This window comes from Oculina patagonica, chromosome 12 (genome assembly GCF_052425735.1).
Source record: "Oculina patagonica isolate OP01 chromosome 12, crgOcupat, whole genome shotgun sequence".
NCBI lineage: Eukaryota > Metazoa > Cnidaria > Anthozoa > Scleractinia > Oculinidae > Oculina > Oculina patagonica.
Window position 1 is genome coordinate 17,307,315 of NC_135769.1, and position 142,908 is coordinate 17,450,222.

Sequence of the window (142,908 nt, forward strand, 5' to 3'; positions counted from 1 at the left end):
TCTGATGTTAGCTTGTTGTATTCAAGTAAATTCCAGAGTGATTTAACAGACTGTGGAAGTTCCGTGCTACACCTCTTTTAGAGCCAGGGTAAAATGGGAGGAGGGTTGAGGCAGTGGTTGAGGAAATGGAAACTTGGTTCACGTTCACGGTGAATTTGATGTGTTTTCGGGCATGAGTGAGGGAACTGGAACGAGTACACCAAGTCGAGGCTTGCAGTTAGATCTTCACGGGAAAAGGACATCAGTAACAACTTTGTGGAAATATGATTATGTTGTTCTCTGTTCAAAAACAGTGTTAAAAACGACCAGACCTATCATTTCATACATTTTCAGAAGAATGTTAAAAGACGAAGAATTTGGAAGATAACTTGCCAACAAAAAATATAAGATTACACACCAAATAGTTTCATTATATACAATCAGCAATTTTAAGGTGCGGGTTTTAGAAAAACACTAACTTCAAGCCCAACCATTTTTAAACCACCTACTTCTTTACCAAAAACGACGGAGCGTAATGATCACACCGTTAAACGTTAACTGCACCAGAATAGTTGAATTAGGCCCAGTCCACACTGACCCGAGTAAATTTGAAAACGCATCTTTTTTCACCCGGATAGGCCAACCGTCCACATTGAAACGGCGTTTTTGGTCACCGAAAACGGTACTTTTTAAAAACGCTCTCCAAAGTGGGTATCGTTTTCAAATTTACCCGGGTTAATGTGACGGAAAACATTTTACGCGGCGTTTTTAAATTTCTCCGTTTGAAATTTACCCGGGTCTGTGTGGACGGGGCCTTACATAAGAAATTTCGAATTCTAACAGAGCAACAGTGATGCAAGGAAATGGTTTACAAGCCAAGTAAAACTTCAGACTTTCATTCTCCGCTTCCACTGTTATAGCATCTTGTAGCGTACCGGATGTGACGCTTTCGCCATGTGTCCATCAAACCACGTGCTTATGAAGAGTCCGCTATCTTGTAATACCCTGTAATACAGATATTGCTGTGTTCCCGAATTATTGGTGGGTTTCCTATGTTACGGGGCTACTACACATCAGACCAGTCTGGTTCTCACTAGTGGAATATACTTGTGGAGAGGGGATTAATCACAGCACACAGTACTACCGAAACAGGTAGAGCGCGAATTCAAAAATGAAAAAGGTAAACACACGTGGTTACATTCCTTTGCGTTCTGACTTCGTTGTTCGCGCCAAAAACAACCGTTACGATTTTTTTGATTTCGCGCTCTACCTTTTTCATTTTTTGTCCTCGGCCCCCCTCACCATTATTCGTTTCGTTTTACTCCCTCTTAGGCCGTCATCGATTGGTTTTTCCGATATAAATGTCCTGCCTTTGCTGTTTACAGAGAATGCCATCATCGAAAGCTTCATCAAATGTTGACTGAAACGTTCAGGAATGTGACTGCGTACGTTCACCTTTTCCATTTGACAAGCAAAGCCACGTGACGCAGATCGTTGCCGTTTGGCGCCAAAAACAACCGTTACGAATGTTTTTGAATTCGCGCTCTACCTGTTTCGGCAGTAAATGCCAGGGATTGCGTTTTTATTTTAATCAGACCACGGCATGTCAAGTTCAAAATTTATTTTACACTTCCTTTAGTAACAGTTGAATCTAGAAAGGAAACTTAAGTAATTGTTGCTCACCTTTTCGACACCTTATTATAAGCTAAATGTTCTACCACCGGACTTTTAATACTGTTTTAATCTTGAAGGAGCTCAACAGTGGCAGGACTGAAGTTAAAACTTAAAATTGCAGTACATATATTCTGTTTTATTATTCAACAAATTCGCGCGCTGCCCATATATGGTCAAAATGTTAACGTTATCTGCCATTCGTACATAAAAGATATCCTGCGATATACGTAGGTTGCCAAGATTTGTCCGAAGTGTTGTAGAGCCCTGAATAATTACAGTTTTCCTTTCTATAAAATGTGCTTCGTTGGACTTTTGTTAAGTAATAAAACAATTATCCTGCTCAATCTTGCGGAATATCGCCTACGGCCTCGTCGGCTAAGTATTAGGCGATATTCCGCGCGATTTCGCAGGATAATTGTTAAATACATGTACTTCTTAAGCCATCTTAAGGTTACGCATCCCCGCTTAGTATTTGATATTACATATGTTGCAACCCGCAGTGCCTTGCAGATTCAGGGACTTTATCTTTCTAACAACTTCTCTGCAAAACCGACGCCTTTTCCTCGGGATATCCCACAGATCAATCCCTCGGGTCGTCAACTCCGCCCTTCTGAACTCTGTCGGCAGCATACAACAGAAGCCAGCGACGGATGGTAGCAGCACGGCCAACCCAACCATAATGGATGTTTCCTGGTACATCATAGTTTACACAGTGGTCGCACAAGGTCACAGTACGTGGGCACTGAGTTGGGCATGGTCCTCGACGGAAGTTCTGAGTGCGCTTAAAATCCCACGACTTGCCGTTACCAATAAGGCCAGCAAATTTCAGAAGGCATCTGGGCCATGCGAAATATTTGTACCAGCTGCGGCAGCGTTTGATTTCACTGATGTGGTTTCTGTTCCGGTTCATCTGACGTATCAGCCAAAAAAAATCAAGAATATTACAGGTTGTACTAAGCTACTATATGAACTTATTCTGTACTCGAGTTATCCCTCAAAATCATTAAATGTTTCAAGCAAGTTTAGAGAGCACAACACCATGGTGGAGTCCAACTGCTTGGACTACAACATGGCGGCCGGAAATCAATGAAAACATCTGGCATTAAATTCTGCTACAAAAGGCGGTCAGATCACCCTCATGAACAAGTAAACATTCACATGAACACTTCTCGCAAAACCTCAACTGTTCAGATTGTTAAAAATTGCAAGATGAGGCTTTTTTAAGAGAACGTAACAGCTTTCTGGCGGCCTTAAAGATGGCGGATGCTATCGAGCTAAAAACTTTTAGCAAGATATATATTAAGGACGTCTAATAGCCAGTGAAGGATAAAAGGGGTCTTGGGATTCTGGATTTTAAAATTTTGATGACGTCACGTGAAAACCAAGATAACATGCCTCTCCCCCATATTTCAAAATCACCATTCAAAACTTAAAGCATTCAAATTTAAAATTTTGATATACAGTATTGTAAACAATATGTCAAAAACCAAGGAAGCAGCAGATTTGGGGGTTAGAATGTTAGCTGTGACATAACTGGTGTTGAAAAGTTAAAAGTATTTTCCTGTTTCATGTTACCACATGGCCGCTCTTTTTTCTCTTTCACTCTCAGTTTCGTCCTCGTACAGTCCTTCTTTTACCTCAGCCGTATCATCCGTGTCCTGGACATCTTTACTGATCAGCCATATCCAAACTCATGTCCAGCTGATAGCCTTTGTTCCACGTGTTAAGCTCCCTAACATCTAAAACATAAATGCATGCTTTGGATTAGATGGATTAAATCACATCCTGTTCCTTTAGCAGTATCGGTAGGGGGTGGAGCTGATGCCAGCTGCCCCCTCAATAAACTTATTATTGAAGAACAGTTATAGAAGCGGAAACATATGCCGTCTCTGTTTTGTGTTATGGTACTCTAGCTGTCACTTCAAAAGCTTTGAAATGCTCCTTAATGTAAACTAACAAGAAATTCAGAAATCTTACTCAAACCATGACCAATTTGGAGGCTACCGTTGTCTTTTCTTGTATCCTCAGTTGTATGGATATGTGTTTTCAATTTGCTACATTATCGCAAAATTTGTATATAATTTTGAAATGACTTAGTGAAAAAAACACAGTGGTTCATAGGTACATAGTACTAGTTAAGAATTGGATCATGCTTAGTGTACGTATATCGACTGAATATGGATGCAGGCAGTAAGTTTGGAGAGCACGAAAGATACGTTAGAGTTGCTCGAGGCGAAAGAGCTCTTCGAACTTCTCAAGTACATCCATAACTCGATATACGCACATCTAAATGAGTAAGCGTTGCTCGAGGCGAGAGCTCTTCAAACTTCCCGTGTGCTCCATAACTCGATATACGCTCAGCTAAAAGCATAAACCACTTCTTAACATAGCCGCTACAGAGTTGTGCGCGATAACAGGTTTTCGCATCTCAGATTTCTTCCTTTTTACCGAATGGTAATGAGGTTATGTTATGGGCCGCATTTTCTCACTCGAACACTCACTCACTCGATTCTGATATCAAACCGCAATTAATTTAGCATTTAAACGAGAAACGTGCTGACAGAAAGGTCCTTTAAACGCATTCAGCACATGTCAATCAAATCTCAACCTCGTTCCAGGGTCTCTCTCTTTCAGGGAACTAAATTGAATTTCACAAAACAAATCGAAAGAGGATCACTTCCACTTATCCTCTGGTGATAAAAGAGAAAAGAATTCGCTCAACGAAGCCTCAGAGCATAGGCTATCAATTACCCATTCACGTAAGAAAACATTCAAAGACGCGTTTTATAACACAACATTCATGCACGTTTTTTTCGCGTCACATCATCTTCGTGTCACGTCATCCGTTCTTCTTTTTTGAGTCGTGAGGAGCGCATCTTCTCTCATTTTAATGCTGCTAAAATACGTATACGTGCTGAGAGTAACATTTCACAACATTACTTTGCTAAAAAGGACCTTTTTTGTGATAAAATAGATTGCGCGAAGCCGAGAGCAACCACATGACGCAATCAGACAAGGAAATAAAATGAGATTGTTATTATTGAACGAGAAGAAAAAACTATCAGACCCATTCACGCAAGAAAACATTCGAAGGCAAATTAAGTGAGAGACAACTGATAGCACCAGAACTACATATAGTTACGCAAAAACTGTTAAAATATTACGCTCGCCTTGTGACGTGTTTTAGTCAACACAACTCCACGGCACGTTTTGTTTGCGTCACGTCACCTCGTGTCATGTCATCCGTTTTCTTGACCGGAGGGTCGGCGTATCTTTCCTCATTTTTCGCTGCTCAAAAATCGTAACGGGAAGAAAGTACACAAATTTGCAAAGGACGCTACTGGTAAATTTTTGTTGTTGGCGCACGACCGAGCACGAGCCACAGTCGCATCAGTGGAAAAAAAGCAGATGTTGATGGACATAAGGACACTTTTTCCGCAATCATCATTAGTTACCCAAAGTATTTGCTGTCCACCCTCAGGAAGTGGATAGTGTTTGTAAAAGACCCAGAAAAAATGATGTTGCCGTAAGTTTGGGATTGTTAACAGTTTTTTGTCAACGAAAATTCCCACGGAAAAGTACTAGATTGCTCTAGAGAGTTATATTGTATACCACTCGAATACCGTATTACTCACAGGTGCGATCCGTTTCGGAGAGAACCATTAGTAAATGTGTGAAATAAATTAAAATCATGCACAAAAATTTTCCATCTACCTGGGCACGCTACGCCACTCGCGGCCACATTTCTCAACGCCGCCACATCATCTCATGTTGTCGATTTTTTTTACGTTGTACTTTTTCTTCACGCGTGTTGTCCACTACCGAGGGAGTGTATATCACCAGAGTGCAGCTCTCAAAAAGTATTGCTCTCGTCAAATGGAATTGAAGGCAGAGTCACATGAATGGCAAGCGAGAAAGAATAGTGAAAAAAGGAAGAGAAGAAGATGTGTGATGTTCGCCTTTGCTGTGGAAAAAAAGGTGATATGTTATGTTTACCCGTGGAATTATGTGAAATGAAAAGAAAACAATAAACAAAAAGATACCGCCTCATTCAACTCCCAGTGGAAAAGAAGTGCAACAAGGAAGAAGAATGTTGGAGGAAAATAGTTTAAAAAGTTATCGCAAACTTTCATTTCGTTACGTTTGGATTACTCTGTGTAAGAATTAAAATTTTTTTTTTGTGGTTTGTTTTCCTGTTTTTATTGTTTCGAGGTTCTTTGTTGTCTTGTCGTTCTTTGTTTTACGTTTTGTGAGTTTCACAGGTCACAGGCTTTCGATGCGAAAAAAAGCCGCCTCCTCAGTACTTTTTTTCACATGGACTTCTTTTGTTAATACTGCTGTAATTATTTGGAATGAAATTTTTCATCAAGCAGTTAAAAAGAGTATAGTTTGCATCACCACGAGAATGTATTACTGCAAGGATGTATTATCTACTCGTAAACAATGAATAACAACTGAAATATGTAAAAATTGAAACAAACGGCACTTTGCATCTAATTAGCTATAACAGGCGGAAAAAGTCGTTCCATTTCCGTTTAATCGGAAAACTCTATTTAGAAAAAATGCGGAGGTCGGCACTTCATCCATCGAATTACCATGAGGTTGCTCGAAGAGCCTTTGATTATTGTAGTTAATTTGTTTTCACAGGTTGAACAGATGTAAAAAGGAAAAAATACAGATAACTGTTTTCCATTCAATGTTACAACAAAAGGATGTTTTGGCCTTTTGAGTTGCTGTTGAATGCTTTTCCACTAGAATTTGCTACAGCTGAATGTTCGGACAAATTTTTTGAAGCGCGCCTGTTCTGGTTCGTTTTCTTCACCATTTGCTTCCAGTTAGTTGTTGTAAAGACTATCGACTTAGCTAAATGCAACTTCACACGTCATCTTATATAGCACGGCCGTGCGTAAATGTTGAGTTATATACCAGGATGTCTCAATAGGAATTAGATAGGGCCAGCACGCTATGTTTTAAATATTGGAAATATAAGTTTTGAGTTTCAACTAATTTATTCTTAATCAAGGTGCCTCCATGGCATTGCAATGATTACTAAGAAATTTTGTTAATTTCAAAAATACCCTTCTCTGAAGAACCAAGACTGCTTGCCCCCAGAGCAAGAAGCATCAGAAGCAGCAAAGATGCTATCAAAATCTTGGATGCCATCACTCTGATCCTCAAGTTACAAAGTAGCTGATCAAACTCAGAGGTGACGAGCATCTGCTTTTATTGACATAAAAGGGATTTGGAACCATTCCAAAAAATTTACATCAATTCAAGAATTTTATATTGATTCAAGAGTGTTATATAGGCTCGATTACCGCCGCTCTCTAGAGTCTTATATTGATATAAGGATTTTAGATTGATTCCGGGGTATGGATTTAATTAACAGTAATTTATATTATCTGGCTAATAAAGCTACTCCAAATAAATACTTGCTTACTTGTTCTCTTAACCAATGGAAATTGGGTCTTTTTCGTAGCAGATTTAAAATAAAAAAGTAGCTCTAAGAAGACATGAATGGCTGACATTCTGAATTTACTGGTTAGCTATGTAGCTTAGTAAGCCACAAGCGTATGGAACATTCCTGTTGTCAATGTTTCTATCGCCAGATACAATATACATCATGTTATCACCACTAATTCACGTGCTGCTTTGGCACAAAAGAGTACTAATTAACAAGATAACTTGTTGCGGTTTTTCCATAATTATAGCAGAAAGAGCTTGCTAATTACTAACTTATCGATATCGATTCAAGAATTTTATAAAGATATATGGATTTTATATTGATTCGAAAATATAAAATTTTATATCATTCAGCTAGCTGAGGGTTAAAGCCACTACAAGCAAGCGGGAAATTCTTAAATACTACCTTACTTAATGTTATTGACCTGTTGGGAATAATGTACTTATGTTTAAATTACAATATGACGGTTGTCTTTATAACAGATTCAAAATAAACAAGGAGGAACACATCCAAGCTAACATCCTGTTTTTCTCAGTTTTATTGGTGAGGTGTAGATTAGTAAGGCACAAACTTATCAAACAGTTATAAGTCCTTATTGTCGATGTTTATCACCAGAAACAATATAAGTGTTATCACAACTAATTTACGTGCTGCCTTTCACAAAAGAACTGTAGCAGTTGGGCTCGGATGAAATAAGATGAAGCTTCAAGCCCAGGATTGAGACTAGTGGAGAACTGCAGCTCAACAGCCCTATGCTACATAGAGGAGCAAAGGGAACAAGTGTTGCAGAAAAGTAGGAACAGGACAACATGTTGTAGTGTTCACATAACTTTGGCGGAAAGAGCATGCTAACTAACTTGGTGATATTGATTCAAGAACTTTATATTTATATAAGGATTCCTTCATTTACATTCGCATTCCTACATGAACACAAAATGCACTGATGTTAAAAATAACCTGAACTCCTAAATGTTATGTTGGGCTACCAAAATAACCAAGATACGACTTGTCAAAATCATGCAAGCAGCATCCCCTTGCTTTCCAACAAATTCCACCTTATCCATTTGAATTGAGGTCACTACATTTCATGGTCAGGCATCAAACAATAACATAAATGATATCAACCAAGCAATAGTCAATCAGAACAATGCAGCTATCCAACACGGTTTTATATCACCAGATGTGACATAACCGCCGGCACTAGTACTGCCAATGGGTAACCCAATGGTTGAATAACAATTTCTACATGACATTTACTTTTGCTTTAGGAATCACAAAATATGCCAGCAATTATGATCCATTAGTCTTGGAACAATGGGTTTGGCCACTTGTTTAATTATGGGTAAGGAGTAAATTTAGTTCCGCTTGTTGATATTGAAGTTTGCCTTCCTGCTTGTGAAGATAAGACAGATAGATTAGATAAGATTATCTTTATTTTCACATGGGTAATTCATTGACTATTAATTACAATTTTTTTTTTTTCATTTTCAGAGTCCCTTAATTTTGTATGCTTTCAAATATACTATGAACATAGTCTGGAGCCAATCCGTGTAGAGACCTGTAAACCATCGTAGCTTTTTCATTTTGTTGCTGGCAAGCTTTTTCTAGATTTCAATAATGCATTAATTATAAATACAAACACATTTAAAAGTTATACGTAAGCTTTCAACCCTTGTTGTTTATCTTTGAGTTGATTTACATGCGGCATTACTTTCATTTTCACAATATTCTTTTGTGATCGTTCAATAAGAAGAAGAATATTTACTAAACTGTACATGTATGGAGCTACGAAACTGATAAAGATAACTCAAAACTCAAATTTAGATACAGCGCAAAACACATTCTTAAGCAAACGGCATTTTACAAGGCTGTTTTGAGGACTCTTCGAAGCGCTCGTGTACAATTAACAAAAGGTTGTTGCTAGTCCATATAGCTACTGACACGGCAGTTACAATTGCCGCTAAAATGTGTCTTTTCCATTTTCTTCGCCAAACAGCCATGACAGCCACATTCTGATAGCGCGTTTCGATTGTTATGGAAACGCTGATGAAAAACCACTCGATAACTAACGGAACAGAAGTGTGAATGGCAAAAGACTGTAGCAAATTTAACAGGGAATCGTTCTGTAAGTAAATAAATTGATATAAATACAAAACAGCGTTAACAGACACTATAGCAGTTGATTCAAACAACATGCTCATGATAGAGATATCAGCCATTAGTCTCTCACGGCGAGGAGTACGAAAACTTCCCCAAGGAGCTAATGTTCTTTTCCAAATTAGGTGACAAATCTGATCGATCACAACCATCGTGCTACGTTCTAAGACTTCTGCAGCGCCGTGAATTATTCCAAGAATAGCGATAGCCTTCAAACTGTCAAGATCCGCTTGTAAAACTCGAAACATAACCGCTGAGGCACAATACAGGGGCGCTAATAAGACACACGAATATCCCGGATGGGTAATGTTCCATAACCGCTGAACAGAAATTCGCGAGATAACTTTAAGTAAGAGTCCAATGAGAGGAGCGAAGAGTGCGATTAGAAGTTTGCCTTCATCGTTATGTTGTTTGTTGTACGCTGGGTAAATGAAAGAGGCTACGGGAATAGCAAGAAATAAACAAAAATAGCCTGGTACTATCAGTTGTAAGAACAAAGTCACTTGCCGTTTCCTTGTCGATATGCGGAAGTGTTTTGTTATGAGATAGGCTTGGATGCAGAAATTCGAAATAAACAACACGTTGAGAGGAATCTTTTGTACTGAAGATAGGTTCGAATATGATATTCGTAGAGCTTGTAGAACAACACGATAAATTGTGTCCAAAGAATACATTACGACACAAACCAGGATCAGTTTTCTTTTTATCCCTCTCAACTGATGTGGGCGAAAAAGGAATAACACCAATTCAAAGAACCAGACGTAAAGAAAAGCACAAGAGATCACATCTGAAATTGATCTAATCCATTGAACTTTTAGTGGAATGGACTTTTTTGGGTGAAATTCGCAGTGGTTTACAGTTTTGAAACTGAGATAGGAGATCAGCATGTATACTGTGCCTAAAATGGTAGCAGTTAGTAATGATATCAGAGCTCCAATGTACATCGATTTACATACTGAAAGGAAAGCAGATGGTCTGAGTCGCTTCCAAGCCATTGCTTTATCTTTATCCTGTTGATCTTCTTGTGTTTCTTCGTTTTCCTCTGGCGAACACGCGTCTATGACCCTTATATCGAGACTGCTAGACGCTAGGTAGTCCAAGCTTGTGGTTTCTCTGTCGCTGTATTCTTGATAAATAAGCTCATCAACAGGAAGATAATACCATTCTCGTCCTGTACTTTGTAAGGGATCGTAGCCAAACGATTCAGCCGTGAATTCAGGTTCTTCTGGGTTGTAGTGCTCTGTCACGCCTCGTGTAAAACTGAACACGATATGACCGAACACCTCTATCAGTGTATTGCTACTCATCGTTAATCGAAAACCGTTAATCGAAAACCAGTAGTTTATCAGTTAGTGCCGGTCGTAGGGATTGCTCAAGGTAACAAATGAAATGAAACTTGCAAGACAAGCTTCAGACTATAAACTGAATCTCCCTGTATCCGTTTCAGTAAATGAGGGGTTTCACCGTTTTTAGTTTCGACCTGAGGTGTCATTATCTTATCAGCTGGGAACGGATGTGAATTAATGACGTGAGCGAATGTTGGTTTCAGTTTCTGCTAATGCAAGCGAAAAAGAACTTACGCATTGTTTCGATGGCCAAGAATGCGTTCTTTGTTATTGTCAAAAAGTTTAGATCGTCATAGGGTTTCAAGGTTGATGTTTCCTCGTTAAATAAAAATGTTTTTATACTTAGCAATTTGTAAGAGGGCCACAAGGAGACCACAAGTTCATCAGTTTTTTTGAAGTTTTTGATTGATTGATCGATCGATCGATTGTTGTTGTGAGTTAAATTAATCAATCGATATCGATCGATTGATTGATTGTATTAATTGATTGATTAATGTTGTAAGTGAATTCATAGTGTGAGTTCATGGCAAGTTGGATAATTTGCCAGCAAAAACGGTCGCCTGATCTCGATTATTTTTTGTGCCACGCAACAGCGTCATTTTGAAGAGATTTGAATGTATTTTGCGTTGAGGCGTTTGCGAACTGTTGCGGAAAGAACAAAACAAAGTCACAAGCTTCTACCGCTATATAACATATGATGAAATCCGGATGCTGATCTTCCTGAGTTTCCCCGTTTTCCTCAGTTGAGCACTCGTTTAGAAGCCCTGCATCGATACATGACGTCTGTGCTCAAATTCGGGACAATACCCGGTTTAATACTTGAATATTGCACTGGCAATGGAGTAATCTGATTGGATGATTTTAGTTATTGGCCCTATATATAACTACCTCAGTCGTGTACTACATTATGATACTGCTTATCAACAAGATGATAGCACCATTCTCCAGATTCTCGACCAGTGCTTTCCAGAACATTATAGCCAAAATTTAAATAGATACCTTTGGTATCAGGAAAATTTATTTACGCAGACCACAACGCAAAATTAATGTTGCCTTTACTCACTAACTTACAAAAATATAGGACGATAATAATTAGTAAAATTAACAATATATTTAGAATAATAAAAACAAAAAGTTAGCATGGTATGACAAAGCACAGTCGCTTAGCAATAATGTTGATTACAGTTCGACTACTTCAACCAAGTGACTTGCGAACACAGACTTCAGAGAGAAGAATATTTCCTCCAGAAAGCAATACTTTTGGAGCACGCCTAGCAATGATCCGACAAGGGGCGAACACAGCCTGCAGAGGAACTGATCCGCCAGAGGCCACATGTACCATACCCCCGAGTGGAACGGGCCCAACGGCACCAAGCATGCAGGAAGAGTAGGGTGCCATTCCTAGGGACCCTGAACTCCGGACTCCCAGTGCCCGTCACACCCCCTACCATGCCGGGTGACAGAGCCAGATGGAGACGAGAGGGAGGCCGACGCGCGTGCCCGACGGCCCGGTCGAGAGCGCGGACGCCCCCGGCGACGAGGGGGGCGGCGGGGTGCGGGGACCCAGCGACGCGGAGGAGCCCGACTCCCGGTGCCGCCACCCGTCCCCGGGGCACGGGAGGCCGCGGAGCGGCCCCCGGGGCCGCGACCCCAAGGCGGGGCCAAGGAGAAGAAAAGAAGACAGGAGAGGGGAGGCGGAGAGGCCAACCCAGAGGCCGCCCGACCCCACCAAGGGCGGCAGGACGGGCCCATCACGACTACACAAGACGAACTGAGCCTAAAAAAAATATTCACTTTATAACACAAGGGCATATGACAAAATTCAGTACAAATGTAATAAATAAAAACCTTGAAAGTTAACAACGCTTTCCAGACAAATTATCGATCAAGCAAGCTCAGGGGCACCCAACGGATCATTTCGGTGAATATCAGTTCGGAAGGCCTATTATTCCCTCAGATTTTTTTTGAGTGAGACGTCACCTAGAACCTTCGCAACACCTGTTGTTTTCGTTGAGGTAAAAATGTTGTTTTGGGTACAGCAAAACACCAGTTACCGTTTTCGGAAAGGTAACAACTTGCAAATTCGTGTAATGCAATTTTGTTTGCTTAAAGTTTCTCAATGCCACTTTGATCCGTCTCTAGAGTGATCTCTGTTTGCTAAAAAAGTTCTAAAAAGACTGCTTAGTCCGCAATCTGACCATTTTTTACATGTAAATATCGCGTCATACAAAAGAGAAGCCCTAAAAACACAGACAAGGTAACGAATGATCGATTTAAGGAAGGAAGAATTCATTGCGAATGATGAACAGTTTTAAAGATTAAGGCTTAATTATTTACACAACTTTCGTGTTTAAACCAAACTCGAGCAGCCGCTTCTCTGACATAGCTCCTTTAACTAAAGGGCATTTTACAAGGCTGGTTCAAGGATTCGCTAAAACGTTCATGAACAATTACTAAAAACAGTGTGCTAGTCCATAAAGCAATCGTACCTGCAGTTACAACTGCCACTGAAATGTGTCTTTTCCATCTTCTTCGCCAAACAGCCATGACAGCCATATTCTGATAGTGAGTCTCAATCGCTAGAGATACGCTGGTGAAAAACCACTCAATCACCAGCTGAACTAAAGTGTGAATGGCAAAAGTCTGTGACAGCTTTAAAAGGGAATCGTTTTGTAAGTAAATGAATTGATACAAGTATAATAAATAGCCGGTAACACCGACGATAGCAGTTGATTCATACAACATGCTCATGATAGCGATATCAGCCATTAGTCTCTCACGGCGAGGAGTACGCAAACTTCCCCAAGGAGCTGAAGTTCTTTTGTAAATCACGTGACAAATGTGATCTATCAAAACCATGGTGCTTCTTTCTATAACCTCTACAAAGCCATGAATTATGCCAAGAATAGCGATGGATTGCAAACTGTCAAGATCTGCTTACAAGTAAAACTCGAAACATTACCGCTGTGGAACAATACAACGGCGCTAATAGGACATAGGAATATCCCGGATGGGTAAGGTTCCGGCATACCAGCTCAACACAAATTCGGGAGATTACTTTGAGGACGACTCCAGTGAGAGGAGAGAAAAGTGCGATTAGAAGTTTGCCTTCTTTGCTTTGTTTGTTATACACTGGGTATATTATTTCGGCCACAGGTATGGCAAGAATTACAACGGAAAAGGCGGGAACTGTTATTTGTAAGAAAAACGTCAGCCGCCGTCTCTTTGACCATAGCGTGCAGAAGTGATTCGTTAGAAGATAATCTTGCCAACCTACACTAACAACGCTGAAGACATTGAGTGGAATCTTCTGCAGAGTAGAAAGCTTGGATTGGGATATTCCTAGGGCCTGTAGAATCACTCGATAAAGTGCATCTAAACAGTATCCAAGGCAGCAAACCAGGATCAGTTTTCTTTTCAACCCCATTAACTGATAAGGACGGAAAAGAAATAGGGTAACCACAAGGGTCGAAGTGTACAAAAAAGCACAGCAGATTACGTCAGAAATTGATCTTAACCATTGCACGTTGACTGGAATGGACTCCTTTGGGTGAAATTGGCAGTTGTTTATAGTCTTATAACATAGATAGGAGATCAGCATGTATACTGAACCTATGATGGTAGCAGTTAGAAGTGAAATAAAAGCTCCAATGTACATTGATTTACAAACTGTGCGGAGAGCGGATGGTCTGAGCCGCTTCCAAGCCATGGCTCTATCTTCATGTTGCTGGTCTTCCTGTGTTTCTTCGTTCTCGTCTGGCGAACACGCGTCTATAACTCTTACATTTAGACTGTTGGCCACTGGATAGTTTAAACTTGTGTTTTCTCTATCGCTGTATTCTTGATAAATAAGCTCATCAACAGGATGGTAATTCCATTCTCGACCTGTGCTTTGTAAGGGATCACAACCAAAAGACTCTAGCGTAAATTCAGGTTCTTCTGGGTTGAAATGCTCTGTCACGCCTCGTGTAAAACTGAACACGACATGAGCAAACACCTCCATCAATGTGTTGCTCATCTTTGCTGCGTAGAGATTTAACCACGCTTCAAGTTACGTTTTCTTGATGTAAGAATCCGAAGTGTAATCTTCAGGATGAGGCTCTGCAGTTCAGTAGAAGCTTATTAGTTTGTGTTCGCAGGCTCCTGGTGTTCGTTGGGATTGTCTGCTCAATGAGCAAGCATCTTTTTATAGGTTTCCAACGCGGAAGTCCAAATCTTTTTTTCGAGACTTTAGAAACCCTTTTGTCGGGAACATTTAGAAAGATAAAAACGAATTTCTCGCTTGACTGGTTAAGGGCAAGTCCCGATTGTTTAAAAATAAATTTCTGCCCTTTTATTTTCAACTGAACAACTTTTGCTCATCGTTTAGGGAGGTAAGCAGATGATATATATCATGTTTTGTGAAACCATGCCACCTCGTTTTAGAAGCAAATGCCTGTTTTGGTCAATTCACTATTTAACTTCCTTCACTTTAAATGTCGACAAGATCCGGAGCGAGACTTTTGGCGGTCATTCATATACGAAGGCTTGTACGGAGCGAAAAACATACTCGCTGAGCGATAAAAAATTGCTTTCGAAAGCTATAACACCTAGATTTTGAGTAAACAGCTTTTTATCACTTCTCATGACTTCTGTTCAGTTCGGCTTTACATGGGCTTACGTCGATAAAGTCCATACCAAGCGACTCTAAGTGAAATCAATGATAACATGTGATTACTAGAGTATATAAGAGGAAAGGGCCCGAATTTCCATTGAAAAAGACGTTTTCATAACATTTTAAAGAAAATTATTGTAATTCTCTGCTGTTTCAGGCGCTGAACCAGCTTACTTCCTTCCTACAATAACTGTTGTTGTTTTTTTCGGAATTTTCATTGATTTGTTTTGAAATAGCGATGAGAATGCTTGTTCTGTAGACAGAATCCTTAAGATTTATAAATGCTTCGTTGGTGATAAATTGAATCAGGTGATAATGTATGACTTCCTCAATACTAATTATCTGATTGCTTTCGAAACTTTGTTGTCGCAGTTAGAAGAGAACTTTGTCGTCAAAGTAAGAAGTAGGGATTTAACGGAATTAAGTCACGCTATTAGCGATTAGCTACATCAGGTGATTGCGTATGACTTCCTGAATACTATTTATCTGACTGCTTTCGAAACTTTGTTGTCGCAGTTAGAAGAGAACTTTGTCGTCAAAGTTAGACTCGTGGTTCGACGGAATTTAGTCACGCCAGCGATTAGCTACATCGGGTGATTATGTATGACTTCCTGAATGCTAATTGTCTGGTCAATTTAACCTGATTGCTTTCGAAACTTTGTCGTCAAAGTAAGTAATAAAGATTCAGCGGAAGTTAGCTGAATCAGCAATCAGGTGATGAGGTGATCAGTATGACTTCCTGAATACTTCTTCCTGAATTCTCCTGGGGAAAAGAACGAGAAGAAGCATTCAATGAGTTGAAGAAGAGATTGGCCAAAACAGAAACCTCGGGTTACTTTGATATCACCGCAAAAACTTGTATCATAACTGATGCCAGTCCAGTAGGCCTTGGTGTCATCCTAGTACAAGAACAGATTGGTAAAGAGGGAGTGATTTGCTATGCCAGGCGGAGCTTAACAGACGTGGTGAAACGTTACTAACAGACAGAGAAAGAGGCTCTGGGGTTAGTATGGGCATGTGAGAGGCTGCACTTGTATTTGTTTGGAACTGACTTTAACATTTTAACAGACCACAAGTCCCTGGATTTTTTACTCAAAGAAGTCGCAACCAAGTGCAAGGGTTCGTCTTTGGGTGTAAAGACTTCAACCCTACCGTTGTACTGTTAGACAAATACCGGGGAAAGAAAACATTGCAGACTCCCTACCCCGCCTCACAAGGGACAAAGGAAGTGCAAATCTTACTTCCGAAGCAGAAGAGTATGTCAGATTCGTCGCAGAAAAGGCAACCCACAAGCATTGTCAACTTGAGAGATCGAGCGTGCCTCAGATGTCGACGAAGAAATTTCGAATGTTAGAAAGTGTATGCAAACGGGCCAGTGGCACAAACTTGAGAACAAGCGACACTTGCTAGTTAGAAATGAACTTTACGTTATAGGAAAATTAGTACTTCGGGGAACACAGAACATCGTCCCTTCTAGTTTGCGAGAACGAGTCCTGCAGCTTGTTCACGAGAGGCATCCAGGGATAGCGTCCACGAAGCGCAGACTTCGTACAAAAGTGTGGTTGCCAGGATGTGACAAGGACGCAGAAATGTTTTGTAAGACCTGCAATCCCTGCCAGATGGTCAGTATGCCTAAGCCGACAGAACCCCTTAAGAAGACCCAACTTTCCTCAGGTCCGTGGCAAAACATCTCAGCAGATGGCATCTCTGCTATCAGGAGACCATCTTCTTGTAGTTGTTACCAATTACAGTCGCTACATGAAAGAAGAAGTCTTGAGGACTACGACTCCTGACAAGGTCATTGCAAGTCTCAAGAAGATATTTCTTACGCATAGACCGCCGGTTAATATCACTAATGACAATGGACCGTAGTTCATAAGTGAAAATTTGTACCGAGTGACTCCACTTTGGCCTCCGGCGATTGGAGAGGCAGAGAGACAGAACCGTTCCCTACTAAAGAGGTTCAAGATTGCACAAATCGAGAAGAGAAATTGGAAAGAAGAAATTGCATCATTTCTGTCAATGTACAGAACAACCCCACACAGTACCACTGGAGCAAGCCCTGCAAAACTCCTGATTTGTAGAAAGCTGCGAACCCGCATACCAAGAATCGAAGAATTTCCAGTAGACTACCAAAAAGTACACGATAGAGACAGTGAAACCAAGGAGAAAGGAAAGTTGTATGCTGATGAGAAAGGCCGTGCTCGCGAAAGTGATGAAAAACAAGGTGACATGGTATTGTTAAAACAGGAACGGAAAACCAAATTGAACGACATCGGAAAAGAACCGTACCTTGTACTGGACAAGACTGGCAACAGTGTAGCAGTGGAATCAGCCGATGGTGTCCGGTAAAAGAGGAATTCCACACACGTAAAGAAATTCATTGAGCGGCGTTATATGCCTGAAAGTCAAATATCAGCATCTCCTTCTACCTCAGATATTTGCACTGAACATAAACCGCAACCAAGTGTAAATGGAAGAGAGGAGCATTCAGGAGAAACTCTTACGTAGAGAGCAGCTAGGAATACAGCAGAACCTGGCTCGAGCGCTAGCGAGGACATTTATCCAAATCTCTTGAGGTCTAGAAAACTTCTGACTACCTCAGTTGTGTAATAAATTATAATGCTGCTTATCAATAAGTTGATGGCACCATTCGTCTATATGTATCCAATTTACTTGGGTGGCCTTGCCTGGAGTAGTCACACTGTTAGTTACTTTGGCCAGACTGAAGAATGCTTAGTAAATTAACACATTGAGGCAGCTAGTTTATTGGAAGATAATGCCCGAGCTTAAAGGTTGTCCGAAAAATGAACATGTCTTAGAAATTAACTGTAATGGAAATGTCTTTTTTACTATTTATTTCGTTTTAATACATGATACCAGTACAGTTCAAGAGTTTATTAAATATTATGCATATTAAAAGACAAAGTAGACATGCAGTGTTTTTCATTTGGTCGAAAACAAAACGATAATTTTTCGACCGCAGTTGTTATAGTTGTTTATTATTTATTTTATTTATGAGTTGTACAAATATGTAAACGAGAAAAATTGTCGATTTTGTTTATTTTTGGTGAATCCACAATCCCCTTCTTAAACACCATTCCACTAATTACTTAGGGACCACTCCAGTTAGCGTGAAATTTGTTGGGGATTATGTCGGTATATTTGGAGACCACTTTTGGATTGGGGATCATTTTGGGGAAGGGTTCATTCCAAGGAAAGAACAGCAAACACAAGGGGCCGAAATATCCCGAGGGCAAGTCGTTTGTCCACCTTGGGACTTATCCCAGCGGAGATACATCTCTGGTAGCACATTCACCCAAATAAATTATCCCAACAAAGAAGCTCTTGAATTGTGAACTGGTTACATCAAGGTACCGGTTGCAGAACCACTTCAATTTGCTCAATGATTAGGTTATGTTCTTATTTTGTGACAAGGTTTTTTCCTTTGATCCTAGAGCGGGCGTACACAATTTACGTAGGTCAAAAATCCTAAGAATCTTTCCTAAGAAATTTTGTCCCCAAAACAATCTTCATTGCAACCGGGGAGAAAACATGTACCCAGACACCAATTCGTTTTAGTGTCTTAGGGCCGATCCACAGCGGACAAGAACAACGGAGACAATAATGAGTCACTGTGCAGAACACAGTGCGAACGCGAGACCACACTGCCAACGGAAAACAAGAAGCAGCATGATTGGTCCGCGTGACGCGGAACTGTCACATGCAAAACAGTGCGACGACGGGAAGGGCGGACAATCCGGGGAGCCGCCCGAGGGACCGTCGCATCCCAGCCCCGCCAGAACAACGGGAGGGCCACGGACCCCCCCGGGCACCGGAGTGGCCCCGCGCCGGAGGAGGAGAAGGAGGCCGGAGAGAGAAAGACGAGACGACTCAATCCACTGATGAGAACACGCGTGCCATGCGACGCGTGGACTGCAGGCCCAAACGGGGAGAAGCAGGGAGCCAGACCGTGCGGCTCACCGCCCAGAGCCTGACTGTCGCGACGGTCATGTCGACAACTGTCCGCAGTGCGATTCGGCCCTTACTAATCTTGGTTGTTGCAATCGGCGTAAGGAACAATGCCAAACTCCTGGGCTGGCCGAAACAACTTTGTAGATCTCCACCAGTCCTCTAAATTATACCTCTCAAGCAGTTCATATAAATTCTTCCAGAAAATATATATCATATCATCAGCAACTAGAATTGGTCTGTCAAAATCTCTGGCTTCTTTTCTGCTTGGTCTACATTTTGCAGACCATGGCTTAGGTGGATGGTAGTGTGGAGCTACAGCAAAATGGAAAGAGTTTAGGGGTCTGTAGATAATGAGTCTGACATTGAATGAAAAGGGTAGTGCCTTCCAGTTACCAGCATCAGCGTAATAATGCCACAGCAAAACCTGATCATCAGGACAAGTATCTATTCTTGTTGTTTCCAGCCACAGGTCCATAATTTCCTTATAATACTTGGCATCTGGTCTGAAAACTAGAAAGCCTGCATTGAAGGCTGGATTTACCACACCCGGTCTAGAGGAAGGGGCGGCAGCAAAGTCATCTGGAATGTCGAACAGTCGATCAATGTTTGTCATCAACATGTAATCGGCATCAACATAAATGATTTTGGAAAATTCTGTGTAGTTCCAGGCGTGTAACCGAGTGTGTGTTCCCTTTATTCTGTATCCTCGTGGTCTTGCAAACAACCCACTGTTGCGGTCTCCTCCTAGTTTTGTATCAAGCCAGTCACAGTCCATTTCTTCAACCAAACGAGTGTTCCAACCAACGCTTTGAAGTGCTTTCCGTGTACCCTCACTCACTATTTCCGAAATTAATGCAATCATGTTCTTCTGACAAGAAAATGTGCGAATGGAGTGACCAAGAACCAACGCAGCGGAAGCAAAATTCTCGTCAACAACGATAGTCAGCCAGGTTACATCGCTTCTTGATTCAACATACTTCTCTTTGCACCAATCTTGGCCAAAACGACTTTCAATTTGATACATTCTCCATTCCTTGTGAGCCAGCTCCAGTTTGTTCTCCTTAAGCCTCTGCTCATAATTCATAGCTTCTGAAATAATCAACCTTGTGTATCTAAAGAAATATGGAAGAAAGAGCGGTCTCCACACAACGAGAAGAATTACCATAGTTAAGGTCGGAATGAGTGTTAAGGCGCAGATTATTCGACGGGATCCTTTCTCTTGCTTTTGTATACTATTCATTTCGGTGGTTTTGGATATTTACCCAGTACGAAAACTAGAAAAGATCTTAAAAATCAAAATATTAACTCGGCTGCGACGTTCAGAAAATAACATAAAATTAATAATTTATTCCTGACGCAAACCTGCTCGAATATTTGATTTCTTTGTTTAATTGAGCCGCACTGAAGATATTTTTAGTCTCCTCTCTATAGTAATCCAGAGGTTTATGAGAAAAGAAAGAGAGAAGGTGGAAGGCCTTGTACAAAAGTAGTATAGGAGTTGGGGGCACGAGATCAAAAAATTTTTATGATCTCTCGCATCCCCAACTCCATATACTACTCACAATACTGGATCCAAAATAGAATCAAAAATAGAATCAAAAAATAGAATCAAACATGGAATCAAAAATGAAATCAAAAATAGAATCAAAAATGGATTCAAATATTAGAATCAAAACTGAAATTCAAGCCCTGGAAAATCAAAATGGATTCAAACCCTAGAAAAACCAAGCCTGTAAAACCAAGCCTGAAAAACCATCCCTAACTCAACCCTAGGTTCAAAATAAAAAAAACTTCTTATACTCTTTTTTAAAAATCTTGCATCTTAGTGCGTTTAAAACAAACCTCGTTGAAATAATGAAAATTATTGCTACATATGGAAATTCAGGTGTACCATGCTGTGTAGTCACATTATTAATTTTTAAAATGCTTTCTTCTATGTTTTATCGGTATAATTGAGTCAAGGTCATCAGGTAGTTTTTCAACCAATCATATTTTCACAAGTAAAAATTTTTTTAAATATAAATTATTTTGGTAAACTTTGTCAGTAAACTTTGTCATTTAGTTTGCCAAGCTTAAAGTTTAGTCTACTTGCGGAGTTTCAAGATGCCAAAATCTATTTCAACTCATTCAAAACCAGATCGAGGGTTGTGAGCGAAGTGTGAAGGAATCTCTTACTCTTTGCGCTGAAATAGTTGGAGGAGATAAGAATTTCAATTTTACTTTCAGTCTGAAAAGCTTTGTGGAGTCTGTCACAATGTTTAACCTCGATGAGACATTGGATGGCATGAAAAAAGTGCAAGATTTATTCATTAAGTGTGAAAAGATTTTGCAGTTGGAAAAGAAAAGGCGTAATTACACTAAAGAATTACGCAAATTATTAAAAGAACGTGAAAGGAAACAAACAGTTAAACGTCTAACCGCTGAGAATTCCTTCAAGAAGAAATCAGCAACCTTTAAAATACCGAGTCCACCTGAAAGTGAGCTGGAAGATTCTCAAATAACTGAACTGGATTGAGAAGAACTTGTGTGACATTTATTCAGATACTTTGTAATGTCCGTAGGCATAGCTTGTTATTCCGTTGTTATTGATATAACGCTTATCATCGAAGCAAGATAATGACACTTTGTTTAGTTCATAACTACCAAGTTGATGGTTTTGGCTTCTGATAGTTTTCATCTTATGATACATTTGTTCATTATTAAACAGTACATTCTTATAGTTTTCATGTGTGATATCCTTTTTAATAATATTTTTCACAATACCCTTTGCTGTCTTTCCTCCTTTTTGGTTGTCTTTAATATAACTATACATTTTAGATCTCAAACCAATGAATTCACAAATAGGTACACCACCAGCTTCGTCCTTAAATTTACCTATGACCTTTTTATTTGTCTTATCAAAATATGGTGAGCTTTCTGAATAGTCGCTATTATCAAATTTGTCTTTGTCATTCCAAAAGTCTTGGTAAACGTCGTTAGCCTCAATTTCATATGTCAAGCTGTCGGTATCCGTAAATGGAAGCTTAGCTTTATCTCCATATTTCTTTTTAATGTAATTGTAGTGAAAATCATACATGAGTGTTTTACTTATATCTAATATGCACATACCATATAAGCAGGTCTGTTGAGAGTTAATATTTCTTTTATCTTATGTACAGCAACGAGGTCTTCATTAAATATCTTACTACTAACATACGTTGGTTTGCTTGTTAGTTTTAATAGTTTCCTTGAATTGGTGACTAATCTAACATCTACTCGCTTTCTGATGTTTTCCATGGTTTTCCCAAAAACTGAGTTGTTCATCAGCTTGAAAAAGTCCTTTTCAAAAGCGTTTTTAGCATTTTTACGTTTTTCTGTATTGAAATCGATATATTGCTTCAACCATGGGGACTGATTGAACTCAAGGACTCGATGAACTTTTATTAGCTTTAATCCAAGATCTAAATAAAGCTGAAGATTTCGATAATGCGTGACATACTTTTCTTTATTATTTAGGGTAGGTATTAGTTTATGTACGATACCTGTTGATATGTTATATTTCTTAGCAATGTTTTTGCAATAATCCGATAGCATGTCCTTGGTTACTTTTACCTTTTCCGCTCCCAATGGGTAGCTATTATGAAGGTCATGTAATGCATTAGGATACTCTAAATCTACTTCCAAAATCAAGCCCTTCTTACTGTTTTCTTTATACTTAGATAAGTTTGCCTTAATAATCTGCTTTTCTGTCAACCATCTAAAACCACCTGTTGGTAAAAACTGACTCATTGCCCAGCCGTATAAATTGTTAGCATCAAGATACATAATATATTTCGACTTTTTACTGTCATCATAGTCCTTCATATATTTATTGTTTGCTGTACCATAGCGGTTAGCAATATACGATATACCTCCTCTCATGCCCTTTTCAATGAATTGATACATATCAATGTCTGTCATCAGTTCCAATTTAATATCAGTCATTTTCAACATAGCATCCCAGCTCAAACCAGGAGATGTAAAATAATTACACGGATCCAGTTTATAATATTTTAAACATGTTTTTCGGAAGTTTTCAAACACGTCGGCAAGCAAAAGCACATCACTTTGAAGATATAAATCATGGTACTCACCCATTGTCTTTAATTTAAATGTATTCCAAACATCTTTAACGTGTTCATAGTCTTCTTTTAATATATGCTCATTATTCAAGATACTATAAAAGTCTTCTTTCGATGGTAATTTTTCATTGAATTTATCAAAGCTGTCCATATAATCATACGAATAAATCCCCTTTTGGGTCATCAGATTAAGCTTCTTACCTTTAAACACTTCTGAAGTATAGTTGAATGCGTCGTCAGGTATTTCAGGTATTTCGCACTCGAAGCTGGAATGATAAAACAACATCAATTTGCCTTTATGAAACACTCGTCGACAACAATCGCCCTCATTAAAGCTGTAGATTCATGGAAAATGGCAATTGATAATACCGAGAAAGTTGTATGTGCTTTTCTCGACTTGAGGAAAGCATTTGACACCATAAATCACAGCATCCTACTACAGAAACTTTCAAAACATTTACATGGAAAGGAGTACGCGTGGTTCAGAAGCTACCTATCGGAGAGATCTCAATATGTCAGCTGCAACGGAATTGAGTCTGAACAGCAACAAATCACCCATGGAGTCCCCCAAGGCTCTGTGTTGGGTCCGACCTTGTTTAATATACATACAAACGACATATCAAGTGCCTGTGAAAACAGCGACGTAATTCTTTATGCCGATGACACTGAATTTCATGCAAGTTCCAATGATGTTGGTGCTGCTGAACAGTGTGTTAACGATGATCTTAATCAAGTAAGCGTTTGGTTGCGCCGCAACGGTCTCATCAGCAACCATAAAAAGTCCGAGGCTATGCTAGTTGGATCAAGGCATTCGGTAGCTAACACCCGTGACTTACAAGTGACACTTGACGGAAAGCTGTTGAAACAAAGTGAACATTGCAAATATTTAGGTGTATATATGGACAGTTGCCTAAACTGGAATAAGCACATTACGTATATTGCATCCAGAATTTATCCTAAGCTCAAAATGTTAAACAGGATCGCGCCCTTTCTTAGCCAACGAGTGCTTCTAAATATTTATAAACAAACTATATTACCCATCCTAGATTATGGGTGTATCGTATGGGGTGTTTGTGGAAAGAGTAATTCACGACGCTTAGAGAGATTACAGAATCAGGCCATGCGTATTATTCTTGCTGCGAATCGCAGAACGTGCTCACAGGATATGCGAAACAGGCTATATCTGCTATCCTTAGACAGTAGACGGAGGTTTTTGAAGCTTCTTTTGGTGTTTAAGATCATACACAATGTTAACTGTCCGCACCAGTTAGAGGGATATCTTGTTAAGAGATCAGATATTCACGGTAGAACACTCAAAGACTCAACACTTATAAACGTCACACCATCTAAAACGAAAATGGGTCAGTCTACTTTCAAGTGTGACGCTGCACGAGAATGGAACGGATTACCAAGGGAAATGAGAGAATTAAACACTCTATCTAAGTTTAAGACACACATTTTTAAGCATTTTATGGAACAGGACCGTATAAATCATATATGTACTGTAAATTAGGTTCAATTTTCTTTTTTTGTTTTCTTTTGGTTTTTTTTTGTTTGTTTGTTTGTTTTTTTTTTTTGTTTGCTTGCTGCTCTTTGCTCTTCTCTTCTTTTTAAATGCTTGAATTTGATACATAAACTCCAGAATATTTGTATTTTTTTTTTTAAATGTATTTTTAATGTAAATTTTTAATATGTATATATATAAATCTTCTACAATTTTAAGAATAGATGTATTACTTAATGCTGATCGCCAGTTTATACCAGTGATCTAATGATCACTGATTGGCCCTTCAGGATAAATAAAGTTTTTATTTTTTTATTATTTATTAGGTAGATTACAAACTACAGTCGAAGCTCTCTTAACGGACACTCTCGTAAGCGGACAGCTCTACTTACGGCCGCCTTGTCTGAAACCCCGTTTTAACTCCCATACAAACTCTGTATTTTTACATTCTCGTAAGCGGACATTCCCGTAAGCGGCCGCGGACACTTTCAGAGATTACGAATTAGACTTTTTCTTTGTTTTTAAGCTCCCATAAGCGGACAACCCAAACAAAATCCTATTAACAGCCTCTGTATCTTGTTTTTATCAATCAACTTCACATCGCCGTTCGTCACAATGATTTTACAGTAACTACAGTCCGTGTTTGTTTTGTCGTCATCCACGTCCGGTTACATTTCGAAAGACCACTTACATGCATATTAGCATTATGTTAGCTGGGCAAGCTCCCGTAAGCGGCCATCTATCCCGTACACCTGTAGTGGCCGCTTACGAGAACCATTCTCGTAAGCGGCCAGCTCCAGTTACGGACACTTTTTTCGCGTCCCGAGGGTGTCCGCTTACGAGAGCTTCGACTGTAATTTTTCAAGACTGGAGCTCATGAATTGGAAGCTATCGAGGAAGGTTAAATGAGTACCAAGCATAAAAGCCATGTATTTTTCCATATTGTTGGGTATAGCATTGATATTCATCTCTTTGATCTCTCCTTTTTTATTTTTGTATGTATGGTTCTTAACAATAGCTCCGATCTCTTGCATTATAAAGTGACTGTCATATCCTCTTAAGTTATGGAATATAACAGGTATTTTAATTTTATCAGGCTCAATTCTTAATTTTAGATTGCACTCTTGATGAGCAGATCCACGAAATTTACCTGTGATATGGCAATGATCTCTTACTCGTATATCTTTTTCGGTATATGCTTTATCACAGATATGACATGCTTTTGCTTGTTGAAATGCATATTCATCATCTTTTGTCATCTTTAACGGTTTGTTGAAATGTTTTTTCATCACTTTTTTGCAATACTTAACTTCTTCTAGCATCTTTTCCATGAATTTGTAAACAGCATTTTCACCTCTATATATTTGTACTGGCTTTGAATATTTATCATCATAACAACAAACAACCTTATAACCATATCCGCAATCTTTGTGTTTTTGATATGCTTCAGTATATGATTTATCATCATTAGGCTTACAACCAGATATCTTTAGGGTTATAGCTTCAAAATCGGCATATATGATGAATGGTATTTGTTGCTGTTTATGGAAGTTGTTGAATTTTAGTATGTTATCACCCTTTTTTGGCATTTGAATAGCTTGGCATCCATTTACTTGAATACAATTATCTTTGTGATTAGTTAATACTCTTTCAGAACTGAAACACTGAAGACAGTGCATACAAAAGTGCTTCTTTTCTTTGTGTTTTGTTTGATTATACATGAATTTATTGAAATCTTTTATGAGAACATAATGCTTGTTTTCATTTTCAGTTATTAATAATAAATTCATCTGATTGTCATACTTTTCTTTTGATATAAAAATGGGATATGGTTGCTTGTCTTCATAACCAAATACATTTATGTTTATTTTATTCTTTTTCTCAATTTTGTTGAACTGCTTAATAGTTACTGGAAATTCAATTTCAGAGTAATCCAATCTCTCGATGTATGCCTTATCAGATTTTTTAATTCGTTGGGGGTATTTTTCCTGAGGATTTAAATGTCTGATATGGCACCATCTGAAGCATTCATTATCCTCATTTTTCATGTTAATCAATCCTTTTGAACTGTTTCTGAGTTCTTGAGGTAGTCTTATATAGGAAGATCCTTTTATTGGTTTATATTTCACTACATTCAGATAATGGCTATCGACAGATTGAATAGTCCAACCTGAACCCTCTGATATCCATTGAGTTACAAAATTTAATATTTTTTGTTTAGATAATTGAAGTGATTCAACAATTTCAACATTATTGATAATTGTTTGAGGTTGGCTGTTAAAATATGCTGTTTTATATATTAAATCATCACCAGATATTTTCGAGAATGTTATTTTGAGCGTTTCAACAAACTTGATACCTTTTAGGGATGATAGTATTTTAATAATATGATACTCAACAGCTTTCCTTGTGTTTTGGAGCTGTAATAATGGGTCTTTATTGTTTCTTATAGTTATTTGATAAGACTTAGTATAACCTTTTAGAGCTTTGTCTGTTTCTTCTATCTTAGTCCTTGGAGCTGGAGTCGGCTTTACTTGTTTTATAGTCCTAGGCTTTGGTATAGGTGAAAGAATTAGGTTGTCTTCATAATCCTGCACCCTCTGTTTTACACTCTTACGAGGAGTTGGGATTGGGGGTCTCGGCTTGTATATCCTTGGTTGGTTTGCTTTTAATGATAATATGAGTTGTATAAGCTCGATTTTAGATAGTTTGTTGAGATCAGATTCGTCCATATTAATATAACCAGAGATTTTATTCATAATTTTTATACTATATATAAAATAACATTTCTTTAAGTCATTTATAGTAAAAATTATTTTTGAGATTTTTCGTGCGTTTTAAAAGATAAACAAAAATATATTATTTTTGGTCACCTAAGTAACGATAAACAGCAATTTAATATATACTGTGCTATACAATATATAATAATAATATAATATTGCTTTATATATTATTCATCAGGTATAATATTAAACCGATCATCTTCTTGAATGCCTTTAATGACAGCATTTTTTATATGCTTCTTGGTCTTCATATGACTCCATTTCCCTGCAAGGCAAGTGTGATATTCACAAATATCACAATACCAAGGCTTATTAAGCATGTATTTCGTTTTTGATCTAGTAATAGCTTCTAATCGGTCTTTTTCGGTTGTATAAATTTTGTTCCTTCCCATTTATTATATACTATATATATATGTCTGAATTTATCAAAACCGGGTCAAAGAAAAGTGACGTCAGTATTCTTGAACAAGTACGTTACTGCGCGAATTGGCTTCAAACGCCACAAGAAAGGGAAAAAAAAAGAAAGAAATACAGCGCTGAAAGGTAGAGAAGAGAGAGGAGAAGAGAAAAAAAGACTGACATTCCTTTTAGTTTTTATATCATGGAGTTTGGAGATAGTTTCTGGCGAGAAAAAAACGCGTTTACAGCGATTTGCGCTTAAAACGGTGAAAATTTCCTTGACCTGGTTTTGATAAATTCAGACATATGATTCAATAGTATGACCGGAAAGGCCAAGAATGAGCTTCTCGAGTTACAATCAATCATTTTCTATGCATCTAGAGAGAAATCCAGGCTTTCCCAGCTCATACTATTGAATCATATGTCTGAATTTATCAAAACCGGGTCAAAGAAAAGTGACGTCAGTATTCTTGAACAAGTACGTTACTGCGCGAATTGGCTTCAAACGCCACAAGAAAGGAAAAAAAAAAAAAAAGAAATACAGCGCTGAAAGGTAGAGAAGAGAGAGGAGAAGAGAAAAAAAGACTGACATTCCTTTTAGTTTTTATATCATGGAGTTTGGAGATAGTTTCTGGCGAGAAAAAAACGCGTTTACAGCGATTTGCGCTTAAAACGGTGAAAATTTCCTTGACCTGGTTTTGATAAATTCAGACATATATTTAAGTATCGATCACAACTCGGTTAACGGATTTAGTACTATGTTATTATTATAATCTAATGGCATTACACTGTAAAATGTTCTTGTAATGTTACAAACCTTAAAACTACTATGAACCGATGAACTATCTCTATGAAAATATATCTTAATTGACCACTTGACCACCTCCTCAATGGGGCTTTCAGGGTTAGCACACGAGGAACAAATTTCTTGTAGCTTTACACAAGGCACTGGTTGCGTATTAAGTTTAATAATACTTTGTCATGTTTATAAAAGTAAATACAGAAAAATACGAAAAGTGCATGACTCATGCACTGAAGAACAATTGGGGGAAACTAAATTCCCATACAAAGAATATTCTCCAATATTAAACATACAAAAAATTAAGAAGTAAAATTTAAACACGGCCCAAAGCTAAGCTAATTAAATTGCATACTTGTCACTCACAAAATTCGCCTGATTTAAAATTGACACAGATAATCTAATAAATAGGACTTAAAACTGCTTAACCCTTTCAGTGCCAAAGTCGACTTTTTTTGTCGACATTTGGAGGAGCAGTCAATGAACCACTTATGACGTCATCAATATCGATTTTGGTGATAAGCAACTGACAAAGCAAGGGTTGACCTTTTCAAAGAACTATCCATTTTGCGTATCAGTTGCATCCTGACAGAGCTAATCGAAAACACACAATCAAACGTTTGTGACCGACTTACGATTAAGTTCAATTTTAAGTTCAAACCGGGATGTCAAAAAGGATGATGAGAGAACACTAGAAAAGCTTGCACGAGACCTCAGTCCTCTTGCATCTCACTCATCTTTAATGTGGTCTTTACAATCAGCATAAGAAACAGAGCCAAACTCCTGGGCTGGCCGAAACAACTTTGTAGATCTCCACCAGTCCTCTAAATTATACTTCTCTAGCAGCTCATATAAATTCTTCCAGAAAATATATGTCATATCATCAGCAACTAGAATCGGTCTGTCATATTCACTGGCTTCTTTTCTGCTTGGTCTACATTTTGCGGACCATGGCTTAGGTGGATGGTAGCGTGGACCACCGGCAAAATGGAAAGAGTTCAGGGGTCTGTAGATAATGAGTCTGATGTTGAATGAAAAGGGTAGTGCCTTCCAGTTACCAGCATCAGCATAATAATGCCACAGCAAAACTTGATCATCAGGACAAGTATCTATTTTTGTTGTTTCTCGCCACAGGTCCATAATTTCCTGGTAGTACTTGGTGTCTGGTCTGAAAACCAGGAGTCCTGCATTGAAGCATGGATCCACTATTCCTGGTCGGGCACAAGGTGCAGCAGCAAAGTCGTCTGGAATGTCGAACAGTCGATCAATGTTTGTCATCAACATGTAATCAGCATCAACATAAATGATTTTGGAAAATTCTGTGTAGTTCCAAGCGTGGAATCGAGTGTGTGTTCCCTTTATCCTGTATCCTCGTGGCCTTGCAAACCATCCACTGTTTCGGTCTCCTCCTAGTTTTGTATCAAGCCAGTCACAGTCCATTTCTTCAACCAAACGAGTGTTCCAACCAACGCTCTGAAGCGCTTTCCGTGTACCCTCACTCACCATTTCCGAAATAAAAGCGTTCATGTTCTTCTGGCAAGAAATTGTGCGAATGGAGTGACCAAGAACCAACGCAGCGGAAGCAAAATTCTCGTCGACCACGATAGTCAGCCAGGTTACATCGCTTCTTGATTCGACATACTTCTCTTTGCACCAATCTTGGCCAAAACGACTTTCAATTTGATACATTCTCCATTCCTTGTGAGCCAGCTCCAGTTTATTGTCCTTAAGCCTCTGCTCATAATTCATAGCTTCTGAAATAATCAACCTCGTGTATCTGAAGAAATATGGAAGAAAGAGCGGTCTCCACACAACGAGAAAAATCACCACAGTTAAGGTCGGAATGAGTGTTAAGGCGCAGATTATTCGACGGTATCCTTTCTCTCGCTTTTGTATACCATTCATTTCGGTGGTTTTGGATATTTACACGGTACGAAAACTAGAAAAGATCTTAAAAATCAAAATTTTAACTTTTTCTGCGACGTTTAGAAAATAACATTAATATTTTATTCCTGCTCAGGGCTAGCCTGCTCGAATATGTGATTTCTCTTTGTTTCGATGAGCCGCACTGAAGATATTTTTTAGCCCCCTCTCTATAGTAATCCAGAGGGTTTTGAGAAAAGAAAGAGAGAAAGTGGAAGGCTTGTACAAGCATTAGCAACATTGTATATGCTGTGGTTTAAATTTATTTTAAGTTTAAAATTTTTTAAACCAATTTGATTTTTATTTTCCATTGTCTCATAGTCATTATCATAATCTGAAACAAAGGGAAATAAAAATCAAACTGGTTTCAAAAATTTTGAACCATGCAAAGATAAATTTAAACCACAACATATATCTGTTATGAATTTATATGAGCCAAAATATTTCACGTTAAGTCTGTCGCGACCGGATTTTGTGCCTCGTGGTCTTGTCTTTGTATCCAGTTTCCCTTTGTTTTGATTTTATGGCTTAAGAGTAGTTTTGTTTTGAGTTTACCTTATTGTACCAGCAAGAGAGCTGAATGCGTCCTTTCAATGATAAAGTCGTTCCATTAATTTGTAATTTGCCAAGTTTACTGATGACTGCTGAGAGAATATCTGCCCTCTTTTTTTTTTCTTTTCACTTGATGATGATCCTTACATTACTGCCCCAGTTATTGTTAATAACATAAATGTGTTTCATTTTCGTTTGATTCACGGCTTAATAGGCAATAAATTGTTTTGAGTTATTTTACGCTTTGATAGTCGCTTTGTTCTGTTCTGAGTTTACAGGTAGCTAAAACAATAGCCAGGCTTTGACACCTGAAAAAAGGAGTTATATCACTGAATAATCACCAGTGACACAAGAAACTACTAGAAAACAACTTTCAGTTAAGGTCTCCGCACACGTGGGGACAAGACGCAGGGACATGTCGCAGCAACATGTAGCAGCGACAAAATTATGTGTTGTTCACACTGAGGGGACGTGTAGCAGGGACGTGTAGCGGGGACATGTAGCAGCACCAAAATCACAATGTGTACACACGCAAGAAAATGTAGCGGAGACGAGTTCCAGGGACATGTAGCAGCGACACGTCCCCTCCTGTGTACTGATAATTTTTGGCTCAGGCAAGACGAACTTGTTTTTGAGTAGGGAAGAAAACCAGAGAAGCAAGAAAAAAACCTCGGAACAAGGACGAGAACCAACAACAAACTCAACCCACATGTGGTAATGGGCCGGAATTGAACCGGGGCCACATTGGTGGGAGGCGAGTGCTCTCGCCACTGCGCCACCCCCGCTCCCCTCCCTGTAATGCAGTAGTAAAGTCAGCAATTAAAAAAGAGCCTGATCCACGGTTGAGCTCTGGTGGCTCTGTACGTAACTGAAACAGAATACCCGAAATACAAGTGCTTATGTAACAGGGAGTGCTTATTACTGAGGATAGGTACGCTCATTGACACAAACCAAATTTAAATGTCTTTTTTAATAGCGGAGCTCCCGCGCGCGCCTTCGCGAGCGGAGAATCCATACTCATAAACCATTCACCTTACAATAACTGAGCGAATTCTCGCGCGCTGATTAGCTAATTTTTATTGTCAATAAGAGTACAGACGCATAAAACTCGCTGCTGACGTAATCAGCGAACGTTTTGTCAAAATTTTCAGCACTGATTCAGCGTTGCATTCTTGATGAGGCAAGAATTAATTGAGAGCGAATTCTCAATTAATTCTCAAAAATTGTTTTTTTACAATAACAAAAAGTCAAAACTGATTTTAAAACGAAGGAAAGAAATGCACGAGGAAGATACGATTGCCGTACGGCCGCAGAATCTAAATTTCGTTGCCGCAATTCGGAGAATCACATTTACAGGCCGTAAATTAAAAGTTTAGTAAGAATACCGACAGAAAAACAAGAGAAAATTCGATGGTTTAACAAACCTTTTATCCGGTGAAAAGTGTTCACAAAATAATCCGCTAAAACGCGGTTCATCTTCTTAATTTCATTGACAGCACACAGTCCCGCTCAACGCCGATTTTCAGGTCTGAATCCTCAATAAACATCCTCACCTTTTCGCTCTCAGGTTGCAATGGTTTCTTAAGTTTTACCTGATAAATTTTAGATGACTTCCTCATTGAAGACTTCTAGTTTCGTGGAATAATTCTCGCCTCATCAAGAATACAGCGCTAAATCAGTGCTGAAAAGTTTGACAAACTCTTCGCTGATTGCGTTAGCAACGAGTTTCATGCCTCTGTCCTCTTATTGGCAATGAAAATTAACCAATCAGCGCGCGAGAATTCGCTCAGTTATTGTAAAATTAGTCATAACATTGTAAAAGTTTGTTGTAGATCCACTCGCCTAGCGGCTCTTGGATCTATAACACTTTGACAATGTTATGACGCAATTTATCATCAATAACAGAACAGACGCATAAAAAACTGTTTTTAATTTGTTAACTTGAGTTTTCATGGTCATCTTAGCTAGCGGCATGGCTCGCAGGCGCGTGGGTCGTTCGTATGACGGACTCATGCAAGATGGCGGCAATAGTCATCCGGGATTTCTAGATGCTTTTCGCGCGCTTTTTGCGGCTTGCCGCGGCTACACAACCGGTATGTCATGTCAACTACAACAGTCTTCAGTGTTAGCTGAAGAAACGGTTTGGAAAATCTAAGTGTTTTTGGAGGAAAAATCTTTTTTCCTATATTTTTCGCTCGTTTTGGAGGGACATGAGCATGACGTTCTCGAAGCGAAGCTAAACTAACTAACAATCAAGGCAGCTGAAGTAAAAGGAAAGCCGAAAATGTAAGGTAACAAAATTTACTGAATTGCTATTAAGTCTTATTGCCTCATTTTATGACAAAAACGTTTTTGTTTTCTGGGCGAAGTTTTGAGAAGTTCTGTAGCGGCTGTCTTAAAATATTTTTAGAAATACTTTGCCCCTTCTGTAATACATGCAAGCTTTAATGGGGTCATATATTTTCCCCCGGAATTTATTTTATTTTGGCGCGGGTCGATATCTGTTGCCGTGAACTGATTTTCTTTGGCCGTTAGTTAGCCTGCGAAGAGGCTTCCCGGTGCACTCGGACGTCGGGGAATCCATTGCCGTAATGTTCTTTTGTGAGTTTATTTTATATTGCTATCAGTTTATTCCGCCTTGAATTATCTTACAGTAAATTGAATAGATTAAAATAGTGTCCTGAATGCTCACAGCGGCCCTGCATGCTGTACAGGGCCGTAACTAGCAAGAGGCAAGACAAGGCATCTGCCTCGTCTTGATTTTTGTCCAAAATTAAAAACAAAATATATTTTGTTAGGAAAATAATACCCAGCTGAATACCATTGAGCTTTCCCAAGAAATACGTCATCAAAACTGTCTCTGAAAGAGTTTCAGAGCTTCGACATTTTTTTTTAAGGGCATGACCCCCTAGCAAGATCTTGCCTCGTCTATGGTAAAAGTCTGGTTACGGCCCTGCCTGTATATTAAAAGAATTTAGAAATTTCATCTCACTCATCTTGGTCGTTGCAATCAGTGTTAGGTACATGCCAAGAGAAAGGAACAAAATATTAGAACAATTCTTGCCTTTACAAACAACTGATATCAGTGTGATATCAACGATATATATAGGAATACCATCTGTTCATTCTACTTGTTCTTGAAAACCTTATTTGCAAGGAACAGCGACCAAGATTCGACCGCGACAAACGCAGGAGTTCTGTTTCTTCATTAGATATCTTTGAAAGCGCAAGCATAAGTTCAAATGAATCTCAAAAAGGATGATGGGAGACCACTAGAAAAGCTTGCACGAGACCTCAATCTTCTTGCATTTTCTTAAATCTCACTCATCTTCAATGTGGTCTTTACAGTCAGCATAAGGAACAAAGCCAAACTCCTGGGCTGGCCGAAACAACTTTGTAGATCTCCACCAGCCCTCTAAATTATACTTCTCTAGCAGTTCATATAAATTCTTCCAGAAAATATATGTCATATCATCAGCAACTAGAATCGGTCTGTCATAATCTCTGGCTTCTTTTCTGCTTGGTCTACATTTTGCGGACCATGGCTTAGGTGGATGGTAGCGTGGACCACCGGCAAAATGGAAAGAGAGTTCAGGGGTCTGTAGATTATGAGTCTGATGTTGAATGAAAAGGGTAGTGCCTTCCAGTTACCAGCATCAGCATAATAATGCCACAGCAAAACTTGATCATCAGGACAAGTATCTATTTTTGTTGTTTCCAGCCACAAGTTCATAATTTCCTGGTAGTACTTGGTGTCTGGTCTGAAAACCAGGAGTCCTGCATTGAAGCATGGATCCACTATTCCTGGTCGGGCACAAGGTGCAGCAGCAAAGTCATCTGGAATGTCAAACAGTCGATCGATGTTTGTCATCAACATGTAATCAGCATCAACATAAATGATTTTGGAAAATTCTGTGTAGTTCCAGGCGTGGAATCGAGTGTGTGTGCCCTTTATTCTGTATCCTCGTGGTCTTGCAAACCACCCACTGTTTCGGTCACCACCTAATTTAGCATCCAGCCAGTCACAGTCCATTTCTTCGACCAAACGAGTGTTTCAACCAACGCTCTGAAGCGCTTTCCGTGTACCCTCACTCACCATTTCCGAAACAAACGCAATCATGTTCTTCTGGCAAGAAAATGTGCGAATTGAGTGACCAAGAACCAACGCAGCGAAGCAAAATTCTCGTCAACAACGTTAGTCAGTCAGGTTACATCGCTTCTTGATTCAACGTTCTTCTCTTTGCACCAATCTTTGCCAAACCGACTTTCAATTTGATACATTCTCCATTCCTTGTAAGCCAGCTCCATTTTGTTCTCCTTACGCCACTGTTTATCTTTCATACCTTCCGAAATAATCAACTTTGCGTATTTTAAAAAATACGGAAGTAAGAGCGGTCTCCACACAACGAGAACGATGAACACAGTTTAAGTCAGAAGAAGCGTCGAGGCGCAGATTCTGCGACGTGATCTTTTCCCTCTATTTTGTATATTCTCCATAGTTTGAGGGTATTTTGATTGCTTCCGTGATCAAGGAAATTAACTCATTTCAACGAAACTAGAATGACACGTATTTTTTTGAATCAATAATTATCGCTTTTTGTCTGTACGATGTCGATGGCCTCAAGGCCTCTCGAGCGTGGAAGATAAAAAACAACGCTTCTAAATTCCAATTAGATCTGCAAACAGTGGGCAAAGAGCCACATCGTGGGTGGATGTGCCGCTGTAAATTCCATTATTTATTTACAGTGGAACCCCTGTATAACGATATGCAGTAAAATTATATCGTTATATCGAGGCATCGTTATATCGAAACTCCCGATATAACGATATGGCCTTAAAATAACCGCAAATATCGTTATATCGGGGTAAACCTAACAAGTACTTATTACTGCATATTAAAGGAGGAAAAGGGGGTAAAGTTGATAAGAGTTTTAGAACACAGTATCATTTTTGTATATCATCGTACAAAGCTGCTTACAGAAACGTTAGAGATCACTCGTTTACTGTAATGTTATTGCATTAAACTCGACGTTTTGCTTAAATTGTGACTGTGAACTGATACTATCGTTATATCGGGAAAGATTTTAAGTTCGGTCCGCTAAATCCTCATCGTTATATCGGGAATATCGTTATATCGAAGATCGTTATATCGGGGTTTTGTCCTATACATTTTACTGTAACTTTTTCCGGGACATAGAATATTCATCGTTATATCGGGAATATCGTTATATCGAGGATCGTTATATCGGGGTTCCACTGTATTATTATTTATGATATATTTCTTTTCTTTCTAAGACAAGCAGACAGGTATCAACGCGGGAACATGACGTTTCGGCGTCATCCTTTCTCATTATCATTTGCAAATTATTAAAGTTTTAATTTAGAATACATAGCAGTTTAAGTGTGAAATTGGAGGAATAATATTAGCTTATTAAACAATGACAGCTAACTAAACAGTTTTACATGGATGGATCGCTCAAATCGCGATGAAGCATAATGGAACAACTTCAAGGCATAATACTTTGCCAGGTTTTCTGAAGGCATAATAATTTGCCACATTTCTGTTAATAGCGAAGCGCGCGAGGTCTTACTAGAATGCAAATGAATATAACCGCCACGAGGCTCAAAAAACATCAGCGTGTAGTGGTACTATGTTTCGCAAAAAGCCTTATTGTAAATTAGGTGTTCTGAGAGAAATAGAAGGAATCTAGGCGAAGTTCGCGTTTAATGAAAGTGTTTTATAGTCTAGCGGGTTAGCATAATTATCGTTACACGCCGGACAAAAGGACCAAATTTGGCACACGTAGTCTTTGAAGTATGGGCTTTAAGAAAATCCAATGCTTCAAGAACATGGATCGCGAGAAAAGACAATTATGTCATCACAGAAATCGACAACATATTTGTTATCTTCGATCCGCCATCTTGGATTTGAAAATTTTTCCAAAACGTAAGAAAACCGCCAAAAAATACTAAAAAGTACTGAAAAACAATAAAATGGTGCAAAAAAATGCCCAAAAGGTAAAAATAACTGCATTAAAGTTAATTTTCATCTATAAAAACAGAAAAATTACAAATTTGGTAAAACATGTCTCTCAAAATGCCGTTTCCATGGCAACATCAAGTCTCTGACACAACAACCTGTCATATCAAATTATTTCCAAATATATTTTAGATAAAGTTGCAACGTTTAGCAGTGTTTCGTTGAATGTTGAAAAAGTTATAAACGTTCAAAGTCGGCGCGGGCACTTCTCGCCCCCCTGGTCTGGATAGTGTTAAGATTCCTTTTTTGTGATACTTTGAGGAACAGTTTGATTTTAAGGGGCTGTTTGAACGCTATTCCCGCCTCCTCCGGAATTGCCACGCACTGACTTGCAAATTCTTTTCTTTTCACTTCCACCTTTAGGTTTTTAGTGAAGAAATTATTAGGCTGTGTCTCTGTACACACGGCCAAACCCCCAGCCTGGTATGCAGCTCTTTGAATATTGTTAGCAAAGCATCATGAGAAAAAAAAATTACTTCCTGTAAAAAAATATTTTTTTAAAAAATGTAATTGTAATCCGGTTTTCTACTTACATATGTACTGTCAATCTCTCTTTAGTTTCTGAGTGTGCTGAAGAACAGCTAACTGTAACGAACTTGCTTTGTTTTAAGTAAGGAAAGGCTCCACAAAAAAGGCAAATTTGTATCGCAGCCTAACAAAAGACGTGAAAAGCAGGAGTTGACTTTGATTGCTCTATGTGTAAAAATCCACAGAATTGTAATTGACTTCTCAGAAAATGTGTACCAATTCCAAACGCCACCGATATGCCAGTTTACTCGCGGAGACGTCCCTTGTATATTAAAGAATTGGCCAACCAGTGCAACAACACCAAAACCAATATCCGTGTCCACTGTCAATTTTGCTCTGCCCATTTTCAAAAGCGTCAAACAAATAAACTATTTCTCTGATATCCGCTTCTTTATACATGTTTATAAGTGAAGTCCATCGTCAATTTGTCGCTACCCTTTGCAACTACCGAAGTACTTTTTGTGCCATCCCCCTTTTTTGAGTGTTCTCATTCTACATGAGTCCGATCTTTTGAAAGAAAGTTTAACAACTCATCTTTGTTTTTGGTATCGCGAAGAAGGCATTCCAGTTCCTATAGGGGACTAACTTTTACTTGAGCACCAGGCCTATATTTCTCTTTTGTGCCATTCCTCGCTCTCTCTGACAGACAGCGATCCTACACTATCTCTACTCAATTGACAGTTTTCAGTTCCTGAGAAATGGCAGAAAGATTTGTTCTGAATACTCTGAAAAGAATTGTGTAACGTTTGGCTAGGGTTGTAAATCAGGACGTTACCGTCAAACACTTTACATTCAACCCTGCATTCACATGGTTTTCCCGGTATCTTGCGTTACTTTGAGTAGGCTCGACGTCCAAATTGTCATAAGCGTATAAAAGGTGGAAAAGCGTGGTTTTTATGGGCGAAAAATATGCTAAGGTCGCCTTTACGTTGCTGGATACTGATATACCGGCATACGTTATGCCCGCTTGCTTTGATTCGATTTGCTGACAAAAGACTTGTGGTAAATAATGGCAGTCAATGCCTCTTAATGGTCGGGTGATTGATTTCGTAGTTTTATACAGTACTTCTTTACGGAACGTTTAAATTGTACTGTCGTTTCCCAATCAGATTCTTTGATAGTGCACTATTAGACGGGATGGGTTCTCCGTTAGCTCCACAACCCCTCCAGTGTCCTTGACTTTGGCTTTTTTCTGTTCGTGGGCTTGATTGATTAGGAGCACATAAAGCCGCCTAGATGTTTCCTGGATGACTCATAACATGCTGAAAATGTTGGACACTAACCCAGCGACTGCAATTGACGTGGTTGTCTAAAGCAAAGAATAGGGACGTAAGTTGTTGAAGATGCTCTAGGTCTTGAAGATACTCTTGTCTCGTTCTCTGTGCAAATGTATCAATGCCAAGAGAACTATTTCTGTTTCTGCACATGCTTCTGTCAAGACTGTCGTTGCGTGCCGCCATTTTTTGTAATCTTGCCCCCAGCTTTTCGTAAAACCCTCCTGTTGATTAAGGTGCGCTTGCACTAGTTTTCTCGCCTTATAATGTATTAGTAATTTCCGAGTAATATGCGTTGCTTTAAAAAGCAATCCGCCGATTCTTCAAGTCATTTACACAACCAGTACCACGCAACAGAGCTCCAAGGGCATTCCGCAGCGTTTTCTCGATATGCAGTCCTCCAGGCACTAGCTGCACTATAAGGAACTTTTCCCCATACAATTGCGGCACGTTTCACTGAATTCTGTGTTTTGTAAAATTTTGTTTAAAGAGAGCTTAAATGTTTGGTGTTACGTACCATGCATGCTGCAGCATACCATGCCAGTCACACACAAGTTTCCAAGTCAGTTGTTCTTATCTAGTTTGTCTGTAAGTAAGATCCGCTGAAGTTTATTTATCGAAATAACCTTTTTCAAAACAGGCCCATGCTTTTTATTGACAGTTATTATTAAGGATTGTAAAAAGTTTTTGCTTATCCTGTCTTCATGAAAGTCAGGAAGCCCTTGCTAAATTTCATTCATTGTCATATTACACAAAACAACCAAAAATACCTGTCTGACGTAAAAAATGATGTCACTTTCGCCCTCCAAGTGAGACGATTTTTTTGGAGCTTTGGATTTTTGGAAATTTTATGTCCAAAGATCTTCGTATACCAAGTTTGGTGCTTTTGTCCAGTGTGTAACGATTTCCGCAAAATTTGGTACTAACCCACTAGACTATAGGAATACCGGCTGCTTTAGAAAGTGTTTTAGGAAAATCGTCCGCAATTTCGGTTTGTTTGTCTGAGTCTTGTCTGAGTCGTGACGTCACTCGCGCGCTCCGCTATTACTTTAGGAGCTATAAATTATTTAACGGTCTTTTAAGTCATTTTACTTTGAAATTAACCTGAAAATAATATTAATAACTTTCTTAGGTAGAACAAGAACACCAAGTAGATAGTAACAAACCGAAAAGTAACAAAAATAGTTACGACTGAAGAAGATAAGACGGAATACTTACGGGGATGACAAATAACAAACTTGAAAACCACGGTAAAAAAAAGGCTCCGCTGCAGCCAAAAACTTCACACAGCAAACTCCGGCAAAAAGTTTTTAATCTGTCGTAAGCAGAAAAGCTGACGAGCACAAAGGCTGACGCAAGCACAAAAACTATGAAAACCTGTTTGCACCGGTACAGTAAAACTTCCAGATTGTTCTAGATAGTTCTTGAATGCAAAATGGCAAAACTAAATAAAAGTCAGCATGTAAATAAGAACAAATAAAAAGTTTCGCTTCTCAATTGTGTTTAAAAGTAAATGTCTGCATTTCGCAAGAGTGTCTTTAATATTAAACGAATCACTGTTTTTCAACATTAAGTACCTCACCAAAGTGTTGTACCCATCTTGCGGCCTGCTCGCGTTCTGTTGTGAGGTTGTTATTGTCCTTGTCTTTGACAGGGGCAGACTGATCGATGTTCTTGCCTCATGATCAGAGTCGCTTTGTGGTCTTGTAAACAGCGCCCATCTCTCCCCTTGCAACAGCGCGCTCAGCTTCACCTGCTAACTCTTCAGCAAAGGCTCTTTTGTCATTCCGGGCGCTCTTCTTCACTTCCTTGTCCTTCATCTTGTAGGCTTTCAGGACCTGCTGCTGGACCCTGAGTGACTTTGTGCTCAATGCCTTGGCTTTCAGTTGTTACCGTTCTTCTATCTTTTACCACGTACCAGATGTTATTCATTCATTGTTCTTTTACTGTCTGTACGTAGCTTAAGACACTCTACTTGTTTTTAAAAACCTTCTCCCAATCGACAAAGTTCAACATGGCGGTCATTTATTCCAGCTGCTCAACAGTACAGTGCTCGTCTTGTCTTCTTGCGGCAGATAGCTTAACTGCGCCACAACTCACCATTCGGCCATCTGATGTAGTGACCTGAGAGGGAAACAGTAGCGTTCACGACTCTGCGAAAAACCCTGTTGATACTGCTGACTGTGATGTCAAATCGATCAGCCGCGGCCCGTGCGAGTTCTTGGTTGGCAATCCTCCACAAAAAACTAAAACCTCCTTTTGGGGTGCAATGACTTCTCAGCCACTCGAATTTCCCAGCGGTATGTTTCCGATCTGTACAATTTCTCGCACAAAAAGTTCACATGTTTCCCTTGTCACGCGAAAATGACTTTTGAACTCATGAGGCAGGTATCTCGGAATAGAAACTTCAGAATAGACCTGAATGCGGGTTAAATTTCTCCGCGTGAAACAGCTAACAGCTGAAAATAGCATCACATCATCGTCCTCCTCCACAAGATCATTTATAAATTCAAAGTCTTCAAAACACTCGGAAACACACAAAAACGACATCAAATCCGCCATTTTGAATCGTGGCGGGAAATTCGTCCCGAGCGGGAATGGAACTACAACTAGCCTGGCCGATTCAAGTGGAAAATACCGTACCATTTGACACATGAAAATTTCGGAAACTCAAACCGAAAATTTTGGTCCAATGGATCGCACCCTCTGTTTCTTCATTACGGTATTTGAAAGCGCAAGCATAAGTTCAAATGAATCTCAAAAGGATGATGGGAGACCACTAGAAAAGCTTGCACGAGACCTCAGCCTTCTTTCATTTTCTTGCATCTCAATCATCTTCAATGTTTTCTTTACAATCAGAATAAGGAACAATGCCAAACTCCTGGGCTGGCCGAAACAACTTTGTAGATCTCCACCAGTCCTCTAGGTTATACTTCTTTAGCAGTTCATATAAAATCTTCCAGAAAATATACATCATATCATCAGCAACTAGAATTGGTCTGTCATAATCTCTGGCTTCTTTTCTGCTTGGTCTACATTTTGCAGACCATGGCTTAGGTGGATGGTAGTATGTACTACCGGCAAAATGGAAAGAGTTCAGGGGTCTGTAGACAATGTGTCTGATGTTGAACGAAAAGGGTAGTGCCTTCCAGTTACCAGCATCAGCATAATAATGCCACAGCAAAACCTGATAATCAGGACAAGTATCTATTCTTGTTGTTTCCAACCACAGGTCCATAATTTCCTCATAATACTTGGTGTCTGGTCTGAAAACAAGAAATCCTGCATTGAAGGCTGGATTTATCACACCCGGTCTAGAGGACGGGGCGGCAGCAAAGTCATCTGGAATGTCGAACAGTCGATCAATGTTTGTCATCAACATGTAATCAGCGTCAACATAAATGATTTTGGAAAATTCTGTGTAGTTCCAAGCGTGGAATCGAGTGTGTGTTCCCTTTATTCTGTATCCTCGTGGTCTTGCAAACCACCCACTGTTTCGGTCACCACCCAATTTAGCATCCAGCCAGTCACAGTCCATTTCTTCAACCAAACGAGTGTTCCAACCAACGCTCTGAAGCACTTTCCGTGTACCCTCACTCACCCTTTCAGAAACAAACGCGATCATGTTCTTCTGGCAAGAAAATGTGCGAATTGAGTGACCAAGAACCAACGCAGTGGAAGCAAAATTCTCGTCAACAACAATAGTCAGCCAGGTTACATCGCTTCTTGATTCAAGATACTTCTCTTCGCACCAATCTTGGCCAAAACGACTTTCAATTTGATACATTCTCCATTCCTTGTGAGCCAACTCCAGTTTGTTCTCCTTAAGCCTCTGCTCATAATTCATAGCTTCTGAAATAATCAACCTTGTGTATCTGAAGAAGTATGGAAGAAAGAGCGGTCTCCACACAACGAGAAGAATTACCATAGTTAAGGTCGGAATGAGTGTTAAGGCGCAGATTATTCGACGGGGTGCTTTCTCTTGCTTTTCTATGATATTCATTTCGGTGGTTTTAGATATTTGCCTTGCAAGAACTAGAAAAGATCTTAAAATCAAAATTTTGAATTGGCTGCGACGTTCAGAAAATAATATAAAATTAATAATTTATTCCTGCCGCAAACCTGCTCGAATATTTGATTTCTTTGTTTAATTGAGCCGCACTGAAGATATTTTTAGCCTCTTATCTACGGTAATTCGGAGGGTTTTGTAAACAGAAAGAGAAGAAAAAAGGAAGGCTTGTACAAACATTTGCAATATCATCATGATTGTATATTTATTCGGAATTTGTATGAGGTAATTAAAACATTACACGAAAAAGTCTGTCGCGACCGGATTTTGTGCCTCGTGGTCATTGTCTTTGTATTTAGTTTCCGTTTGTTTTGATTTTTGGCTTAACAGTAGTTTTATTTTGAGTTTACCTTATCACATGAGCAAGAGAACTGAATGCGTCCTTTCAATGATAAAGTCGTTCCATTAATTTCTTATTTGCCAAGTTTACTGATGACTGCTGGGAAAATATCTGCGCTTGTTCTGTTTTTTTTTTTCGCTCGATGATGTTCCTAACATTACGGCCCCAGCGCTTGGTAATTAAATAAATGTGTTTTTTCTTTTGTTTGATTTCATGGCTTAATAGGCAGTAAATTGTTTTGAGTTATTTTACGCTTCGATAGTCGCTTTGTTCTGTTCTGAGTTTACAGGTAGCTAAAACAATAGCCAGGTTTTGACCGGCCTGAAAAAAGGAGTTATATAACTGAATAACGATCACCAGTGACACAAGAAACTACTAGAAAAAAAACCTTCAGTTAAAGCATCTGAAGACGGGTTCGACACAGGATATGGAGTGTATATCTAAAATCTTCTGGTTTATGCTACTTCAAGAACGTCGCGTAGAACTACCGTTATGATGAGATTTTCGACCTAAGGTTCTAACTTTATTTTGGGGAGCCCTCCCCATAGCCCTCCCAAGAGGGGAAGGCTATTAGAAACGGTGCATTTATCCTTCTTTTTTTGACATTAACATCTGAATGTGTAAAACGAAAGAGAAATCTTTCTTTCAAAGGAATTGTGCCTTCACATTGAACAAAAAGTAGAGACACTTACAAAAAGACTGGTTCTTTGGTAGTGTAATTGTAATTTATTTACACACGTTACACAGAACAGCTCAGGAGCTCGTTAAGACGTGTACGTGCGTCCAAGATCGAGTTGGAATTTGGAGTGTAGATTTTGAGGAGGGAGGAAAACCGGAGAAAAAAACCCTCGGAGCAAGGACGAGAACCAACAACAGACTCAACCCACTTATGGTACCGGGGCGGAATCTAAACCCGGACCACATTGGTGGGAGACAAGCGCTCTCACCACCGCTCCCCTCCCTGTATTGCAGAAGTAATGTGAGCATTTCAGAAGGAAATCCACGGTTGAGCTCGATGTTCTCTGCTGGCTCAGCTGCACGTAATTGAAACAGAATAGGGAAGCTTATTGGAATAGATGTGCTTATGTAACAGGGAGTGCTTATTACTGAGGATAGGAACGCTCTTTGACAAAAACACATTTAAACATGTCTTTTTGTATTTAAGTATCACTACTCGGTTAACGGATTTGGTACTATGTAAATATTATCATCTAATGGCATTACACTGTAAAATGTTCTTGTAATGTTACAAACCTTAAAAATACTATGAACTGATGAACTATCTCTATGAAAATATGCCTTAATTGACCACTTGACCACCTCCTCAATGGAGGGTTAGCACACGACGGACAAATTTCTTGTAGCTTTACACAAGGCACTGGCTGCGTATTAAGTTTAATAATACTTTGTCATGTTTATACAAGTAAATTATTTACAGAAAAATACGAAAAGTGCATGACTCATGCGCTGAAGAACAATTGGGGGAAACTAAATTCTCATACAAAGAATATCCTCCAACATTAAGCATACAAAAAATTAAGAAGTAAAATTTAAACACGGCCCAAAGCTAACCTAATTAAATTGCATACTTGTCACTCACAAAATACACCTGATTTAAAATTGACACAGATAATCTAATAAACAGGACTTAAAACTGCTTAACCCTTTCAGTGCCAAAGTCGACTTTTGTCGACATTTGGAGGAGCAGTCAATGAACCACTTATGACATCATCAATATCGATTTTAGTGATAAGCAACTGACAAAGCTAGGGTTGACCTTTTCAAAGAACTATCCATTTTGCGCATCGGTTGCATCCTGACAGAGCTGATCGAAAACACACAATCAGTTTTTGGTGCAAAAAAACACTAAGCAAATAAAGAGCCAAAAACGTTTATGACCGACTTACGATTAAGTTCAATTTTAAGTTCAAACCGGGATGTCAAAAAGGATGATGGGAGAACACTAGAAAAGCTTGCACTAGACCTCAGTCTTCTTGCTTTATCTCACTCATCTTCAATGTGGTCTTTACAGTCAGCATAAGGAACAGGGCCAAACTCCTGGGCTGGCCGAAACAACTTTGTAGATCTCCACCAGCCCTCTAAATTATACTTCTCTAGCAGTTCATATAAATTCTTCCAGAAAATATATGTCATATCATCAGCAACTAGAATCGGAATCGATCTGTCATAATCTCTGGCTTCTTTTCTGCTTGGTCTACATTTTGCAGACCATGGCTTAGGTGGATGGTAGCGTGGACCACCGGCAAAATGGAAAGAGTTTAAGGGTCTGTAGATAATGAGTCTGATGTTGAATAAAAAGGGTAGTGCCTTCCAGTTACCAGCATCAGCATAATAATGCCACAGCAAAACTTGATCATCAGGACAAGTATCTATTTTTGTTGTTTCTCGCCACAGGTCCATAATTTCCTGGTAGTACTTGGTGTCTGGTCTGAAAACCAGGAGTCCTGCATTGAAGCATGGATCCACTATTCCTGGTCGGGCACAAGGTGCAGCAGCAAAGTCATCTGGAATGTCGAACAGTCGATCAATGTTTGTCATCAACATGTAATCAGCGTCAACATAAATGATTTTGGAAAATTCTGTGTAGTTCCAAGCGTGGAATCGAGTGTGTGTTCCCTTTATCCTGTATCCTCGTGGTCTTGCAAACCACCCACTGTTTCGGTCACCACCCAATTTAGCATCCAGCCAGTCACAGTCCATTTCTTCGACCAAACGAATGTTCCAACCAACGCTCTAAAGCGCTTTCCGTGTACCCTCACTCACCATTTCCGAAACAAACGCGATCATGTTCTTCTGGCAAAAAAATGTGCGAATTGAGTGACCAAGAACCAACGCAGCGAAGCAAAATTCTCGTCAACAACGATAGTCAGCCAGGTTACATCGCTTCTTGATTCAACGTTCTTCTCTTTGCACCAATCTTGGCCAAACCGACTTTCAATTTGATACATTCCCCATTCCTTGTAAGCCAGCTCCATTTTGTTCTTCTTACGCCACTGTTCATCTTTCATACCTTCCGAAATAATCAACTTTGCGTATTTGAAAAAATACGGAAGTAAGAGCGGTCTCCACACAACGGGAACGATGAACACAGTTAAAGTCAGAAGAAGTGTTGAGGCGCAGATTCTGCAACGTGATCTTTTCCCCCTATTTTGTATATTATCCATAGTTTGAGGGTATTTTGATTGCTTCCGTGTTCAAGGGAATTAACTCGTTTCAACGAAACTAGAATGACATGTATTTTTTGGATCAATAAATATCGCTTTTTGTTTGTACGATGTCGATGGCCTCAAGCCCCCTCGAGCGTTTTAGATAAAAAAACAATACTTCTAAATTCCAATTGGCTAGATCTGGAAGCAGTGGGCGAAGAGCTACATCGTGGATGTGCCGCTGTAAATTCCATTTATTTATTTATTATTATTTATGATATATTTCTTTTCTTTTTAAGACAAGCAGACAGGTATCAACACAAGAACATGACGTTTCGGCGTCATCCTTTTTCATTAACATATGCAAGTTATTAAAGTTTTAATTTAGAATACATAGCAGTTTAAGTGTGAAAGTGGAGGAATAATATTAGCTAATTAAACAATGACAGCTAACTAAACAGTTTTGCACGGATGGATCGCTCAAATCACGATGAAGCATAATGGAAGAACTTTGAGACATAATACTTTGCCACATTTTTGTTAATAGCGAAGCGCGCGAGGTCTTACTAGAATGCAAATGAATGTACCATATTTATTCGATTAAGCGCCCTGGGCGCTTATTAAATTTTTGGACCTTGAAGGTGGACGCTTATTCGAGGCTGCGCGCTTATTAGATTTTTGGACCTTGAGGGTGGGCGCTTATTCGAGGCTGGGCGCTTATTAGATTTTTGGACCTTGAGGGTGGGCGCTTATTCGAGGCTGGGCGCTTATTAGATTTTTGGACCTTGAGGGTGGGCGCTTATTCGAGGCTGGGCGCTTATTACATTTTTGGACCTTGAGGGTGAGCGCTTATTCGAGGCTGGGCGCTTATTAAATTTTTGGACCTTGAGGGTGGGTGCTTATTCGAGGCTGGGCGCTTATTAAATTTTCACCACTTTTAGCAAGTACTGCGTTTATTTTCCAAGAGAACAATGTACAATGACTAAACGTGAAGGTGTACGAAAGCTGAATTGTAAATGTTCATTGAAAGTTTCAGTAAAAAAAAACTCGGTCTTCGGGATATTTGTACTTAGTAATTTTAATCTCAACTTCAAAAATATCAAAATTCCTCTTGTGCCCTCATTTTAGGGGTGGGGGAGGGCGCTTATTCGAGGCTGGGCGCTTATTAACTTTTCCTACCTTCAGGGTGGGCGCTTATTCGAGGTGGGCGCTTATTCGAGGTTGGGCGCTTAATCGAATAAATACGGTAACCGCCACGATGCTGGCATATCTTTCTCGTGAGTTAGAAGCAGTGCAAAAGAGGGCAATGCGCATCATTTTCCCATATTTTTCGTATGAAGAAGCGCTCGATAAGGCAAGTCTAGTCACTCTGTCAGGTCGAAGGCAGGCCCTGACGGACAAACTGTTCAACAGCCTTTTAGAAAACAATGACAGTAGGCTGAGGAATTTACTGCCCTCACGCAGAAGTCACGCCATTTTAGTAGTTATAACCTCAGAAAGTCAGGCCAGTTTAATTTTGTCGTATAAGTTTTTATCGCTTTTATAAATTTGTAAATATAGCATAATTCAACCTTTGGGTTGCAAAGTTGTATTAATAAACTATCTAACTAAGAGTTCAATTGCTAACATAACAACAGCACAAAAGTTGAAATAAGCTGAGTTTCCAAAAATTATTTTCTTCAGTGTTTCTCAACAAAACAAACTAATGATTGGCTTAGAGTTCAATCGCTAACATAATCAAGAGAAAATACATAATACAGCATAATAAAAGCAGAAAAGTTAAAGGAACAAACTGACGATTGCTTTAGATTTCAATCGCTGACTCAACACACTAGTTAAAACAACACAGGTTTCCAAAACTTTTTTTCAATTCTCCTGAACAAACTAACCATTGTTTACAGTTTTAAAGCTGACGGAATAACAAGAGTCGAAATAACACGAGGTCAAGTGTTCCAGAGTGCAATGAATCCTCTTACCTTATGTGGTGCAAACCTGACCAAAGATTCAAGCAGCTGATGCTGTCTTTTGAGTTTGTAAAAACTTTTTTACAACCTGCACTTATAACACGAGACGGGTCCGGATGTATTGGCTTGTTTGAAAAGAACTAAGCTGAACTAGCTCTATGACAATTAACAATTATTGAACTCGGTTCTCGCAAAAAATCGTGAATTGTCAGTGTCTCGCAGATCAATTATTTGCCTCAGCCGATATTTTGCGAGAACCGAGTGCAATAATTGTTTTATCATTCGATCACTGAGTTTGTTTCGCACAAAGTACCTTCGGGAACTGCGTGGAAACCGCACTATTCGATAAAACGAGCGGGTCTTCATCCAATTCTCTTTCTTTCAGATATTGCCGAAATAAAATAAGAGGAAATTCCACTGCCTTCTTTGTAGTTTCGCTCTGTTTTCGGGCCTAGTTGACAAATTCAACCGCTCTTCTTTATCTCTGGAAAACGAGCTGCCATTTTTCTCGGAAGTGGACTCAACTACGCATGAGCAGAATATTTTTTTTAGCAAAATCACTGTCAGACGCTAGTGCGCACGAGCAGAGCATTATTTGTAGGCAGTTATTTGCAGATCACGTGGTGGGCTCTCGGCCAATGAAAAGGAAGAAAAAATTGCATCGAATGATAATATGTCTTAATTGACAATTTCCCCAATGGAGCTTTCCAGGGCCAATCAGTAGACAAACTCACAGAAACAAATTTACCTCTCGTGTTATAAACATAACAGACATGATTGAAAATCGAAACTGCGGAGGCAGACCAAATTTGTTATTTTTTAAACCAACACAATTCCTCAGGATTACAAAACTCCTAAGAAATCAGCAGATGAACTTTGAACTCGTACATGAGCAATAATCTGGTCGTGTATCTTTGAGACAATCTTATTCGAAATGTCTTAACGAATAAGACAATGTCTTATTCTAAGGCCATTTCACTTGGCCCGAAGTCTGAAGGTTTGCAAACAAGGAACAAAATTCTTGCAGCTTTGCACACTCGAAAAGGCATTAAATCGCAAACTATTCTCCAAATATTGCTTTCTCATGACTTCAGTAAACCAACAGAAAGCTAACTGATTTCTAAGGAATCAATGGCCGACATGCCTCAAGGACCAAATTTTTCACCCAGAAAAATGTTTTTAAATAAAAGTGGAGTGACGCAAGACAAGACAACTTTATTTAGAGAGTGTAGCACGTAACAGAAAAATTCTGATGAACTTGTGGCCCTCTTTTCTAAAAAAAAATACAATTTAAGATACAACTAATTAATCAAAAATAATCTAATTACAAAACTGAAAATCTCTAAAATTGTGCTTAAGTTACAATAATTAAAATACAAGATACTAATCAACTACATCAACTTACAAAGCTAAAAATCTATAAATGCTAAAAATGGATGGGGAAAGGAAAAGATATGTACTTAAATTAAAATACATCAAGCTAGGATTACTGAGTTGAGAAATGTTTATTAGGTGTAAACGAGCCAATAGTGTTCTTCTTACGCACGTCCAGCAGGAAAACATGCGTGAGCAAGTCTCAATTGCTTTTGGTTTGACTTCTGGTTGGTAACTAAATAAATGGCGCGAGATTTTTAAACCAATCACTAACCGTAGTAATGCAAAGGAAAAGCAAATTCGAATTACTTCCGACACTTAAGTGAAAACCACTCTATTAGAACAATTTTTCCATTTACTAACAACTGATATCAACAATATAGGAATATCTGCTGATGCTACTTGTTCTTCAAAACCTTAATTATTTACAAGCAAAACGACCACGATTCGACCGCGACAAACTGACGTAACTTCTGTTTCTTTATTGGAGTCTTTGAGAGCGCAAGCATAACAAAAAACAGCGGTCAAAAAACGTCTGTGACCAACTTACGATAACCTTCAATTTTAAGTTCAAATGGATGACAAAAATGATGTTGGTAGAACACTAGAAAAGCTTGCACGAGTCATCAGTCTTCTTGCAGGTTCTTGCATTTCAGTCATCTTTAATGTGGTCTTTACAATCAGCATAAGGAACAAAACCAAACTCCTGGGCTGGCCGAAACAACTTTGTAGCTCTCCACCAGGCCTCTAATTTATACCTCTCTAACAGTTCATATAAATTCCTCCAGAAAATATATATCATATCATCAGCAACTAGAATTGGTCTGTCATAATCTCTGGCTTCTTTTCTGCTTGGTCTACATTTTGCAGACCATGGCTTCGGTGGATGGTAGTGTGTACTACCGGCAAAATGGAAAGAGTTCAGGGGTCTGAAGACAATGTGTCTGATGTTGAACGAAAAGGGTAGTGCCTTCCAGTTACCAGCATCAGCATAATAATTCCACAGAAAAACTTGATCATCAGGACAAGTATCTATTCGTGTTGTTTCCCGCCACAGGTTCATAATTTCCTGGTAGTACTTGGTGTCTGGTCTGAAAACCAGAAATCCTCCATTGAAGGCTGGATTTACCACACCCGGTCTTGATGAAGGGGCGGCAGCAAAGTCATCTGGAATGTCAAACAAGTGATCAATGTTTGTCATCAACATGTAATCAGCGTCAACATAAATGATTTTGGAAAATTCTGTGTAGTTCCAGGCGTGGAATCGAGTGTGTGTTCCCTTTATTCTGTATCCTCGTGGTCTTGCAAACCACCCACTGTTTCGGTCTCCTCCTAGTTTTGTATCAAGCCAGTCACAGTCCATTTCTTCAACCAAACGAGTGTTCCAACCAACGCTCTGAAGCGCTCTTCGTGTACCCTCACTCACCATTTCCGAGACAAACGCAATCATGTTCTTCTGGCAAGAAAACGTGCGTATTGAGTGTCCAAGAACCAACGCAGCGGAAGCAAAATTCTCGTCAACAACGATAGTCAGCCAGATTACATCGCTTCTTGATTCAACAAACTTCTCTTTGCACCAATCTTGGCCAAAACGACTTTCAATCTGATACATTCTCCATTCCTTGTGAGCCAGCTCCAGTTTGTTCTCTTCACGCCTCTGTTCATCTTTCATACGTTCCGAAATAACCACCTTTGCGTATTTTTAAAAATACGGAAGTAAGAGCGGTCTCCACACAACGAGAAAAATCACCACAGTTAAGATCGGAATGAGTGTTATGGCGCAGATTGTTCGACGGGTTCCTTTCTTTCTTGTTCGTACACTTTCCATATTTTGAGATAATTCGGTTTGTTCACTTGACAAAGCCACAACATTTATCACGTACGTCTATTTTTTGGCGGAATCCATGTTGCACCATGGGACTGTCAGTCTAAAGCAGCAGTTAATGATAATTCCTTCTTTTTCAAACTTTCTTCCCTTTGGAAATTTTAGTTTTGCTCAAATCGTGATGAAACGTAGAAATATAAGAAATGACACTAGTCACGTTTTTTGAATTTTCAGGTCAAAGGTTGGTCTATGGTGAGAGGGGCTTACGCATTTTCTCGATTAAACGCCGCCGGCGCTTATTTCAAACTTGGCCCGGTAGAGCCGGCGTTTATTTGATTCCAGCAGTTTATTCAAGCCCTATGTTTCTAAGAAATCATTTTCATTCATTATTTGTGACAGCTATATATGTAGACATTATTTCCAAAGCATTTTACACCTTGAATGAATGTTTAAGGGGTTTATTTTCAACTGCAGCTTGGAGACCCGGCGTTTATTCGGGGCCCGGCGTTTAATCGAGAAAATACGTGGCAATATTCGTATGGCCAGCTTTTTCATAAGAACGTTTCGCACGAGATTTCACAGTTATTTTATAAGCATTGATAAATTTTAGCCCAATTTATGAGGAACCGTTGAATTTGCACGTTTTCGATTTTAACGACAAAATATAGGTTATTGACCAAGTTCTTTTTTGTGTTTTTGTGGATCGACAGTGTCGGCCATAAAAACGCGAAATAAAGAACGAAGCCCCGCCATCTTGGCCGAACAAGCTCGGGAAATAAACCCCAATAAAGGATTTATTATGTGGCCAATAAAGTCATGAATTAAGAACTGAAATGAAATAGGCCATTTCCGAGTTACCCTTTGCCTCTTTTCAAAACGAGTCTACAACCATTCAAATGAAAATGAGTTTGATTTGCTTGAAAATGGACCTGGAGGTAAAACTCATTTTCATATGAATGGTTTCGCACTTAGACTCGTTTTGAAACAGAGGCGAAGGGTAACTCGGTTATGGCTTATTTTAAAGCCTGGTGTCTACATTAGCGATATAACGGCAAGCTCAAGCAAACGCAAAAACAATAACAACCAACACCTGGCGTAGTTTATCAACAGAAATTAATATTGGAAATTATTCGAAATTCAAGTGAATTTTATTAAGTTTAAATCTCTTCTCATTAAACTTATGAACATAAGTTTTTTTAACTAAATATTGGCCACTTTATTATATTGAATTGTCTGTTTTTTTAGCTCCGGTTGTGTTCTTGTGTGGACTTTCAACACGTTGCATTGCAACCATTCAGTTTTCCCGTTTGGGGGGGGGGGGGGGGTCAATTTTGGTGTTAACTCTTTGTTAGCGCTCTCGGAAGTTTTCGATGATGCTCGGAGAATCCGAAGTTTTGCTATGAGATAATGCGCAGTCAGGGAAGTAAAATCAATACCTCTTGTGTTGTTGTAGTTTTAAACCTGTGCACAGTTCACGGATTTGATGTTTCACATACCGAACGAGAACTTTGTTTACTGTATATCCTTCCGCCAATGACCCCTTCTTTAAACTGATTGGTGAAACCGAGCTAAGCCTTAGTCGTTATAGCGAACATTTGCGAGTTACACGCAACAACACTCTTGGGTGTCCTGTGGTCAACAAGACTCCTGGGATTCCTGTGGCCAACAACACTCTTGGGTTTTCTGTGGCCCAACATTTCAACTGCATGCACGTGTCACAGTAGTTCTGATGTCCAGGTGAGGCGTATGGTTTTATGCAATAGAAGGGTTATTCATGCACCCGAAACGTTTGTTTTCACAACAATTTATGACACTTTTTGATATTTTGTTTTTACGATATAATCCTCTAAGTTACCTCAAATAGTTAATTACTTGTAGTGTATAGGGAACTGGTGGCAGACATGCTGTAATTTGCCCGATGATCGATAGTGCTCCCATTTTAATGGTTAAAAACCCTATACTATGATCTGAGTGGGCAATCGCAATTTACTGAGGGACATTCCTCAGGGCTTTTCCTCGAAATCAAACCAGTTTTACAAATTAATTGAGATATTTGCGCGTTGTGATTGGTCGACAGGATTGGCTATTGTACAGAAAAGCAGATAGAAAGCGAGAAAAACACAAATCAAATTTCTTTTATAATACATGGCAGCAGCACTGCGTGGGAGGACAAGCAATTGCTCAATTTCAGTTTAATTTATCTTACCTGGGAAATCAGAAGTACATGTAAGACTATTAAAGTGTCAACAGTATTAAGCTTTTACAAACTAATTGGATACACTGATAAAGTGAGATCAAATTTTAAAAGGGAAATAAATAAAATAAAGTAAAGTTATACTACTTTCTCTTTTAAAGACTAAAAAATGTCAAAAGAGTTCATTACTAAGTAATGTTTGTACTCCTGTTTATTTTGCCTTGTTGATGAAAACGGAAGTTTTGATTCTGTAATGGACTGTAATGTAAACAAATTGCTAAACTAGGCTCAGCCATTGGACATATTATGTTTGGCGCATATCAAAGGAGGTTTCTAGCTAGTTGGTGTAATGTGCAAGGTAAGGCACTTTGTTAATACAAGAATACTTACTCAGCTTTATCAAACAATTATTCCCCACTTTCTTTGTTTCTTATTGTTGTCTAGTTTGGGGCAAAACTTACAAAAACAGCGTTAAATAAATGTTACAAAAGAAAGCCATTTGTCTAATAATGTTTATTCTCTCAACTTGATGCTCACACTAATGTTGTCATCGCCCAGTTCTAATAAGTAAACCCTCAAGGACCCTGGTCAGCCATTGTTTTTGTTTTACATACGGGAATTTCGGTACTATATTTTTCGCGGAGCGTGTCTAAACGAAAGAGATCACTGTGAAACTGCTAAATTTTATTAAACAGACTTCCAGTAACACAACTTACAGCAATGCAACAAGGTTTTGCTTCGCCGGACAATTTTTATAATTTCGATGGCATCGAAAATGGCGGAGGGTGACAAGGGTCCTTTCCAGGGGGGGATACAGGGGGGGGGGGGGGGGGGGATACCCCCCCCCTTTTTTAAAAAAAAAAAAAATATATATATCTTATTTTAAAAAAAAAAAAAAAAAAAAAAAAAAAAAAATTTTTCTTTTTTTTTTTTTTTTCCCTTCCCCCCCCCTCCCCGTTGGTTGGTTGGCCCCCCCATCCCCCCCCCCCCCCCCCCCCTTTACCCCCCGCCCCCCCCCCTTTCACGATCTCATTTGACTCTAAATCTTTTATGTTATGCATCATCGACTTTCGATTTGGTAGTCTTCTACATTTTTTTTTTTTTTTTTTTTTTTTTTTTTTTTAATTTAATGCTTTAGAAGACTTACACTACAGTACATTACATTTGTTTAACCCTACATATATTACATTGCACAGTACATTATATTATGTTACACAAACATACTACAATACTTACGTTATACGTTACAAAAGTAATTACGGTACATGTTAAACACCTAATTTCCAAAAAACTTAATAATCTTATACATTATATTACAGAGAGTTGATAATTGGCTTCCACTTTTCAACGTGAGTTTTCAGTTTGTTATTTTTTAGGGCAATGGATCGCTCAATTGATTCAATGTATTTTATTTTTATGATAACATGTGGTAAAAGGGGTAGAATATTCTTGAGCCGGTTAGAGTAAATGACCTGTTTACCAATAATAATAATATGATTTAGAAGGGTCCAATTGAGATTCTTTTGAGCTAGGCCCAAAATGATATCGTAATCATTTAAAAAGTCAATATTTATGTCTATGGATTTTAGCCAAAGAATAGTAGTAGTCTTCTACATGTTCTAGGGATTTTCGAATCCTTTACATCTAGGTCTAATTTTCGCACAGATTATGGTTAAGTCAATATTGAGCGGATTTATTGGACGAAAATTTTGGAATGAAATGGACACTAGGCTACCAACATATTCTGTAATATTTTATTTTGCCTTCCTGTATTTTTTAGTACAATAGTCTGTTGTATTTACAAACCTCTCAAAGTTCTGATATGTAAACTTTTACTTAGCTTTTTTATTCTATTGTCTCTCTTAGTTATAGCTCTCAGAGTTATTTTAGATGTCCAGTTTCCATTTTCTAGTTTAGATAAAAAATGTTGTAAATAATCATATTTTAATTCATGTTACAAATAATTGGTTGTTGTTGCATGTTGTTGTTGCTGCTGACCACTCTGAAAATAACATTTTCCCACGATCTGCAATTGAAGGAGCGAAAAAAATTGAAGATATAATCGAAACTCACAAAAAAATAGTGACAAAGGAATACAATATTAGAACAATTTTTTGCTTTCACTAACAACTTGTTCTTGAAAACCTTATTTACAAGGAAATTCGACCACAAATCGACCGAGGCAAACACAGACCTTCTTTTCCGTCTTTAGAGTCTTTGAGAGCGCAAGCATGGCAAAAACCGTGTTCAAAATTTTAAGTTCAAATGGATGTCAAAAAGGATGTTGGGACAATACTACAAAAGCTACACGAGACCTCAAACTTCTTTCATCTTCCTACATTTCAATCATCCTCAATGTGGTCGTTACAGTCAGCATAAGGAACAGCGCCAAACTCCTGGGCTGGTCGGAACAACTTTGTAGATCTCCACCAGTCCTCTAAATTATACCTCTCTAACAGTTCATATAAATTCTTCCAGAAAATATATATCATATCATCAGCAACTAGAATTGGTCTGTCATAATCTCTGGCTTCTTTCCTGCTTGGTCTACATTTTGCGGACCATGGCTTAGGTGGATGGTAGCGTGGACCACCGGCAAAATGGAAAGAGTTCAGGGGTCTGTAGATAATGAGTCTGATGTTGAATGAAAAGGGTAGTGCCTTCCAGTTACCAGCATCAGCATAATAATGCCACAGCAAAACTTGATCATCAGGACAAGTATCTATTTTTGTTGTTTCCAGCCACAGGTCCATAATTTCCTGGTAGTACTTGGTGTCTGGTCTGAAAACCAGGAGTCCTGCATTGAAGCATGGATCCACTATTCCTGGTCGGGCACAAGGTGCAGCAGCAAAGTCGTCTGGAATGTCGAACAGTCGATCAATGTTTGTCATCAATATGTAATCAGCATCAACATAAATGATTTTGGAAAATTCTGTGTAGTTCCAGGCGTGGAATCGAGTGTGTGTTCCCTTTATTCTGTATCCAAGTGGCTTCCCAAGCCACCCACTGTTGCGGTCACCACCCAATTTAGCATCCAGCCAGTTACAGTCCATTTCTTCAACCAAACGAGTGTTCCAACCAACGCTTTGAAGCGCTTTCCGTGTAGCCTCGCTCACTGTTTCCGAAATTAACGCGATCATGTTCTTCTGGCAAGAAAACGTGCGTATTGAGTGACCAAGAACCAACGCAGCGGAAGCAAAATTCTCGTCGACCACGATGGTCAGCCATGTAACGTCGCTTCTAGATTTCACGTTCTCTTTGCACCAATCTTGGCCAAAACGACTTTCAATTTGATACATTCTCCATTCCTTGTGAGCCAACTCCATTTTGCTCTCCTCACGCCTCTGCTCATAATTCGTAGCTTCTGAAATAATCAACCTCGTGTATCTAAAGAAATACGCAAGAATGAGCGGTCTCCACACAACGAGAAAAATCACCACAGTTAAGATCGGAATGAGTGTTATGGCGAAGATTGTTCGACGGGTTCCTTTCTTTCTTGTTCGTACATTCTCCATAGTTTGGTGTGATTCGGATTGTTTACTTGACGAAGAACGTAACATTTTTCAACGAATATCTCAATGACGCAGGTTTATTTTTTTTTGGCGGAATCCACTAGCGTTGCGCACCATCGATCAGTCAGTCGTGTGCATCAGTCCGAGACATTCCTTCTTTTTCAAACTTTCTTCTCTTTTAAATATTTTAAGGTTCGTTGAAAGCGTAATCAAACACTGTAGGAAAACAAGAAATGGCACTAGCAACGTTTTAGGAAGTCTTTAATGATTTACGTAAATTAAAATTTTCAATTAAAAGTTTGTTCGCTGGTGAGAGTGGCGTGATCTTACTGCTCTGACGTCATATCCGTTTTTACACTAAGTAACAAAATACAATGCTTATTGTTCAAATGGCCAGCTTTTTCATGAGAAAGTTTTGCACAAGATTTCACAGTTTTTATATAAATTCTGATACAACATAAATTTTAGCCAATCAGAGCGTGCGCAAAACTAAATCGTGAGAGAAATTATCACTTCCCGCGAAATCCCCACGAATTAGTGCCCAGGACTACTCGGAGTTCGCATTGTGGGAAGAACGTGAATTTGCACATGTCTGTGATGTTTACAACGAGAACCTATTATCACCTGATTTTTCCTTGCTTACTCATGGAAAACTTATTGACCTACAACTTCCGGACTCGATACGTTGGAACTTAAGTCGTATACGGAATGGAGCTATACGAGAGAATGCAAGAACGTACACATCGCGAGTATCATAAGGATCCGCGCCGGGATATTTTCGCGAATGGCGCCTTTCATGATGGCATTTCGACGGCCGCAGACAGTGACGAAAATTTGGCGCACAAAAAGGGTCTCAAAGAGCACAGTAGCGTTTATACGTTTGTATGGACGTTGCTGTTTGCGGTTGTTTTAATTGTGGAGAACATTTTTCACTTTAAACTCTTCGAAAACTGCCAAGCGTCTATCGTTTTCTACTGGTTGGAAAGTTGTGTTATTGCTCTGTTCTTCAGATTTTGGGGAAGAAAACGAGTTCGAAGGTACGTGAAATATAAGCTTAAAGTTCTTGGATATTATTAGGGAAAGAGGGAAGACCTTCACTGTAGAAAACCCTGCCACCTGGAAGACTTGACCGAAAATTACGCTGCTTTAGAAGAGCAAGCTTAATAACAATTGAATCATCGGGCAATATTTCTCGTATTTTATGTATTATTTATGAAGAATAACAAATCTCTAACGCCTGGTTCACATTTAATAACGGCAGAACGGCAAGGTCACGCAAACGCCAAACAACACAACAGGCGTAGTAATTAATCAATAGAAATCGATATCGAAAATCATTCGATACAATTCGATAGCACTCGATATTGATTAATAACAATCGAACTTACAGAAAAAATATTATTGATTTTTATCCATTAGCAATAATCCACAATTCATCTTGCCGGGTACACATGTAGTCGATGACAGTTTGGAGTCATGTTGTTTTAAGTATATGACTATTTTTATGGACTGAAGATGTCATTATTGCTATTATTTGATATGAATGTAGGTCATTTTGCCCTCAAGATGATAAGCCCTTAACTTGGTCAGACTGATATAATTGCAGGATAATGCCCCAGTAATGCCCCAGGCCGACAGATTGTCCAAAAAATTGAACAGTTGGCAGAGAGGCGATGCTTCGAAGGCAACTGAAATTTGGAGGAAAATCTTTTAACCAAGGGCAGCAAGGGCCTTATCCTCCAGCATATCAGCCATAAAAGGGGTTTGTTTAATTTTTTACACCTCTGATTAACTTCTACAACATGTTTACCAGAACAATATTTCATTATTGTCCAAAGTCCAATATTCATGCTTTTTACCCTCTGATAACCGTTACATACTCTCACGTCAAACACATCATGCGGACAAAATTGGGCAACATTATTAGGCAGCATGCCCCAGCATTATTCCCCAACATATCAGCAAACCAGAAATTTGTTTATCTTAAACACCTTTGATTAATTTCTGCGACAAATATTCAGCGTCCAAGAGCCAATATAATTGTCACTAACACTCACGTCAAATACATCATGCGATACGAAATTAGACAATTAATATCAAGCAGCACGCCCCATCATTATCCTTCAGCAAATCAGCAAGCCAGAAAGTGGTTTGTTTATTTAATACACCTGTGATTAATTTCTACGACATGTTTAATAGACAATAAGGCCAAAGGCCAATATATTTGTGCTTTTAACCGAACGATTATTATTGTTACAAACTCTTACGTCAAACACATCATGCATTACAGATTGGACAATGAATATCAGGAAGCACACCCCATCTGATTTGACATCTTGTTCAATTTCATAGAAGAGAACAAAAACAATCATGGTTATGATTTAAGGCCTATTTTTTTTAATCAAATCATGGTTAATGGCATGTCAAGAAATCTTTCAAGATTCAAAAAATCTACCAAAATATCCTTTTAAAGGATCTTTGGTAGGGGCTTGAAGATCTTGAACAGTCCTTCTCAAACTCATTAATACCATCATCAAATTAAAACAAAGAAAATCATAACCGTTAAGGAGATTTGGATACCCAGTCTTTATTGGCATAGATTTTTACGATTTTATTTTTCCATTTACTCCATAGTTTTGGTTTTGATTGAGAAGATATATTAAGATGGAATCCACTAGGAAGTCGAGTAATATTTATAAAAGTTGGACAAAAATCAAGTACCAGAATAATTTAAATCCTATTGCGTTATTTCCTACCCTTAATAAAAGATAAAGATGTAAGTAATTATCCGTGATATACACCAACAACAATTTCTTATCAGAGTCTGAGAAAATGAATTTCAAAGTTCACAAGGTATAGCCAAAATCTCACGTGTAGCCATTTTGGAAATTCGTCTTAAGCGATTCAGTGGAATTCAGCGGAACTTCGAAATTTGTTTTCGATGTTTGGTGTTGTTAGAAAAGATTTCTTTTGATAAGATATTTGAAGCAGTAACAAAAAATTTTGCAATAAGGTGGAAATAATTCTGGTACAACAATTTCTTATCAGAGTCTGAGAAAATGATATTCAAAGTTCACAAGCTATGGGCAAAAGCTCACATCTTTTAAGCAATTCATGGGAATTCAGTGGAACTTTGAAATTAGTTTTCGATGTTTGGTGTTGTAGAAAAGATTTCTTTCGATAAGATATTTGAAGCAGTAACACAAAAGCTTGCAATCAGGTGTAAATAGTTTTGGTACATAATTTTGTCCAATAACTACTCGAAGTCCTGGCGGATTTCCTCTTAAACACTCAAGACAATGTTTCATCGGCTATCCAAAAACCTCTAATTTCATCAAAAAATACTCCGCTGCGCGTCATATTTTCAACTCTCTTCTTGGTGTTTGGATATCCTGATAAAACACTGTCTCACCACAGTCACAAATAAATAGGGTGGCCCGCCAACACCAACGGTATTTGCATATCATCACTAACCGTTAGTTGGCTTTAATCTAGGGTTGCAACGATACATTTTCTCACAATACGATACGTACCTCGATACAAGTGCCACGATACGATACACGATACGATACAACATTACATAAAACTGACAAGTGTTATAATTTTACTAATTTCTGTTGGTAACTCAGTTTTTTCCACTGTATCAGCAGCGAAACTTATTTGCAAAGTGAATTTTTCAGGAACCGCATGTTTTTGCTTGTGGGCACACAAGGCTGTGTCAGTCGACAACTAATTGTCGCATCTTTAAAGAATATATGATCGGAAGTGAAGCAGAATGGAACTTCCTTGTCCCACAGGTTAACAAATCGCTATTGAGGGCTTTGACTTGGGTTAAAAAACAGTAAAAACAGTAATTTCTGAAAGTTGCTGAAGAATATTTTATTGTTTCACGATACTGCGATATTTTGTTCAAATACCGATATTCGTATCTTGACAAAAAATATCGCGATTCACCGGTGCACCGGTGTATCGTTGCAGCCCTACTTTAATCTCAGGAGGACTGGTATGCAGTTGGAAATACCAAGTTTTAATTTGGAATGGGAAGGTTGTCTGATACACCCAAAGTGAGACGATTTGACTATAGCACTTATAATTAACAAATTGACTTGAATCAATCAAATTGTCAAAACTTTTCTGCCTTGATGTTGACCTGTTATTCTAGAATTCAATTTCCGCAACAGTTAGAAAACATAGGGGATCCACAATAAGTTCTACAGGATCCAAGATTTGACTTATTTGAAGGCCAAGATTCAGGATTTTTGATGGAAAAGGGAGCGAGATTTGGGGTTGAAATAATGAACTGGACACATGAATTGGCGATTTTACAAGGCGAGATTCAGGACTCCAGTGACAAAAAATAATGTGGTTGCATAGAAAATCAAGTTGTGATCTTCGTGAACACCGCAAAAAGCTGCACAAAGCATTTATTATGACTTACATGAGTTACCTGTATTTCCATGTGTGCCAGTTACATGGGAAAAAAGAAATAAGCTTACAGCTTATTGTCGGTGACCAAAGACTTCAAGACCAGTGCCGAGTGCAACACCCACTGCAAGTCTTTTTATCCCCGGGGGGGGGGGGGGGGCACTCAACAAAGTTTTGTATGGGGAGGAGGCTCCGCCCCGAGGTCCAACCCCTTACTCTTTTATGTACCATTTTGACAGAAAAGGTACCCCTTTCATAAACCTTTTTTTTTTTAAAAAGGTATCCTTTTCATATACCTACATGATATTACTTATACCTAAAACAGGAAGTCTTCCTGTCAATTTTATGTAGCACTTAAAAAATTTGTTATTTTGATTTTCCTAAGCGAAGGAATAGTTCCAACGCTGTGGCATGCCATTTATGATATTAAAACCAAAAAGTTTCGGAACTCTATAGGTTTTAATATTTCGGCTTTTACTGTTCATGTAAGTAACGGATATGAAGACTGCAGAAACAACGATTCCAATGAACTGCCGAGTGAACAGCCAAACATGTGCATAAGCACGTGAAAGGTCTGAACAAACAGACTGAGCAGACGAAGGTCGAAAGTGCAGAAAACCATCCATAAGACTGACTGACTAGAGGGTTTACTGACTAGATGGTAAAGAAAAAAGTCCTAATAGTTATGTTTGTGCAAGTAACCGACGCAATGAGTGGCTATGCTGGTTTACTTAGTAGTGATTTGTTGTCCCTATTTAATTTTATCGTTTAGGTAAATTACCATTGTTAGTTTATAATAGTGAGCTCACTAATAAGTTTTCCTGGATCGGAGTAGATTGTCATGAAAGCTCAGAAAGTCTGCCATTCTCGTCAGGGGCACAGTGACAGACCCCTTAGAGAGATCATTATTTCGCGAAGAGTAAGCTAGAAAAAAAAGGGGGTAAGCGCGCGCGGGAAGACGTTACATTGATCTTTTATCCGTATTGTAACGTATCGATAAACTAAAAGCCAAATCAGGGTAAATCTCTCTAAACCACGTTTCAAACTGTGGTACCACAGCTGGCCCTACGTGGCTGAGCTAACTGTTTACAATCTATACCGATGAAACGTTTACAAAAAGTTCAAAACCCTAACCCTAACCCTAACCCTAACCCTAACCCTAAGGTTTCTAGCTAGTTGGTGTAATGTGCAAGGTAAGGCACTTTGTTAATACAAGAATACTTACTCAGCTTTATCAAACAATTATTCCCCACTTTCTTTGTTTCTTATTGTTGTCTAGTTTGGGGCAAAACTTACAAAAACAGCGTTAAATAAATGTTACAAAAGAAAGCCATTTGTCTAATAATGTTTATTCTCTCAACTTGATGCTCACACTAATGTTGTCATCGCCCAGTTCTAATAAGTAAACCCTCAAGGACCCTGGTCAGCCATTGTTTTTGTTTTACATACGGGAATTTCGGTACTATATTTTTCGCGGAGCGTGTCTAAACGAAAGAGATCACTGTGAAACTGCTAAATTTTATTAAACAGACTTCCAGTAACACAACTTACAGCAATGCAACAAGGTTTTGCTTCGCCGGACAATTTTTATAATTTCGATGGCATCGAAAATGGCGGAGGGTGACAAGGGTCCTTTCCAGGGGCGGATACAGGGGGGGTGGATAGGGTGGATATCCACCCCCCATTTTTCAGTAAAAAAAAATTCGAAATGTCACTTTATTTGAAATAGAAAATAAATAAATAAAGAAAAATTAACTCTCGCTCATGCTGGTTGTTGTTACGCCACGTTTCGCCGTCTGCCGCCACTTAGGGTTAGGGTTAGGGTTAGGCCCTAATGGTCTGCCATCCACCCCCCCCCCCCTTTTGAAATCCTGGATCCGCCCCTGCTTTCACGATCTCATTTGACTCTAAATCTTTTATGTTATGCATCATCGACTTTCGATTTGGTAGTCTTCTACATTTTTTTTTTTTTTTTTTTTTTTTTTTTTTAATTTAATGCTTTAGAAGACTTACACTACAGTACATTACATTTGTTTAACCCTACATATATTACATTGCACAGTACATTATATTATGTTACACAAACATACTACAATACTTACGTTATACGTTACAAAAGTAATTACGGTACATGTTAAACACCTAATTTCCAAAAAACTTAATAATCTTATACATTATATTACAGAGAGTTGATAATTGGCTTCCACTTTTCAACGTGAGTTTTCAGTTTGTTATTTTTTAGGGCAATGGATCGCTCAATTGATTCAATGTATTTTATTTTTATGATAACATGTGGTAAAAGGGGTAGAATATTCTTGAGCCGGTTAGAGTAAATGACCTGTTTACCAATAATAATAATATGATTTAGAAGGGTCCAATTGAGATTCTTTTGAGCTAGGCCGAAAATGATATCGTAATCATTTAAAAAGTCAATATTTATGTCTATGGATTTTAGCCAAAGAATAGTAGTAGTCTTCTACATGTTCTAGGGATTTTCGAATCCTTTACATCTAGGTCTAATTTTCGCACAGATTATGGTTAAGTCAATATTTAGCGGATTTATTGGACGAAAATTTTGGAATGAAATGGACACTAGGCTACCAACATATTCTGTAATATTTTATTTTGCCTTCCTGTATTTTTTACTACAATAGTCTGTTGTATTTACAAACCTCTCAAAGTTCTGATATGTAAACTTTTACTTAGCTTTTTTATTCTATTGTCTCTCTTAGTTATAGCTCTCAGAGTTATTTTAGATGTCCAGTTTCCATTTTCTAGTTTAGATAAAAAATGTTGTAAATAATCATATTTTAATTCATGTTACAAATAATTGGTTGTTGTTGCATGTTGTTGTTGCTGCTGACCACAATTGGTTGTTGTTTCATGTTGTTCTTACTGCTGACCACGATCTGCAATTGAAGGAGCGAAAAAAATTGAAGATATAATCGAAACTCACAAAAAAATAGTGACAAAGGAATACAATATTAGAACAATTTTTTGCTTTCACTAACAACTTGTTCTTGAAAACCTTATTTACAAGGAAATTCGACCACAAATCGACCGACAAAAACACAGACCTTCTTTTCCGTCTTTAGAGTCTTTGAGAGCGCAAGCATGGCAAAAACCGTGTTCAAAATTTTAAGTTCAAATGGATGTCAAAAAGGATGTTGGGACAATACTACAAAAGCTACACGAAACCTCAAACTTCTTTCATCTTCCTACATTTCAATCATCCTCAATGTGGTCGTTACAGTCAGCATAAGGAACAGCGCCAAACTCCTGGGCTGGTCGGAACAACTTTGTAGATCTCCACCAGTCCTCTAAATTATACCTCTCTAACAGTTCATATAAATTCTTCCAGAAAATATATATCATATCATCAGCAACTAGAATTGGTCTGTCATAATCTCTGGCTTCTTTCCTGCTTGGTCTACATTTTGCGGACCATGGCTTAGGTGGATGGTAGCGTGGACCACCGGCAAAATGGAAAGAGTTCAGGGGTCTGTAGATAATGAGTCTGATGTTGAATGAAAAGGGTAGTGCCTTCCAGTTACCAGCATCAGCATAATAATGCCACAGCAAAACTTGATCATCAGGACAAGTATCTATTTTTGTTGTTTCCAGCCACAGGTCCATAATTTCCTGGTAGTACTTGGTGTCTGGTCTGAAAACCAGGAGTCCTGCATTGAAGCATGGATCCACTATTCCTGGTCGGGCACAAGGTGCAGCAGCAAAGTCGTCTGGAATGTCGAACAGTCGATCAATGTTTGTCATCAATATGTAATCAGCATCAACATAAATGATTTTGGAAAATTCTGTGTAGTTCCAGGCGTGGAATCGAGTGTGTGTTCCCTTTATTCTGTATCCAAGTGGCTTCCCAAGCCACCCACTGTTGCGGTCACCACCCAATTTAGCATCCAGCCAGTTACAGTCCATTTCTTCAACCAAACGAGTGTTCCAACCAACGCTTTGAAGCGCTTTCCGTGTAGCCTCGCTCACTGTTTCCGAAATTAACGCGATCATGTTCTTCTGGCAAGAAAACGTGCGTATTGAGTGACCAAGAACCAACGCAGCGGAAGCAAAATTCTCGTCGACCACGATGGTCAGCCATGTAACGTCGCTTCTAGATTTCACGTTCTCTTTGCACCAATCTTGGCCAAAACGACTTTCAATTTGATACATTCTCCATTCCTTGTGAGCCAACTCCATTTTGCTCTCCTCACGCCTCTGCTCATAATTCGTAGCTTCTGAAATAATCAACCTCGTGTATCTAAAGAAATACGCAAGAATGAGCGGTCTCCACACAACGAGAAAAATCACCACAGTTAAGATCGGAATGAGTGTTATGGCGAAGATTGTTCGACGGGTTCCTTTCTTTCTTGTTCGTACATTCTCCATAGTTTGGTGTGATTCGGATTGTTTACTTGACGAAGAACGTAACATTTTTCAACGAATATCTCAATGACGCAGGTTTATTTTTTTTTGGCGGAATCCACTAGCGTTGCGCACCATCGATCAGTCAGTCGTGTGCATCAGTCCGAGACATTCCTTCTTTTTCAAACTTTCTTCTCTTTTAAATATTTTAAGGTTCGTTGAAAGCGTAATCAAACACTGTAGGAAAACAAGAAATGGCACTAGCAACGTTTTAGGAAGTCTTTAATGATTTACGTAAATTAAAATTTTCAATTAAAAGTTTGTTCGCTGGTGAGAGTGGCGTGATCTTACTGCTCTGACGTCATATCCGTTTTTACACTAAGTAACAAAATACAATGCTTATTGTTCAAATGGCCAGCTTTTTCATGAGAAAGTTTTGCACAAGATTTCACAGTTTTTATATAAATTCTGATACAACATAAATTTTAGCCAATCAGAGCGTGCGCAAAACTAAATCGTGAGAGAAATTATCACTTCCCGCGAAATCCCCACGAATTAGTGCCCAGGACTACTCGGACTTCGCATTGTGGGAAGAACGTGAATTTGCACATGTCTGTGATGTTTACAACGAGAACCTATTATCACCTGATTTTTCCTTGCTTACTCATGGAAAACTTATTGACCTACAACTTCCGGACTCGATACGTTGGAACTTAAGTCGTATACGGAATGGAGCTATACGAGAGAATGCAAGAACGTACACATCGCGAGTATCATAAGGATCCGCGCCGGGATATTTTCGCGAATGGCGCCTTTCATGATGGCATTTCGACGGCCGCAGACAGTGACGAAAATTTGGCGCACAAAAAGGGTCTCAAAGAGCACAGTAGCGTTTATACGTTTGTATGGACGTTGCTGTTTGCGGTTGTTTTAATTGTGGAGAACATTTTTCACTTTAAACTCTTCGAAAACTGCCAAGCGTCTATCGTTTTCTACTGGTTGGAAAGTTGTGTTATTGCTCTGTTCTTCAGATTTTGGGGAAGAAAACGAGTCCGAAGGTACGTGAAATATAAGCTTAAAGTTCTTGGATATTATTAGGGAAAGAGGGAAGACCTTCACTGTAGAAAACCCTGCCACCTGGAAGACTTGACCGAAAATTACGCTGCTTTAGAAGAGCAAGCTTAATAACAATTGAATCATCGGGCAATATTTCTCGTATTTTATGTATTATTTATGAAGAATAACAAATCTCTAACGCCTGGTTCACATTTAATAACGGCAGAACGGCAAGGTCACGCAAACGCCAAACAACACAACAGGCGTAGTAATTAATCAATAGAAATCGATATCGAAAATCATTCGATACAATTCGATAGCACTCGATATTGATTAATAACAATCGAACTTACAGAAAAAATATTATTGATTTTTATCCATTAGCAATAATCCACAATTCATCTTGCCGGGTACACATGTAGTCGATGACAGTTTGGAGTCATGTTGTTTTAAGTATATGACTATTTTTATGGACTGAAGATGTCATTATTGCTATTATTTGATATGAATGTAGGTCATTTTGCCCTCAAGATGATAAGCCCTTAACTTGGTCAGACTGATATAATTGCAGGATAATGCCCCAGTAATGCCCCAGGCCGACAGATTGTCCAAAAAATTGAACAGTTGGCAGAGAGGCGATGCTTCGAAGGCAACTGAAATTTGGAGGAAAATCTTTTAACCAAGGGCAGCAAGGGCCTTATCCTCCAGCATATCAGCCATAAAAGGGGTTTGTTTAATTTTTTACACCTCTGATTAACTTCTACAACATGTTTACCAGAACAATATTTCATTATTGTCCAAAGTCCAATATTCATGCTTTTTACCCTCTGATAACCGTTACATACTCTCACGTCAAACACATCATGCGGACAAAATTGGGCAACATTATTAGGCAGCATGCCCCAGCATTATTCCCCAACATATCAGCAAACCAGAAATTTGTTTATCTTAAACACCTTTGATTAATTTCTGCGACAAATATTCAGCGTCCAAGAGCCAATATAATTGTCACTAACACTCACGTCAAATACATCATGCGATACGAAATTAGACAATTAATATCAAGCAGCACGCCCCATCATTATCCTTCAGCAAATCAGCAAGCCAGAAAGTGGTTTGTTTATTTAATACACCTGTGATTAATTTCTACGACATGTTTAATAGACAATAAGGCCAAAGGCCAATATATTTGTGCTTTTAACCGAACGATTATTATTGTTACAAACTCTTACGTCAAACACATCATGCATTACAGATTGGACAATGAATATCAGGAAGCACACCCCATCTGATTTGACATCTTGCTCAATTTCATAGAAGAGAACAAAAACAATCATGGTTATGATTTAAGGCCTATTTTTTTTAATCAAATCATGGTTAATGGCATGTCAAGAAATCTTTCAAGATTCAAAAAATCTACCAAAATATCCTTTTAAAGGATCTTTGGTAGGGGCTTGAAGATCTTGAACAGTCCTTCTCAAACTCATTAATACCATCATCAAATTAAAACAAAGAAAATCATAACCGTTAAGGAGATTTGGATACCCAGTCTTTATTGGCATAGATTTTTACGATTTTATTTTTCCATTTACTCCATAGTTTTGGTTTTGATTGAGAAGATATATTAAGATGGAATCCACTAGGAAGTCGAGTAATATTTATAAAAGTTGGACAAAAATCAAGTACCAGAATAATTTAAATCCTATTGCGTTATTTCCTACCCTTAATAAAAGATAAAGATGTAAGTAATTATCCGTGATATACACCAACAACAATTTCTTATCAGAGTCTGAGAAAATGAATTTCAAAGTTCACAAGGTATAGGCAAAATCTCACGTGTAGCCATTTTGGAAATTCGTCTTAAGCGATTCAGTGGAATTCAGCGGAACTTCGAAATTTGTTTTCGATGTTTGGTGTTGTTAGAAAAGATTTCTTTTGATAAGATATTTGAAGCAGTAACAAAAAATTTTGCAATAAGGTGGAAATAATTCTGGTACAACAATTTCTTATCAGAGTCTGAGAAAATGATATTCAAAGTTCACAAGCTATGGGCAAAAGCTCACATCTTTTAAGCAATTCATGGGAATTCAGTGGAACTTTGAAATTAGTTTTCGATGTTTGGTGTTGTAGAAAAGATTTCTTTCGATAAGATATTTGAAGCAGTAACACAAAAGCTTGCAATCAGGTGTAAATAGTTTTGGTACATAATTTTGTCCAATAACTACTCGAAGTCCTGGCGGATTTCCTCTTAAACACTCAAGACAATGTTTCATCGGCTATCCAAAAACCTCTAATTTCATCAAAAAATACTCCGCTGCGCGTCGTATTTTCAACTCTCTTCTTGGTGTTTGGATATCCTGATAAAACACTGTCTCACCACAGTCACAAATAAATAGGGTGGCCCGCCAACACCAACGGTATTTGCATATCATCACTAACCGTTAGTTGGCTTTAATCTAGGGTTGCAACGATACATTTTCTCACAATACGATACGTACCTCGATACAAGTGCCACGATACGATACACGATACGATACAACATTACATAAAACTGACAAGTGTTATAATTTTACTAATTTCTGTTGGTAACTCAGTTTTTTCCACTGTATCAGCAGCGAAACTTATTTGCAAAGTGAATTTTTCAGGAACCGCATGTTTTTGCTTGTGGGCACACAAGGCTGTGTCAGTCGACAACTAATTGTCGCATCTTTAAAGAATATATGATCGGAAGTGAAGCAGAATGGAACTTCCTTGTCCCACAGGTTAACAAATCGCTATTGAGGGCTTTGACTTGGGTTAAAAAACAGTAAAAACAGTAATTTCTGAAAGTTGCTGAAGAATATTTTATTGTTTCACGATACTGCGATATTTTGTTCAAATACCGATATTCGTATCTTGACAAAAAATATCGCGATTCACCGGTGCACCGGTGTATCGTTGCAGCCCTACTTTAATCTCAGGAGGACTGGTATGCAGTTGGAAATACCAAGTTTTAATTTGGAATGGGAAGGTTGTCTGATACACCCAAAGTGAGACGATTTGACTATAGCACTTATAATTAACAAATTGACTTGAATCAATCAAATTGTCAAAACTTTTCTGCCTTGATGTTGACCTGTTATTCTAGAATTCAATTTCCGCAACAGTTAGAAAACATAGGGGATCCACAATAAGTTCTACAGGATCCAAGATTTGACTTATTTGAAGGCCAAGATTCAGGATTTTTGATGGAAAAGGGAGCGAGATTTGGGGTTGAAATAATGAACTGGACACATGAATTGGCGATTTTACAAGGCGAGATTCAGGACTCCAGTGACAAAAAATAATGTGGTTGCATAGAAAATCAAGTTGTGATCTTCGTGAACACCGCAAAAAGCTGCACAAAGCATTTATTATGACTTACATGAGTTACCTGTATTTCCATGTGTGCCAGTTACATGGGAAAAAAGAAATAAGCTTACAGCTTATTGTCGGTGACCAAAGACTTCAAGACCAGTGCCGAGTGCAACACCCACTGCAAGTCTTTTTATCCCCGGGGGGGGGGGGGGGGGGCACTCAACAAAGTTTTGTATGGGGAGGAGGCTCCGCCCCGAGGTCCAACCCCTTACTCTTTTATGTACCATTTTGACAGAAAAGGTACCCCTTTCATAAACCTTTTTTTTTTTTAAAAAGGTATCCTTTTCATATACCTACATGATATTACTTATACCTAAAACAGGAAGTCTTCCTGTCAATTTTATGTAGCACTTAAAAAATTTGTTATTTTGATTTTCCTAAGCGAAGGAATAGTTCCAACGCTGTGGCATGCCATTTATGATATTAAAACCAAAAAGTTTCGGAACTCTATAGGTTTTAATATTTCGGCTTTTACTGTTCATGTAAGTAACGGATATGAAGACTGCAGAAACAACGATTCCAATGAACTGCCGAGTGAACAGCCAAACATGTGCATAAGCACGTGAAAGGTCTGAACAAACAGACTGAGCAGACGAAGGTCGAAAGTGCAGAAAACCATCCATAAGACTGACTGACTAGAGGGTTTACTGACTAGATGGTAAAGAAAAAAGTCCTAATAGTTATGTTTGTGCAAGTAACCGACGCAATGAGTGGCTATGCTGGTTTACTTAGTAGTGATTTGTTGTCCCTATTTAATTTTATCGTTTAGGTAAATTACCATTGTTAGTTTATAATAGTGAGCTCACTAATAAGTTTTCCTGGATCGGAGTAGATTGTCATGAAAGCTCAGAAAGTCTGCCATTCTCGTCAGGGGCACAGTGACAGACCCCTTAGAGAGATCATTATTTCGCGAAGAGTAAGCTAGAAAAAAAGGGGGTAAGCGCGCGCGGGAAGACGTTACATTGATCTTTTATCCGTATTGTAACGTATCGATAAACTAAAAGCCAAATCAGGGTAAATCTCTCTAAACCACGTTTCAAACTGTGGTACCACAGCTGGCCCTACGTGGCTGAGCTAACTGTTTACAATCTATACCGATGAAACGTTTACAAAAAGTTCAAAACCCTAACCCTAACCCTAACCCTAACCCTAACCCTAAGGTTTCTAGCTAGTTGGTGTAATGTGCAAGGTAAGGCACTTTGTTAATACAAGAATACTTACTCAGCTTTATCAAACAATTATTCCCCACTTTCTTTGTTTCTTATTGTTGTCTAGTTTGGGGCAAAACTTACAAAAACAGCGTTAAATAAATGTTACAAAAGAAAGCCATTTGTCTAATAATGTTTATTCTCTCAACTTGATGCTCACACTAATGTTGTCATCGCCCAGTTCTAATAAGTAAACCCTCAAGGACCCTGGTCAGCCATTGTTTTTGTTTTACATACGGGAATTTCGGTACTATATTTTTCGCGGAGCGTGTCTAAACGAAAGAGATCACTGTGAAACTGCTAAATTTTATTAAACAGACTTCCAGTAACACAACTTACAGCAATGCAACAAGGTTTTGCTTCGCCGGACAATTTTTATAATTTCGATGGCATCGAAAATGGCGGAGGGTGACAAGGGTCCTTTCCAGGGGCGGATACAGGGGGGGTGGATAGGGTGGATATCCACCCCCCATTTTTCAGTAAAAAAAAATTCGAAATGTCACTTTATTTGAAATAGAAAATAAATAAATAAAGAAAAATTAACTCTCGCTCATGCTGGTTGTTGTTACGCCACGTTTCGCCGTCTGCCGCCACTTAGGGTTAGGGTTAGGGTTAGGGTTAGGCCCTAATGGTCTGCCATCCACCCCCCCCCCCTTTTGAAATCCTGGATCCGCCCCTGCTTTCACGATCTCATTTGACTCTAAATCTTTTATGTTATGCATCATCGACTTTCGATTTGGTAGTCTTCTACATGTTCTAGGGATTTTCGAATCCTTTACATCTAGGTCTAATTTTCGCACAGATTATGGTTAAGTCAATATTTAGCGGATTTATTGGACGAAAATTTTGGAATGAAATGGACACTAGGCTACCAACATATTCTGTAATATTTTATTTTGCCTTCCTGTATTTTTTACTACAATAGTCTGTTGTATTTACAAACCTCTCAAAGTTCTGATATGTAAACTTTTACTTAGCTTTTTTATTCTATTGTCTCTCTTAGTTATAGCTCTCAGAGTTATTTTAGATGTCCAGTTACCATTTTCTAGTTTAGATAAAAAATGTTGTAAATAATCATATTTTAATTCATGTTACAAATAATTGGTTGTTGTTGCATGTTGTTGTTGCTGCTGACCACTCTGAAAATAACATTTTCCCACGATCTGCAATTGAAGGAGCGAAAAAAATTGAAGATATAATCGAAACTCACAAAAAAATAGTGACAAAGGAATACAATATTAGAACAATTTTTTGCTTTCACTAACAACTTGTTCTTGAAAACCTTATTTACAAGGAAATTCGACCACAAATCGACCGAGGCAAACACAGACCTTCTTTTCCGTCTTTAGAGTCTTTGAGAGCGCAAGCATGGCAAAAACCGTGTTCAAAATTTTAAGTTCAAATGGATGTCAAAAAGGATGTTGGAACAATACTACAAAAGCTACACGAGACCTCAAACTTCTTTCATCTTCCTACATTTCAATCATCCTCAATGTGGTCGTTACAGTCAGCATAAGGAACAGCGCCAAACTCCTGGGCTGGTCGGAACAACTTTGTAGATCTCCACCAGTCCTCTAAATTATACCTCTCTAACAGTTCATATAAATTCTTCCAGAAAATATATATCATATCATCAGCAACTAGAATTGGTCTGTCATAATCTCTGGCTTCTTTCCTGCTTGGTCTACATTTTGCGGACCATGGCTTAGGTGGATGGTAGCGTGGACCACCGGCAAAATGGAAAGAGTTCAGGGGTCTGTAGATAATGAGTCTGATGTTGAATGAAAAGGGTAGTACCTTCCAGTTACCAGCATCAGCATCAGGACAAGTATCTATTTTTGTTGTTTCCCGCCACAGGTCCATAATTTCCTGGTAGTACTTGGTGTCTGGTCTGAAAACCAGGAGTCCTGCATTGAAGCATGGATCCACTATTCCTGGTCGGGCACAAGGTGCAGCAGCAAAGTCGTCTGGAATGTCGAACAGTCGATCAATGTTTGTCATCAATATGTAATCAGCATCAACATAAATGATTTTGGAAAATTCTGTGTAGTTCCAGGCGTGGAATCGAGTGTGTGTTCCCTTTATTCTGTATCCAAGTGGCTTCCCAAGCCACCCACTGTTGCGGTCACCACCCAATTTAGCATCCAGCCAGTTACAGTCCATTTCTTCAACCAAACGAGTGTTCCAACCAACGCTTTGAAGCGCTTTCCGTGTAGCCTCGCTCACTGTTTCCGAAATTAACGCGATCATGTTCTTCTGGCAAGAAAACGTGCGTATTGAGTGACCAAGAACCAACGCAGCGGAAGCAAAATTCTCGTCGACCACGATGGTCAGCCATGTAACGTCGCTTCTAGATTTCACGTTCTCTTTGCACCAATCTTGGCCAAAACGACTTTCAATTTGATACATTCTCCATTCCTTGTCGGCCAGCTCCATTTTGTTCTCTTCACGCCTCTGCTCAAAGTTCATAGCTTCTGAAATAATCAACCTTGAGTATCTGAAGAAATACGGAAGAAAGAGCGGTCTCCACACAACGAGAAAAATCACCAGAGTTAAGATCGGTATGAGTGTTATGGCGCAGATTGTTCGACGGGTTCCTTTCTTTTTTTGTTCGTACATTCTCCATAGTTTGGGGTGATTCGGGTTGTTTACTCGACGAAGAACGTAACATTTTTCAACGAATACCTCAATGGCGTAGGTTTATTTTTTTGGCGGAATCCACTAGCACAGTACTAGCGTTGCGCACCATCGATCAGTCAGTCGTATGCAGCAGTCCGAGACATTCCTTCTTTTTCAAACTGTCTTCTCTTTTAAATATTTTAAGGTCAGTTGAAATCGTAATGAAACATTTACGTAAATTAAAATTTTCAATTAAAAGTTTGGTCTCTGGTGAGAGTGGCGTGATCTCATGGGTCTGACGTCATATCCATTTTTACACTTGGTGACAAAATAAAAGGCTTATTGTTCGTATGGCCAGCTTTTTCATAAGAAAGTTTCGGACAAGATTTCACAGTTTTGATACAAATTCTGATAAAACATAAATTTTAGCCAATCAGAGCGTGCGCAAAACTAAATCGTGAGAAGAATATCACTTCCCGCTAAATCCCCATGAATTAGTGCCCAGGACTACTCGGACTTCGCATTGTGTGAAGAACGTGAATTTGCACATGTGATGTTTACAACGAGAACCTATTATCACCTGATTTTTCCTTGCTTACTCATGGAAAACGTATTGACCTACAACTTCCGGATCTTATTCCCCCCGGATGATAACGACGATCCAATTTGGGGGCTCTGGCTCATGGACTATAAGTAATGTTTGTACTCCTGCTTATTTCGCCCTGTTTATTTTGCCCTGTTGATGAAAACGGAAGCTTTGATTCTGTGATCGACTGTAATGTAACCAACTTGCTAAACTAGGCTCAGCCATTGGACAGATTATGTTCAGCAAATACCAAAAGAGGTTTCTAGCTAGTTGGTGTAGTATTTAGCAAGATACTTTGTTAATACAAGAGTACTTACTCAGCTTTATCACACAATTATTCCCCCATTTCTTTCTTATAGTTTTCTAGTTTGGGGCAACACTAACAAAAACAACATTGAACCCTTTAAATAGATTTTACATAAGAAAGCCATCCGTCTAATAATGTTTATTCTCTAAACTTCATGTTACGTTAGTCTTCTCATTGCCCAGTTCTAATTAGGCCTACTCTGGGACCTTAACTCGCTGCGAGATTGTGCGAGTTAATGCGAGTTTAGGCGAGTTAAGGAAAAAATGAGCTTACCTAACAGTTGCGAGTTAAGGCGAGTTAAGGAAAAATGACCTACGCAATGTTGAGGCGATACCGGTTAAAACACAATTATAATATGCCTGACAAGCAAAAAATGTTGAGGCGATACCGGTTAAAACATAATTATAATATGCCCTAGAAGCAAAAAATGCCATGGAGTTTTTGTATGTCTTGAATATATAATGAGGCTCCATGTTGTTCAGTTACTTGTCCTAATTGGACAAGCTTAAGTATTGATAGTGATTCATGTTCTTAATTAATTATCTAGCATCCAGACACCAAACTATCCCATTAGGTGGTTGTATGATGATGAATGATCATCATCATCATCATAATATTATTATAGCTACATAAGTAGCTGACAGAATAATAAATAAATGAAAAAGAGAAACTAATGTAAATAAAGCAATCATGAATAGACAATTTAATGTAACTGTTGTATAAACACAGGTAGGATATTTTTTTAATTCAACAACACTATGCTTTAATTGACTGGTGAGCATAATCATTATCAAATCACATAGCATGAATTATTGTCATTGACTGCAGAATTAATAAAAAGAAATGTTCTGACAGTCTGTTTCTGACAGTCTGTGCCAATGTTTTTCAAACAACTAGAACAAAAAAGGAGTCTGACGAATTACAACCCAGCTGAGGAGACTTTTATGACACAATCAATTTTACTGAAATGAAATGAGATTTCTTTCTCCTTGAAAAAATATCAGACTTATCTTCAAGTCTTCCACTGGCCCATCCTCTGCACCTCACTGATGGTTTTCCTTGGAATCCAGCCCAACTGTTTGTTGTCACTATCAGAAATGAAAACACCAATTGCCTTTTCTTTTCCTTGGGATAAATCCATTTTAATTTCGTGTACATGTAAATGAACTGGCTGATGCCTTTTCGCAAAGACAGCTGTTCCTCAGTCCTGTAAGAGACACCTTGATTTCTACAAAAGAAAGGAGGATCAAGTTAAGCTCTTCATCATTCTCAGTCCAGCAAAAACAGCGAAAAGAAATGGCCATAAGCTTATTTTATGTTTACAAAGTGTTCAGTACACATGAACAAGAAATTATTCTTTCCTCATGCAAAGCATTCCTTAATTTCCATTATCTGCTTTGTTTTACCTCATTTTAAAACATACCTTACAAAGTTAAAAGGCTTAGGTTACCTGCGTGTGATCCATTTCGAAACTTCTCAATAATTTAACATCAATTTTTGCACGAGTTCTCTTCCTTTTCTTTATAAGTTTTTCGTCCATCTTGAAAATTTCCCAAAATACATCTCGAGGACAGATGGGTTGAACGAGAGGGCCCTGGGAAAGACACTAGTTACCAGTATCTTCTGGGCAATTTTCAAGATGGCGAACGAAGCTGGCGATCAATGTTAAAAATGGTAGCTTTAGCAACCGTTTATTCAGTGAAGGGCTCAATGAAACAAGTCTTAATGAATCATGGATTATGTTTGCCAGGCTAACTACAATGTAAGCCATACAGGATCTCACGTTGAACCAAATCTTCTAGTACCAGGTAACTTTATGACATGTTATGAAAAATGTATCGTGATGGAAAATATCCATATCCCTCTCACAGAGGGTGTTTCGGCTTAAATCCCCCACACCTCTGGAAAATCCCAGTTAAGCACTATACTTTAATTTTAAAATTTTGGCTTTTGAGACCCTCCTTCCTCCTTGGTTTTCTCATAATTTGACCTTCCATTGGGTGGGTATGGATATTTCTGGAACTGCATAATATAGAATGCAATAAATGTGTGTGTGGAGTATTTAAAGGATTCTGGCAGCATCCCAGGCTCTCATTGTCAGCTGGAATCCTCATTAAGCTCCATCAGACTATATGATGTTACTATTGCTAGTGGTATTCACTGACATAAGCAGCTTCTTTGTATATTATTTCCAAAGTAATTAGATTTGCCACTACAAACATTTTTTATAAATCATTAGTCAGCTTAAAACTAAAAATTTGTTGTTCTGTTTTGTTTTTGTATTTCATTGACTTGCTTATGAATACTTTTTCATGGTCTCTTGGTCAGTGTTACATACTTTGTGGACCAAAATAAGTTAAATAAATAAGTTTTTAAAATATCCCTAGACCCTGTGACCCCATGCCTCTGGAATTTCTGCCATGCTTAGCATTGTAGCCTTTTTGTTAGACATCAGCAAACTTGTTAATGCATGTTGAGGTTGTTCCTAGCAGTTCCATTGACAATCCAATCGTGATTCCAAGGCATATGCATGACAAGGTTAATCTTTAGTTGTGAAACACCCTTAACATAAAGGCTATTGGAAATTCCAAAAGGATAGGCCGAGCCAGTTTTCATACTATTCAAAGGAGGGTAAAGAACCTGTTTTCCTTACAAAACACTGTTTTGCACTTTCAAAATTCATTCTCTTTTACAACTTCCCATTATGGATTAATTTTGAAATAACACTGAAAACAGGATGAAATAATTAAATTGGTATTTTGCTTATTCGGTGAGATTGAGTGAGTTTGTGCGAGATAACGCGAGTTTAGGCGAGTTAAGGCGAGTTAAGGAAATTTGACCATAATCTCAAGTTGCGAGTTAGGGCGAGTTTAGGCGAGTTAGGGCGAGCTAAGGTCCCAGAGTAGGCCTCTAATTAGTAGACCTTCACAATCTCATTTGACTCTAAACCTTTAATGTTATGCATCGACTTTCGATTTGGTAGTCTTCTAGGGATTTTCGAATCCTTTACATCCAGGTCTTATTTTTGTTTACCAACCATTCGCACAGATTATGAAAAAAGTCGATATTTAACGGATTTATTGAACGAAAATATTGGAATGAAATTGACACTAGTCTATCAATCTTGTCAGCTTATTCTGTAATATTTCATTTTGCCTTCCTGTATCTTTTACTACAATAGTCTGTTGTATTTACAAACCTCTTAACGCTCTGATTTGTAAACTTTTTCTTTGCTTTTTAATTCTATTGTCTCTCTTAGTTATAGCTCTAAGAGTTATTTTAGATGCCCAGTTGCCATTTTCTAGTTTAGATAAACATGCTGTAAATAATTAAAGTACAATTCAAATTCATGTTACAAATCATCGGTTGTTGTTGCTGACCACTGTGAAAATAACATTTTTTCTACGCTCTCTAGTAGAAGCGAAGCAATTTGAAGATAATCGAAACTCACAAAAAAAATAGTGACAAAGAAACACAATATTAGAACAAGTTTTTTGCTTTCACTAACAACTGATATTAACAATATAGAATATCTTTCATTCTGCTTGTTCTTGAAAACCTTATTTACAAGGAAAAACGATCACAAATCGACCGACAAAAACACAGACCTTCTTTTCCGTCTTTAGAGTCTTTGAGAGCGCAAGCATGGCAAAAACCGTGTTCAAAATTTTAAGTTCAAATGGATGTCAAAAAGGATGTTGGGACAATACTACAAAAGCTACACGAGACCTCAAACTTCTTTCGTCTTCCTACATTTCAATCATCCTTCATGTGGTCGTTACAGTCAGCATAAGGAACAGAGCCAAACTCCTGGGCTGGTCGAAACAACTTTGTAGATCTCCACCAGTTCTCTAAATTATACTTCTTTAGCAGTTCATATAAATTCTTCCAGAAAATATATATCATATCATCAGCAACTAGAATTGGTCTGTCATAATCTCTGGCTTCTTTTCTGCTTGGTCTACATTTTGCAGACCATGGCTTAGGTGGATGGTAGTGTGGAGCTACAGCAAAATGGAAAGAGTTCAGAGGTCTGTAGATAATAAGTCTGACATTGAATGAAAAGGGTAGTGCCTTCCAGTTACCAGCATCAGCATAATAATGCCACAGCAAAACCTGATCATCAGGACAAGTATCTATTCGTGTTGTTTCCAGCCACAGGTTCATAATTTCTTGGTAGTACTTCGCATCTGGTCTGAATACCAGAAATCCTGCATTGAAGGCTGGGTTTACCACACCGGGTCTTGAGGAGGGTGCAGCAGCGAAGTCATATGGAATGTCGAACAGTTGATCAATGTTTGTCATCAACATGTAATCAGCATCAACATAAATGATTTTGGAAAATTCTGTGTAGTTCCAGGCGTGGAATCGAGTGTGTGTTCCCTTTATTCTGTATCCAAGTGGCTTCCCAAGCCACCCACTGTTGCGGTCACCTCCCAATTTAGCATCTAGCCAGTTACAGTCCATTTCTTCAACCAAACGAGTGTTCCAACCAACGCTCTGCAGTGCTTTCCGTGTAGCCTCGCTCACTGTTTCCGAAATTAACGCGATCATGTTCTTCTGGCAAGAAAATGTGCGAATGGAGTGACCAAGAACCAACGCAGCAGAGGCAAAATTCTCGTCGACCACGATGGTCAGCCATGTAACGTCGCTTTTAGATTTCACGTTCTCTCTGCACCAATCTTGGCCAAAACGACTTTCAATTTGATACATTCTCCATTCCTTGTGAGCCAGCTCTAGTTTGTTCTCCTCAAGCCTCTGCTCATAATTCGTAGCTTCTGAAATAATCAACCTCGTGTATCTGAAGAAATATGGAAGAAAGAGCGGTCTCCACACAACGAGAAAAATCACCACAGTTAAGATCGGAATGAGTGTTATGGCGAAGATTGTTCGACGTGTTCCTTTCTTTCGTGTTCGTACACTCTCCATATTTTGGTGTGATTCGGGTTGTTTACTTGACGAAGAACGAATACCTCAATGACGCAGGTTTATTTTTTTTTTGCGGAATCCACTAGCGTTGCGCACCATCGATCAGTCAATCGTATGCATCAGTCCGAGACATTCCTTCTCTTTCAAACTGTCTTCTCTTTTAAATATTTTAAGGTTCGTTAAATCGTAATGAAACACTGTAGGAAAACGAGAAATGGCAATAGCAACGTTTAAGGAAGTCTTTAATGATTTACGTAAATTAAATTTTCAATTAAAAGTTTGGTCTCTGGTGAGAGTGGCGTGATCTTACTGCTCTGACGTCATATCCATACAAAACACAATGCTTATTGTTCGTATAGCCAGCTTTTTCATAAGAAAGTTTCGCACAAGATTTCACAGTTTTTGCACAAATTGGGATAAAACATAAATTTTAGCCAATCAGAGCGTGCGCAAAACTCAATCGTGAGAGAAAATATCACTTAATTCCAGCGAAACCCCACGAATTAGTGCCCAGGACTACTCGGACTTCGCATTGTGCGAAGAACGTGAATTTGCACATGTTTGTGATGTTTTAATACAACGAGAACCTATTATCACCTGATTTTTCCTTGCTTACTCATGGAAAACTTATTGACCTACAACTGCCGGACTCGATACGTTGTTACTTAAGTCGTATACGGAATGGAGCTATACGAGAGAATGCAAGAACGTACACATCGCGAGTATCATAAGGATTCTCGCCGCGATATTTTCGCGAACGGCGGGTTCGCCGTCCATGACATTTCGACGGCCGCAGACAGTGACGAAAATTTGGCGCACAAAAAGGGTCTCAAAGAGCACAGTAGCGTATATACGTTTGTATGGACGTTGCTGTTTGCGGTTGTTTTAATTGTGGAGAACATTTTTCACTTTAAACTCTTCGAAAACTGCCAAGCATCTATCGTTTTCTACTGGTTGGAAAGTTGTGTTATTGCTCTGTTCTTCAGATTTTGGGGAAGAAAACGAGTCCGAAGGTACGTGAAATATAAGCTTAAAGTTCTTGGATATTATTAGGGAAAGAGGGAAGACCTTCACTGTAGAAAACCCTGCCACCTGGAAGACTTGACCTAAAATTACGCTGCTTTAGAAGAGCAAGCTTAATAACAATTGAATCATCGGGCAATATTTCTCGTATTTTATGTATTATTTATGAAGAATAACAAATCTCTAACGCCTGGTTCACATTTAATAACGGCAGAACGGCAAGGTCACGCAAACGCCAAACAACACAACAGGCGTAGTAATTAATCAATAGAAATCGATATCGAAAATCATTCGATACATACTAGTTATGCAACGCTTTCGAGTGGTATACTATGGAATATCCCACGAGTCACTTGTATTTTCTCGGTATACACACGAGCCTTTAGGCGAGTGTGTATACCAAGAAAATACAAGTGACAAGTGGGATATTCCATATTATCACATATATAGCGAGAATTTTGGGCAATAAATCTCCCAAATAGATTTCTATATTTGCTATATTTCACATGTGAGAAAAGCGATACGTCCAATCAGCTTCGCGTATAGCTTTCTTCACATGTGAAAAATATAACCAATCAGCATCTAGAGTGGAACGACCCAACCAATCAAAGCACGAGAACTCAAATGGTTTCCAACGAGGTTGAGCAAACAGCGAGCGGCAAGTTTGTTCCCTACGGCAGTTTATGCTTTGAAAATATGGCTACACGGTTTGTTCCTTTAAAAAACTTTGTCTTTAGAGTACTTTATGGAAAGGCAAGCAAACAGGAACTCGCTAAGCAAAACCGAAAGAATACAGTAATGAGATTATAACAATAAAAATCATTCTTCAAAGGCGGAGCGAAGACAAGCGAAGTGTCGATACGTGAAAGCGAAGACAAGAATTTCTTCAAAACTTACAACACATCCGCGGACTTTCTAAGAATATTCAAGCACTAGCACCCTCGGGAACACCATGGTAAAGTAGATTGCATTTTTGAATGTGGATTTGCGTCGCAATTATTGCCTAATTAACTGACTCCTTGTATGTAATATCGCAATTTTGTTCAAAATTCGCCTGCGTGTTTAGTTGATTCGCTTGTGGCGACGCTTCCTCGATGCGATACCAAAACTTTTGCTTTCAAAAAGTAACGCAATGTGTTTAATTAAATAAAGTTTTTGCAGAAGATTTTGTTGGCAGTAATTTTTCTTATTTGATTAAAAGTGGTTTCGCTTGAAAAGCGATGTGCATTTGCCTGCTTTGTTTTTCCTACCGCTAGGTCAAACTGTAATATGTCAAAGGTTTATGTATTACTTGACATGAAAAATCGCGTAAACTTTACAATGCTTGAATTCTCGTTATATATATAATAAACAAATTACAGCATAGAAAGTGTTTGAACGGATTTTTATTACTCGTTGCAAAACTTTGAAACTCTGTGCTGCTCTCGTTGTTTTATTTCGAAAAATCCGTACGTTGCACTTTCTATGAAGTAATCTATATGTATACCACGAGAAAGTGTTGTATAACTATTTTATACCATGCCATAGAAAATACGCTTACTAAATTTCGTCGAGAATACAATCGCAGCGCACGATGGGAAGGTTGGGTTGAATACCGTCGAATATACAACGGCTTTCCTGTATTCTGATTGGCTGTATTTTCTATGGCATGGTATAAAATTCGATAGCACTCGATATTGATTAATAACAATCGAACTTACAGAAAAAATATTATTGATTTTTATCCATTAGCAATAATCCACAATTCATCTTGCCGGGTACACATGTAGTCGATGACAGTTTGGAGTCATGTTGTTTTAAGTATATGACTATTTTTATGGACTGAAGATGTCATTATTGCTATTATTTGATATGAATGTAGGTCATTTTGCCCTCAAGTTGATAAGCCCTTGGTCAGACTGATATAATTGCAGGATAATGCCCCAGGCCGACAGATTGTCCAAAAAATTGAACAGTTGGCAGAGAGACGATGCTTCGAAGGCAACTGAAATTTGGAGGAAAATCTTTTAACCAAGGGCAGCAAGGGCCTTATCCTCCAGCATATCAGCCATAAAAGGGGTTTGTTTAATTTTTTACACCTCTGATTAACTTCTACAACATGTTTACCAGAACAATATTTCATTATTGTCCAAAGTCCAATATTCATGCTTTTTACCCTCTAATAACCGTTACATACGCTCACGTCAAACACATCATGCGGACAAAATTGGGCAACATTATTAGGCAGCATGCCCCAGCATTATTCCCCAACATATCAGCAAACCAGAAATTTGTTTATCTTAAACACCTTTGATTAATTTCTGCGACAAATATTCAGCGTCCAAGAGCCAATATAATTGTCACTAACACTCACGTCAAATACATCATGCGATACGAAATTAGACAATTAATATCAAGCAGCACGCCCCATCATTATCCTTCAGCAAATCAGCAAGCCAGAAAGTGGTTTGTTTATTTAATACACCTGTGATTAATTTCTACGACATGTTTAATAGACAATAAGGCCAAAGGCCAATATATTTGTGCTTTTAACCGAACGATTATTATTGTTACAAACTCTTACGTCAAACACATCATGCATTACAGATTGGACAATGAATATCAGGAAGCACACCCCATCTGATTTGACATCTTGCTCAATTTCATAGAAGAGAACAAAAACAATCATGGTTATGATTTAAGGCCTATTTTTTTAATCAAATCATGGTTAATGGCATGTCAAGAAATCTTTCAAGATCCAAAGAATCTACCAAAATATCCTTTTAAAGGATCTTTGGTAAGGGCTTGAAGATCTTGAACAGTCCTAATTCTCAAACTCATTAATACCATCATCAAATTAAAACAAAGAAAATCATAACCGTTAAGGAGATTTGGATACCCAGTCTTTATTGGCATAGATTTTTACGATTTTATTTTTCCATTTACTCCATAGTTTTAGTTTTGATTGAGAAGATATATTAAGATGGAATCCACTAGGAAGTCGAGTAATATTTAAATATTAAAGTTGGACAAAAATCAAGTACCAGAATAATTTAAATCCTATTGCGTTATTTCCTACCCTTAATAAAAGATAAAGATGTAAGTAATTATCCGTGATATACACCAACAACAATTTCTTATCAGAGTCTGAGAAAATGAATTTCAAAGTTCACAAGGTATAGGCAAAATCTCACGTGTAGCCATTTTGGAAATTCGTCTTAAGCGATTCAGTGGAATTCAGCGGAACTTCGAAATTTGTTTTCGATGTTTGGTGTTGTTAGAAAAGATTTCTTTTGATAAGATATTTGAAGCAGTAACAAAAAAGTTTGCAATAAGGTGGAAATAATTCTGGTACAACAATTTCTTATCAGAGTCTGAGAAAATGATATTCAAAGTTCACAAGCTATGGGCAAAAGCTCACATCTTTTAAGCAATTCATGGGAATTCAGTGGAACTTCGAAATTAGTTTTCGATGTTTGGTGTTGTAGAAAAGATTTCTTTCGATAAGATATTTGAAGCAGTAATGCAAAAGCTTGCAATCAGGTGTAAATAGTTTTGGTACATAATTTTGTCCAATAACTACTCGAAGTCCTGGCGGATTTCCTCTTAAACACTCAAGACAGTGTTTCATCGGCTATCCAAAAACCTCTAATTTCATCAAAAAATACTCCGCTGCGCGTCATATTTTCAACTCTCTTCTTGGTGTTTGGATATCCTGATAAAACACTGTCTCACCACAGTCACAAATAAATAGGGTGGCCCGCCAACACCAACGGTATTTGCATATCATCACTAACCGTTAGTTGGCTTTAATCTAGGGCTGCAACGATACATTTTCTCACAATACGATACGTACCTCGATACAAGTGCCACGATACGATACACGATACGATACAACATTACATAAAACTGACAAGTGTTATAATTTTACTAATTTCTGTTGGTAACTCAGTTTTTTCCACTGTATCAGCAGCGAAACTTATTTGCAAAGTGAATTTTTCAGGAACCGCATGTTTTTGTTTGTGGGCACACAAGGCTGTGTCAGTCGACAACTAATTGTCGCATCTTTAAAGAATATGTGATCGGAAGTGAAGCAGAATGGAACTTCCTTGTCCCACAGGTTAACAAATCGCTATTGAGGGCTTTGACTTGGGTTAAAAAACAGTAAAAACAGTAATTTCTGAAAGTTGCTGAGGAATATTTTATTGTTTCACGATACTGCAATATTTTGTTCAAATACCGATATTCGTATCTTGACAAAAAATATCGCGATTCACCGGTGCACCGGTGTATCGTTGCAGCCCTACTTTAATCTCAGGAGGACTGGTATGCAGTTGGAAATACCAAGTTTTAATTTGGAATGGGAAGGTTGTCTGATACACCCAAAGTGAGACGATTTGACTATAGCACTTATAATTAACAAATTGACTTGAATCAATCAAATTGTCAAAACTTTTCTGCCTTGATGTTGACCTGTTATTCTAGAATTCAATTTCCGCAACAGTTAGAAAACATAGGGGATCCACAATAAGTTCTACAGGATCCAAGATTTGACTTATTTGAAGGCCAAGATTCAGGATTTTTGATGGAAAAGGGAGCGAGATTTGGGGTTGAAATAATGAACTGGACACATGAATTGGCGATTTTACAAGGCGAGATTCAGGACTCCGGTGACAAAAAATAATGTGGTTGCATAGAAAATCAAGTTGTGATCTTCGTGAACACCGCAAAAAGCTGCACAAAGCATTTATTATGACTTACATGAGTTACCTGTATTTCCATGTGTGCCAGTTACATGGGAAAAAAGAAATAAGCTTACAGCTTATTGTCGGTGACCAAAGACTTCAAGACCAGTGCCGAGTGCAACACCCACTGCAAGTCTTTTTATCCCCGGGGGGGGGGGGGGGGGGGGGCACTCAACAAAGTTTTGTATGGGGAGGAGGCTCCGCCCCGAGGTCCAACCCCTTACTCTTTTATGTACCATTTTGACAGAAAAGGTACCCCTTTCATAAACCTTTTTTTTTTTTAAAAAGGTATCCTTTTCATATACCTAAATGATATTACTTATACCTAAAACAGGAAGTCTTCCTGTCAATTTTATGTAGCACTTAAAAAATTAAAATGATGCAGCCATTAGGTGTGTCTGTTTGAAATATTTCAATGGAAGGCCCTTTTAAATTACCTCGATGACAAAATTCTGAAAATTCCCTTTCATATACTTAAACTTGTGAAAACCCTACCCTTTGCTACACCTGAAGAATAGGTCATTATAGGGAGTACTGCACGGGCTTTTAGTGTTGAGGCAAGGAATTAAGAAAAAATAAATGGTCGGGATCAGGGTAAGCCAAAAAAAACCTTCAGGATTATGGGATTTAGGGAAAATTTGTACCAATCGCTCCTGTTACGAAGTCGGAATTTATGATCGAATGGAAAGTACCCCAACACTTCTAAATATTAATTCTCTCATTAATCTGAGGGCCGTGGGTTTGTCAGTCACAAGACTGTTAAGTGCAACCCTTGTCAAATAATGTCAATTTATTTTATTTTTATTTAAATACTAATAGATGAAATTTTTAATCCTTTATATCTTTTATTATTGTATTATTATATTGTAAATAGTTTGTTTTAATTTTTATGTCATTTTAGCTACTCTTGTCATTGTATGTAAATTATAATCAGTATTATTATCATATTTTTTCACATGCACATTTTAACGAGCCTCATTGCTTCTCTGTGTTATGTGGGTAAATAAACTATTGTACTATATTGTATTGTTATTCTAAAAGACTTGGGGGAAATAAGAAGAAAATTACCAACATTGCATAATTTTTGGCAAAGAGACATCACAAGGGGGTGGAAACTGGGAGAGAAAGGTACAGGAAGAGTATGTTTGAGTACCCCCCCCCCCCCCCAACATTCTCTTCCCCAGAGCCTCTTAGCTGGCAGAACCTGGGGCACAAGGAACAAGTGGCTCTGGGGACCCATGATTTGATTGACTAGAACTTTAACAAAGGAAATTTAAATCTTGCAAATCAAATCAGCTGTTTTAAAATTCCTATGTTTTAAAATGGTTGATTTGATTGGTTAGATTTAAATTCTCTTTTTAAAAAATCTAGCCAATCAAATCATGTGTCCCCACAGCCACTTGTTCCTCATGCCCAAGGCTCTGGGGACGAGAATGAGGGCCCCCCCCCCAGGAACTAGTACAAAAAGCCCAGAAAAAGCTTGTCAGGATACCATAAAGTTCCTACAGTAATGAGGTAACAACCCTACAAAAGTAGAGATAAAATTTTGGGATTGTTAGCAAATCCCAAAAATACTGATCATGACCCTCTAAAAGTAACAATTAATGCTCCAAAAGAAGTGACCTGAAACATGACTTGTTATTAAAGCAAACAGTGGAAATAACAGATAACACAAGCTGTACCAAACTGATCATTATTATTAAATGAGCCTTTCCCCAAGGCAGTTTGTACTGATGTAATACAAATTCTTTTGAACAAGATTTCTCAAATTCATCTCTGCATGTATTCAAAACATTTTTGATTTTAATAACACGGCTCCGCCTACACATGGTACATGTTAAATAAATGAAAGTAGCCCCCCCCCCCTTCTAACTTATGAAGGAAGAAGGGTCATTCCTTTTGGACCTTTACTGTAATTCACCCCAGTAAATTTCTTTCTTGTTATTAATCATGATAATTTTTTGTCATATTTTCCTTTTGCTGTTTAGCTTCAGGAGTCAAGTGAGCTATTTTGGGCCTCTTCTTTTCCTACATGTTGCTGTTGTCACTGCCTTTGGACTGGATTTTAATACCTCTCCATTTGGCCTTTCAGCCGGCTCTGAGTCATACCTGGTTTGTACCAATTTTTGTCATTATTTTAAAATAGCTTTGAAGTAAGAAGCTTATGGTATATTATTAAATTCTCAACCTCGGATATTGCATTTCTAGCTTTCTGATTGGTTCACTGAATCCCGGTTATCAGCTTGTATACCTATGTTTGACCTTATATGGGAAATGAGTGCAGCAAGTGCCGCTCAGGGTAAAATTTTTCTGCGGGAAGCAACAGTTTCATCAGAACTCAGAGACTCAAAGGACAGTGCAGAATGCAATGGAGTCGACGACTGAAAGTATTGTTTTATGTTCGTGTTTATTTGCCTTATTTTACTTGCAATTAGATGTTGAAACACCACTTGTATTCCTTCCCGAGTTTTTGTTACGCTAATCTTTGCAAACGTAACACGATTCTTCTGTTCGTTTGTAACAAGATACATGTACTTTTGTTGTTTTCCTTGAAAATGCTGTAACGTGACCCTTTGTTTATTTGTCTCTTTTTTTGTTTCACGGCGACATCGATGGCATTTGTCTTTCTTTCAATAATAAAGCCAATTATTTAACTTTAATTAAATTAAGTTGCGGTTTAAACTGCACGAAAGACGTTTCTCAAAAAGTAAAGAGCAAATCTAGTCAAAAACATCTCTTTCGAAAGGTTTTTTTAAAACGCAATACAGGTAGGATGTTTGTTTCCTGGTTATCAGGAGTTTCACGCCGAAAATCCCAGTGCAAGTTTTTGCATTCCTATTTACGAAAGCGCTGTAAAAGTCTAAAAATCTAATTTAATTAATTTGCGGTTTTCACTTGGCGCCACGAAGTCTGCAGGAATCCTACCACAAACACGCAATACAAGCGATGTTCATGAGAGTTCCAGCAAAAAACGTAGACTACACTGCGCATGCGTTTGGCGTAAAGTACGTTGCCCTAAAACGTCGAGTAGTACCACAAGGAGAGCAAAGAGTTTTCTGAAACAAATATGTACTTTTGAGAATCTTTATATGAAAGTAACGTAGATGTGCTCCAGGTTTTACCTAGGGGTACGGTCAGGTGCTCCCCACCCGCACCCCCTCCACAAGAAATAATTAATTAATTGATATTAATTAATTAATTGGTGATTAAAAGTTTACACCGCGTTAGCGGTCTAGTGGTTTAGGGGTTTAGCAAACGCCAACCCACCAAACTATCACAATAGTGCATTCTGCACTAAAAATGGTTGAAAACAGCAAATTTGGCGAGCTTTATGAACAAGAAATAATCAGCGGTGCCTACAAAACCACAGAAATGCCATAGTAAAATTAACTACGCAAAACAAAAGGATTGATGCAAAAAGTTTAATTAATAATACTTGTAAATGCAATACAAGAGCGAGTGAATAAAGTAGAAAAGCAGCAAATAATTTACGAAAGAACAGCAAACTGACACAGTTTCATTCATTGTATGTCATAAAATTAGGCTCAGCACTTCTGTAAAGTTAAATACCTTTTAATCTTGGTCTTGTTCTTTTATGCTTCAATAAACCTGTTCCACTTTGAGGTCAATTTCGCTTCAAATAATATAGCAGTCTTGATGACAGCCGTGAAGCCGTAAATTACAAGTACAATGTAAACACTTGCTTTGTTCTACTTGCACAAGATGTGTAGTTTCCAGAAAAGCTTTTGCTTCGGACCATCCTGTAAATCTTAACTGATGTCACAATTTCCAGAATATATAGACGACTTTAGAGGAGATTATTGGATGAAAATCTTGGGAAGAAAACTCTCTCACTCGCTTTCCTCGTGTGTTTCATTCAACTGAAGAAAGTGAACACCACGCCACAAATTTTCCCGCCCCCTCATACTATCACTTCATTTACATCGAACTGAAATGTCCAGTCGATTTAAACTTAAAGAAGAGTTTAATAAAACAATTATTCTATTCGCCCTTGTTGGATACAAGTCATTATAGCCAACTTGGCGCTTTGCGCCTCATTGGCTATTTACCACGTCGTATCCAATGCGGGCTCATAGAATAATTGTTAATTATATTACTGTATACTGTCAATGGGGTCATAGCGTTATCCATCCTTTGAACAACTGGTCTCAGAATGCTGACTGTAAGGTGTACTGGAATAATAAATTTATTAAATAGACTAACAAATTATACTTGTTGACATTGTTCTCATTTCTTGCATTTTTCTCACTCCTACAGTATTGGAAAAATCCTACAAAACTCGTAAAAGATGTCAGACCTTCCAACTCTCACAATTTGGTTGTGAGACTCACGGTTTCAGGACATCTCACGGTCTCACGATTGAACCTCAAAATCTCACGATTTTCCACAATGAATTACAATCTCAATCAGATATGACCTAAAATCAACTCGAATTATAAAATAATAGTTGCAAATACAAATCAGCTTGATTAAGAAGGATTAAATATTTGTAATGTCTGCGTTTCTTCTCACTGGGGAATTTGAACTGAGCTATTTTAAAAAATTGCACTACGAGAGGTCGAAGACTCTCATCGGTGTTTCAAGTCCCAAAGGGGAAAATGGCACTATTAAATTACAGCAGTTTGAACACTGCTAGGTTTTGTTAGCATTGAGATTCCTTTGTTTTAAAACATTTTTGTGAACCTAACTATTTGGGACCTCAAGATTTGGGGGTTTTAAATGTTGGAAGGTCTGAGATGTTCTTGTATTATCTGTAAAATCATCCAGTAAGGACCACATTATGCAGTACTCCTGACCAATATAGCTAATTAAAGTTTTCTAATGTCTTTGTTGCAGGTAGCCTTAGCATTGACACCTCCTATCGTGTTAATAGCATCTTGGGTGACCAATCAGCATTATTACTCAGACAAGATTATTATATTGGTGACCACATCAAGTTCACTTCTCATGGTTCTGTTCTGTACATTTGAAGATGAACATGCTCATTACAGAATGTCATTTAGTCGTGGTGCTTTTGGTATTATAATGGGTGCTTCTTTGGCTTTCTTTATTGTTCATGCGAAACGATCTCTGCCAAAGGTATGTGTTATGCTTGCAGGTTATTTGTAAAATTTATTACTAATAATTGAAAAGAAAAGGATGTAAAAGACACTATGCAGGTCTTGTGAATGCACTGTAAACCTTGATATAGAAAAAGGCATTCTTGTATTTTAATATGAAATAGGAATTAGAACAGGCATTCTGTTTGGTATTCATTCTATTCATTCTGACAGCATTCTTCATTTTAGTGATAATAAAAATATTGTTGTTCCAATGTGAACACTCAAGATAATACCAAAGTAACAGCTTACTTGCTTAAACTGAGACAATGAGCATCTGTGTGCCATTTAAATGTGACTCTACCCTGAAAGAAAGAGAGGAAAGGAAAGCCTCAAGCCAAGTGGCCCATACTGCTGGAGCTCATCCTGTTTTTGATAGCATTAAACAGCTAGGAGTATTTCTACTCCCCCCTGAATGGGATGCTAGTCCATCGCCCCCAGCATTATTTTGCACAACACAACACAGGGACCCTAGCCAAGGCTCGAACCCAGGCCGTTTGATCCTGAGTCCGGCGTGCTAACCATTAGCCCACTGCGCCTCCCAAAGAAAGATCAAAGGCTCTTCGAGCAACCTCATGGTAATTCGATGAAGTGGCGTCCTTCGTTTTCTTTTCAAATAAGCGTTCAATAATGTAACAGTCTCACTTCATTTGCCTTTAAATGCTTTTTTTTCATGCGAGTTGCGTCAGTGGGTCACTGATGCTTTGTGCTCTCCGGCTTCGTAGCGCAAATTCTATATTTTCACTACCAAAATAAAGTGTAACCTTTGAATATGTTTTTTACTCTCTTGGATGCGCCGAATTGCGTTTTCAATTACTTTTCTGCCAGCACATATATAATATACGTACCGGAGAGCGACAAGCGTTATGATCCGTTATTATTTTTTGAGCAGCCGATGAAATTTGAGAAAAAGATGCGCGTGAGCACTTTGTATTTCTGCTCGCCTCTATTTTTGTACATACAAGATGACGTGACGCAAAACAGAAACGTGCTATGCAACTCGTGTTTTTCCAGTGAGCTGAAACGTTTACTAAATCACGTCACATGGCAAGCGAGACCGCATGTATTTTGTACCTGCTATCAGTATTAAAATCACATTCTCACTTCATTTCCCTTTTTGAATGTTTTCTTTTTTTTCATGGGAGTTGCGTGAATGGGTAATTGATAGTTTGTGCTCTGGGGCTTCGTAGAGCAATTTTTTTTACCACTGAAAATGGATGATGTGACACGAGATGACGTGACGCGAAACAAAAACGTGCCGCGATATGAACTGAAACATGGCAAGGGAAATTGCATGTATCTCGTACCTGCTATCAGTAAGTAACAATCTCACTTCATTTGCCTCTTAGAATTTTTTTTTTTTTTTCTACATGGGAGTTGCGTGAATGGCTCATTGATTGCTCGTGCTCTCCGGCTTCTAGAGCGAATTTTTTTTTAACCACTAGAATAAAGTGTGATAACCTTTGATCCTCTTTCGCATTTAGGATAATTTCTTTTGCAAATACTGATCAACCTCGTTTCCTGGAAGAGAGAGATCTTGGGAATGAATTTTTTTTTCACTTTTTGAAAAAGATAGGTCGGTCGGGCGATGGGAAACGAAACATTTTATTGGGATGGCCTAACACTGATACTTTAAATCACTAACAGACCAAAATCTACTCCGCAAAGAGACGAACAGCAGCACTTCTCAGCAAGAAAAAAATATCCTTTGTCATGTGCGTGTATAACAGCACTTCTCAGCACTTTCATACGAAAAACGTCCTTTGTCATGAGCTTTCTCACACATGTACAACAGCACTTCTCGGCATGCGCGTCAATACGAAAAGCATGAGCTTTGTCATGTGACATTTACCGAAAAGCTTTCGTGGTGTTTATATGTCCTGTATGTCTTGTATGTACAATAATACAATAGAAGGAGGAACGCTTGCCTTTTCTCCCAGATCATAAAGCGTTCATCGGTATACTGCATTCTTCCTGCACCTCATCAATTCTTAGTCGTCCAAATGAACTGATGTAACTGATCAAACAGCTCAACAACCTTTGCTTTGAAGCCCATTTCTTTCCACTTGAATATTTTTCTGCATATTTCCTCTTCATTTCTAAGGTCTACAAAGGTGTATTTTGATCGAGGGTGGAGCGAACGAAATACTACCTTTGATATTATCTCGGCCCGACACGCCATTTTGAATTATGTTGATCTCTGTCAAGCAAACATTTGGCCTCTATCCCACCCCCCAGATATATGAACAGAACACAAGGGCAGGGAGGCAGGGGAAAACCGAAAGGACCTTTCCATCAGCACGTTTATCGTTTAATGACAAATTAATTGCGGTTTGATATCAGAATCGAGTGAGTGAGTGAGTGTTCGAGTGAGAAAATGAGGCCAATAACATAACCTCATTACCATTCGGTAAAAATGGCCGGTTGAATTGTGTAAAACTGATTATTAAAGTTTGCTGTCCTATTTTTATTACAGGCTTCATATGCAGAGCTACTCTATATGTTCAATTTTAGCTGCGTCATGTCTCTCCCATTTGTTGCCTTACTGTTTGGTGAATTACCCTTAATTGAAGGTGAAATACAAAAACGAGGAGCATTAAAGCTTATCTTCAGCATATTCATTGTGGTGAGTTCTACTGTACAAATTAACTTTGTTGATAGCCATGCATAGTGAAGTCATAATAAATTAATGATACTCTATTTATCACTCCAAAACTTTTCAGTAATTAATGATAATATAAATGCATCATCAAAATTGAAGTGCTCAAAAATAATTTTTGTCAAGCAGCCTTCTCTTATGAGTGGTTTTAAAATAATATTATTGATTTCATTAATACACCAAGAGAGGCATCCTTGCTTTCTGGCAGCCCGTTCCACAGTCGTACTGTTCCAAATAAAAACGCTGAACGCTGAGTACACTTATAGGGTGGGAATTGTAACATGTTCCTATGTCTTGTATTACACAACAACAGTCATGATCAGGAAGCAATGGTAGATGTTTTCATGCTTTTGTAGGATCGGAAGACGACCAGTCATTTAGACATCAGGTTGCAGATGTACAACTGCATCTGGGTTTAAGCCAGACAGAGCTCTTGCATTTTTTAGTATTTTTTTGTTACTCTTATAGTGCCTCTCCTGACCCAGCTGCATTTATAAATCAAAATGGTAGTTTCTTTTGCAGCTGTTATTTGGGTCAACCCTTTTACTTAGTGGAGAGACCCCCCCCTCCCAAAAGGAGAAGCATGACAAACTGTTAGTGCTATCTGACCACCTGCTGGGAATTAACCTGTCAACTTTGCCAGTCGGGGAACAAGAGTCGTATTTGGTACTTGAGAGTAATGAGCTCAAATGTTGTCACGTAATGAATGGCATAAAGCAACCATTGTAATTGTAACATTTCTTTATTTTGGCTTCATTTAAGTAAAGTAATTAATAAATAAGTTAATTTAAGTAATGCATTGTAACTCGAGGAATTATATTAGTTAATTTCAATTTTCTATAGAGGGAGTGCACAGACATTTAGTTCTTTTCTCTTTCTTATTTGTTATTTGTTAATCGTATTTATGTAGTGCCTTTGTTGTAAATAAAGTATTCATTAAATGCAAAAAAAAATAAAATAAAATAAAATAAAATAAAAATATAGCAACTTGAAAATGGCAGGTTCAGTCTGGTGACTGGAATAGGCCCTTTGCACAACCCGGTTAATTACATGGTACACAGTCAGCGATGTTGGGCCCCAAGTTACCCAGTGGGAAATCCAAAAAACGGAACGTGAAGCTTGTCTGGTGGGAGTGTTCAACTGCCTGTTTTGCAGCGCAGCATAGCTGATTTTGTACCATGTGACCAGGTCATGCAAAGGACCTATTTGTTAGCAACTGGTACTCTTTCTCCTGATTGATACATACCTGTTCCATTTTCAACAAATGACTCACCACTTTGTGATTGACACACTTAATTACTGTTAGTACAGCTGGTTATTAATTTTTGTACTGTTATTTTAGGCCATTCTACGTTTGGCGAGCCAGGCAGCTTGCCTTTATCATCTGAAGTACTCAACTCCACTGCTAAATGCCACAGTGCGAGGGTTTTCCTGGATTTGGATCACAATTGCTATTACTTTTATTACCCCTGGGATAACAGCTGAGCTTGTGGTGCCAGTGCTATCTTCATTTTGGATTTATGGCTTTGCATCATTTTTACCGGCACTGTTTTCTGATTTTCCCTGGAAATGAACAGAAGAACAGTTTTCCTTGTTTTGTAAATATTTTTAAAGTGTTCCATAATAATTACGTCTGAAGGGGGGGAAAGTGGGTGGTGTAGCAATTGTAGAGTAAAGGTACCGTAAAATTCCAAAAATAACCTCCACATATTTAAAGTTTGAGGTGAAAAGTGCCACATGCAAGCAGTGGCATAATTTTTGACTCGTATGTGCGGTATGCAACTGTTGATCGAATTTTATACAGGGAGGCTTTGCTCCAAGGTTCAAACCCTAACTAGGTAACTATTTCATATACCTGCCTTAGAAAATGATGTTGCATCCCTTTTCTATACCCTAGCTAATATGGAGCAACTTTCACTAAACTATTCATGTGAGTAACCCCAAAATATTTGGATGAAAACGCCTTTAGCAGGGCTGTAACTAGGAAGAGGTAAGACGAGGCGCTTGCCTTGGCTAGATTTTAACCCAAAATTAAAAACAAAATAAGTTTTGTTGGGAAAATGATCCCAAGTTGAACAAGATTGTTTTTTTTTTCTCAAGCTCAAGAAATACTTTATGAAAAGTGTCAAAGAAAGAGTTCGAGAGCACTCTTTCAAAATTTTTCTGTAGGGCATGCCCCCAGAACTAACTAGTAAGATCTTGCCTCGCCTATGGCAAAGGTCTTGTTACAGCCCTGGTTAGGTGCCTCTGTTTGAGATGTTTTAAAAGATCTTTGATACCTCAATGACCGTTTCAAGTAGAGCCTCACCGTATAGTCCATTGTAGGGAGTACCACCAAAGGGTCAGGTTACTTACAGAAGATTCCACTTGCAGTCACTAAACTGTTCGAGTTAATAATCAAGGGTTAAATTAGTAAATTTAAGGCACAATATTAATTGACTAGCCACAAGTCCACTCTTGTGAGCGACGTAGTCCCAATAAACTAGCGACAACGCGAGAGAGGAACAAATAAAACAGAGTTTGAAAAATCTAAAATATAAACTAGTTATTATTATTATTATTATTATTATTATTATTATTATTATTATTATTATTAATAATAATATTATTATTATTATTATTATCATTAAATAAAAATAATGATCTTTATTCAATTCTCATAAAATAATAATAATAATAATAATAATAATAATAATAATAATAATAATAATAAAACATTTTTATAGCGCCTATCCAGGTCTGCTCTAGGCGCTTTACAAATCTATAAAAATTCGTTAAAATTAGCTGAATAAATCTTAAAAATTAAAAATGTACATTAAAAGTAATAAAAAGTAAAAATCGCTAAGAGTAATAAGTTTTTTTAAAAAGATAAGTTTTGAGTTTTGATTTAAAAGAACTTAAATTGTCACATGAGCGGATAAAAAGAGGTAGACTGTTCCAGAGTTCAGGCGACGAAACAGCAAAAGCTCGAGACCCATACGACTTAAGGTGGAATTTGACAGGGTTAAGGCGTGAAGAGTGTGACGATCGGAGGGTTCTTGAAGGTTGGTAGTGCGTTAACAAATCTTGAATGTAGATAGGAGATTGTTGATGGAGAGCTTTATTGTTATTATTTTTATTTTTATGATTATTATGTAATACAATCCCAATTCATGTTCATAAAGAATTAAACTATGAAAGAGAAAAAGACAGCATGTGTGCTTTATTGAATCTCAGGGGTTGAATTGACTCGGGACACTCGAAAGTGAAAACGTCTTATAGTATCGGACGTCACGTCAAATGACAAAAGTTGCAAATAAATCTGCGAGATTGAACAAAAAATATACTAAACGGCATGTACCCCTTGCCATCGCGCCGAAGGTTCGTTTTCGCAAAATTCGTAAACCTGGCAAATGCAAAATGAGTTTTAAGACGTTTTACAGTAACTGATTGAGGGAAGCCCCACGTGTGAGTGCGATGCTGACTCGACCCGGTTGGCACTGGTTCCCAAGGCTCAAAAGGACAAAATACGTGTTACCCTAACCAACAAATGTTGGCTAACCGTAAGCAGGCTCGTCAACCCAAGGATAAAATTTGCTATTGGTAACTGGAACGTGAGAACCATGCACGCTGCTGGAAAAGCCGTTTAGATCGCCTGGAAGATGAGAAGAGCAAAGATCGAGATATTGGGGGTCAGTAAGAGTAGATGGAATGGATCTGGCAAGACACGACTTATTACTGATGAGACTGTTGTGTACAATGGAAGGGATGATGATGCTTATATGCAGAGAGTAACCATCATGTCGAGAAACGTAGACGCATCACTCGTCAGTTGGTGTCCAACCAAGAGAGAATCATTAGTACAATATTTAACTCTGAACACACCACCAACGATTCAGACGAAACCGACAAAGACAATTGCTACAGAACATTCCGAAGCGGTAGAGAGGGAACACACCACACGAGGAAATGGCAGCCACGGTGTAGGGGAACGGTACGAGAATGGCGAGAGACTTTAAAAGTTTTGCGCTATGAATGGCTGAGCATTACAGGCGCACACTTTCCACACAAGATGATCCGTAAGCTGACATGGGTTTCACCAGACAGTAACACCGAGGAACACTGAAATTGACCACACACGCTGATCAACAAGAGGTTCAAATCGTTGGTCCCAAACACCAGAGTGTACAGAGGGACAGTCATTGCAAATGACCACTAACTGGCGAAGAACACCTTGAAGCTAAAACGGAAGAAAGCACCGAGAAATGAGCAACGATGGACAAAGTACGACATAGACAACATAAAATGTGGAGATCAAGAGACGCTTCTACATGAAGAAACTGGTATCATGCACTGAAAGTGGATGAACGACAGACAGGTGGACGGCGACAACATCAAGTCCATGAATGCCATTATGCATAGAGTAAGCATACAATGACACTGAATAGAGGTACTGGGAGTTGAGACCAAGTCAGAGAGGTTAAAGAAGAGGTACAGGAACGAATACGAAAAGAAGGACAGAGAGGTGAAGAGACAGATCCGGGAAGACAAAAGAGAGTTACCAGAGAACATCGCGCAAGAGGCAGTGGAAGCTGCAAGGAGTCAGCACATGAAAGCAGTGTATGACTTCACCAAAGTTACTGAGTAATCAGTGAAAGACCAAGACAAAGTGCGCCAGTGAAGGACAAAGACGGAAACATGCTCACCAACAAAGAAGACAGGCAGGACCGATAAAAAGAACAATTCAGCAAGGCCCTTAACCGTATGGAGCCAGAAAACCCAATGACAGAGGAAGACACAGAAGCATGACATTGCTGACGTCAGGACCGACCCACCTAGGGTTAGGGTTAGGGTTAGAAGCAAGCTGGCTACAGGAACAGGAGAAGTAAAACAGACGAAATCTTCATATTACGCAACATCATTGAACGTCCTTATACATAAGGGTCTATTATAAGGGGTCTTACAGTTATAAGGGGTCTTGACTAGGCACATAGGGAAAGCCTCTGGACCATTATGAAGTCAAACAGCATACCGGAGAAGATCATCAGAGTGGTGTAAGCCTTATACAAGAACTTTGAGTGCGCTGTCATTGATGAAGGCGATGCTACCGATAGTTTCAAGATCAAGACAGGAGTGAAACACACGTGCACATGCCCGGCTTTCTGTTCCTCCTCATCATGCCTCATCATTGATGGATCATGGGAAGAACGGTACGAAATGAAAAGAATGGTATCAAGTGGAAATTCAACATTAAACAAGGCGACCTTGATTACGCCAATGACATTGCATTGATCCCATGAACAGAAACGCAGATCAAGCAGAAGACCAAAGGAGAATGGAGAATGAAGCGGAGAGAGTGGAGAATTAAGAACGTACAGGTCTGAAGGTGAACATTAAAAAGTGAAAGATCCTCAGAATGAAGGCCAGAAATCAAGATAGCATTACGATGAAAGCAGAGCCAGTGGAGGACGTTGAAAAGTTTCAAAACTTGAGATCTTTTGTCTCTAACGTCGGAGGTGGGACTGTAGACCTTGGATAACAGACTAGCTGAGGAACATCTAGAACTCAAGCAGTATCACTCACTACATCAAATGAGTGAGAGTGTTCAAGACCTTGGTAACGAACGTTTTGATGTATGGCTCCGAGACGAAAAGAGATGAAAAGAAACTAGACGTCTTCCAAACCAAATGTCTGCTGAGGATACTGAAGATACGATGGCAAGAGCGCATTAGGAACGAGTTCGTACTGGAGAGAGCCGGGATGAAGACCATGGTGGGCGATAAAGCACGCAAAAGGAGATGGAAGTGTATCAGCCATATCCTATGGGAAGAGACCAACCACGACTGCCTGATAGCCATGACATGGGCCCCTGAGCGGAGAAGGAAACGCAGAAGGCCGAAGACCACATGGAGACGAAGCGTTGAGAACGAGAAACAGGCTGGCGGATTGTGAACGTGGTATGAGGTCTGGGCCACAGCCCCACCCTGTATATTTTTGGGTGGGGGTGTGCCGCTGGGAATTTGAAACCCTTACCCTATACCTGACCATGTTCAGCTGATTTTGCACCCCTATACTAGACTAGACAGCGAAATTCCCTACCCTATCCCAGACTTACATTTTTTCAGAACTTTGTCACTGTCAGTGTTCTAATGGAAAACGATGTGTCAACAACGATGCTGCGAATATTTTATTTACGTTTAGGAAAGCCTCTTTCTCTTCCAAGTTTCTATTCCTATTCTGGACTTAATTCGTCATACCACTGATCACTTTTCCGGCAAATGCTACCCATTTGTAGACCAAAACTCTGTGATTTCTATACCCTATTCCAGACTAAACTGCTTGAAAACCATACCCTTCACAGCGGCACATACCTATATAGCTCATATATCGGAGTGCCCCCCCCCCCCACGGGGGGGCCACAGCTAGCCATCGATAGGGCAGCGGGGAGACAGAGTGTGGAGGCGTTATGTGCCATTTGGCATGAAGAGGATAGGTAACAGTAAAATCTTAAAATGATTATGAATAAATTGCTCTAAACTACTTTGAAAATGGTCAGAGCTTGTTGTTCTCTGTGTATGCATTGTGGACCTATTTATGTTTTAGAAACAGGGAGCATTATGGGTCATTCAAAAACCATTCCCATCAATCTTTGCGAAATGACCTAGCGAAAAGTTCGCGTGACCAAAAGGATAAAAGGCGTTCATACAGGAAAACACCTCTTGAAAAGGTGTCAAAGGTAAATATTTCAAGAACATGGCTAATAAAACGCCGGATTCGTCAACTGCAACAAACAAGAAAGGAGAATACGTTCGTCAGCCGACTGCTTTTCGTAACTGGGTGACAGCTGATGGATCGAGCGGCTTCCCAGCCGAAGCAAATCGATATCATCTCTATGTGTCGCTTGCCTGTCCCTGGGCACACCGGGCTCTTGTAACACGAAAACTCAAAGGCCTTGAAGACGTTATTTCTTACACTGTGGTCGACTGGTTCCTTGGTGAAGAAGGATGGTCGTTTACAGATAGCAAGCCGAAATGTACCCTGGACACGTTAAATGGATGTCGAACGCTGAGAGAAGTGTATCAAATCGCCGAACCTGGGTATTCTGGCAGGGCAACGGTGCCTGTCTTATGGGACAAGCAAAAGAAGACGGTCGTAAGCAACGAATCCAGTGAGATCATCCGGATACTGAACAAGGAATTCAACGCCTTTTGCGCCACTGAAGAACAGAAGAAACTGGATTTGTACCCAGCTCACCTGCAGGAAAAGATCGAAGAGCTCAACGGTTGGATTTATCCGTGAGTTTAAACTATCTAGCGATCTGGTGATGCTATTAACTTTCAATTGGCTAAATAAATAATATGATTCAGACAGGATATACCCGTCAGTGTAATGAGCAGACTGGCAAAATAGGGCTGGGTCACGCAGGGCGTGGTAAACCCCAAAGCAAATACTAGAGCGTGCACGATTCACTTGGCATTGTGGGACTGACGAGCACGCACATATGGTTTGCTTGGCATTGTGGGCCAAAATTTAGGTGCTTCAAATTGCACATTTGAGGGTCTTTGTTGAGAGCATACCCCCAAATCCCCCCCCCCCCCCTCCCCCGCAGAAGCAGCCAGGCCTACAACTGTCCAGAAAGCTGGCTACACCCCTGGCAGGTAAGCCCCTCCGTTTATAAGGCTTCCCAAAACCCCTTACGAAGTTGTATAAGCCCAGGGCTTATAACCGGAATTTTACACACTGGGCATATATAAGACCTCAAAAGTGCCATGGTACATATAACATTTGGAGCTTGCTGTTATATGTACCCCAGCACTTTTGAGGTCTTATATGCCCACTGTGTTACGGTGCTTAAACAGGAAAAAGGACAGTAGAGAAGGAGCAAAAGGTGATGGGTTTTCACTTTTGGGTTGAGGCAGGATTGGCAGCAGCAGACAGAGTATCTAGGAGGAGAACAATCTTTCTGGTTCTATTCTCCTATATGGAGAGAAGGAGCTGATGACAAATTATGATTTTTTGACAAAAACTTATAATATCTCACAATATCCCAGGTTTTTAGGGAAATGTTTACTTGTCAAATTATAATCCTGACATTCTTTTTATCTAGAAATATCAACAATGGTGTTTACCGTGCAGGATTTGCCACAACACAGGAGGCATATGATGTCGCTGTGAAGGATCTCTTCAATGCCCTTGATAAGGTACAAGAAAGTATTATTTATTAATCTTCCAAATTTCCCATTTAAACTGTAACATAAAATTTATAGTGTGCCACTGGTCTTTAAAATTAAGCATAATCACCTATTTTTTTGGCTATACAGTATACTCCAGAATAAAACTATATACTATGGTACACAAAATAAGCTTATAATGTACGTACCTTATTCCATTGGGAGAGGGGGACAGGCCAGGGGGATCTGAATTTCCTACTTCCCACACCTTTTACTCCCAGTTTTAGTAGTTCCCATCTCTTAGTGTTTTTCAGTTGCAAAATATTTTGCAATGTTGCAAAAACTTTTCCAAGATCCCACCATCCTGGGAAATTTCTCTTCTCCTGCCCTCCATACAGTTCCTGCCCCCTTTCCTTCATGGTTTCCACCCCCTATCTCCCCCACCCCCACAGACCAGACCTCTTCACCCCATATCTTTCCTTTTTTTACATACAAGCTGTTATGGACTTTTCAAGTCACAGCGGTCATTTTGTCACCTTGAAGATACAAGTGTCAAAAGCCAGTAGTTAAGATCTAGGGGCGTGAACCAAGTAACTGTCCTCTCACACCTTAGGGAAAAAAATTTTCACCTTTAAATTTGGTCCAGCTGAGTCTTTTAAGCAACAAATTAAAAGGCCCTCTTTACTTTGCTCTTCCCCCTTTGGGCTTATATTGACCCATTACTGTTTGCACCCCCACCTAGAAATTCAAATTTTCAATAAATATCCACTTGTCTAATAAATCCCCTCCCCTCTGCCCCAATGGCTGCATGCCAGATGTTGCACATTTTCGGCTCAAATAGGGCAATTGTGAGGTAAGGAGGAAAAAAAACGATGGCATGCTCGACCAGAATTAAAATTCAAAAATTATGAACCAGTGAAAAAGTCATGGACTTCAACTATCTGGATTAAGAAAGGGTATAAAATGTCATTTTATGGGCTATTTAATAATACAGTCTGACCTCTATTAAGCGGCCACCCTTGGGACTTTGGAAAGTGGCCGCTTAATAGAGGTTGGCCGCTTAATAGAGGTAAAATATAAATTGGATAGGAATGGCAGTAAACATGATTTTATTGACTCTATATAGCAAAACGCTTTTAAAAAGTGAACATATATAAAGATAAATCCAAAATTCATTGTAACAAAACATCAAGTGCATTTCCAGCCCATGCATAGTACTAGCTCTAACACAGAGGGCACGTAGCCCGGGGGGGGACTCGCATATGAAAGTGACGGGGATGCTCGTCGTCTCGCTTAGGGGTGTAAATTTCGGACTTTTGGTCTCGCTTAGGGTGTTCCGGGGAAAAAATGCCCAAAACGCCAATATTTTTAGCCATAATGGTCTCGTTTAGGGTTACACACGAAGAAATATACAAATATAAACTCCATTCTTAGTTTTTTGGTATCTTTTAGGGGTCAAGAAAGGCTTGAGCCACACCCAGATTGGTCTCTTTTAGGGGTTCTTTTCAAAATTTCCGACGAGCATCCCCGTCCGTTTCATATGGGAGTCCCCCCCCCCGGGCACGTAGTTGAAATGTACAGTATTTCTTTGGCTTGATAATGTCAGAAAAATATGCAAAACATCGATGACAAGTTTCTTAGGCCTTTTTGCATTAACAGCTAGTATGTGCAAAAATTTAGCTCAATATATTTTACGGACAATTTATTTAATTATCATCTGTCACCATGCATTTCGCGTGGTAAGATAATTTGCTGGCCGCTTAATGGAGGTAAAAAACAATATAAATAATACACTTGCGATAGCAAAAAGGTGGCCGCGGCCGCTTAATAGAGGTGGCCATTGAATAGAGGTATCAAATACAGCAGTTTACTAACAAATAAGTCGGGACTTTGGAAAGTGGCCGCTTAATGGAGGGTGGCCGCTTAATAGAGGTCGGACTGTAATAATAATAATAATAATAATAATAATAATAATAATAATAATAATAATAATAAATATTTTTATAGCACCTATCCAGGCCTGCTTTAGGCACTTTACAAATATGTTTAAAAATTAATAAAAAAAAACATCACTAAAATCACAATATAATAAAATCAATAAAAATTCGTTAAAATTAGCTGAATAAATCTTAACAATTAAAAATGTGCATTAAAAGTAATAAAAAGTAAAAATCGCTAAGAATTTTAAGTAATTATTTAAAAAGATAAGTTTGAGTTTTGATTTAAAAGAACTTAAATTGTCATACGAGCAGATAAAAACAGGCAAACTGTTCCAGAGTTCAGGCGAGGAAACAGCAAAAGCTCGAGACCCATACGACTTGAGGTTATTGGTAAAATATTTTTTTCTCATTGTTTAACTGATCACAGGTAGAATCTATCTTGTCTAAATCACGTTTCTTGACTGGTGACACCATCACAGAGGCTGACGTTCGTCTCTTCACCTCCCTTGTTAGATTTGATATGGTTTATGTTGGACACTTCAAGGTAACGATAAAATACCAACTGAAGGTTATTTTAGATATAAAGGGGAATAGCCATGAGATGTGCACTTTTGAACCACAGGTGTTTCCTTGTTGCTGCCTCCAGTCCTTCATTTGAATTTCAAAAGAGCATGATTCAAGCCTTTTCAAGGTTTTCAAGGTTTCCGACTGCATTGATGTCATGTATTATCGGCATGCATGCATTAAAAATGGCAGCTTTGCCTTCATGCCTGCAGGAGCTCACCAGACAGATAAATTATCATTTTCTCATCAAAGAATGGTTATGGACCCCCTCTATTGTCCGACACCCCTCATAAGCAGACACTTCAAGCTAGTGCAGTGCTCGAAATTAACTTTTAGGTCTGGTCTTCCACAGGACGAGTAGGCTTAGAATTTACTGGTCCCAGGAGCAAAGCTACTTGTCACTCGTTACATTTTTTCCACGTGTATTAAATGCAATAAGTAATTTGCGCCTTCAGGTAAATACACGCCAAACCATGATCAAATTATTAAACACAACCATATAATTTGCATTTTTTTAGTAATTAAGCTTTCGTATTACAACAATTTCTCCGTTACACGTAAGAGCTGCAACATATATGCATCATTTGGCCGCGTGTGCCTTTAAGCAGTTTGAAAGTTATTTGTTCCGATCGTCAGGGAATATTGCGTGTTTTTTCTATTTAAAAATTCCCTGCAAAACTTGCAAAACATTAAGTTTTCTCTTTCATCAAACTGGAGCCATTTGTACCTTTCTTCCCACGATTCCCGAAACTTCCGAGTTTTTTTGGTCGTAGCTGCAGCAGGCATTGAAGGTGTTATATGATTTCTTGATTTTGCTTTTCTATAAATTAAGAAAGAACTGTGAACTTTGAACTTGTTTCGTTTGGACATTTCAACAAATTCTATTTTGGAAGAAAATATAGATGCAACCGAAATCTATCATGTTGAGCAAAACGAAAAGCCGCCATATTGCACCCCACGATGCATTTCATTTCGAGTAGAACCCAGACTTTTACCTGCCAAGAGAACGACTAGCATTTTTTTGCTCGTCGTTTCGAAACATTCGTTTTCGGAAATTCTTCGTTTGCTTCGACACTTTTGGTCAGTTTTAGTACGATACAAAAGCAATTATTTATCGGAGAACTGTAACCTTACTCGTCCAGAGGACTAGTGGCAAAAAAAGCTACTCGTTTTGGGCAATTTTCACTCGTTTTAGACGAGTGGACGACCGTTAAGTTCGAGCACTGTAGTGGGTCTTGATGACTACTTGATGGCCAGTTTTCAGTTATTTATCAATTATCAGCTAAACTTTTACCCATGTTTCAATTACCACTTTCATTGAACGGATCTTATAATGCAGTAGACAGTTCAAAAAATTGTCATTTCTCAGCTAACAGTTAAATTTTGGCTAATTCTTGGCTATCAGTTTATAATACTACAGTCACAACTTTGCTCATAGAGCCTTTGATTCTCTTGTGATATTACTTTACTTGCAGTGTAACAAAAAGCGTATTATTGACTATCCAAACATGTGGGGATTTGTTCGGGATCTGTACCAGACAGGTGGGATTGCCGAAACTGTGGACCCTGAACACATTCAAAAGTGTTATCAGGTGAGTCAGTAAAAGGTTAAGGTAAAGCCTGCTGTCGAGCCTAGTGGCTCATCAGGCCGGAGCTTATCCCGGTTTCTGTAGCATTAAGCGGCTAGGAGTACTTCTACTCTTCCCTGGATGGGATGCTAGTCCATTGCAGGGTTTCCCCCTAGCAGTAAATTCACCGGTACCCATTAATACACCTGGGTGGAGACTGAGGCACTATGAGAGTAAAGTGTCTTGCCTAAGAACACAACACAGTGCCCCGGCCAGGTCTCGAACCCAGACCGCTTGATCCAGAGTCCAGCACACTAACCATTAGGCCACCCTGCCTCCCAGTAGTGAGGTGAGTCAGTACTAGTCATGATAAGCATCTGATTTCTCCATAATCATAATGGAGTTATTAATCTATTATGGGGGAGGCAGGCTTAAAATAGGACTGCACTAGACTACAGATGGATTGATTTTGGTTTAAGCCCTGGCTGGAGTCATTAGCAAGGTTCTTTCTCTCACATTGCCTCTCCCACCCAGGTGTTTATATTGGTACTGGCAAATTTCATACTGAGGGACAGCCCTTAAGCATCCCATCCAGGGTGGAGTAGAAATTAACCCTAGTCATTTAATGCTAGTGACCTGGGATAAGCTCTGGCAAGATTGGACATTTTGTCGTGATGCAGACTTGGTTTTACCTTATTAATCTGTTACACAGATATTTTTTTTGGCATTCAGATGCATGCAGCGTGAAAAATGAAACTGATCAACCAAGGCAATAATCTTTGCTATTAAAGCAGTGTCCCTTATGCTAGTTTGAATTACTTAGTATTATAATAAAGAACAGCATTAAGTTTCTGCTTAGGTCTGACTGGCATGTAACTTAGTGAGTATATAAGGGAGGCATGGTGGTGAAATGGAAAGAACATTGAAAAAAAAGAGTCTGGGTTTTGAGCCCTGGTGACGCCCTGGCTGGGGTCACTGTGTTGTGTAGGACAAAGAACTAATTGCCCTCACATTGCATATCTTATCCCCACCCAGGTGAATAAATGGGTACTGACAAATTATTGGGGCAACCTGACAGAATGTTGGGGCCGGAGTAACCTGCAATGGACTAGTATCCCATTCAGGGACATAGCAATAGCAAAGCGCGCAAGGTCTAAAAATAGAATACAAATGAATATAACCACCACAAGGCTAAAAAAATATCAGCATGTTCTGAGAGAAATAGAAGGAATCTAGGCGAAGTTTTCGTTTTATAAAAGTGTTTAAGGAATATTGGCTGCTTTAGAAAGTGTTTTAAGATAATTGTCAGCCATTTCGTTTTGCTTGTCTGAGTCTTGTCTGAGTCGTGACGTCACTTGTGCGCTTCGCTATTAATACTCAGTTCCTTTGGTGGCAATCACACAACCTATTCGCTTTAGTGTAAGGCAGTGGGTTGTATTCTGGTTTGATGATGTAGTGTACGATGTATAGACTGTGTTGTCGACACAACTTCTATTTTCTTAGAAAATAGTCAGTTCTGAAACATTAGCAAAATACTTTGACTTACTAGATCTTTGTTCATTGCAGGAAAGTCAAAAGAAGATTAATCCATATGGTATTGTGGCTATTGGCCCAGACTTGGACTTCACCCTACCTCATGGCCGACAGTAAAGATCTAATCTTGTACAATCTAATCTTATATGTTTTCATTTAGTTTTCACTATGTATGGGCATGTGTTCTTGAGAATATATCTATATATGAGGCCTTCCAAGGGGGTTACTGATGTCGCTTTTTCGTTCGTTTCCAACCCACCTGTCGCCAATTTGGTGAGGGAAATGTTGTCGCTGTCATAAATATATTCCCTTTCATTGCTAGTTTCTGTCGGCTTATGGTGCTCTGGAACAAGATTGTCGTTACATTTTTAGCTATTTTGAAACAATGTTGCCTGTCGCCAAAACCCCTGGCCGGGGAAGGTCTCATATATGTTACAAGTATAGTTATTGGTATAATTAATATGTAAGTTTTTGTTTTCAAACTATATACCAGATATACACATTGTCAAAAAATTGTATTTTTCTGACCAACTAGATTGGGTGGGGTGCCCATCTACCAACTTTGGTGAAACATTATTACATGTATAGATAACATTTGAAGCTTTTGTTTTTTTGGTACGAATAAAACAATTGTTGTTGTCGTTGTTGCAAAATAGAATTTGACGGTACAACTTACAAAGTTGTTTTTACCTTTTTTACACAACTGTTTTTAAACTTTCGTGTACAAAATTATTCATGTACGTAAAGAATATTATTAATAAACTATGAAAGAGGGAAAAGGAGCCTGCTAATCTTAATTAACATTGTTTCATTGAATTCCCGGACATCGGTAGTCTAGTCACAGAAGTTGTAATAAATCTGCGAAATTGAAGATAAAAACATGCCAAAGCACTTGTATCCCTTTTCATCCCGCAAGAGGCTCATTTTTGCAAAACTTGTTAACCTTGGAAAAAAAATGCTTGATAAAAGATAAGGAATAAGTTTTGAAGCGTTTGCCTCATCAATGGCAAGTGTACCTTTGAACCAACTTTGCCAGATCTGGTAGCCTTATCGCGTCTTCCACGAGGAAAAAGAACGCGCTTTGCGTTTCTCTTGCGCGCCCACCCGGTGAGCCTGCCCGCATGCTCGAATGGTTCGGTTTATGTTCTTGAGCAAGACACTGTTTTTAATTTCGAAGTGCCCGACGAACTGTTAGAATAGGGGGTAACTAGGTTTGAAAGCTTCCCATCCAGAGGGATCCGGGTTATGGTGCGGCGATGTCGACCACGTCAGCCCGTCAGTGCTAACTATGCTTTAGGCCACTCTTAGGCATGTCTCATAAAGGGACTTGGATTTCTTTTTGCCCCTCGTAAGGCAAAGGGCTTCCACCATAACTCCCCACCGGACTTTGTACTTTGCAATCTGTTCAGCTTCACCCTACGTCTTTATCCCGATATTCTTCTTTTCTTTCATCACTGTACGTCTCCAAGACTGTTTTAGTCTTCCGTGTTTCCTTTTTCCCTGAGGATTTCATTTCATCGCCATTCTGGTCCTTCCTAAACGATGGCCAATCCAGAGGGTAGCAAAGGGTGGGTCGTGAACCTGTTTCACGCACAAATTTTCACAAAATTCACATGTCACGCATGACTTCAAACAGCAGAATTCACAAATCACGCGTCTTTTCTAGCTATTTGCACGCGTCACGGTCTAACTTTTGCCCTTTACACGAGTCACGCATTAACCCTTTGCTACCCTCAATCCATTTCCACTTCCTTCGTTTTATCGTGATTGCTACATCTCCCTGTCCAGTTCTTACAGATCCTCGTTCGTGATGACATTTGGCCAAAAGATGCCGAGTATCTTGCAGAGTCTTTTATTCACAAACGTATGCACTTTGGAAAGCAGAGTTTTGGTTAGTTGCCAGGTTTACGACCCGCATAGAAGTAATGATTTGACGTTAGAGTTGAATATCCTCAACTTCAGCTAACTTCGTCTTGAGGGGAAGGGCTCTTGCTTCCCTGGGGGGGACTCGCATATAAAAAAGACGGGGACGCTCGTCGTCTCGCTTAGGGGTGTAAATTTCGGATTTTTGGTTTCGCTTAGGGTGTTCTGGGCAAAACGCCAATATTTTAAGCCGTCAAGGTCTCGTTTAGAGCTGCACATGAAGAAATATAGGGGTTAAAGAAAAGCTAGAGCCACGCCCAGATTGGTCTCTTTTAGGGGTTCTTTTCAAAATTTCCGACGAACATCTCCGTCCACTTCATATAAGAGTCCCCCCGGGTCTTGCTTTCCCTGAGACCCCCCTGAGGCATGCTGGCTGTGCTTTCCTAATACATACGTGTAATGTTTTCTTCTTCTGTTCCTCCTGACATGCTCACAATGATTACAAGGTAAGTGAAGTTTTCTGTCTGTTGATATCCTCACTCCCAACGTCGAGAGGGTTGCCATCTCTAACCTGGATTCTTATTTCTCGGGTTTTCCCAGACTCTGGAGTGCTACCATCTTCTCCCGCATGTGTTAAACTTATGACTTAGAAGGAAGACATCGTCGTCGAAGTCTAGGTATTCTAACTTAAGTGTTAGAGTCCACTGCATACCAGTTCTTTCTGTTTCGTAAACTTGTCTGGTAACCCAGTCTAGGACCAGCAAGGAAAGATTTTGCGGAAGCAGGCACCCTTGGCTTACTCTGGAAAAGGGAAGTAGGAATCCCTAAAAAAAGATTGGGTTTAATGTATCATTAAATTCTTATTATATTGCCGTAGTGGTAAAACCTTAAAATAGCTATCACAAATTTGCTTTGAATTGCTTGAAAAATGGTCAAAAATCTACAATTTGAGCTCGCTTGCTGTTCCTTGCACGGGCACAGAGGGAGTGTCCGCTTAAAATTTACTGTAGTGGTGTTTGGTTCATTTTTTTTTTTTGGGGGGAAAAAGCCGGGGGTTAAAGGGGCGACGAGGGAGGAAGGAAGAAAAAAAAAAAAAAAGAAGGGGGGGGAAAAGGGAAAAATGTATGCATTGTAGACCTACTTTTTTGGATACGGGGAGCATTGTGGGTAATTCGAGAACCATTCCCACCAATCCTTGCGAACATGACTTAGCGAAAAACAAGTTCGCGTGACACTATCGTTCGGGAAAACACCTTGAATAAAGGGATATAATTTCAAAAACATGGCTGATAAACCGCCAGATTGGTCAACTGCAATAAACAAGAAAGGAGAATTCGTTCGTCCACCGTCTGCTTTTCGTAACTCTGTGACAGCTGATGGATCGAGCGGCTTCCCAGCCGAAGCAAATCGATATCATCTGTATGTGTCCCTTGCCTGTCCCTGGGCACACCGGGCTCTTATAACGCGAGAACTCAAAGGCCTTGAAGACGTTATTTCTTACACTGTGGTCGACTGGTTCCTTGGTGAAGAAGGATGGTCGTTTACAGACAGCAAGCCGAAATGTTCTTTGGACACGTTAAATGGATGTCGAACGCTGAGAGAGGTGTATCAAATCGCTGAACCTGGGTATTCTGGCAGGGTCACGGTTCCTGTGTTGTGGGACAAGAAAAAGAAGACGGTCGTCAACAACGAATCCAGTGAGATTATCCGGATGCTTAACAAGGAATTCAATGCCTTTTGCACCACAGAAGAACAGAAGAAACTGGATTTGTATCCAGCTCACCTGCAGGAGAAGATCGAAGAGCTCAACGGTTGGATTTATCCGTGAGTAAATTAAAAGCTGAAAATTATTCATGATGCTCGTTTGTGATAATTAATTGGCGATTGAAAGCGGAACACCATGGGTACGGAAATTTGGTAGGGGGAGGGGAGTCACAAGGCAACCCGAGCAGGGGGGGGGGGACAGAATGCCATCTTATAATACCCCAACTAAAGTTAACGTCGGCTTGTATGTTTAATATTGGACATCCATCTTATGGTCAATTGACAGCTGTCAAAACAAGGTATTCGCTGACAGGAGCCCATTACCCAGAGTGTACAACTTTGTTGTATTTGTGCAACGGCATTTTCACAAGTAAAGTTATTTTTAGCTAAGCCTTTCCCACAAAAATTACTGCTGCAGATGAAGTCAGCTACTACTTTGTAAAGAAATACAGAAATCATCGCTTGAAATGCTGTCAGAACACTTCCTTGCATGTATCTGCCATGTTAACTTTCCTGGTGGATGAGGTACTGTAGTTACGTATCAACAGTCTAATAATAATCGCTTCTGATTGGCTTTCCAATTTGTGGGAAAATCGTATCTAAAAATAACTTGACTTGTGAAAACGCCATTTCACAGGCTAGGCACAGTATGGAAGTTGCACACCCCAGGTAACGGGCTCCATCGTCAAACATCTATCCAACATACAACTCTAAATTGTTATAAAAAATCTTTTGACTTACACCACAGCCCATTGTTGCGCACCAGACAGCAAAGTTTAGCTGTTGCGGCCAATTAAACCTTCAAACCACCATAAAATCCCCTGGGTACGCATCAGCGGTCTCAAAATTGCCAACCCTACTTTGGCCTTCCATTTTGCTGCTGTACTTTAATAACAAAATGAAAAAAAGTAACTATTATTTCTCACAACATAGCAGGTTTTTAGGGTAATGTTTTTCTAGTCAAATTTTTAATCCTGACATTCTTCTTCTAGAAACATCAACAATGGTGTTTACCGTTCAGGATTTGCCACAACACAGGAGGCATATGATGCTGCCGTGAAAGAGCTCTTCAATAGCCTTGATGAGGTGTCAAAAATATTACATGTATTAATCTTCCAAATTCCCCAGCTAAACTGCATCATTATTCATAAAAAGCATGCCACTGGTCATGAAAATAAATACTCCAGTGGAGGAGGGGGAGGGGGTAGGAACAGGGATCTGAGCTTCCCACTTCCCATACCTATTACTCCCAGTTCCTGTACCCTCATTAGTGTCCCCACCTCTTAATGTTTTTCAACTGCAAAATATTGTGAAATGTTGCCAAAATATTTCCATATTTCTCCAAGATCCCACCACTGTGGGAATCCCACTTCCTGTCCTCTCTTTTCCTGGCCCCCTTAGAGTTCCTGCCCCCTTAACTCCCTTGATACAACCGTTTATCCCCCCAATATTGCTGATCACTTCACCTCATTTCTTTCATTTTCCACACACAAGCTGTTATTGACTTCCAAACTTTATCTCTAGTCACAGCAGTCATTTTCACCTTGAAGATACTAGTGTCAAAAGCCAGTACGTAGTTAAGATCTAGAGGAAAGGGCCCAGGTGATTGTCCTCTCATTCTTTTGGAAAGAAAATTCCCACCTCCAAATTCAGTACAGCCGACTCTTGTGAGCAAGAAATTAAAAAAAATCATCTTTATTTTGCCTTACCCCCGCCCCCATCTGGGCTCATCTGGATCCACGAACATAAGCTCCCAAGTTCCTCTTCCTAGAAATTCAAATTTTCAAAAAGTATCCACTCTCCAATAAATCTTCCCCTCCACCCAATGACTGCATGCCAGATAGGGCAGTTGTGAGGCAAGGGGAAAAATGGACGGCATGCTTGACCAGAGTTAAAATTCAAAAATTATGAACCAGTGAAACATTAAGTTAAACTTTGTGGTTAAAAAAGGGTCAAAAATTTCATTTCAAGGGCATAGGTTCAATATAGCACTTCTTTAACGATAATTTTAATTTTTTCTCATTGTCGTACAGGTAGAATCTATCTTGTCTAAATCACGTTTCTTGACTGGTGACACCATCACAGAGGCTGACGTCCGTCTCTTCACCACCCTTGTTAGATTTGATATGGTTTATGTTGGACACTTCAAGGTACATGTACTGAAAAACTAGCAAGGTTATTTAAGTTATAAAGGGGAATAGCCATGAGATGTGTTTGTTTTTAATGCCTTCTTCTGACAAACATTTTCTCACTGCTGCCTCCTCCTGTTCGTAGGCAGAAACTACATTAATTTTTTTAACCTACCCCATTAACGTACACTTAGAACTTCTAAGCATCCCCTTTTTCTGATCCCAAGGATGACAAATTTACCGGAGGTTTGTCTGTATTTTGATACATTTTGTACGAGGGCACTTTAAAGTGGACCACAGTTGAATTGACTTTTAAGCCAAACAAAGGTCCAAGAGAAGGCATTGAAATGTCTTTGAGTAGGTTTGTAAAAGTTTCCAATTCAATAATTTGCACAAGGTTACTTCTTTCACATGAGTTTTTAGAAGAACTTATGGCCTTCAGAGGTCCAACATTTCATAACATTCTAGGCAGTACGCAAGAATCCTTTTTCACTTGTGATGTGATTTTACTTGCAGTGTAACAAAAAGCGCATTATTGACTATCCAAACATGTGGGGATATCTTCGGGATCTGTACCAGACAGGGGGGATTGCTGAAACTGTGGACCCTGAACATATTCAAAAGCATTATCAGGTGAGTCAGCGTTAGTCATGATGAACATCTAATTTCTTCACAATGTAGAATTATTGAGTAATTTATCTATTATATATAATGGAGCAATGGTGGCCTAATGGTTAGTGTGCTGGACTTAAGGACGGTGCCTACTAATAACAAAGTATTTTTGCCCGGCCAATGACTATACAAGAAATGTAGATGTTACCAAGGGCTACTAAAATTCAAAAAGAAAATTGGGGGTAGCCACGCAAATTTTCGAGATAATTAGGTTTGAAATCTGGAAAAAAGTGCTGAAGTGGCATTTTAAAATAAAGTAAAACTAAATACAATTTCCTTGCAAATTTCATTTGAAATTGGTTTTTCATGAACAAAATCAACATTAAATATAACAATCTTTACAATAACTAACAAATAATGTCTTCGGAACTGCGTGATCCATGTTTTTATTAACAAAATAATTGCGTTTGAGCCATTTTTGACTCTAGCAGCTCTCACTTGCACGGCCAGAAAATCGGCCTAAATTTGTTTTTCACTTAATGAAAAATTAAACATGTGCTGTAAAGAGGTACCACTTACATTTTATAAAATAAAAAGTAGGGGTCACCACGCGTTTTTAAAAGTTATACCAGTTGTTTTCAGGTTCTGTGAAATCGCTTTTGGGGTTTGTTACATTTTTCCTATCCCCTCCCTAGCGAGTTGAATATTTGCATCTCGCGCGTGCACTACACCATTTGTCACGGTTAGCAGTTTGCAGGTAACGTTTTAGCGCTTAGCGATTTGTTTTTAACTGTTAATGTGAGCCATTTTCAGTGGTTAGCGGTCAGTGGTTACTGATATGTTGCTTTTCCGCTGTTCCTGGCTTAGGATATGTCCATAAACTGGATTTTGTCGCAGAGAAAACTTTCTTGATTTTAAGTCGCGCGCTTGTTCGCGTAGTTGAATTCGTCATTTTGAGCGAGCAAATTAATTAAAAGCGCGCGTGCCCAGTGTGATCGATGCATTGCGTGATGCGCAGAACAAGTGCGCAGTGGCAATAGGAGGCACCGTCCTTAAGATGGAGCAGTCTGGGCTCAAGCCCTGGATGGGGTCATTGTCATACCTACCAACCCCCAGAGTACAAAAATCTGGAGACATCCAGAAATCTTTGCATTGTAAGGATATCATTTAAGACAATGTATGAATACTCTCTGAAAATCAGACTGGGAGACTTGATGAATAGCTTGGAGACTCCCGGGAAAATCTGGAGAGTTGGCAGGTATGCATTGTATTGCCACCCACCCATGCCACCCAGGTGTATCAATGGGTACTGGCGAATTTAATGCTGGGTGTAACCTGTGATGGACTAATATCCCATCCAGGGAGGAGTAGAAATATTCCTAGTTGCTTAATGCTCCAGAAACTGAGCTCCAGCAAGAAATGGGACACTTATTGGCTAGCTCAAATTTTTATAAAGAAGAGCATTTAGTTTTTGCAGAAACCCATAAGGGTTGAAACGTGTAACTTCCTATGATTCGCATTGTACAAAGCGTTTGCACATTCGTTTACACTAAGTACCATATTTGGAAAATCACAAATTACTATACTTGGATTAAATTCACAGCGCGCGCTAGCTCGCGCTCGATGGCGTAATCTTGTTTTTGAACAAGCTTGGTTGAATAAAGTTAAATTTGGTTAAATTCTCCTGTTTCATCTTTTTGAAGTAGTCTGGAGAACTTCGCTTCGATACACTTAATGTATTTCTTTAGTTTCTGTAAGAAATTTAGGGCGTTTAGGACGAAATTCAAGCAACTTACCGCAAAACCAAAAATTATATGTTGCGTGTGTCATTACGTGTATAAAGCATTCGCGTACAATTCTTCGTGCTTCCAAATATGGTACTTAGCAAAATGAATATTCAAACGCTGTGCGCGCGCGTTACACGTTTCAACCCTTATGGGTTTCTGGTTTTTGATTGGTATAACTAAACTAGCTAAGGGAGGCATGATGGTGTAATAGACAGTACATATAGGATTACCAATAACCTCTGGGTTAGAGCCCTCAGCTAGGCTGGGATTGGGTCATGTTTCTTGTGCAAGACGCATAACTCTCACAGTGCCTCTCTTCACCGTAGTTTATAAATGGTTACTGGCAAATAGTTTGGGGCAACATGCAGTTATGTAATCTGCGAAGGACTAGCATCCAACATTCCTATTCACTTCATGCTACAGAAATGGCAGTCAAACGGTCTGCGTGAATGTTGTGCCAAATTGTAGTTCACTGAAGTGTAAGGAAGTGGGTTGTATTTCAGTTGTGTGATCATGCCATGGTGCTTTGTGAAGACTGTGTTGTTGACATAACTCCTATTTTCTTAAGCAATATTCAGTACTGCAACAAGTGAAAAATGATGCTTTCAACTTACTTGATCTTTGTTTACAAATTTCGTTGCAGCAAAGTCACTTGAAGATTAATCCATATGGTATTGTGGCTATTGGCCCAGATTTGGACTTCAGCAAGCCTCATGGCCGACAGTAATGATCTATAATCATTTTGTTTTTAAACTTCACATTGTTAAAAAAAATATATGTATTCTTGAACAAATAGTTATAGTTTTTTATTATATATTTTATGGGCACCAGACTAATAAGATCAGGTGCCCATCTACCAACTTTGGTGTAAAAGTATTATAGTTTATAATGGTGTATTTTTATTATATTATGTAAGCTCTCTTTTTTTGTTGCAAATAAATGTTGTTGTTGTTGTACAATAGAAGTTGTCGTCACCTTTCCTGCGCAAATTTTTATCTACTACATATATCCATCATGTTGTAGACTTGTTCCAATGTCCTAGTAAACTAACAACACCTAAGGTTTGGACTGCCCCTTAAGGGGTGTACAGGTCTATGATTTTTTAAAGTGGGATCGCACTGTGTCACACCTGTGGTACTTAACAGATTGTAATGCCGACATCCATGTTGTGTTTTACAACAGATGAGCAGTGAGCGTGGGGGGAGGGACAAGCCTACAAAATAGGTGCATAAATGAAGTCTTGTGTGCCAGCTGTCTAGCACTGGAAAAGAAAGATTTATGCCATGTTGATAATTTCTTCGGATTCGTGCATTTTTGCCCCATGATTAATTAGGTTTATGTTGTTGACTTAAAAAGTTATATCACAAAGGGGGGTCACGGGCACCCAAGGACCCCCCCCCCCCCAGCTAACACAGGGGTTCAAATTTGTTGGTGGTTTTGGACCTGATTGATCCTTCAGGAATTTGGTCTCCGCAGTGAAACTCATTTGAAGGGTGATCAAGTGCGTATACCTTTACTTTAGTGCACTTCGCCATAATGACCTTTGCCATGTGTTTTTGTTGAGGTGGTTTTATTGTTTGAATAAATTATTGGTGTAGAGTGACTATTCAAATACCTTGTATGGAAAATAAGAAACTAAGGAGAGACTAACTACATTGTTTTGTTTTGTTTACTCTTTTTGTCTTGTTTTGCCTTGCGGGAATAAGAGTAAGTCAAAGAAAAGGGGGAGTTGCAAATCTGCTGAGGGGAGACAAAAATCTGCTAAGGGTATCCGCGATCCACTTTGACACGGATTTATAAATGAACCATAAATAATAAAGCCAAATTTTAGTTGGGAATTTCAATTCGGGAAGATCTGTTATGTGTTCCATTTAAAGTTGTCCAGAAGAACCCCACATCTCGGTTGAGCCACGAAATTTGGCGTGACCGTAAACAGGGCCGTACCTAGCGGGGGCTAGGGGGCAGTTGCCCCCGCCAGGAAAACTAAATTTCTAACATAGTGATTGATTTTGCTAGGCTATTTCTTGTAGCTATATTGGAGTTTGCCCCCGCAACGGCGTTTAGCGGAGTTTGCCCCCGCAGACAAAAAATCCTAGGTACGGCCCTGGTAAAGCACTCTCCAACGGTTTTAAAACGCAAGTGGACGCAAGTAGTTGCAAGTTCAACCTGGGTACACACTTGCGTTGGGAGGCCAAATGGACACGTAAGTTTAGTCGCAAGTTTGCAAAAAGTCATTTAAAATGCTACGAGGTGCAATTGAGTATTTGAAGTAAACTGCAAAAAAATGCGTTGACTTGCGATGGGTGGCCAAACGGTGAAAAAATTGTGTTAACTTCAGTGCAAATCTGATCTCGACCAAGTGCACGCAAGTCCAGGCCAAACGGAGACGCAAGTTTTCAACTTGCGTCTACTTGCGTTACCGTTTGGTCAGGGCTTTATAAAAGGCAAAAGCCCTGGAACTGGAATTGGTGCAAAAAATGCAAAACAGTAAATGGAAAACGCATTCACCGTCCCGACCAAAAAAAGTTTTTTTTCCATTTAAATCTCAAACGAAACGCAAATCACGCAAAATATAATCAATCAAAATAAATAAAAATATACTTACTCCCTGGACAAGCTGCCTTACCCCCTCTCAACACCTGGCTTTGCAACTTTTTATCTTCTTTTTTCAAGAAGTCAGTTCATCGTCAACATCATTGGCAATCACCAGTCATCAACCAGCATCACTATACTGAAAGGAGTCTTGCGACGAAACAAATTTTTAGGAAGCAGCCTACCCTTTATATTTCGACACTTTTTGCAATCACAGAGTGCTAGCTTGCTTTTAAGGAAATACCCAACATCTATATATCAAATTAAACTGCAAGAAACACTCTATTAAACTCTGTAAACAGAAACTCTTAATTGTTTAATCCCTATGAACTATCCGGAAGTATATCTTTATCCCCCAACTGCGAACACACTTATTTTGTGGAAAATTTTAAAAAAGAACACGACACTTTCGATTTTTGCAAACATGTTTCGGCAGAAACATTTTCTATCTTCAGTGTGATTTGAAGAAGGTTTACAATAAAGTATAAATAGTTAAGAAAAACGAAAAATGAAAGTTTGTTTAATTTTAATATTTTATTTGCTTATTATGGTTGCTGTTTTAATAATAATACTAATAATTAAAGAGACAAGATAAGCAAGGCTGACACTACGTAGAAATGAAAAAACCTTAACGGGACAACGACATGATAGAGTCCAAACTGAAAGTCAAAAATGCAAACTCTGGACAGCTGTTTCGACCTGATTGGGTCTCTTCAGCAGAGTGTATGCCGCACAGAATAGAACAACCAGCGCAAAGACAGTTGTCTATAAAGTGCTCGTGGTAATGACAATCCGGATGGGCTCAAATTCAAACACTCGCCCATTGATAACAGCCGCGTGACTATTACTCAATAGGTCAAGAATTCGAAATATCATGTCGTTGTCTCGATAAGGAAAGTGAGAATAGACAGAACTATCCTTACACTGAAAACATGGACAAAACCATGTGAAAAACAACACTGCAAACATGGATAAAACCATGTGAAAACAGTGAAAATGTACAGCAAAATGAAAAATGAAAAACAGTGAAAATGCTGTACATTTTCACTGTTTTCACATGGTTTTATTTTATTTTCACATGGTTTTTTTTTATTGGTTTTTTTTTGAAAACAGTGAAAATGCTGTACATTTTCACTGTTTTCACATGGTTTTATCCATGTTTGCAGTGTTGTTTTTCACATGGTTTTGTCCATGTTTTCAGTGTAAGGATAGTTCTGTCTATTCTCACTTTCCTTATCGAGACAACGACATGATATTTCGAATTCTTGACCTATTGAGTAATAGTCACGCGGCTGTTATCAATGGGCGAGTGTTTGAATTTGAGCCCATCCGGATTGTCATTACCACGAGCACTTTATAGACAACTGTCTTTGCGCTGGTTGTTCTATTCTGTGCGGCATACACTCTGTTGAAGAGACCCAATCAGGTCGAAACAGCTGTCCAGAGTTTGCATTTTTGACTTTCAGTTTGGACTCTATCATGTCGTTGTCCCGTTAAGGTTTTTTCATTTCTACGTAGTGTCAGCCTTGCTTATCTTGTCTCTGTATTTTTATTTTTGGCTGATTAGAGCTGTCGCCAGCTCCTACGTACACAGCAGCATTTTCGTCCGCGGTCCCTTGCTTTCTATTGTCACTAATAATTAAAACAGCAACCATAATAAGCAAATAAAATATTAAAATTAAACAAACTTTCATTTTTCGTTTTTTTTTTTTAATAAATGTGATGAACTTGTTAGTTTATCCAACGGATATGAAACGCTTCTTGCGTGCAAACTTTGAAGAGGCCTGATCGATGATGGCAAAATTGGCCTGTGATCATACATATACGTTCTAATTATTACTATTATTATTGTAATTTTCTTAACTATTCATACTTTAGTGAAAACCTTCTTCAGATCACACCGAAGATGGCAGATGTTTCTGCGAATAGGCTTTTATAGATTGTGCTAGCATAATTTTTGGCATAATTGGAGCTAAAAAGCATAATTTGTGAAACGAGCACTGCCACGGCATAATTAGCAATTTTTAGCACTTTTTGGAGCATAAATTCATAAAATGTAGTAAATATGGTGTACTTTCTACAGAAATAAATGAAATTTAGGTAGTTTGTTCTTGTAATGCGTGTTTTAGCTATACAATTGTGATTGTTAAGTCGTTGGAGGCATTTTACAAACGGTTTAGAGATGCGAGCAGCTAATTTGGACAGCTGACGGCAGTGATAAACTGCCATAAACACAAATAAATTTACAACAACAGTTTATTTAAAAAACATCATAATTTGGTGTCGTTATTGCGCACCTCTATGTATAGAATCTACGTCATTTTGTGAGCATAATTTCGGAAATCAGAAGCATAATTTGGGAATTCTGGCATAATTTTTGCATAATTTGGCAAAATTTTGAGCACTGCTAGTAGCATAATATGCCACTTTTAGGAGCACAATCTATAAAAGCCTATCTGCGAAACATGTTTGCAAAAATCAAAAGTGTCGTGTTCTTTTTTAAAATTTGTTTAATCACTATACATTATCCACCATCTTTAAACGTTGAACTAGACGTCTTCCAACATCACTTAAACATTCTTAAACTTAACGGGGCATCACTGGGTAACCGGCAACAGATCTCTTTTGCTACATTTATATGTAAATTGTCCATTTCAGATCATGTAATACCCTCTAGAGAATTGTTCTTTTGTTTATCTGGAAATTATTCATTCATTTCCACGTGAATTTGTTTGAAGTTGAAAGAAATAATCCTCGATCAAGGGTAACACCACGTGGTCTGAAATAGGACAACAACCAAACGACGCTAAAAAGGTTTTTTGGTGAATTTTTGTTTCGTGACCTTCCAAATTTCGTACACAAACGTCACGGACATAATTCACGAACATTCAACCAACGGGTTGGTACCCAGTCCCCCCAAATTCCACAGCAGTTGCCTCGGGTTTTCATTCCAACTCTTGGTTATTTATCCTGGTTATTCACTTGAACTTTTTTCCTTTAAACGCCCAAAATCAAAAATGAAGAATGCACGTACAAGACAGAAAGGATCCCGTCGAACAATCTGCGTCGTAGCACTCATTCCGACGTTAACTGTGGTGATTTTTCTCGTCGTGTGGAGACCGCTCTTGCTTCCGTATTTTTTCAGATACGCAAGAATGGTTATTTCAGAATTTATGAATGATAAGCAGAGGTTTAAGGATAATCAACTGCAGTTGGCTCTTAAGGAATGGAGAATGTATCAACTTGAAACTCGGTTTGGCCAAGATTGGTGCAAAGAGAACGTGAAACCAAGAAGCGATGTCACATGGCTAACCGCCATGGTCAATGATGACTTTGCGGTCCCTGCATTAGTTCTTGGTCACTCCATTCGTACATTTTCATGCCAGAAAAACATGATCGCGTTTATTTCAGAAAGGGTGAGTGAGGGTACACGGAAAGCGCTTCAGAGCGTTGGTTGGAACACTCGTTTGGTCGAAGAAATGGACTGTAACTGGCTTGATGCTAAATTGGGAGGTGACCGCAACAGTGGGTGGTTTGGCAAGCCACTTGGACACAGAATAAAGGGAACACACACGAGGTTCCACGCATGGAACTACACACATTTTTCCAAAATCATTTATGTCGATGCTGATTACATGTTGATGACAAACATTGATCACTTGTTTGACATTCCAGATGACTTTGCTGCCGCCCCTTGCTCCAGACCAGGTGTGCTAGATCCATGCTTCAATGCAGGTCTCCTGGTTTTCAGACCAGACACCAAGTATCATCAGGAAATTATGAACCTGTGGTGGGAAACAACAAGGAAAGATACGTGTCCTAATGATCAAGTTTTGTTATGGCATTATTACGCTGACGCTGACAACTGGAAGGCACTACCCTATGCATTCAACATCAGGCGCATTATCTATAGACCATTAAACTCGTTCCATTTTGCTTGCTGTCGGCCACCTAAGCCATGGTCAGCAAAGTGCAGACCAAGCAGGAAAGAAGCCAGAGGTTTTGATGGACCAATTTTAATTCCTGATGATATGGTATTAATTTTCTGGAAGAATTTCTATGAACTGCTAAGGAAGTATAACTTGGACAGTTGGTGGAGATCTACAAAGTTCTTTAAGTTAGACCAGGAGTTTGGCGTTGTTCCTTATGCTGACTGCTGGAAAGCCGAGCTACAGAAACAGGAGTGATGTGTAATTAATGGGATCTCCTAGATTCTCATTGCTTGTACAGAGGCCCTGCCAGGGGGGGTTCCCGTGTCGCTTGTCTAAATTTTAAAATGTGCTGTGTCGCTGTTTTATCGCTCTTTATGTCGCTGTCGGTAATTATATTGACGGAAAATTGCTTGTCCTTGTCCGAATTTAAGTTTTTCCAAAAGGGTTGTCGTTTGTCGCAATTTTATTAGTATGCTGTCGCTACTTTTTGGGCCATGTCGCTTGTCGGAATTTACCCTGGCAGGGCCTCTGTACAAAACAAAGGTTTTTATTTGGTCTTATTCACAACCCTGGTTGTAGTCAGTCATTCTTTCATGTGGCATACATGTACTTTGCAGTTAAAGCAGTGACCAAGTGCAAAATGTGATAACCTGGGTATCAAGCATTCCTGTAGGTAACAAGCGAATCACTGAATGATGAGTTTTCTACTTTTTGGTTGGGTGTTGAGTTTTCCTGGCTGCATGAAAATTGGGGTGAAGACATAAAAATGGGAGAAGCTCACCCTGTCCTTTTTCCCCCGGGGGGGGGGGACTCCCATATGAAAGTGACGGGGATGCTCGTCGTCTCGCTTAGGGGTATAAATTTCGGACGTTGGGTCTCGCTTAGGGTGTTCTGGGGAAAATGGCAATATTTTTAGCTGTCAGGGTCTCGTTTAGGGTCGCACATGAAGAAAACAACAAATATGAGTTCTTTTTTCCAAATTTTGGTATCTTTTAGGGGTTTAAAATAGCTTTAGCCACGCCCAGATTGGTCTCTTTTAGGGGTTCTTTTACAAATTTCTGACGAGCATCCCCGTCCCTTTAATATGGGAGTCCCCCCTTGGGCTTTTTCCCCATTCTTTTTTGCCCTTGCCTGAATAGCTTCATGTCCTGCTGGAATGCTTGCTATGCAAGCTAAAAATGTGAGTGAGTATAAAAGTAGGGCCCGAGTTAGAGAATAGAAAGAGGAACAGTGGTCTTAATTGTTTATACAGGATTTTATTGTAAAATTTACTTTAAAAGCACCAATTTATGCTAGGTGATGAATGTAAAATCTAAGGTGCCATTTGACAAAACAACATTTAAACGCAACATATCAGTTCAGTTTGCACCATCCAACATGCTGCAAAATATTGCAACAGGGTGGCCAAACACTTGCAACATGTTGTGCAAAACAATGGTTCCCTTTCTTGTCTTCAAAATGTTGCATGCCTTTGGCCAGCACCTTAACAACATCTCTCAGCATGACCCAACGATGTTGCGATATGTTGCGTGTTGCATCCGTTTGGCCCAGGCTTTACGTTGTCTACTAATTTAACAATTAGGTTGCAAACTCGAGAATAACAGATTTAAATTCCAGGTTCCCCAAATCATTTCAGAAATTAATTCATTTCATATAAAAATTGAAATTCCATAAAAAATGTGGGGGAATCAGTGGGGGGCGGGGGGTCATCAAATCATGTTTCACAGAATATAATGTTGTGATTATTTTATGTTCGGTGCAAGATACTGCATATTGTTGAAATAATTCTATCCATTTTCTTTCCTTATTTCATAATATAAAATATATATTTATCTTGTTCATTTCATCTGTTCAAAAATTGAAAAAGTATGAATGTGGCATGTATAAAGTATGTTTATTTAAATGAACTTTCAAGAAATTTGACATAGCTTTGTCAGTTTTACTGATTATTGTATATGTGATATGGATATGGTATATTAACATTTGAATTAAGTTTTTGGAAATTTAATATAACTTTGTCAGTTTATTAAAAACACCTTTTGAGTGTATTACAGTCCTGTTAAGAAAACTACTGTTCAGAGGTTACTGTATAAAAGAAAATTGTGAAAAAGTTTAAGCCCAAATATTGCATTGCATGATTATTATAAAGTTATATTAAAAATATGTACACCTAATTGCAATAAGGTTGTCATAGAAAATAAGGAAAATTGAGTCAAATAGGAATTAATTAAGCGCGTGCATAGAATTTATTTGTACAAATGGCCTCAAAATGCTTCAAAATACGAATAAATCAATTAATCTTGTTACAGCATAAAAATGTGGACTAAAAAAGTGCAGATAAAACTCGTGAAATTTCTGTAAATGCTACCAGTTATGAAGCTAAGCTAATTAATTGGGGGCGGGCCTATTTACCTTTTTTCTTTTTTAGCTTTTTGTATTGTTTTTTCTATGACAACGTTATTGCAATTAGGTGTATCTTGTCATATTTAATAAATTATTCTCAAGTGTTAATTAACCACTTGAATTATTTTAAAGTTATATAACTTTAAATTATGTATCTTTACATATTTATAAAATATTCTCAAGTAATAACCACTAATATTTCTGTGTTCATTTTTATTGTCTTGTTTTACTCAAACATAAATGCCCCTGCATAAGCGGTGGGGCAGACATAAAATTTGGGGGGCTAAGCCCTCCCCACATTTCAGTGCCAAAAGTATCACTTAAGCGCAGCATAAAAATGGTTTGCCAAGACAGAAATCGCCTAATCAGGATCCCAGTTCCCAAAAACTGTTCAAAAGAGGTCTGCAATCTGTTAAGATTGTATTTGACATTACGTGTGGCGTGGGGGACTTCAGAGCAGACATTTTCTGTCCTTCGGATACGCTTGGCCTGGATTATGATGCCCCCCTTCCCACCCCACGTCTCAAAAGACTCTGCTGCCTCTGCCCTGTAAACACTTGGGTATCAGGTTTGAATATAAAAGGCCATTTCTTGGTATACCACAAAAATCCTATGATGACCCCCCCCCCCCCCCACCACCTCCATGGAAAAATAATCAGAAGTGTACCAGCCCTTGTAATTAAGGTTGTAGTTCTACTGGTCCTCTAGTGTAGCAGTTGCTATAATTTGTTATTGGGGCTAGGGGCATTGTTCCTGTTGTTTGTTCTATTGTTCTTTTGGGTAGCGGGATTTCGCAGATTTTTGTCTAAACTGTTCTGAAATTAGTCAGGTAGGCTAACTTAACCCCTGAAAAATATGTTCTGTTATTTCCTAATGTTCATTTCAGTGAAAAGTGTTTTATATTATCATTATGTTTAGTGTTTTTTTAAATGATGTCTAGTTACAATGAAAGATTTCTATATGCATCTAAAATTGTTTCTAAAATGTAAGTTTTCTTCCAAGAGGTTCTTGAAGGGAGGGAGTGGGAGGAATAAATCCCATTTCCCAGCCTATTGTTTTCCCAAATTCCAGTCGCAGTTCCATAGCTTTTTGTTTGTGATTCCCAGTCCCAATGACCAAAATCCATGAAATTTTGCGCAAATCCCAGCAGTTTTCATTTCAGCACTTTAGTCCCCTCTATGGCCCTCTTCCAAAAAGAACCGACTCCTCCCCACTGCCCCCCCCTCCCCCAATTAAACACCCCCACCCTGAAAATAATTCCAGTAATTTAGCCAAAATAGCTGTAAATGCCTAGGAATCTTGCCAATTTACCGTTTTTACAATCGAACCTTCGAAAATTCTTCAAAGTTTTGAAATAACACCGGTATCGTTTCCTCCCTTGCTTTTCCCATTCTCTTGAAGTCGACAGAAGTCTGGGCTCCATTATGTTACGCGGGCTCGGCTACAAAATGGCGCGAAACGGTTCGCGAAGCGTTCCTTGTTCGAATTCGCCGTGAAAACGACATTTTCATCTGGTTCTTTCATTACTGGGCAAAGTTTTGACGACTTTTCTTAAACTTATTGCTTGTTTTTGTCTACTTGGCTTGTCAATGTCGCAAGAACTTAACTCTATGATAGGAAAACGCTTTTCATAAGACGCGGTTCAAGCGCTGGGATCCGATGACAACAACAATGGTTGGCGAAGAAACGGAGCTAAAAGAATCGGTAAGCAGTGTTAAATCTTGTCATTATAAGCTTAGAATCAAATAACCAGATGCCATAGTTTTACTGTTCAAAATAATAATGAGGACGATAAGGTCTGTTTATTCAAAATACTGCTCAACCAAAACCCCGAATGGTGATCGGAAAAATTTCTGGCTTTTCACAACAACTACCTGAAAATTGGTATTCCGACTGCCCCTTTGGCCCTTTCGAAATCATGCAAACTTTGAAGCTTAGATCCCAACTAAATTATTGTATTTTCTGCTGTTGTCAGTTAAAATTAGGATGAGTTTGACGATCAAACCCTGAAAAAAAGGAACAAAATGGATTACAACCTACCAATTGCAACTCATCACGAGTGTGTTTATTTTGAACTTGTCTGAGTAAATATCTGTTTCCTGAGATGTCTGGTGGGATTGGCAGCAGCAGAAAATGCAATTTTTTTAGTTTTTCAGGGTTTGCATAATTTTGAAAATTGAAGTACCGGTAATTTGTATAAAAATGAAAACTTTATCAACAACAGGCCTTTTTCAATATTCTCACTAAACTTAAGGTGGCTTGTACCAGTTTTCAGGTTTTTGACTGTGCGACCTTTGGAAGAAAATGGCCAAAAAATCAATTAAAGATCGTGACAAAATTTGCTTTTGTAACTCGAGCAGTAAGATCCGAAAACATTTTGACTGACGAACATTAAGTTTACTTAAAATGTTCTTGTTGAAACAACTTCAGTTGAACGCGGAATTTTTTCTTAAATTGAAGAAAAGCAACCTCGCACTAGGCCGCCATGTTTGTTTTCCTTTTCAAATCTCGCGCGTGACTCGTGGGTGTGAAGCGTGACACGCGCGCTAGTCACCAGACTTCAGGAGAGCACACTGTGTGTGACATTTCGTCATCATCTTTATTATTTTGTCCATGATCTCCGCATGGAAAATTGGGCGCACTCCCTATAATTCCCGGCTGATCTATCTTTTGCTGCCACTGCCTCTGCCCAGGTTTTTAGACCTCTTGCCTTGATTTCCCTTTCAACAGTCCTCATCCAAGTATTCCGCAATCGACCCCATTTCCTCTTCTGGTGCCCATGTGAGAGCTGTGCGTAGATGACAGTGATGGTTCACTCTAGTGTACGACATGTGGTGGTTGACATTTGCAGCCAGAATAATGCAACATGCCGAGCCTACATGGAACCAGACATAAATTCAATCAACATTTGAGTTTTGAATCAAGTTTTAGTTTAAATATTGAACTGTTGTTTACAAAAATAAATATCAAAATGAAGAAAGATATTTATATTGCCTTGAAGAATTCCTTACTTTATTTTTGCCAGGAATGCTTGTCTGGTTTTGTCTGTAAATATTATTGTACTCATGTTTATAAAAAAAATAATGTCATGTTGCTCTCAAGATTGTGTGTAAGAATTCCAGGGATCCATATTCCCAGTCGTCCGTCGCGAGACACAATCGAGGACGACCCGAACACCTCCCAGACAAGGACAATAAAAAACAAGCAGAGACCGACCACCCCACACCAAGCCGAGGCCGCCACGGACCCAGAACGCAGCCCGCCACCGGCGAGGGACGACAGGAGGAAGGGGCCGCGGGCCCAGAAACGGGAGGTGTTGGAGTGAAGAGGCCTGTTATGTGCCAGGTAAACAAAGCCGCTTGGGGGGTGATTGTGATGTAGAGCAGAGGTAGAAGAGAGTCTCAAAATTGAAAAGATGGTGGATGAAGTGTGAGTCAAATGTGAGAAGGGAGAGCAGGGAGTATGTACGAACGCCCAGCTGAGACGGAGAAAAAACGAATATGGATCCCTGGAATTCCATCATTTCTATATGAGTTTTGCTTTACACATGCTTTGTCTTTTCTCTGCAGACTGATGATGCAGATAGTGGCCATAAAGAAATTAAGAAGGCTGGGCTGATCAATGCATTTTTTCATCCAATTAAAGTAAAACAGCATACTAAAACAAGCTCGGGAAAGGAAACAATACCAGTCAATTCCATTAAAGAATCAAGTCAATTTATTGAAAACAACATTGGTGTCAACAAGACAGAAACTGGAGTAGTTCAGGATCAGAATGTGTCAGGTCAAAACAATAAAATAGAGGGTCATACTTCAAAAGAGAAAACATCTGACTTGGCAGGAAAATCTACATCAGATCATGCACTATCCCAAGAAGAATCGGTGAAACCAAAACAATCAAAACCTAAATGGTCTGTTACTTGTGCTGTGCGTAATCCTTCAAAGTATTTGAACAGTTCAGGTTCAGATTTTGAGGATGAAGGTAAAGCTGTATTTAAAACAAAAACTAAACAAGTGCAGAAGTGTGGTAAAAAGAAGGCAAAAAGTGAATCAAGAAGTCATGGTCAGACTGGTACTCAAGAATCTGAAAGAGATGTTTCAGAATCAGCAGGTGACAGGGACAGAGAAAGTAAAGCTACACATACAGAGAAATCTAACACATCACAACTTACTGATAAACACAATGAACATCTCACAGAGAAAATTAAGTTGGATGATGAAACTAGAGCTTTAGGAAAAAGTGAAAATAGTAAACCAACAAGAACTAGTGCCTTTGACGTTTTGATGAAAAGCCAAAGAACTCAAAAACTTGAAGAGCAGAAGACGGACACTTCTTTGATAGAAACTACAAGTACATGTGTAATGTCTTCTGAGGACATCTCAGAAAACTCAGTTTCTTGTGAGATTGTTGATGTCAAGGAAACACTTCAGTCCAAGTCAAATGTTATTAGTCAATCAACGTTATCAACATCAATGGCAGATTCTTCATCTGATAGGAATAAGACCAGCAGTAGTTCTGAGACAAATGCATTTGACTTCTTGATGAAGAAAGGAAGGCTAGGAAAGAGTCCTAGCAACATGGATTCACAGCCGGAATCTGAAATTGATTCTGAAGCGTTGGAAAATCCTGAGGGCTCTTTGAAGAAAAAAACCAAGAAAAAGTCTTTTGAATTTAAATTGAGTATCTGCGCAAGCAAGAAGAAGAATGTGGAGTTTTCATTAGAATCTGATTATGCCAGCAGTGATGTAGTAAATAGTGAAGAGCAATCAAAGAGTAAGAGTAAAAAGAAAACAACAAAAAATAAAAGAGCCAGGAGTGCGTTGGTTGAAGATGCAAGTGATGAATCTTTTGTCAGTGAAAAATGTGACGAAGTAGCAGAAGTTTCTAAATCCAAAAGAGGAAGAAAAAAGTCCAAAGTTACAAGTAAAGAAGACCAAGCAGACATTTCCCTGCTTGAGGTGATTCCAACTGGAGAAGGGAATAAAAGTGACAAGAAAGAAAGCAAATCTGGAAGAAAGAGGGTTTCTGGAACAAAGAAAGTTACTGCAGTTGCTAACGAGGATGGTGACATTGAAGTGATTGAACCTCAGTGTGTTGAGACAGCTCAAAATAAAGGAAGAAAGGCAAAACAGCAAAGGGACGATAATGAAAACACTGAAGAAGTCAAGGATAAAAAGGTCAGGAAACCAAGAAAGAGAATGAAAAGTGACACAGCTTCCTTAGCACCACAGTCCCTTTCAACAGAGTTTCAGGAAACCTCAGTCTGGTATGTACAAAAATCAATTCTTATCAGAAGAAATTTTTAATGGCCTAATGGTTTAGTTGTGTTGGTCTGCGAGTTGAGAGGTCCAGGTTTAAGCCGACTGGGATCAGTGTGTTGTGTTGTTGGGCAAGACACTTTACTTTTGCAGTGTAGCACTTCACTCAGGGTATAAAATGGGTACCAGGCAGTTAAAGTCTTCACCCCCAGTGGTCCACAACCACTGAAGCTTATCCCAGTTGCTTTAGCATGGTGAAACTGGTGTTCTGGTGCTGTACTGGTAGGAACACTGTTGCTAATCCCATTCCAGGTTACTCCCCCACCCTACCCCAAGCATTGTTTCAGGTTTGTCTGATGGTTTGCTCATGCTCATTTGTACTTTTGCATACTTAGAGAGATGCACTGTGAAAGTGAAGTGTCTTAGCACAATAACACACTCATTATGAGTCCAACATATTAACTGTTTGGCCACTTTGTGTTGTTGAGGCATACCTTGCAAAAATTAATGCCAGCAGAAGAAAAAGACACTATTTGTGGTCACAGAAAATCAATGTTTGCTGAAAGCTATACTCTGTACTGGAGGGAGATGGGCTTTGTTTCTTCTTAACGTTTCAGAGACAAGTTAAGTCATCATTTTATTTTAATAATATTACAGTAACTTCAGCAGTAGGGAAGATATCAGCAAGACCAAGACGAAAAGAGATGAAAAGAAACAGAAAGGTCTACCAAGTGAGACACTGTCAAGCACTAATGATGAGAAAACAGCTTGCAGTAAAAAGACCAAAGTAGACAATGGAAAAGAGATGGAAACAAGGGATTTGCATGACAAGGAGACCAGCAGTTGTAATGGTAGGTAGCAGATTATAATTGAAGTTCATTATCTCTGGAGTGATTCACAGCCACTGACATCTCTTCTTCACACGCTCAATAGACCTTTTTCAGCCATTTTTTTAAATTTTTTTTTTTATGAAAGCTTGCACACCAGAACAGGGATGGAAACTTTGTTTTGTTAATTGGTACTTGACTTTTGGACCTGAAAAACTGCATCAAAAAATACAGTTACTATTTGGTTACACCCATCCTTGCAGAACACAGAAGACCTAGATCTTTCACCCAGACTTTATTTCATACCACTTAAAAGTACTTTAGTGTCCACAACGGTGGCCTAATGCTTAATTTTGCTCAAACCGTGGCCAGGGTCATTGTGCTATCAGTTTTCTTGGGTAAGATATTTTCCTCTCACAGTGCCTCTCTCCACCCCGGTGGATAAATGGGAAACAGCAAACTAAATGCTGGAGAGGGGCGTGTTTAAAACACGAAATGGCCAAACAGCGAAATGACCAAAATAATAATGATACTGAAGATAAAAGCCAAAGTTATACGATATTACCGTTGTACTGGAATTTTCATATGTTGCCAAATTTATCCTTGTAGATAAGTCCCGAAAAATAAAAGAAACTGCAATCACAAATTCTCTGTCACGTAGCTGACCCGTCACGAGCCTATGGGTAATTTGGATTCCAGTCTCTCGCTGTTAACAGGGCGCTGTTTGATACGCCTAGGACATGCTTGATCAAGATGTCGGCGTTTCGTTTAGACATTGGAAGAAAATGATTTGTTTATCCCGTATTTGCCACCGAGCCCAGGGGGTATGAGTAATCTTTGAGCTCCAGCATTCATGACGAAATGGATCAACAAAACGAAGCTTCACTATTGCGATAAAGCCCATACAAGATATCATGTGCTCCCTGAAACTTTACACCCAGACGGGCCACCTAGCTTGATTCACAGGAAAATTTTCCACCCGGCCTAAAATTGAAGATAAAAAACGTAACCTTAAGTTGAAATCTGGATACTGGGAATTCTATTCGATAAACAACAATTTAAGTCGCTAAAACTTTTAATACAGTGATCAGATTACTCTTGCACCCAATATGTTAATCCTGTGATGCATTGTTTTGTGGTAAGCAGTTTCCAACTACCAAAATTATAGGAACACAACGGACCTCAGGCGTCGTACGAGTACGTGGGATACTAAACGAAATTCCCGCGTTCGTGGAAAGAATGGTGCACTCGAGTCGACTCGGGTTACTCGGAACAGAAATAAATAGCTTCTCAAAGCCTGACGCAAAGTAAATAAGTTCATTTCTTACTCTGGAAATGAGACAGAAAACGTGGGGAACAAGTTCCACAGATCAGGTTTTGACATTTGAAAATCACAGTCAGAATACCCCCTGGCCTTCACAAAATCCTAGGGAGAACACTGGATATCAGTGGCAAACGTTCTTTGCACAGAAACAGAGTAACGTTCGATGTCCTTATCAGTCCTTCGATACAATGTAAGCTCTGTAGTGCAGTGCAGATACTGATAGGCAACTTGGCAAGTACCTTATTACCGATACATGAAATTTTCGCGACACGTTAATTTCACGAATTTCGCGATTCCAAAAAAATTGCGAAATTAAAGTGACTCGCGGTCAATAATTAAGAAAAAATAAGTATAGTGCAACTGAAGGAAGGAATTATCAATCTAAATGGATGTTGTCGTCAATTTACTCAAGAAAAATAACTCATGCACATACACTAAAGCATAACCTACTTGTAGACATTAACTTCTCTGTAATAGCTATTGCTGAGATTTAGTCCCACCCTTGCTTTTTTGTTAATTTTGACATTATTTTTTCATCAATGAAGTCATTTTTATTTAATTCAAGGGCATGTAAAATAACATTGCCAAGGAAATGTAAATTATGTCATACTCAAAAACGCGAAATTAAAGTTATTCAAAATACAAAATTTTCAGTGACATAATCGCGAAATTTAAGTGACATTGCGAAATATGTGCACCTCAAAATTGCGAAATTAACGTGTCGCGAAAATTTCATGTAATAAGGTACTTAATGAAAAAAATATCCTGGTGTGCTGCAACCTTTCAGCAATACGTTCAATTTGGCATTGTGATAAGTGACAAGTATTCATTATATTCCTGGGCCAGAACATTGAAATGTTCCCTTGAAATAATTCAGTCTAGTCATGTAAACAGAACTACCTTGAAGTTCAAAAGGAAACCAAACTATATTATTTACGTGTATTTATCTTAACATTTTGCCATTTCGTCATTTTGCCATTTCGCCATTTCCTGTTTTAAACACGCCCGCTGGAGAGTACAGGTAAACAGGTGATCAACTAACGTCCTAAGGGAAGGGTGAATGTTGCTAAGGGTTGGCTACCGGCTAATTTCACCGGCTGAAAGAGAACTTAAATCTGGCTGAAATTTCCCATGAAAAACAAAGACTAAGGCAAACTTTTAGAGCTGCCGAGGCCAGAAAAGCCAGCTGGGCTTGTTGATGAGCCAGCGTAGAGTTTTCTAAGCTTCATCCCTGAGAACTAGAAATACAATGTACTCCTACACTGTAGTCACTTCATGCAACAAAAATCAGAGAAAATTGCCAGCCAGATAGGCCACTAGGCTTGGACGTTCCCTGATGAGATTGATATTTCAAGTTTAGGTCAAGACATTACTGTCTTTTTTCTTCAGAGCCTAAAGCATTAGCCTCCATATTTCTCAAGAGAAAACCTATACCTTCCAAACCTGAAACTACAGAAGAACCTCCAACAACTGCTGTGCATTCAGTTCCTTCTGCTGCTACAATATCTTCAGTGGTAACCTTAGATACAACAAATGAATGTAGTATCAGTGATGCAGATTCTTCTCGGCATAAGGAGAAATCAGCTGCAGACCAGGAAGCTGCAAATAAGGCCTTTAAGGCATTGTTTACTGGTGCATCCTCTCAGATGTCGCTTCCTTCTTCTACTGCTGCCGAAGCTCTTCCAGCCCCATGGCCACTGGTTAGTCATGTGTTTCAAAAAGATGAGGATGTTTCTGTTGGTGTTAATTTCTGGTGTCTGCCTTGGCCTGCTAGTAAAGGTCACAAATCAGATGATTTCTCAGAGGTTTTGCCCGTGGATGGTAAGTACCACTACATCCTACATAAAAGCCCCTTTTTTCTCACGTAAGCTATTTTGCCCATGTTATTAATATGGCATTATGTTGCATCCTTTAAAAAATCAGTTTTCTTACCACAAGTTCTTGTATGCCTGCATCAAGTCTATGGTAAAAAAAAAAACTATTTTACTCACGTTTTGTAGAAAATCCCTGCCCAGTAATTTTTAATGATGGAATCTTGCGTTTATTGCTAGTTGTTAGATGTATCTAGTGCCTGAAGCATGGCTTGAACATTTTTCCTACAGTACTTCTTATTTATTTTTAGCAGGTTTGCTTGCAAATGTGTTTGCCAACACTTCACCATCATCGGAAGATAGAGTGATGTTTAGTGGAAGAAGACATTTTGAGAAGTTTGTGTGTGATCCCCAAAAAGTGGTGAGAAATAATAAATAAACAAATTGTTAAATAAATAGTAATAATACAATAATAAAAGAAAAGTGAACTTCCTTGGTGCATGTTTCCCCAGAAAAATGGAGAAATTTATAAGCATTTTAAATGCATTTGTAACTTTCTTTCTAAAGAGTAGACATCCATAGGAAGACGGAAAATTTTTTGATATCAAAAACTCCACAAATCGTTGTTTTCAAACATCCTCGTAAACTTATGCCATTTTTTCTGAAAGCAAAGGCAGGACCTAATTCCTTGTCAGTTTAAAAAGGAACCAGGAGCAATGGAAAATATCATGGCCGATAACTCAGAAACAGAAATTAGCTAAGACATTGTTGTTATAAGGGAAGCCATGAGCCATGTGGCCCATACTGCTGGAGCTCATCCCGGTTTTGGTTGCATTAAGCGGCTAGGGATATTTCTACTCCCTCCTGAATGGGATGCTAGTCCACTGCAGGGTACCCCACCCCCAGCATTATGTAGTTGGTGCCCATTTTTACACCTGGGTGGAGAAAGGCACTATGAGAGTAAAGTATATATATATATATATATATATAATAATGACCGGCAGAATCCACAGAGTGGCTCTCGCCTGCCCGATCCTACTAAACAGAGAAGTTAAAAATATCTAAGAAAAATGAAAAGAAATGTATAAGAACATTATGTGAAATAGTAATAAAACAAAACAAAAAAAACTTAAGACAGCAAAAGTTAAAAATAAATGTCTAAAACTCTCTTAAAATAATGTTTTTGGTGTTTTACAAAACTTATTATAAAGTGTGTTGCCCAAGAATACAACACAATGAACCCGGACCGCTCAATCTGGAGTCCGGCACACTAACCATTAGGTCACCACACCTCCCACGTTGTTGTTATAATTTGCTAATTTTAATTTTATTTTTCCTTAATCAACCAGGAAAAGGAAACAGCACAACAGAATTTCCCTGAGGCAGTTACCAAGAAACTCCTTTTGGAGCTGACATTGTTCTACCCTGGAGTGCCACTGAGGAAACTTTACAAAAGATATGCAGCAAAGCTGGAAAAGCACAAAACAAGTAGTGTTGCGGTGGAAAATAAACAGTCCATGCCAGTGGATGACACAGTCAGTCTGAAACCATTTGAAAATAATGAAGAAAAGCATGATGTTGTAGGCAAAAAGAAAGGAAGAGGAAAGCGGAGATTGTCTAGTGATGGAGGTGTTAGCCAGGAGAAAAAGGTTGCAAGAAAATGTGAGGATTTATTACCATCATTGACATCAAAAGGTCAAGATCTGTCAGTAGATCAGTCTGCATACAAATCACGCAAGAAGAGAGGAAGAGAAGGGGATGGTGACCAAAGTCAGGAAAAGACCACAAAGGGAAGAAGATTGTCCACAAGACTCCAGAAAAAGAAGACTACTTTGGAATCTGAAAGTATTGAGGATGATCTGGAGCCGCCAGAGGTTATGTCAAACAGAAAGAAGAAAAGAAGAACAAGTGATCACCAGAAAGATGCCAAAGAAACACCCAAGCCATGTGTAGAACTAGACAAGCCTAGTGATGCAGCTGTAACCTCTAACACTGAGAACAGTAGTGTAGAAGGTTTTGTCAATGATACACTGTGGACTGATTTGTACCGTCCACTCCGCTCCACTGAGGTCATGGCTAATGCTTCTGCTGTGAGCAAACTGCGATCCTGGCTGGAAGAATGGAAGATCAAGAGAGAGAAAACATTAAGGAAGGAACTGCAACAGCAGAAAAGGTAAGTATCATATTGTTATACCAGAAGGTGTTTGTTATTTCTTGAAGTTGAAGTCAAACAAGGGAAAAAACTTCAGAGCAATGTTTGCTTTCTCAAGTAAAATGAAAGCTACATGCAGAAATTTAGTTTCTTTGAAGCACTCACAAGGAGACATACTTACCACAAAAAGCATGAACCCTGTACATTTTTTATATTTATTGTTATTCCAGCAGATTTCATTGGGCCAAACTAGGAATTGTAAACTGTGTGCTTAATATTGGGACAGTTTGGCACTGAGTATAATAAGCTACACTCTTATTAAACATTTTCAAAAACAAGCTTGCAAATTTGCAGTACATGTATGAACCCTGTATGTGCTTGACTTACTAATCTTCATGTTTTTGTTTTTTTCCAGGGGCATTACAGTGCAACGCGCCTTACCGTGGCCACCCAACAAACTTTTTTACAAGTGCCATCTTGTAATATTTTACGTTTTCACTGCATTTTGTTGATAAATATGATATAACAAGTATCTATTTGATCGTATGTAACTATGCAAGGAGGCGTGTTCGTCCAACACTGAATAATAATACGAGAGCACACTTGTAAAAAAGTTTGTTGGGTGGCCACGGTAAGGTGCGTCGCACTGTAATGACTTGAGCTTTACAATTGAAAGAGTCAAAACAGTATCACATTAAGTAATACAAAACCAGTTACACCCATTCCTATATTTTAAATTTTTTAACTGTTCTTTATTATTAATTTTTTCTCAAGGCTTTTAGCAATACAGAAAGGCAAGTCAACAGCATCGAGCAGCCAAGGCTCTGGTCACACGCTAGAGTGGTGGGATGACGATAGTGACTCTGACTTCCAGATGAGTGACAATGCTTCTGATGACAGTGATACTGAGGGGGGTGGACTGAGTACTGCCATGTTCATTTCTGGTCCAACAGGAGTGGGCAAGACAGCTATGGTGTATGCATGTGCTGAGGAACTTGGCTACAAGGTGCGGCACCCTAACCCTAGTTAAATCATTCCTGGATTTGAAATACTTTAAACATTACATATTAGCCCATTCCTCTTGTTCATTTTTGTAACACCCTGTTTTCTTTCTAAGATTGAGATTCAAAGATGAAAGCAGAACATTTTGACCCCAAATTTGATCATCATCATCACCATCTTCATCGCCTTCACTATCAGTTATTCATCATCAATTCAGTCCTCAAACATGCCATGGAATGCATAAGGCCTAAATTTTGTCTATGGCATGCCTTCCACCCAGGAAGAATTCCAAATCAAACTCTGTGTCAAAATTGAAAATGTGAATTGGATTGAGTAAATCTTCACAAACAAGACCAAATGATGTGAAAAAGAGTTCTCACGTAGTGTATCTTTCGTGTAATGCGTTAGGGATATTTCAAATACAATGAAGCTAGAAAGTTTTAATTAATTCTCAGATAAGCATAGTAAAATTTCCTTTTACTTAAGGCCTTTGTTATGCGAGTTTGACTGTATATGTTTTTGATTTGTGATTCCTTAGGTGTTTGAAGTAAACAGTTCCTCCAAGCGTTCTGGCAAACACATCCTATCACAGCTTGAAGAGGCCACCCAATCTCACCTGGTGATCAACAACAAGGGTCCTACCCCTCAGTCGTCATTTACAGGCCTCTTTAATAAACCTGCGAACAATTCATCCCCAGCGTCTGGACCCCTGGGTGCTTTTCTGAAGTCAAATACCAATCCATCTGAAACCAAGGGAAAGAAAAGTGAGAAAGGAAAGAAACAGAGAAATGTGAAAGAGAAGAAGAAAGATGAATCCAAGGGGAAAGGAAAATCTATTCTGAAGCAGCCACGCCAAGCAGTTAGTGATGGCACTGAGTCATGTTCAAGCTTGTCCTCCAAGGCGGCATCACTGATTTTGTTTGAGGAGGTTTGTACTGTTGTTTTTAATGAATTATCTATTAGCCATTTTAAGTGATACATTGTACTAAAGGAAAAGTTGTCCTTGACTGTGTTAAAGGAGAATCATCAACTAAAATATATACAGCTCTCTGTACAACCCTCCAAGTTTATTTTTTCCTTAGTGGCAATTTGGCCACCAACTTTTCAAGTTTGGTCGCCAGTGAAAAATATTAGTTGCTTAATTAAGGTCACGGTTTAAATCCTTCTTCTCGATTTTAGTCGCCAGGCTGGTGACTCCAATTCCAATTTAATTGCCATGGTGACTAAAATGGTCTTAACTTGGATGGTTGCTGTAAAGCAGAGCTGTTTTCAGGTTGTTGTATTGCTCTTTGATGGATGTTGCAAAAGGGCGGTCACCTACTTTAAATCTTATTGAGAGTTCTGCTGTAAGTGCCTTTGTGTTTGACTCCAGTCCTGGGATCCTAAAACAGTAGCACAGTAGTTGATATGTCTCCTACTAAACTAAAGCTATTCTTACAACAACTTTATCAAAGAAATGTATATCAATATAATCCTGTCTTGACTAAATCTGTTTAGGTTGATGTTATTTTTGAGGAAGACAAGAGTTTCTGGATGGCAGTGAACTCCTTCATGCAGAATGCCAAGTGTCCAATAGTTTTGATAAGCACAGGTGAGAGAAAAAAAACTACCCTCAAACTGTCGACCAACCCTCAGATGGGTTGAAAACTGTTTTCAAATTTCTTTAGAAATTGTCCCTTTTAAAGACAACAATTGCACAATTCTGTCAGCATCATATGTCCACTGGCTTTGTTGATTTCCTCAGTAACACAGACTACTTAATCAGAAGTCCATTATGCTAAAGATTAGGTCCTCCCCAATCTCTCTACTTTGGCCACCTTTCCAAACATTGTACATAAACCGGCCTTCAAAGCATTCAAATACTTTGATCTTTGCCCCAAAGCACAATCTCCTGCCAGTTATTAATATGTTTATGCAGGTTCACAGCTTTGGAAAATCGACTTGCAGATCTGTTTTCATTCGGGAACGTTACTGTTTACATTTCCTTTCCAGTGATAGTGGATCTGCAGATATTTTTCACTGAATTATTTAAACATTGGTTTATTTTATAAATAATGAATCAAATTGAGAAAGGTTTATTCTATTGTGTGAGCTTGTACCAAAAATACTTTTTTTAAAAGTTACTCTGTGTTACAACACATTGCAGAAGGTCATTTTAGCCATAAATATTAATGTTTACAATCTTGTTGGCAATTCAGTATCAGGCACGGGGGGGGGCTTGGGGGGGCTTTAGCCCCCCCCCCCCAGAATTTCCGAAAAAATAAAGACTTACTAAGAGAAAAGTATTTTAAGCCCCCCCACTTCAAGTCACTAGTCAGCCCCCCCACTTGAAAAATTGCTCCGCCGTCCCTGAGTATACTTGCACATGATGTGGTCCTTAAAAGTGCTACAATGTTAGTGATCCACAGGGCACAGACGGCACTGGTTTTGAGTCCCTAATCTATACAGTTGGTCTGTTGATAGTTTGTAAACTGATTGCATATTTGATAGTACTAGGGGAAATGTAGAATTTTTGCCTCTCTCATCCTGGGTGAAGAGTAGTTGAAACAGGTTGACCATGGACTAGCAAGGCAATAGTCAGTCCATTCAGTCCATTGATGTTCCATATATTGCATGTCAAATCATTTTAGGGTAACTTGTATTGTTTATGTTTATTCTATAATTGTTTTTGTAGAATCCCAAGTAAGCTGTGAGGGGAGATGTGATCAAATTAACCTGAAGCCCCCTTCAGTAAATCTCCTGGCTGCTCATCTTCAGCTTGTAGCTCTGACGAACAATTTGTTTGTCAATCCTGAAGATCTCAAGTCTTTGGTGGCGCAAAACAACTGCGACATTCGCAAGTCTCTTCTCAACTTACAGTTTTGGTCTGAGTCAGGTGGAGGGATAAAGACACTATACGAGAGGCCAGCAAGTTTGAAAGACAAAGATGTTGTGGACAAGCATCCAAAGCTGCAACATTTATCAGTTAGCTGTGATAGCAACTCAGAGCATGTAAAGTCAAACAACATTCCCTCCCAAGATGTTCTGCAAATCGAACCCCCTGTCGCCAGTGGTATTCTAAATGATGACGGAGAAGAAAGCATGTTTCTCTCTCTGAGTGATTGGCAGGTGATCAAGAACAAAGGAGCCAGACGCAGTTCACGCACTACATCAAGAGGAAGCTTCAGACAAGTGGAAGGTGACAATAATTCTGATTCTGATTTTTGTGAACCTAAAAAGAAGACACTTGTATGCAATGATGGCTCAACGGACTCCATCTTTGAAATCACCGACACCAATGACAGTCAGCCAGTTAGTGGCGCTGATAAGAAAGCGGATGATTCTCTTCAGCTGCCTCTGATGGATTCACTGCTGTTTGAGAGCTCCCATGGACTGCTGAACTGTGTAGCTGATCACACTATTGGATCACTGTCAGTCCTTCAAAAGGAAAAGAAACCTGGGGATATAGTTGAGGTAGATTATCACAAAGCTTGATATCCTTAGTTTAGTGGTTAGAGAGTCTGACCAGTCTGGAGATTTTTTTAAGTGTCTAAAAGGTTATGTGTTTGACTCCCATCAAGTTCTCCCATGCTTGTAACAAACTGATTACATTTACTCACCAAAATAAAAATGTGTTTGTGCATTGAGCTAAGTGTTTGTGTTTTGAACATCTGCAGTCCCCCCCCCCCCACCCCCTTTTTGAAGACTGTTCTTTCTTAGCCCTGGAGAAATCCATTAAAAATGTCTCCATCCCTAAAGAGTCCCATTAGAAATGCGTTTGTACCCCTAGAGACCCCTAAAGAATTCCATTACTTTTCACCCATTCTCATAAAGAGTTCCTGTATTTCCAATCTTCCCCTTTAAAATTTCAACCCCTAAAGAATTCCCCTGTTACTCAACAAAAGGGGGGATGGTGGTGCGTATATTCATTGCAATAGCCCTTAAGACTTCATAAACAATCTGCATAATTTGTGCCTTTTTTTATTTCTATAGAACTCTGACCTGTCTGACAAGCTACACCTGCTGCACTTCAGCCAAGGGTTGGATCTTAATTTGATCCACACAAATTTAAGCAAGCTTATTCCATTGTTTGCTGACACTTCAACCTCATTACTACAAACCAAGCTTGATCCACTTCTCGTCGAGGGAAGTAATACAGCACCGCCCATTACAGAGCCTTTAAAATTCAAGGACAATAATATATTCTCTGATAAAAGTCTCTTTGATGACGGCACAGAGGAGTCTGTTAACAAGGTTGACAGTGATATCGTCATGGAAACTGATCAGACTGTAGAAAAAGGATTAGAAGACACAAAGGCAAGAGCTATGCATAGTTCCCAGGACTCGACAGACACAGGCTTCAGTGAGTCACAGCCTAAAGAAGAGATCGGTGAAGGGGGAAAAGATCAAGGTGAAGGTCATAAAGAGGGCACTAAAGACAGTGTTGAGAAAGAAAGAAAAGTTGTACGCAAGAAGCCATCAAATGGTATGTAAAAGTGTATTAATTTTCAGTAGGGCAGATTTAAAATCCTGGAGAGCTTTGTACTTAAGTTCGCTAAGAAGTATGGCCATCAAAATGCAGCATAAGGCATTAGCTTCTGTTTTGTGTATGCATACATACAGCACCTAGTTCAGTTTTATCTGCCCACCACATTTGCTTTTATATGTTATTTTTTTGTAAAGATGTGTTCTTATTAAGAAGTAACATTTAACAGTCTCCTATACACCACTTTCATAATGGCGGCCAATTTATTTATTCTTTTATATGTATGTTAATTAGCCCTACTGGCCTCGTCAGCATGTGAAAAATTCAAAAGAATTTTTACTCTAAAACGAGGCCAGTAGGGCTAATTAACATACATATAAAAGAATAAATAAATTGGCCGCCATTATGAAAGTGGTGTATGCACTAGCTGTTTTATGATTCAAAATAAGCCCTCCCTCTCTAACAGCTCCCACCTCCGCCTCCAAAAATACACTCTCCACCCCTTCAAAAGATTTTGAAAAGATATAGATCCTTGATAAATGGGAGGAAGGGGCTTAATAAAGCTTTAACAGTATTCTAATTAGTTTTATTTCCTATTACAGAAGAAAGATGCTGCTCCAAAGCTCTGGAAATATTTGCACAGTTTGCAGAAAACATGTCATTTTCAGACGCCTTTTGTCCCAGTCTTTCTGTGTCTAACACCCAGTCCTCTTCGGCTGAGTTTGGCTGGTGGGGAGCATCTCTGAAGCCTGGGCTTACAGACGATTACGTGACTGTACAGGAGTGCAGTGATTGGCTGGCTCGTGAAACACGTGCGTCCCTCCGAGGAGCACTGGAGGTGGCTAACTTGGAAAGTTGCCGCGTCAGAATAAATTCTTTGGCAGAAGATTTGCAAAAAATTGAACATTCAACTCAGAATGAAAACAGCTGCAGCACCATGGAAAGTGATCTGTTTAATTTCAAGTTGTTATCAGAAGATCTTCCTCCTCGTGATTCTAGTAATGTTGTGCGTTTGGATGAACACACACAGATGCAAAAAAGGTAAGAAACCTTTATCGCCACTGTTTACTTTATATTTTTAATCAAGCTACGATAGCCAAAGAACAAGAGTTTGTATAAAATGGCCTTGCTTGCTACTGGTTTCCCTATAGAATTTCAAAGAAGAAAAGTCGCTGATATTTTTTTGCGTTGACTTTGTTTTAATATTCAG

The 142,908-nt window shown here is 38.9% G+C and overlaps 15 protein-coding genes, 1 long non-coding RNA gene and 2 pseudogenes across 20 annotated transcripts in view; 5 read left to right on the plus strand and 13 right to left on the minus strand.

Annotated features, from left to right (window-relative positions):
• Positions 1-2,233: 2,233 nt before the first annotated feature.
• LOC144633459 (uncharacterized) lies at positions 2,234-14,638 on the minus strand (annotated as a pseudogene).
• On the minus strand, positions 8,573-10,732 carry LOC144632032 (uncharacterized). Its single transcript, XM_078490616.1, has one exon. The coding sequence runs from the start codon at positions 10,579-10,581 to the stop codon at positions 8,962-8,964; it is 1,620 nt and encodes a 539-aa protein (XP_078346742.1). The 5' UTR covers positions 10,582-10,732; the 3' UTR covers positions 8,573-8,961.
• Positions 14,639-19,322: 4,684 nt separating the features above from the next.
• Positions 19,323-20,613, minus strand: LOC144632907 (glycogenin-1-like). The gene has a single exon (XM_078491669.1). It carries the CDS (start codon positions 20,487-20,489, stop codon positions 19,323-19,325), a length of 1,167 nt encoding a protein of 388 aa, XP_078347795.1. The 5' UTR covers positions 20,490-20,613.
• A 7,997-nt stretch (positions 20,614-28,610) lies between these two features.
• On the minus strand, positions 28,611-30,902 carry LOC144633086 (glycogenin-1-like). Its single transcript, XM_078491864.1, has one exon. It carries the CDS (start codon positions 30,737-30,739, stop codon positions 29,564-29,566), a length of 1,176 nt encoding a protein of 391 aa, XP_078347990.1. The 5' UTR covers positions 30,740-30,902; the 3' UTR covers positions 28,611-29,563.
• Positions 30,903-34,531: 3,629 nt separating this feature from the next.
• Positions 34,532-35,558, minus strand: LOC144633724 (glycogenin-1-like). Its single transcript, XM_078492584.1, has one exon. It carries the CDS (start codon positions 35,340-35,342, stop codon positions 34,791-34,793), a length of 552 nt encoding a protein of 183 aa, XP_078348710.1. The 5' UTR covers positions 35,343-35,558; the 3' UTR covers positions 34,532-34,790.
• Positions 35,559-40,446: 4,888 nt separating this feature from the next.
• On the minus strand, positions 40,447-43,691 carry LOC144633020 (glycogenin-1-like). The gene has a single exon (XM_078491796.1). The coding sequence runs from the start codon at positions 43,152-43,154 to the stop codon at positions 41,979-41,981; it is 1,176 nt and encodes a 391-aa protein (XP_078347922.1). The 5' UTR covers positions 43,155-43,691; the 3' UTR covers positions 40,447-41,978.
• A 1,873-nt stretch (positions 43,692-45,564) lies between these two features.
• Positions 45,565-46,745, minus strand: LOC144633460 (glycogenin-1-like; annotated as a pseudogene).
• A 3,390-nt stretch (positions 46,746-50,135) lies between these two features.
• Positions 50,136-52,049, minus strand: LOC144633044 (glycogenin-1-like). The gene has a single exon (XM_078491816.1). It carries the CDS (start codon positions 51,735-51,737, stop codon positions 50,718-50,720), a length of 1,020 nt encoding a protein of 339 aa, XP_078347942.1. The 5' UTR covers positions 51,738-52,049; the 3' UTR covers positions 50,136-50,717.
• A 3,830-nt stretch (positions 52,050-55,879) lies between these two features.
• Positions 55,880-58,063, minus strand: LOC144632448 (glycogenin-1-like). The gene has a single exon (XM_078491104.1). It carries the CDS (start codon positions 57,642-57,644, stop codon positions 56,427-56,429), a length of 1,218 nt encoding a protein of 405 aa, XP_078347230.1. The 5' UTR covers positions 57,645-58,063; the 3' UTR covers positions 55,880-56,426.
• A 109-nt stretch (positions 58,064-58,172) lies between these two features.
• LOC144632462 (uncharacterized) lies at positions 58,173-97,209 on the plus strand. Of its 2 annotated transcripts, none has more exons than XM_078491121.1 (5): positions 58,173-58,633; positions 88,232-88,355; positions 91,101-91,343; positions 93,840-93,989; positions 95,365-97,209. In XM_078491121.1, exons 1-5 carry the CDS (start codon positions 58,305-58,307, stop codon positions 95,593-95,595), a joined length of 1,077 nt encoding a protein of 358 aa, XP_078347247.1. In that variant the 5' UTR covers positions 58,173-58,304; the 3' UTR covers positions 95,596-97,209. The 2 variants fall into 2 exon arrangements, with proteins under 2 accessions (XP_078347247.1, XP_078347246.1); XM_078491120.1 differs by lacking the exon at positions 58,173-58,633 and adding an exon at positions 81,030-81,509.
• LOC144632449 (glycogenin-1-like) lies at positions 64,642-67,012 on the minus strand. Its single transcript, XM_078491105.1, has one exon. It carries the CDS (start codon positions 66,462-66,464, stop codon positions 65,247-65,249), a length of 1,218 nt encoding a protein of 405 aa, XP_078347231.1. The 5' UTR covers positions 66,465-67,012; the 3' UTR covers positions 64,642-65,246.
• Positions 72,947-74,696, minus strand: LOC144632456 (glycogenin-1-like). The gene has a single exon (XM_078491112.1). It carries the CDS (start codon positions 74,672-74,674, stop codon positions 73,535-73,537), a length of 1,140 nt encoding a protein of 379 aa, XP_078347238.1. The 5' UTR covers positions 74,675-74,696; the 3' UTR covers positions 72,947-73,534.
• On the minus strand, positions 76,270-77,183 carry LOC144632506 (uncharacterized). The gene is made up of 2 exons (XR_013566901.1): positions 77,018-77,183; positions 76,270-76,795 (listed from the first exon to the last, which is right to left on the minus strand). It is a non-coding gene; the product is annotated as an uncharacterized LOC144632506 (long non-coding RNA).
• On the minus strand, positions 78,718-80,721 carry LOC144632452 (glycogenin-1-like). Its single transcript, XM_078491108.1, has one exon. It carries the CDS (start codon positions 80,494-80,496, stop codon positions 79,324-79,326), a length of 1,173 nt encoding a protein of 390 aa, XP_078347234.1. The 5' UTR covers positions 80,497-80,721; the 3' UTR covers positions 78,718-79,323.
• Positions 97,210-100,654: 3,445 nt separating the features above from the next.
• On the plus strand, positions 100,655-108,660 carry LOC144632470 (glutathionyl-hydroquinone reductase YqjG-like). Its single transcript, XM_078491136.1, has 5 exons — positions 100,655-101,296; positions 102,109-102,202; positions 104,540-104,656; positions 106,152-106,268; positions 107,811-108,660. The coding sequence occupies exons 1-5, from the start codon at positions 100,755-100,757 to the stop codon at positions 107,892-107,894; spliced, it is 954 nt and encodes a 317-aa protein (XP_078347262.1). The 5' UTR covers positions 100,655-100,754; the 3' UTR covers positions 107,895-108,660.
• A 2,262-nt stretch (positions 108,661-110,922) lies between these two features.
• LOC144632469 (glutathionyl-hydroquinone reductase YqjG-like) overlaps positions 110,923-142,908 on the plus strand; it is a 60,725-nt gene continuing 28,739 nt past the window's right edge. Inside the window, exons 1-5 of one of the 3 annotated variants that reach the window (XR_013566896.1) lie at positions 110,923-111,464; positions 112,397-112,490; positions 113,438-113,554; positions 114,050-114,272; positions 115,189-115,608. Coding sequence is in view for 2 of the 3 variants with exons in the window: in XM_078491135.1 (XP_078347261.1) it covers positions 110,923-111,464; positions 112,397-112,490; positions 113,438-113,554; positions 114,050-114,166; positions 116,576-116,659 (954 nt within the window). In the remaining variant the exon portion in view is untranslated. Of the gene's footprint in view, positions 111,465-112,396; positions 112,491-113,437; positions 113,555-114,049; positions 114,273-115,188; positions 115,609-116,575; positions 116,897-142,908 lie in introns of those variants that run through there. The other 2 variants (XM_078491135.1, XM_078491134.1) reach the window with 2 other exon arrangements.
• LOC144632891 (glycogenin-1-like) lies at positions 121,452-122,855 on the plus strand. Its single transcript, XM_078491647.1, has one exon. The coding sequence runs from the start codon at positions 121,542-121,544 to the stop codon at positions 122,709-122,711; it is 1,170 nt and encodes a 389-aa protein (XP_078347773.1). The 5' UTR covers positions 121,452-121,541; the 3' UTR covers positions 122,712-122,855.
• The window catches only part of LOC144632387 (uncharacterized), a 17,490-nt gene continuing 885 nt past the window's right edge, over positions 126,304-142,908 (plus strand). The window contains exons 1-12 of one of the 2 annotated variants that reach the window (XM_078491021.1): positions 126,304-126,563; positions 128,429-130,125; positions 130,775-130,968; positions 133,658-134,089; positions 134,391-134,500; positions 135,435-136,252; positions 137,006-137,237; positions 137,772-138,161; positions 138,731-138,824; positions 139,908-140,686; positions 141,206-141,698; positions 142,301-142,739. In XM_078491021.1, the coding sequence (XP_078347147.1) occupies positions 126,519-126,563; positions 128,429-130,125; positions 130,775-130,968; positions 133,658-134,089; positions 134,391-134,500; positions 135,435-136,252; positions 137,006-137,237; positions 137,772-138,161; positions 138,731-138,824; positions 139,908-140,686; positions 141,206-141,698; positions 142,301-142,739 (5,723 nt within the window). In that variant the 5' untranslated portion in view covers positions 126,304-126,518. Of the gene's footprint in view, positions 126,564-128,428; positions 130,126-130,774; positions 130,969-133,657; positions 134,090-134,390; positions 134,501-135,428; positions 136,253-137,005; positions 137,238-137,771; positions 138,162-138,730; positions 138,825-139,907; positions 140,687-141,205; positions 141,699-142,300; positions 142,740-142,908 lie in introns of both variants that reach the window. The other variant, XM_078491019.1, reaches the window with a different exon arrangement.

Excerpts from the sequence above, each read along its gene's own strand:
- LOC144632032 (XM_078490616.1), bottom strand. The coding sequence starts at position 10,581 with ATGAGTAGCAATACACTGATAGAGGTGTTCGGTCATATCGTGTTCAGT.
- LOC144632907 (XM_078491669.1), bottom strand. The coding sequence starts at position 20,489 with ATGAATAGTATACAAAAGCAAGAGAAAGGATCCCGTCGAATAATCTGC.
- LOC144633086 (XM_078491864.1), bottom strand. The coding sequence starts at position 30,739 with ATGAATGGTATACAAAAGCGAGAGAAAGGATACCGTCGAATAATCTGC.
- LOC144633724 (XM_078492584.1), bottom strand. The coding sequence starts at position 35,342 with ATGGACTGTGACTGGCTGGATGCTAAATTAGGTGGTGACCGAAACAGT.
- LOC144633020 (XM_078491796.1), bottom strand. The coding sequence starts at position 43,154 with ATGAATATCATAGAAAAGCAAGAGAAAGCACCCCGTCGAATAATCTGC.
- LOC144633044 (XM_078491816.1), bottom strand. The coding sequence starts at position 51,737 with ATGAAAGATGAACAGAGGCGTGAAGAGAACAAACTGGAGCTGGCTCAC.
- LOC144632448 (XM_078491104.1), bottom strand. The coding sequence starts at position 57,644 with ATGTTACGTTCTTCGTCAAGTAAACAATCCGAATCACACCAAACTATG.
- LOC144632449 (XM_078491105.1), bottom strand. The coding sequence starts at position 66,464 with ATGTTACGTTCTTCGTCAAGTAAACAATCCGAATCACACCAAACTATG.
- LOC144632456 (XM_078491112.1), bottom strand. The coding sequence starts at position 74,674 with ATGTACGAACAAAAAAAGAAAGGAACCCGTCGAACAATCTGCGCCATA.
- LOC144632452 (XM_078491108.1), bottom strand. The coding sequence starts at position 80,496 with ATGGAGAGTGTACGAACACGAAAGAAAGGAACACGTCGAACAATCTTC.
- LOC144632462 (XM_078491120.1), top strand. The coding sequence starts at position 81,178 with ATGGAGCTATACGAGAGAATGCAAGAACGTACACATCGCGAGTATCAT. Across the intron at positions 81,510-88,231 it reads GGAAGAAAACGAGTCCGAAG|CTTCAGGAGTCAAGTGAGCT; the intron begins GTACGTGAAATA and ends TTTGCTGTTTAG. Across the intron at positions 88,356-91,100 it reads CCGGCTCTGAGTCATACCTG|GTAGCCTTAGCATTGACACC; the intron begins GTTTGTACCAAT and ends TCTTTGTTGCAG.
- LOC144632470 (XM_078491136.1), top strand. The coding sequence starts at position 100,755 with ATGGCTAATAAAACGCCGGATTCGTCAACTGCAACAAACAAGAAAGGA. Across the intron at positions 102,203-104,539 it reads TCTTCAATGCCCTTGATAAG|GTAGAATCTATCTTGTCTAA; the intron begins GTACAAGAAAGT and ends AACTGATCACAG. Across the intron at positions 104,657-106,151 it reads TTTATGTTGGACACTTCAAG|TGTAACAAAAAGCGTATTAT; the intron begins GTAACGATAAAA and ends CTTTACTTGCAG.
- LOC144632891 (XM_078491647.1), top strand. The coding sequence starts at position 121,542 with ATGAAGAATGCACGTACAAGACAGAAAGGATCCCGTCGAACAATCTGC.